Source organism: Lepisosteus platostomus, chromosome 3 (assembly GCF_059453375.1).
Source record: "Lepisosteus platostomus isolate fLepPlt1 chromosome 3, fLepPlt1.hap1, whole genome shotgun sequence".
Lineage (NCBI taxonomy): Eukaryota > Metazoa > Chordata > Actinopteri > Semionotiformes > Lepisosteidae > Lepisosteus > Lepisosteus platostomus.
In genome coordinates, this window is record NC_142613.1 from 65,935,051 (window position 1) to 66,049,163 (window position 114,113).

The 114,113-nt window shown below is 36.7% G+C and overlaps 1 protein-coding gene across 5 annotated transcripts; it reads right to left on the bottom strand.

Moving 5' to 3' along the window:
• Nucleotides 1-19,435: 19,435 nt before the first annotated feature.
• pxdn (peroxidasin) lies at nt 19,436-112,191 on the bottom strand. Of its 5 annotated transcripts, none has more exons than XR_015935489.1 (24): nt 111,922-112,188; nt 78,481-78,552; nt 73,315-73,386; nt 65,639-65,710; nt 61,449-61,520; nt 56,069-56,140; nt 54,529-54,698; nt 51,983-52,100; nt 51,520-51,689; nt 50,503-50,775; nt 49,446-49,562; nt 47,025-47,183; nt 45,458-45,570; nt 44,005-44,161; nt 40,460-40,568; nt 35,765-35,922; nt 32,864-34,367; nt 31,663-31,797; nt 29,613-29,821; nt 25,430-25,550; nt 24,021-24,162; nt 22,875-22,988; nt 20,266-22,168; nt 19,436-20,216 (listed from the first exon to the last, which is right to left on the bottom strand). XR_015935489.1 is itself a non-coding variant. In XM_088626514.1 (24 exons), the coding sequence occupies exons 1-24, from the start codon at nt 112,164-112,166 to the stop codon at nt 21,276-21,278; spliced, it is 4,497 nt and encodes a 1,498-aa protein (XP_088482640.1). In that variant the 5' UTR covers nt 112,167-112,188; the 3' UTR covers nt 19,436-21,275. The 5 variants fall into 5 exon arrangements, 4 of the variants coding, with proteins under 4 accessions (XP_088482640.1, XP_088482639.1, XP_088482641.1 ...); XM_088626514.1 differs by having other exon boundaries at nt 19,436-21,278; nt 22,049-22,168; XM_088626513.1 differs by having other exon boundaries at nt 19,436-22,168.
• Between the last annotated feature and the right edge of the window lie 1,922 nt (nt 112,192-114,113).

The window sequence follows — 114,113 nt, forward strand, 5'->3', positions numbered from 1 at the left end:
GGTTAGCATTGCTGCCTAGCAATACTGAGGCCACATGTTTGTACAGTATGTTCTCCCTGCGTTTGTGTGGGCTTCCTCTGGGTGCTCTGATTTCTTCCCACAGTCACAAACCTACTAGTAGTTCAATTGGCTTTCAGGGAAATTGGCCTTGGTGTGAGTATGTGCATCTGTGCTTGTGTGTCAAGGATGTACAGTACCCTCACCTTGCTCCTGTCGCTTGCTGGGATAGGCTTTGGCTTCCCTGTGACTCCGAATTGGAAGATGTGGTTAGAAAATGGATGGAAAGACACAAGTTAGTTGACGCTGAAAGTGCCTTAATGGTTTATGGTTTATATGTCTGACTGTCTGACCTCCCACTGACGTCTAAAGTATAAAACACACAAAATTTATAAAAGCACATGTGACTTGTACAATTACTTTTAACTGTACTTGTTGGGTATACTGTATACAGTAGATTTAGAAGGGTTTCTGTTTTTTAAGCCTTGAAAAGAACAAAAATACTTTGTGGACATTTAAAAAAATGAAACTGCAAGACAACATCATTACCTTTTTGTAGCCTGATCTCATCAGATCTCAGAAGCTATGCAATGCTGGCCAGTACTGGAATTGGAGACCTCCCAGTAAGTGGCATTCTTCCTTCTGGGCCAGAATTTCCAGACTCAATGTTGGTGGAAGTGTTCTATTTTGAATGAGATAAAAGTTCCTCTTCAGGCTTGCACAGATTGGCCCCCTGAAGTTTCTCTTTTAATTCAATCAGTGAAGCAAAGTCTCACTTTTCTGTCTGATCTATGGTGTTGTGCTTAAGGACTTGTGTGTGTCACTTTTTAATAGATGTTGATGTACAGTATGTAGGTCCCCTCCTTTTTATAAGTTAAGGAACTTGAGATCCTTTGAGATGAAAAGCATTACATACTGTATAAGCAATAAGCAAAAGATTCTTATTTCTAATTATTAAAACACAGCAGAAGAATGGGGGAAGTTGGAAATGGAAAGGAATATACCAGGTCCACAGACAGGCCCTCCGAGAGCTCAGATGAGGCCCGGGCCATTTCACATTGTGAGCCCCCCTTGTAGGGGTAAAAAATATTCTAATGTAAAGAATGGCATGATGATGACCAAAACAACAATCACCGTCTCATAATAATACCTAATTTTACAGTAATTGCTTGTGTTTTTCACTCTTACACGACAATACTGTATGATGAAGCACAGTTATTTATTTTTATCTGATAGGAAAAACAAAGTAAAACTCCTAACTCATTACAGCAGAAATAGAAAAAATATGAGGTGCTGACTGTGCGGTAGTGAGTGGGTGGAGGACAGGTGGCATCAGCTGAGTTTTCGTTTACATGACGTCATGTTCCAATACTTTGCGGAGAAAAGCGTTGGAGGATTAAGGCGGGCATTTTGAAGCTTCCAAAAAAAGTTTGGAATCCAAACTTTTCCAGAAGTTTCAAAATTCGACTCAAGTCGAGAATCACAGCCAAAGGGTTAAAGTGGAGGAGCACGCACCCTTGGCTGAGGTGAGGCCCCCCTGTGAGGTGAGGCCCAGGCCAAATGGCCCTGCTGGCCCCTCTCTCGTAGGGCCTATCCACAGATATGTAGTATTTATGTCATCAGTTTGATGCAAAATGCAATAGAATTGTTTCTGTCATGTGTCTGCTGATCCAGTCATCAAGCCACATGTTTTTTTATGAAATGAGGATAGTTTTTACATATGGGTTAGCTGCTGAGCCCAGGAGTGCTATCTTTTTCGGTTGGATGCTTGGCATTGATTGATTTCTGGGGTATGCTGATGTTTCACTGTTTGATCTTTGAAAAGTCTAAGGATCTTTCCCAAAGGATTTGAGCCAAGATATACATCACAGAGACACTTATATTTTAAACCAGGACCTCCCGATAGGATGGTTAAGCCTATGCAGTACCCATTGGAGCATTTAGTAATAATAATAATAATAATAATAATAATAATAATAATAATAATAATAATAATAATAATAATAATAATTGCTTACACTTATATAGCGCTTTTCTGGACACTCCACTCAAAGTGCTTTACAGGTAATGGGGACTCCCCTCCACCACCACCAATGTGCAGCATCCACCTGGTAGTGGTTGAACCTTGTAGAACTAGTAGTTCAAGTAGGTAGCTGTGTCATCATGCATAGGCTGCAAAGTTCACTATTCTTGTTGAACAGCAAACATACATGTACTGTTACCAAAGGCAACACATAACATCCACTCCTATTTCTGTGCCACGAAGTGATAATGAACTTCAGTGTTTGTCAGACTCCCCTGCATGCAGAAATCAAATCACACTGTGCTCCTCAGTATGTGACCATGTTTATACAAGGCCAGCCAAACTCAAATTAATTATTGGTTTTATGGGTGTTATGACAGACATGTGCTCACAATGAAGCAGATGTTGTTACAGAGCTCTTGGTATGAAAAGTTTTTTTTTATAATGACACAAACTTCCGGCATTAACTGTAAAACATCTGGAAGGAATTAAAGTGGCCTCGGCCACTAAACTAGTGACTCATTCATTCAGAACTTTTTTACACACCTTAATGGAGGGTCTCTACTTTCACAACTGCTTCACAATTGGACATACTATAATGAGAAGCCCTGTCACACACTTCTAATGGGTGTACTTTTTAACTGTGAAATTTGTTGTTTGAAATCATTGAAATCTGAAACTGAGTTAGTGTTACATATACTGGTTTCTTTTTAGCCAGAAGGATTCAATCATTCTGTTACATTTTTATATGTGCTACAGCTGCAACCTTGACCTGGCAACCTCGAAATTAAAGCCACACTTAGGATGCTATGAGAGAGGCCAAAATGAAATGACAAAGGCGCACTATGTTCAATGAAGACAGAAATGACTGTTTGGAATCTCAAATACAATTTCCTTGGCTCAGACCCTGAAAGCTCACAAAGCCCGTTCTTTGTCACGCTTCAGATGCAAAATAGAATATGTTAGGATATTTTTAAACAAAGATTTTTTTTAACTTTAACATAACAGAGAACCGAAAACAGGGGAAGCAAATCACCCCGTCTAGCTCATTGAGTTAGCAGGTAATTGATTTGAGTTTCTCTCACAGCCACTTCCTGAAATAGGACGGGGTTTCACCTTCAGTGGAATGGCTGAGTGGTTTGAAAATCCTACAACCCTTAATATACAGAAAGTGCCTCCTGTTTTCAGGGATACATGTGTTTCTTGTAGGTTCAAACCTATCATTATTAAAAATAACAATTCCTTGTGTTTTCATCCTAAAGGATCGCAAAATACTTTATACACAGGAGAGGATTGAAATCATGACTTTATGCTATTCAAGAAAATTCACATTCTTTCTTAAGCTGATCCAGTGTAGCTTAAGCCTTGTGTTTTGGGTCATTTTTAGTTCTGATGCAGGTTTTCCTACAGTATATGATTTGCCAGCATTTTATTGTATGAAATTAAACTAAATCTTTCAGTGGCCATAGACAAATTGCCACCCCAACTTAAACATGGGGTAGACTGAGAGAAACACAGTCAGTTACCCTTTAACTTTTTAACCTTTATCTTATATTCCCTGAAAGTATGTCAGGGTTATCAGATATACCGTACTTTATTTTCTGTATATCAATCAGAAACTTTACAGAGTTATTTTTTGCGATGAGCACAATGTACAGTTTTGCAGAACATGGAGTAAGAATAATGCAGACAAATTGGCCAACATTTAAAAACAAATTTGAGAAAGAGGAATTCTCAGCCAGACAATGTTAGAGATTCACTCAGTGAGGCTATTTTTACATGGAAGCTTAAATATTAATATTAAGAGGTAGTGTATGTATTTTATACATTTATGCATTTTTTAAACCTTTTTAATTTTGTAATAAATTCATTGTTCCTTAATTTTATCTTTGCCTTAAGTCCCTTAAACCCTGTTGTATGAAGTGAGCTATACAAATAACATTGGTATTGTATTTTTCTAACTGTACTCAAACAAGTGAAGAATGACATTCATGGACTATTAGCTAAGATCAATGGGGTTGTATCCAACAAGAGAGAACTGCAAATGTAGATCTCAAAATAGCTAAGGAATTATGGACCAGAAATGGCTTTATATGAAACTTTGGAGAAAACAGATTGAAAAACAAAACAATATACTGTAACAGCATTCTAAAGGACAGTCAATGTGTATTTAAAACAATTTCCAAACAAAGATTAATTCTCAAGTTAGATTGTACATACAGTATCTGAGGCAATGCACACATGTAGGTTAACATGAAAAACCATGAAAAATAATAAGGAAATAAAACTATTTTATTTTTTGTGTGGTACTACTGGGATATTTAACAATTTATATAAAATAAATCTTCACACCCGACGTGTCTGGTTGACTGGCATGTTCTGGCAGAAAACCGTATTACAATCATGAATGAAACATCGAAATAAAACAAAAAGTTCACTGTTCGGCACATGACAAATTAAATTTCACATAAACAAGGGCACTTTTATGCGTATAATTTGGAAGAATATAAGATGGACATCACATATCATGAAGTACAACAAAAAATAAGCACTGGCACTTCACTGTTGTCATCTGAAAGTCGTAAATCAGAAAAGGTACCATAAACTTTACTAAAAAAGTATAACTTTAAATCAAGAGACAATAAAAGAATACACTGTACACTGGACAGATGTAATTCAATACACAAAAGAATAGTTTAGTGTGAACGCCTTGTCAATTACACACCGGTTCAATGGTCTGAATCTCTAGTCATAAAAAGAAGACAGAACACAAGAACCTTGATAAAAGAATTTAGATACTCTGAAAAGGTACTAACAAAGTCTATCTAACAAGCAACTGATACAAGGACCTAATGACACCAATGGAAAGTATGAGAAAATGCATTGAAGGGCTGAGAACAGGAAGCATTTCCTTTACAAACAGGATAGTGAGTGTCTGGAACATACGGTATTGCCCTGCCATGCTGTTGAGGCTGATTCCCTGGACTCTTGTAAGAAACTACTGGATTCGATCCATGGATCAATAAGCCTCTAGCAACCAAGAAGAACTAAAAATGTTTTTCTATTTTCCAATGTTCTTATGTGCTATGAATTATTTGCAGCCCCAATTGTTTAGCCTCGATCATGTAAACTGCATACTGAGTCACGCATTTGTATAAAAATGTAATATTTAATTTTGAAGATAAATAAAGTCCTAATGAAGAATATGATCACATAAAGAAAACTGAACACAGACACAATTTTAATAATCATCTTGATAAAGAGAGATTTTGCCCTTGCTCATAGTGTGTGCTCCTGTGTTTTTTGCAAGTTTTGTTTTTGTGGTTGTATTTTGGTACCTAAAATATAATTTAAAACATAATGAATAATTGTTGAATTATAGGTTTTGTTTCCTTGATATTTGAAAAATGACAACAATTCCAATCATAAAATGTATGTACACCCCCCAAAACATGTAGAGGATGTGGAAATATCAGTCAAAACATGCATGAAAAGTACTCTAGCTTAAAAATCACAACCTTTTATTTACCTTCAGCTGTTTCTAGTTCTGTCTTGGGAACCAATGTTTTCCTCTGGCAGAGCTTGGCCTTATGATGTTGTAGTCATAATAAATGTGTCATAATCTTAAAAAGACTTCCAATTTGTTTACTCACATGTACACAATAGACAAAGCCATAATATTCTCAGTTGTGCACAGAGGAAACCAAGTGTTGGCTGGATGTTAAGAATAAGATATTTCCAGTCTTCATTTTAAGCCGTAAAAAGATATGAATATACAAAAGACCATTGGATCAAATAAGCATTTCACACGACAAGCAACACTTTGCTGCATTCAGAAGTAATCTAACAAAACAATTTTACATTGGTGAGCAGGCTATGCTTGTAAATGATAATAAATCACATTTTACTTATGTAAAAAGTAAAATAAATGTATGATGTTAGCCATGAAAAGATGTAGATACAAAAATATGTGGGTATACTATTGATACTGTACATCTAATACGGTACTACATTAACAAAAAATATAGCCTGAATACAACAGTAACATTATTAATACAAGTTTTTTATTTCACAACACAAACACATTCCTTATGCTGTGAACATCTAAAAATATAACACATTTCAAGCTTATCTTAGACAAGTATATGGAATATGCATAACAGAACAGCAAAATGTAATTGAATTTTACTCCTTATTTTATTTAGAAAAGCAGTGATAATATGAGAAATAGTAAAGAAGAAATTTGGTAGTCATCAAACTAAAACACAATCTTCTTTCACTTTTTATGTTTCAATTTCTTTGCAACAGTTTTGACAAACCCATTTAAAGTCAATGCTTCCTAAACATAAAGAAAAACACAAATTGTGCTTGTGGGAGAAATAAAGGGGATCATACTTTGTTCATTTTCCTTTATGACTGCCTAAACAGACACAAAGGCTGCATGTCACTGGAATTGTTGAGCCACTAGGTAACATTCTGGACCAGGATTTCCAAAGGCCAATATAGTGACTAGTCACCACTTGGTCTGTAAAGATTGTTGTGCGTTACCCAGGTGGGGTGCTACACTTCAGTAGTGTGTTCAGATTTGACTCATGTTTTAACTCAGTTACCTATATTTGTAGACATTTATACAGCTAGGCATTATACAATTCTTAAAACATTAGAAAAGAGAAGTGAATTATTTTTTCTATGTTGCATTTAATAGTTCTCTAACAGGGGGATTGCACTGAAAATGTATTAAGGAAAAAGACAGTAGTTCAGGTGGGTAGCTGCGTCAGCATGCGTAGGCTGCAAAAGAACAAATAATAGGTTTATTCCATGCTGAAAATCTTTTATTCCACTCCTTTTTCAGCATGGAATAAACCTATTACTTGTTCCTTAAAGAAAAAGATGATTCTTTTTCTCTCTCTAGGCTTTTCCAAAGAGTTGCATTTTCCTTAGAGTATTGTAGATCAGCCCCAGATCATTTTTTGGCATTTTCATTGTGTCCAAGATTAAAAACAAGACTGGGAATAGCTTTAGTCTTAACTGAACTGAAATGTGCGCATTCTTTGAGAGGGCCTTTTTGATCATACTGATGGTTTCAGACTCGTTCTAGTATGATTGCAATTTGTTATGTTCCCAGGGATTGAGCTAAAAGCCCTGTGGTGAGACAAGATGATGTCTGTGAAGCTTGGAGACTGGTGGGAATTGTCCTGCATACAAACATACCACACAGATGGCAAGAAGAAGCCAAGTACATGATTTAATTATGAGACTTGGCTGTGAACCAAAGCACGCCCATGAGAAACAAATGACATGTCAACAACATTTTTCATTTTTAATCAATATGAAATTTAATTTGTCCATGTATTTGGAAGCACCCAGCAATTTCTATGTGAAGTGCTGCATTTCAATAGTGTTTGTAGTTTGTTAGAATACAAAAAAAACTCACCAAAATGATTAAAATGATAGTAGTGGAAAGACTGAACTAAAATGCTTGCAAAATGCGGTTTTTAAATGCTTTCTTAGGAAAACACATTTGCAACTTTCTAAATTGGCTTGCAGAACAATTGAACACGCATGTATGCAGTTTGTAAGTATTGCTACATAGGTATATGATACATCAATGGTACTTCCAAGTGTTTTCACTTCTGAGTTATCCAATTATTAATTATTTTTTTATTGACCAGCGAAGTTAAAGTGTTGCGGACAGTGTTACGGACAGTTCTTTCCGGACCCTATGTGGACGACACGATCCAGGGAAAAATGAAGAAAACACGGGGGAAAATGATTTGCAGGATACGGGAATGAAAACAGGGGGGCGTGTCCATGGAGTGCTGGTGGTCGGGGGAGGTGTGGCCGAGGCAAACAATCCGGGGATGAGTCAAAAGCGGAATCCAAAGACAAAGCAAAAGTCCAAAGCCAGGCGATCCATCTGGGACTGATGATTAAAAACCAGAGCCGGGTCGGGACCAGCAGGGAAAACGGGAACAGGAACGGGAACGAGAACAGAAGCTAAAACCATAACAGAGCCAGGCGCATCCAGGTCCCGGGCTCGCATGATGCGGAAACCAATGCAGAGCCTGGATTGGCGCCAGCATCTGGCTTTTAAGGGGGAACTGAAAAGGGGCTGGAGATTAACAACAAACAAGGAAGGGCTGGAGCGCCCTTAAGAGGAGGGGTTTGCGATCGTGACATGCAGTCCCAATTTCTAAGACCGGTTATTAAATCTCCGCAACAAAATTAATTGACAGTATAGCAAAATTGTTCAAATTTCAAATTAAGTGCAAAATTGTGAACTTTCGGAAAATATTGTAGAGTTGCCTTGTTATCGTAGGCAGACAAGAAGCTGGTGGTCTTGCCATAGGCGAGAGCGAGGTGTGTACTTATGGGATGTACAAGCGTCCCTTCCTGCTCACTAGTCACTGTGAGTGAATGAGAAACATGGTCTCTTAACAACATTAATACTTTTTTTGTTTCTTTGAACCCATGTACAGTATATGTTTTACACAATGCCTCACTGTCAAGCTTTTGGCTGTTCAAAACATAGTGGTCACACACAAAACAGAGGATTGGATCGGCAAAAAGTCAGACTATCTCTTTTTCCAAGGGATATTCAACCAGCCAAGAGGTGGGTAATAAACCTGGCCACTGATGCTGGTCCCATGGACAAGTTTCTCAGCGAAATTCAGCATGATGTACGATCAAATAAGTACAGGTTGTGAAGCAGGCATTTCTCCCTAGAAATGTTCAAACATGATATACATACGGAGTTAACAAATAAATAGTATTTGTCAAAACCATTTCGAAGTCGATATGCTGAATTCAATTCAACTGCACTCCTTCAAATCTGCTGTTCAGGCAATGGCAAGGGCCATGGAGCAGCATATGACACATTCCTCCAAAAAAATAAGTCCTGCTATATTTTATATATACAGTATATATCTTTTAAGGTGTGAATAACCATTAAAAAAACACTAATGTAAATTATACAGTATAGCACTTTTGGAAATCTTGAAGATGAATATGAGTGTAGTTTAGTTGGTTGGCGGGTCACCCTTTTTTTTGCAATACTTTAGATAAAGTATTGAAAAAATGTTGTGTTGTATTTGTCGATTTCATTAAAATATTTTAAATTAATCTAGTAGCAGAATTCACTTGGTCTAAAGCATGTTTACAATGTCATAGGGCCGCTGTTGCATTACCAGAGGTTTTGTGGCCTTGTTCTGCATCGCAGACAATGACAGCAATATGGTGCTATGAATACAGTACATCAAAACTTTTGTGATGTAAATTGTAGGTGTTACCCTGTCCTTGGTAGTTTGATTGTGGTTTGAAATGCACTCATCATTCATTATAACTCTGAAATGTAAAAATAGCCTTGCTTGTGGCTTTTTCCCCTTTAACAGAAAAGGGAACAAGTTCAAACTTCCATTTTGTACTACTCTCATATAGGACTATTAATTGATACGAAATAAATGAATACAAAAGCAAGGCTTTTACTTCCATCACAGAAAAGTTAAACTGCAGAAAGCATTAGAAAAGGAAGGATTTGGCTTTTGCGCCAAACTCTCACACACTTGGAAAACTTTCTGTTGTGTTTTCCAGATGAATCCACTCAATCCATGGGCAATAAATCTGTTGTGTAATTCTTGGATTATGCCATATCCTGACGTCTGAAGTTAATTTTTCAGGCAGAAAAGAAAAGAAAGGAAGATTATAGAAACAAGAGGAGGCCATTCCACTCACTGGATACATTTGGTAGTTACTGAAAGTAGCTAATTAATCCAAAGATCTGATATAGCCATTTCTTATAAACAAGAGAGGGTATCTGCTTCAATGGCTTGCTCAATAATCACACAAACCTACTGTATGTGTAAAGAAGTGCCTCCTGTTCTTGGTTTTAAATTAGTTACTTAGTTTCAACTTGTTCACTCTGGGTCATATTTCACTGTTGAAGTCAATGCCCTTGAAATCTGAATGCTCAGATCAGGAAATCTTTTAATATTCTCTGATCAAGACTGAATAGGTTCAGTTCCTTCAGTCTGTCAGTGTAGGACATTCGCTTAAACTTCGGAATGTATCTGGTTGCTTTACGCTGGACTGATTCCAGAGCATCAATAGTTTTACAATGTGGTGACTTTAACACATTATTCCAACTGCAAATGCTAAACAATCCAAAATAATCAAATATGGTGATCTTGTTTAAATTTGACTGAAATTTAGACTTAATAGAGGGTATAAAGTTTACACCCAATATATGAATGGTTATATACTATAGCTTTCTTGTGCTAATAATACATTGATTTAGAGATTGGCATCTCAAAGGGTATTAAAACCATTTGACATCATTTTTAGTTTGGGTGCCAGGGAAAGTTGTACACCATCAGTAGAACATACATACATACTACAGACTGAAGAGATAGCCACTTGACTGAGTGTAGAACGTGTGTTTTATTCACTCTGGAAGCCACACTGCACAAACTATTAGTTATTTCAGACTTATGAGAGGTTATTAAAATGATCGGATATAAACTACTGTAGTAATGCTTGGTGAAGGTAGCACCCTTGCTGGATACAGCTCGGTGTTCCACAACTGGAAGTCTATCATTACAAACAGTTACAATCACGGGACTTGCCACGCTTGATCCAAAGACAGGATCTCGGGTAGGAACACTAGCAGAATAAGTTTATTTCACTTGGCGTATTTACCTAACTGTAGTTCTATCCAAAGAATATACTGCATTTAATATTAATATTGCATATTCATTGACTTCATGAAGAAAGTTGGCACTTTCACAAGGCCATGTTTTGACTATGTATTGTAGTTTATAATGCATTATGAAAAAAGTTCACTTAGAGATAATTAAATCTGCAAAAGTGCCAAATGACCTGTATTGTATTACAGAATTGTCTCCTCAGAAACAAATGGTCATGCTTTTTCTGTGCAATTACTGAACATATACACGTTAAATCAGTATACTAGATCAGCAGGCAAAATGCAAACCAAGAATAAGAAAAGTTGAATGTTACATGAACCTATTCAATTCAGAAAATAGTGAATAACAGTTGAGAAGTATCATCTTTACTGTCCCCGTACTTTGTTGTAAAATATGTTTACTGTACTGTATATAAACTTCAATCATTTAGAGAGTTACTAACCTTTTATACTATATTTTTATAATATTGTGATTACCAAGATCCTTACAATGGTATCTGCATCTACAGTGGAATAGAATACACTCATAATGCATTTTTTGCATTGGAGAAGCTTTTTTGTATTATTTTTTTTTATCAAAGTGCAACAAAGAACAAAAGGTACAAGGTTCTTTACCATTTATTCTATTCTCTGATCATGTATTGCTTATAACACATTGCAGTTACACCTTCTGTTATGACACCCGCTTCCCAACAACAGAGGATCTCTCGTTCTGTCAGCAGGGGAAGGTGTAGACCGCCGGAGTAGTAAACCTACCAGATTACTTACTCTCCACCGCACCGCCACCTCCCAGTATACTTAAGCACAGTCTTACTTAGCCACCTTGCTCAGTATTGGTGTTTCCTAAGTGAGCTACTCTTTCGGTCCGCGCTTTATATGTATCGCACACCTTTTTGGTTTGGCAAGTTCTCTCCCTGGTTTTGGACTTCTGGCTTTCTCCTTTATACTAAGGCTTTCGGATCATGGCTTTGGTTTGGCAAGTACTCTCCTTGGTTTTTGACTTCTGGCTTTCATGTTCACACTTCGACTACGTGCTCGGATTGCGATTGAGGAACAATCTTAACTCAAAGTATATTTTCCAGCTCCTCCATAGGGTCTATATTTCTTTCTCTCTCGGCTTTAATAGCTGGATTCATAACACCTTCTGATCTAATATTGGTTCTGGATTTCTAACGTAAATATCTTGTTCCAGAGGAGAACACAAGATCAGGAGACAGATTTTCAAATGAAAGGGAACTCTGGAATCTCCATAAAGGCATAAAAGACATTTAAAAAAACACAAACTAAGAAGTTTGTGTTTTTGTAAGGCAAAACTTTAACCACAGCTAAGTAAAAACAAGAAGTGGACGCTCACATTTCCATAGCTATGCTTGTTTCTAACTTTGAGCCACTCCCAGTGAACACTACTGCAAATAATTTCTAAATATAATTTTCTTTTTGCGTCATAGGCACTGTGATTTACTAGCATACACTTGGAGATTTAGTGAAAATATTTATCTTATCACATTCTATAAATTCTTCTAGTGTGCTAAAGTCTGTGATGTAAAATATGTTAGAAATGTTACTGAAGTAATATATGTAGTAAGACATAAAATATGTATAAAACCTCTTAAAATTCTTCACAGTGAAAATTGTTGCAGACATGCCCACTATTCTAAAAAATTATTGGTCAGTTTAATGTAATGTGTATAACAGGAGTATTTCCTAATGCAGCAAGCAAAATAATAACCTAAATACCAGATGTTTCCTGCAGGTGAAACCTGTTTGCATGTTTTTTTCTAGACTTGTTACATATTTTATCAGGGACATTGCTTTGTAACCAATATAGGAACCCAGAAAAAAAAGGCAGAAAGCAGAAAAATGTGGAGAAATCCGTTTTTTTTGTATTTGTCTCTAATCACTTTGTTTCATCCTTCAATGAAGACAAACTGTAACAAGACTAAAATGTTTTTTGACTACAATATGCTGTCTCCCCGAAGCTGAGATGGCTGATATTGTCCGCAGAGCTTACATTCCTAGCCCAGGCACAGTCCTAGCTAAAGTAGGTAACAACCCCCATGATCCAATCTGGCACAAACAACAGCAGCATAAGCAGCACCTTTTCCATCCATAACAAATCCAAATTTCTTGGAGACAAACTAACCAATAGGTCCAAATTGGTGATCTTCACTGCAATCCTACCAAGCAAAGGATAAAAAATTGTTAACCCACCAGCACAACACATGCATGAGTACGTGATGTGCAGAGGAAGTCTTTCGCTTTCTGGGCCACTGGAAACCCTACCATGGCAGTGGACTTACATACAGACAAGACGCATGACATCTGAACAAAATGGACATCATGTCATCTTGGCACAAGGATCTGCAAAGGTATCCAGAAACCTTTAGATTCGAGTTTAAGTGGGAAGAAGCCAAAGGTAATTAAGTTGAAGGACACATGGGTAATTAAGTCAAAATGAGAACTCAAGTTGAAAAACAGAACTGAGGACAAGTTGATTAAAACACCCAAATGCTAGGAATGTTAGAAAGAAAAGAGTTCGAATTCTAATTCTAATATTACTCAAATCACAGAAACTTGGCTAATGAAAGGAAATGACTGCAACAGTAGTGGATACTCTGTTCTGGAGAGACAGAAGCGGGGAGGTACTACATTATACTGTACAGCAGTGGTTCTCAAACTGTGGTACGCGTACCTGCAGTGGTACGCAGAGTGCCGCCAGGTGGTACGCCAAGTGACCCTGGAACTGTGTTGTGGGCGCTGAAAAAATCGGGATGGGTTTTCATATTTTGTATTTTAATACGTGTCGAATACGCAGCCTACATACTACGATACAGTGCGCACTAATACTTCAGTGGACACAAGAGATACTCTGTAATTCTATACCACTCTATAGGAATGCGTGCTACGGACGCAAGTGACCAATTGTATTTTAAAAAAGCTACTGTATCTCCAGCAAATAGGGAGAAAGGAGAATGTGCGTGATTTTGGAACAATGCCAACGTAGTAAACACAGGACTGCATAGAAATGCGTGCTACGAACGCTGGTACTGTAATCTTGTGAGCACAGGAAAGCGTGAAAAATAACAGAAAAATATTTAAGAACTGTTCTAAGTTAATTTGAGAAAAATACACAGAGTGTCTCTGTGTTTCTCTCCCTTGCGCATGAAATAAATACTTAAAATAAACACTGAAATAAAAACGGAAACGTGGAAAAATGCAAGCTTGCGGATTGCTAAAGCAGGTAAGCCCCACACAATTATGTGTGGAGAAAAAGCTGCTGAACAGCTCGACCTGCTGCCCCCCCCCCCCCGAAAGACACAGTCATTCATAGAGTTATTGAAATGAAGGATTATATCAAAAGTACGCTGACAGAGCGCGTTAAGATGAGCAGATGTTTTTCACTGCAATTAGATGAGTCTGTAGTCGATTTGGCCAATTTGCTCGTTTACGTTAGATACGAGTTTGAGGGTATGTCCCGTGAGGACTTTCTGTTCTGTGAGCCGCTACCAACAGGAACTACAGGAGAGCACGTATTTCAGCTTCTGAATGAATTTATCGAAGAGAATGGCATCGACTGGATAAAATGTGTCGGAGTTTGTACAGACGGTGCTAGAGCAATGACAAGCCGACACAGCGGTGTAAATGCACGAATTAGAGAGGTTGCTCCAGAAATTAATGGTTAGTTGCAACATCCACCGCGAGACCTTTGCTGTCAAGAAAATGCCTGGCGATTTAAAATCTGTTAGACTGTTGTGAATTGTATCAAGGCTCGAAAAATTAATTCACATCTGCTTTGCTCGACTAAACAGGCTTACCCCTCTCACTGAAATGGTGCTTTTTTATTTTTATGTGTTGGTTTTTTTTCTGTAAAACACTTTGATAAGCCACATTTTAATATATCAAACAGTTTATTATTATAATATTTATTATATGTATGTGTGGGTGTGTTTGAACATGCACTCATGTTGGTCATTGATAATTTCTGGGGTTCCTATGAGATGATGACTTGTACAGTAGGTGGTACTTGGATGCTTTGGTTGGATTAGGGGTGGTACTTGGTCCAAAAAGTTTGAGAACCACTGCTGTACAGTATTAGAAACTATTCAGGCTCAGGAACTTAGGTTGGATGAATTAAGAATTAAGAGTCTCAGAATCTAAAAATGTGAAATTCAGCAAAAAACCATTATACAGTGTTAGGAGCACCAAGTAGGTAGCTGCATCAGCATGTGTATGCTGCAAAGGAATAGGTAAAGATTTATTCCATGCCCAAAGGAAAAGAAAGGAGACACAATATTTCAGCGTGGAATAAACCTTTACATGTTCCTACAGAATATAGCACCAAAATGCAAATATTTATTCTAATTCAAAACAACTATTTTTTTTTCCAAAAACTGTTTTTAATAATAATTCTGAACACTCCAATCAAAGCTCTTCATAGGTAATGGGGACTCTCCTCCACCACCACCAATGTGTAGCCCCCACCCGGATGTTGTGATGGCAACCATAGTGGACCAGTACACTCACCACACACCAGAGGGGTGGAGAACAGAGTGATGAAGCCAAATCATAGATGGGGATTATTAGGAGGCCATGATTGGTAAAGGCCAATGGAAAATTTAGCCAGGTCGCCACTGTTACACTAGGACTGGGCGATATAGCCGTAAATTAATATCACGGTATAATTGTCAATAAAGATAAGGATCCAGTTAAAAAACTATTATAATTAATTGGAAGTACAGAAAAAATGAAATTAGGCCAAGAGAGATAGATGGAAAGATCATACTGGAGGATAAAATAAGTTATTTCAACACCACAGTAGCAAAAGAGATGTAAAGGCCAAAGCAAAATGTATCTGGGACAATAATGGAAACTTCTGGACAATGAAGGGGAAATGGCTTTTGTACTAAACCAGTGTTTCACTCAGGTGTTTAGAAAGCAAAATGTCAACGAAGTGTCTCAGGCAGCTGAACAAAGTTCTACATTAAACAGGGATTAACACAAAAGAGACAGAAGTATCTAAAGTACTAGAAGCACTCAAGGTTAATACATTTCCAGAGCCTGATAATATCACACCAATTGTACTTATAGTAAGGAAACAATGCTAAACAGAAGCCATCGACACAATTCATCCAAAAGTCACTCAATATAGGAGGGACACCCACAGATCAGAAAATTTATAATGTTGTGCTTACCAATAAAAAGAATGACAAAACTGAACCAAGCAATTATAGATCAATAAATATGAATTCTGTTACATGTAAGGTTATGAAAACAATTAGAACAAGAAGATGACAGCTATGGGAATAAGATCACATGGATTTAATTGATTAACTTGCTCTTTAATTCAGCAACTCCAGTAATAGACACACACTGACAACACAATCTGGCTTTTGTTAAAGTCAGTCTTTTATCAGGAATTCTCAAATTACAGGCAGTAAGCATTTTGAAAAAGGTATGCTTTTGAATTCAGAAGTTGGTAATGGATTGGTTAATGCACCCACGGTGTTCTGGTCACTGTTGGTGTATTTGTTGGTTTTGTTGTTTAACTTTGTCTCGGGTTTTGTTTGTATCAAGTTTTTGCAGGACAAACTCCTTTACATCCGTGACACACTTTCATTTTTTGTTTTGTTTTTGTTTTGGTATAATGGGTTTATACCCTGAATTTGGATGCGTACCTGCAGAGATGTTGTGTGAAAGCTCATCAACTGAAGGAGGACCTGCTGACCGGGATAAAAGACTACCTTAACTGTTGGGCACAATGAAAATGTGTTTGTTTCAGAAACAACATAATAATAACAAAAAGAATAATCCCACTCTCACCCATGCCCTGCTTTCCACAAATCATTCCCATTACTTAACATCCAGCAAGCCAGCTAAAATCACTGAAAAGACTCAGAAAGAAGGGAGTGATTGAGCACTGTAAGTAAAAAATAAAAGAGGATACTGTCAGATGAATTGAAAAATTACATGGCGGCACTTTTCAAGATTATAACAGGACAAATTAAGACGTGTAGCACAGTGTGTAAGCATGATATTAACATGACTGGTAACCTACCTTCCTTCAGAAGCCCTAGCAAAACACAGAGCACGAGACAGGTAACTCGCCAAGATCAAAAGTTTCTTCGACAGTATAAAAAATCACGTCTGTGCAAGGATTATCAGTAGCAGACAGCGTGATCACGACTGCAAGTGAAGGTAGAGACTATTAAGCCATCTTTTCAGAAAGACGGAATAGATGACAGATTCTTTCTCACAGATAAGGATAAGTTCAGTTCCTACAGTTAAGTGGCTCACTGACAATGGGCAGGTGGAATTTCAGATAAGATGTTTCACTTGAATAGGATCATGAAGGACCAAGACATGTGGCAGGCTGGAGACGGATGCCATTGAACAGTGGAACCTGTAACACTCCATTCCTGTTGAACACCGGGAGAAATAATGTGTCTGTTACAGAACTGTTACCAGCCATTTGCAATGTTCCAGTGTAGCATCCTCTAGATGGAGGGTTCCTTACTCTGGAAATCAGTGTCCAGAATCCAGCAGATTTTCTATGAAAGATCGATTTTTCTATCTTTCAATCACCAGTTAGGGGTGTGGAGAATGGGTAAAGTAGTTAAGTTTTAATTGGGTCAGTGTGACACTTCTCCCAGGTGAGGAGCTATTTAAAACTTCAGACAAAAAGTCTTCTGGATTACCTAACAAGGATCAGTTGATAACTTCTGCACTAGATGTCTGTTCTGCTCAACATCCTGTCCACATACATGGATGACCTTTTTATTTCCTGAACTTCACATAACATTCCACCACAATGGCACTGCTAGAATAAACACTGGATAGAGTATTTCTGTGCTGAAGCCCCCAGATGTTGTTGTGTAGCCATTTTTCCCAAAATACAGCCACTGTATACCTACTTACAAGTCACACAATGCCCTTTGTGTCTTCTCTCTTCACAAAATGTGGTGACAATTTTATTTTTTAAGATTTCGATTTAAAAAATGCCTGTCCTACCCTCAGCTGTACAAACAGAAAAGCTGCTGGATGTGGAAAATCCTTTCATTTCTAAGTGCAGTTTATACACCAATTATCAGTGGTTTTGTAAAAGGATATGAACCGATTCAACTTTGTACCATACAGTACATGCTGCGGTTATCATAGATCTATGTTAAGTTAAGGTCTCCTTTCTTGTAAAATACGGAGAAAAAAAATTAATTACAAAATATAGAAAATAAAATATGTATAGGTGACAGATATATTATTGATTTAATCACTTCACATTAAAATCTATTAAGATCTATGCAGCTATCTCTATATCTCTAATTTGGTCTTTTCTACATTTTGTTTAAAATTATTTTACACATAAAATGATGCAGTTGGCCTCTTTCATACCTGTCCGATACAGATGTTCTGCATTCTACACATTTAAAACACATTAATTATAACAAACTTGTGAATAGTGAGTAAACATAATGTACAGTATATGTATACTACAGTGGTTAAAACTTTGCTCTTTTTGAATGTCCCCTACAAATCTATATTATATTTCTAGTATTATTAGAAAATTAAATGTGCAAAACATTTTTTTTCAAAAAGTAGTTTAAACTTAAGTGTTTGTGCATTGCACTGTTCATAGATGTCAATAAAGAGCAAACCGAGGCACAGAAAGTAATGTGTTGGGACTGTCAATATGAGGTTGTTGGCTTCGGATATGTACCAGTCACTCAGTCTAGTGGTCTATTTATTGGTTATTATAGATCTGTGAATCCAAAAGAAAATGGTCAATTTGCACTGGAAAAATCAAAATTAAAATGTTTAGTTTGACAACCAAAATGAGTGTCTAGGCTATATTTCTCTGAAACTTCCTCTGAAATTGTTTGGCATAACATCCTCTGCATTTTGCAGTTCCTTAGAAATATGTCTTGCTTTGAGAATACCACTTAACATACTGATCCACAAAACAATAGACAACTGAGAGCTTTTAAAAAATGTATTTATTCTCTAAGGTAGATGTATTTACGGTAGTCTCCTCAAACAATAATTAAAAGAAAAAATGTTGACAACATAATCTGTACAATAACACCATGGACAATGGGAGTATTGTGCAGCTTCACTTTCCAGATTCAAATCTCCATAGATGGTTATTCCTACACTAACCTCATACTCTTTCATGATGGATGAATCCATACACCGCAGCCTACTCAGTAAAGTTGCAAGGTGAGGTCACACCAAAGATGTGGCAGTTCTGATTTAGTTACCTTAACCACAGACATAGACATGAAAGTAAAATGCAAAGCAAGTTCCCAATAAAAAAGGAGGTTAAGGTGTCTAATATAAATATGTTAGTAAGGAGGAAAAATAAATAAATGTTGCCTTTGTCCTAGTTAAGATAGTTAGGCCAAAGATCTTGATCTTATGTTGCAACTTCTTTTTTGTCAGTGTAAGTTTGGTGCCTGTAAGTCATACACTAAAGGAAAATCCCAAAATGTTAATTCAACTCAAAATAAAGTAAAATTTAGACTAAGCTTTTATTCAGTAAATGTTTGTGCTTCAAATTTTAACAATTGGCAAATAGTCTATGATACATTAAAAAAAAAACAATCTTTAACTCCTTTAGTTTAAGCATTGTGTGAACTAATCTACCCGTTGTCCCAGAGTATACCTGATTCTGTGTTAGAATGCTGGTCAAGTTATGATAATAAAGAAAAAAGCACAACAGGTTTATTGAAAATGTGGCCTATTTAATTTGGTTGAGAGGCATATATTACAGTGCAAACATTTCTTTGGCAATGTTATGGTTTTACAAAACGAACGTCTAAAGATTGTTATTTATGTCTTTCAAACAGTGTAGCTAAACCATTTTCAGTCTTGCATGACAGTGTACTTTGTTGATATTAAGCACAGAATTGATGTTCACATGAGACCACAAATACAATGTTTAAATGAGGTTCAAAACTGTTTAAAATAAGCGAAAATGGTCCACAACCTCCTTCACAGATAAATCAGTTGTAGTCATTAGAACGACACCTGATCAGTAGCCAGTGTAAAAGGAGTCATCTTGAACAAATCTATTTCAGCTATAGTAAAGACAGAAACAAAAATGCTATTATCAATTTCCATAATCAGGGAAAAATTGCCAATTAGGAAAAAACAGATTTAGAACAGAATAGAAAATTCAACACATTACTCGAAAAAGGTTTCAGAATCTAAACTAATTCTAAGTTTAATCCTAAATCATACATTATTTAAACTTCAATGAAATGGCAAACTGTATAATTTCATTTGAAATCAGATTTAAGCTACAAGACCAGAAGCAAGATTTGAGTCATTCCAGAATGTAATTTTAATTAAATAAATATCACCATACACAATCATTAAATGGGATTGTTTTATACTGTATGACACTTCAGAAAGCTTTGTCTGGGATTATTGAAAAATATGAACTTCCAATCAAGTTATCAAAAACATCAAAGCACTTTTAGCAGGATAAGAGGATATGTGCTCATATGTTGACCATTTCTAAATCTGAGAATGTATACGAGGATGAAACATGAAACTGTTTGCCTTAACAAGTCACAAATCACATATTTTCTTGCTTTGACTTCCATTTGAAGGATTACTCCGAATTTTGCATTTCAGAGATATACTGTAGCAATACTCTGGGCTGGAAAAGATGTTGTCTATTTTACAACATATGGCTTCTATTAGTTGGCAATTAGGAGTCAGGAAGTTGAAAAAAATGCTGTTTTTAAGGATCACATTAAATAACATCATCGCTTCTTAAATGTCACCACAAAACTCTGACTGGAAGCCATAATGTCAACATTCTAGCCTGCAATAAATATTCAACATTAAGGAAATTAATGAAATCATGCAGTCAAAAACCCGAATGAGCCGTGTCTTCCACTCCTCATTGTACAAAATGTAAGGACTGGAGAATTCGTTTGGAAAACAGTGTTGAAAACACCATGGAGATGCAAAGTAGTGTACATTGGTTTAAAAATATTTAATACACATTGTATGTTCATAAAAAGCTTGACAGACAATTGCTTTTTTCATTAGAATTTTGCATACAACTTAATGTTCCAGTTCTTCCTGCAGTCTGTACCTGAGGAAGCATGTTTTCTCAATTAGGAGTGTTGCCCCTGCAATAGGCAGACAAGAAAAAAATACTACTGACAGTTTAAAGTTGATTGTGGAAAAAGCACCAATGTTCCTTGTCTATACATTAAATTAGTCACTTTAAATTGTTCCTGACACAGAAATAAACTGTGATATAAAGAAGTACAAAGTAATAACCTGTTCTGAGGTATGACCAGTGTCCTTCAATGTAGTTATAAAAGCCCATCTTGTAAGTGCATAAAAGAGAGACTGTAACTTATGTAATCGGTACAGCAAAAGTAAATACTGTTTTGGTAAGTCTGTAACAAACACACAAGCAATAAAAAAGAGAATAAAATGTACAAAAAGCCTTTAACTTGCCGATGGGGCAGTTCAGCTTGTCAGAAGAGTAGTCAGGCCACATATGAAAATATTCCAAATTGTGAAAATCTGTTTATGTCACTACAAAAACAATAAAACAATCACAACATCAGATGTTAGTTAACCAACAGTTGTCATTGGAAAAAAAATTACATTAAGTGATCAGTAGGCATTTTTGGATAAAAAATATTTTTAAGTCTTCACATTATCTTCATTTGTATGCAGGTAATATAAAGGGAAGGCATATATAAGCACCTTGAACATTTAGTAAAAGCTGAAGTTACTAGTAACTTTATATGTAAAATGTCTTCAGAGAAATTAAAAATATCTCTCAAATGTATTTGAAGAGTAAAGGCGCATCGTGTATACTGTATATGAAGCTTTGCATATCTTAAAAAAACAAATACTTTTAAGGTTGTACTTTATAGCTACACTGTTAATGAGGGAAAAAAGTAGCACCATTTTTTGGCATCTCTAACCTGAGAAAGCTTGACAACACAACATGGTAGACAATCACCCTGTCAATTTAACTGCCTACTTCCTTTTCATACTTGTTGCAGTTAGATTCCCTCTTACCATCTTTTAAGAAAGTAAAAGCATATAAACCAAAAATCAGATAAAGGTCTCAAGATACCCTGGAACGTTTGTGGATCATTGCATGCCTGTCTTGAAGTTTTATGCATTGTACCTGCTTTTTAACCACCAAATCTAAACAATGGTCTACATAGGCAGCTTAGGGTAATTAAAAAAATAATGAAAAAAAAAATGATGAGACAATTGGACACTGGCGATTGCACACTTGCAGGTCACTTTTAGATCTATGGAAAATCTGGAAAATACTGGCTTTATACTTTCTCTCTGTGGCTTGCTGACGTTTCCATGCATACAGGACAGCATGCTCCTTTTAGCTTCACGGGCCTCTGGCACTCTGTTGGAGGACAAGTCTCCACAAAACATGTGACCTGGGCATCCTGAAAACAAGTTTAAAATATAAGCACAAAGTGCTCACAGTTGTGCAAAGATTCATTGTGGCTCTAGAAAGACTTTGCATATCCTAAATCTATACTATGCAATTGTTATAAAAATATATATACAGCAAAAAAACAGTTCCCTAAAGTTCCTATTTAAGAGGATATAAGTATGTATGCCACAAAAGCATCAACCAGTTTCGTTCTCTGCAATGTGCATTAATGTATCATTAATGTCAAGCTAAAACTGATACAAAAAAACTTCATCATATTTGAAATGTAGCATAAGATGAGCTTACAGTATCATTGATTTTGTTATGTACTGGTGCACACAAGGTTGTGCTCATTTGTAATGAAAGTGCTAAGAACAAACTTTAACCTGTTTTTCAAATATCAAAATGAAAAACTGATATTTATCCCTTTATTGCAGCAGGTATGAAAGAAAAACTACTTGGATATTCTAGACTGAATACCTAACTGTAAAATGGGGCCACATTAAACAGTGCAAAAGAACAAAGCATTTGTTGGAGAGAAAAGCAAAGAGGTCCTAGCATTATTACTATTTTGAAGCAGCAAGCAACTTAAAAAATAATCTGCTGATCAGCATTGCTTACTACCCGGTTTAATTAATTGGTTCTGGCTTAAGTCAAATAAAAAGATCAGATAAATGAAAGATCTTGATGTATGATGGAAGTATCCATGTACTTACTTTGCACTCGCATGTAGTACAAGAGTCCCTTTTCCACTTTTCCATGCAGGATCGTTCTCTCCCCTTTTCATCAGTGCAGTCGGTTTTACTCACACGAGCTTCAAGTTTCTTTATCTGGTGAAAAATCAACAGCAGGCTTCAACATCTACCACCAACAAACTCCTAAACGGATCTGTTTTAAGTAGAGGACTAATTAAAAAAACAAAACAACTAAAACAAGTACAATTTGCACTGAAGAAAAAAAGATGTCTATTTCCGTATAATATAAATAATGCAGTCTCCTGCTATTCCAGTGAAGTTCATAGAAGAACTGAGATTCAAAAAAGTTATAAGATTAATTTGATAATTATGTTTACTGTTGTGTTAATTATGTTATGGCTTATGTCAATTTACATGACTAAATATATCAAGCATATCATTTAACTCAGATATTAAAATCTCCAAAAATTACAATAGGAAAATTTTTATTGGGATGCAATAATAATATACAATACAATAATACAATAATAATATACAATAAACTCATATTTAAGTCAAACTGTTCATATGAGCAGTTAACACGGACATTCTGCCTTCCTGTGTAAGCACATTTAGCCCTGCAGCACAGAAAAGTTACTGCAGAACTTTTGGGTTTTTAACAATGTCCCTTAAGACCTGTCAGTCCAATGATGCCATGTTTATGGTTTGGCAGCTCTTCAAGAATGCAGTTTGCATTTGGCACGCACTCTGTAAAAGCCTGTCAAGCTACAACGCCTGCAACCAATGTTTCTTCTTTTATGCTGGTTTGCAGGTGCAGGCAGGCACCCCAGCCAAACAAAAGATGAATGTTGCTCATGTTCAGATAAAGAAAAAAAACAGCACTGACTGCAATTTTATTTAGCGTTGTTACATTGAAAAATAACATCTGCTTCAAAGATGTTTTAGCTTCAGGTGCTAAAAAAAAGAAGCTTGTGAAGTTTCAGTCCTCTTACACTTCATATATTTAAAATTTATTTGCTGCCGTTGTGAGTGAGCATATAAAATGTGAAATACTTGCGGGAATGATATAGTTAGTACATTTTCTTAATTCTCAAAATAATACAATCTAATAATCTAATAATGACAATATATGTTAATATAAATCCATGAAAACTTCAGGGAACTTACCTGCTTGCGCAGACTTGAGATAGTCTTTTGCATATCTAAAACAAAGTCTTGAAAGTCATTTATTGTGGGTTCAGTGCTTTGCTGTACAGGCTTCAGTGCAACTGTGTGATTTCTGTGCTTTTTTAAATTGTCGTCCACATGGCTGCAAACATGAAAAAATCCACTGAAAAAATGCCAGTCTTCCCGACATGAGTTGTTCAGTATGATTGATACAGTAATTTAAGTAGTAAACTGCTTACATCTTATAAGACTGACATTTAATTTAAAAAATAATAGTACATATTTGACACCTTGTCTAGTTTTTTACCTTCCAGTGTGGCTCATATTTAAGACAAACTTATTTTTTTTACAATTTTATATTACTTTAGACTAGGATGAGTATTATAATTAAAGTTCAAAGAGAAGTGGCAGCAATAAATTCAGTTAGCTTATTAAGTAACTTAACTCAGTCAAATGTTGGATGTATTAATAATGTTTTTTTTTCTTAATTACTGCTTGTAAACTATACCTGTGACTGCAGAACGGATCCCTCATGTAACCCCAGGAGTGGATATAAAACTATAACAAATATGTTTTTATACATATTTTATGGGTGAAAGAAGCTAAATTTCAGCAGAAACTACAATCAATCAGGCCAATCAATAACTACAGTATAAGTGGTTGCATAAGTATTCAACCCCTTTTCAAACTTAGTTGGTTCATAGTTCAGAATAAATCCGCCTGTCTCTGTAAGGTCCCTCAGTCAGGTAATGAATTTGAAATCTCAACCATGAAGACACAGCGCTTGAGCAGGTTTGCAAAGATGGAAATTGTACCATTCCACCATGCAAAGAGACTTATTGAAAAGACTCATAACTGTAATTACTGCTGAAAGGGATTCCAGCGAGTATAACAAGTATTGACTCAGGGGTTGAATCCCTGTGCAATCAACATATTTTTTTTAACATTTGGTAACATTCAGCTTCTTTCAATCAGAATATTTCACCCATTTTCACCCATTCAGCAGTCAAGTTTTGATTACAGATATTCACTTAAAAAATGTGTACACGCCATTTGTAATTCAGCAAAATCAGACATTATTGGAAAGGGATTGATACTTTTGGAAGTATATCAGATATATTCAATTTCAGCATATCTGAAATATTCAGTGAAAAAGCATGATGATATAAGTATTGAAGTTGATTTTCGCAAAAGAAAAGGCTCAGTTAAAAAATAGATTATAACTCATTTAGCAAACAATGAAAACCATTCACTGTCATACAATAAAATGCTATTAATTTTGATATGAAATAGGAAAAATACAAGAACAGGGTATAAAAGGAAATATTTAAAGAAATTTCAATTTTTAAATGTAAACACTCCCACTAAAAGGCCTTATAAATAGTCTTTATCTATAATATAATTCTTACCTATAAATATTCTCTTTCTTCTCACTTCTGGAGTGACTGTCCTCTGCAAAGCTGAAGTCTACTGACCGTTTTCCTCGGAAATGGAAGGACAGTGCATTGAACTGCCCTTTGGTCCTGCAGTCTACAAATATAAAACAATAAAACAAAAAAAAGGTTTTTAGAACGTCTTTAAATGTTATGAAGCAATTAATTAACTCCACCAAATGATAGGATGGTTAAAAGCTTAGAGTTTAATTCAGTTAGGCCTTATTGGGAATATTGTGTACAGTTTAGGTAACCCACACTACAGAAAAGATATTACTGCTCTGGAATCAGTGTAGAACAACCAGAAAGTGGGGCTTGAGAGACTGTCCTACACTGACAGGCTGAAGGAACAGAAACTTTTTCATCTTGAACAGAGAAAGCAATTAGGGGTATTTAAAATCCTCCAAAAGAGACGATTTCTTCAGAATGAATGGTAAAACATGAACAGAGGGCACAGGCGGGAACTATGCGGAAGTGCTTTTAAGACTGAGGAGGCACCAATTTACCAAAATGGCTGTGGGAGTGTGGAATAACCTACCTGGGTTAGCTGTTAAAGGCCTTCAGTCATTTGTCATCTTTCTTATTATCTACTATCTACTATATACAGTACATCAAGGATGTATGTACGTCAGGGATTTGTACCTCTGGTTCTCGAGAGCCTCAGTCCACTTCGTCTAAAAGGTCATCCTAAATCGTGGGGTTTTTAAAAATCAGGTAAGTTACTGATCAATTAAGAAATTCATGTATTCAATTAAAGGAACAGCGGTCCCTGAAGGCTGAAAGATATTATTTTTAATCCAAGTGATCTCTAAATTATCTGTTCTATAAAATCACCAGTTAAACTGTTTACAGAGCATTTGGAAGCTTATGATTTAATGGTTACCTATAAAACCTGCTCTACATTACCACCATTGGAGACCCATGTTGTAAAAGAAAAAAAAAAGAAATATTTTTATAGTCTGTATACCTTTCTTTATTTGTAAAAAATGAAAGCCTCATACACCAGTTCAGCCCCCACACTTTAAACTAATAACCTGGACATAACCAAGCAAGCTTCCAAGGTTCAAACGGAAATGCTTTCATTTAATGTTGCAGAGTAATTAGAGGCCACTGTTGCATTACCGCTTGTGGGAGATACCCATTTAAAATGAAATGTTCACAAGTTCTGACTGGTGATTATATAAAAGGATTCTTGTTACTAACCCAAACCTTTTAATCTTGACTAAATCTAAGCACATATAATGTTCTTAATGTGATAATTGTTTTATAATTAAGGCATAATGTGATATTTGTTGTTATCCACTGGATGGGGGGGACGGGGACTAATATGTACAATATTCCATTGTCAGAAGTGGTGCCAAAGAAACTCTATAGCAGAAACAAGTCTCAATAACAAATGGCTGTAAAGGATTTCAATGGTGATTTTGCTGTAAAAAAGATACAAATTTACATTGATGCTATTATTTTTCGTCTCAATGATTTTTTTCCACACTGTTGGGAGGGAATCTGCTTCTGTCACATAATTAAAAGAATTGACATTTACAAAAAAGGAAAAAACTGTCTTCAGCACAACCTTAATCTAGCATCCACCCTCAGTCATCATTAAAAATCTTGCAGACCCCACAATGCAGCATGGAGTGGTATTAACTGCGACTAGATCACATCGTTTCAAAGAGATGCTGAAATCAAAGCATACTGATGGTAATAAACCACCTACCCATCTGCTGCCAGACAACACCTTCACAAAAGCCTGTCATTTCTGCTAACAGATGATAGGATGATCCAACCCCATTATTACAGGAATGGCAAATGTCAAAGAGAAATGGGAAAAGTACTTTGGGCTCTGCTTTAACACATACACAAACTCTTGAAAGGAACCACTTTTAGCTTTTAAAATGAAAGATCCTGTAATTATCCTGTGTCTGGAGGGCAGAACAGGGCATTTCAGAAAACAAATCTGCTTGAATTAAATCAAAAGTTACACAAACGTTTTTTATATGAAACCAATGTAAACAACAATTTAAAGATAATTTTACAATTTATTTAATTTGATTTTAAACTAGTTCCCAAGATTAAGGTAATTCCTAAAATAATAGTGATAACTAAAAGAGTAACCTGACAAATTCTATGAATTCAAGAAATTTAAACACAAAGAGAGGAGAAAAAATACAACTGCTACAGTATATCTGTTTCCTTCTTTTCCCTAGAGATCAATACCGTAAATTAGAGTCTGTTCTCAGCTGGTCAACACGGAAAAAATGAAAGAATTCTTCTTGTTTTAAACATTTCCTGTCCTTCCAGCAATTTGTACACAGACAGGATATACAATGTTTATTTTTGTGTCTTCCATGATTCCTTTTCAGCAACAAAATGAACAAAAGGTCACACCCCAAAAGGTTCAAATGGAAAAAAGCAAAAAAGATTACTGCCTTTCCTGTTAAAATGTTAGAGTTAGAAATCTGATTGGTACTGAAAAAAATAAGCGTCCCGTGATAATGAAGTTAAAAAATATTAACCTCCAGAAACAAACAACAGTCGAATTGGTGTCACAAACTTCCTGTGAAACACAAACCGCTATACAGATTTACATCTGTCAAAAACCAACAATACCAACACGTGACATCTCCACTGTTTCCTGAAGATGTTTGTAATACATTTTTATTAAATGAATGTAATAAGTTAAATAATTTTACTGGAAAATGTCAAATTGAGAGATGCTGTTCAAACAATGTTATTTTTGTGATACACACAGCTATGAATGCTATGCTATGAATGCACTATTATTATCCATTCACTTAATTCTGCTTCTAATTTTCTCCTAATTTTGCATTTGCCCTCTATACCTTTACATCTTTTTAAACTGGAGCACTTAGGTTATTTTTTCAAAGCAGCTTAGAAGGAACCGTATGCTCCACTATTTGTTCCTCATTCTGAATGTCCATGTGCTTGCAGCAGAGACTGCTTTGATTATGGGAGTGATCACATGTGGCTATACTGTAGGTAGGCCAAGATGTGGGAGCCCTAATCACATGTGGCTCTCACTGACGATACTACAAGATCACAGGCCATGAGGCAGGTCACTGCTCTGCAGCAAGCTGAGGGCACACTGGCCCTCTCAAGACCATCGACACTTGGCCTGTTGGCGTGCTGCCCCTTGAGGGAATCCTTTTGCTAACAACATAGCTTAAACCTGAGGAGACATTATCTGGGCTAAAGGATTCAAATCATACTCTGAACTATCTTTTCAGTTCAAGGCACTCAGGAAACCAGTGCAAAGGGAGCAGTACACCATACAGTCAGTGAACACTGACTCAGAAAGTACTCTAAAAACAGTCTGGGTGTTTACATGCAATATATATGCGATCAGAACATGCTCATGTTGGGACCTAGCAGCTATTTCTAGATTTGTCTGTTATCTACAGCTTTATAGTCCGTAGGTTTAAAAATAATAGATTTTAATGTATTGGAAAATAAAATGTGCTGGGAAAAACAAAATTGGGGCAGTACATGGAAACGTTCTAAGCGATAAGATCAGAATAAATTAGTTTACACTGGCCAGAGAGGATAATATTCTCACTTTTCATGCCTGTAACGTCAAAACTAAAAAAAAATCCAAAACAATTTGTAAGACATTCATTGATAAGAACCCAAATCTTACCTAAGTCTCTCCTTAAATAGCATTTCCAGAAAGAAACAAGAGTCTATTTTATTTTGCCACTGAAAAGCTAATTGTCTATAATAATCCATGCTCACAAAGACCCCACATTCTTAAGCCCATGTTTCTATGGCTACACTATTTTATGTCTCAAGAAGGAAAGTCCAACAGTACAAATAAAAAAAAGGCCCTTACAGCTTAAAAAACTGCTTCTGATACCACAGTCCTCCCAGTTCATTTACTAAGAAACTCCCTCTGTAGTCCACATAAAAAATCAAACCCTTCAGTTAAAACCACAGGAATATAAGTCAACAAAACCTAACCGAACAGCATCTACTGCAGTTAATATATTTCTATTCTAAACCATAATTCCAGAAGACCTCCATCCAAATTTTACATGTTAAGCACTGTGGAATCTTTCTACTAGTGCAATCTGAATGTAAAACAAATGTTTTACTATCTCTCCCTTGACAAAAAAAAAAACAAAACCCGTCCAACACTCACCTTCACAGCAGTCTTGCCACATTCTCAGGTCCATTCTGGGGATGTCATCACAGCTCACATATCCATGAGGGAACTCCGCCACCGTGAAGACATCAGGCTGCACTTTTGTGATGTTGTCACTGTTGTCGCACACAATTCGGGCCAGGGAAGTCTGTTTGATCTGCGTCACCTGGCCTGGGGTGAACACACCAGGGTTTTCATACCAGAACCTGTTGCCTCACAGAAAAGAGGAGGCAAGATGGGATATTGGAATCCTTTAGGACAAAGTCACTCGGCTTCACGCAGGCATACACAATACTGGACAAGGGCAGAAGAGCTAAGCTTCGAATTGGCAGTAACAGTTTCTAATGACATATTAAGTGGGTTATATAAAAAAAAAATACCTTATTACAGACAAAACAAGACAGAAAGCAGCACGACTCCAAGGTAAAATCTAAATCTATCTAGATCTGCTCAGAGAAACAGTATCACTGCTATTCATATTCCAAAGTAAACTTGTATGTAGCTCTATTAACTGGATGACTGATTTGATGATTGACACCATGATATATTGAACCTGAGGAAAGCTGTATGTTTCACTGCTGATAAAGACAAGCCACTCTTTGCTGGGAATACATTGTTACGTGATTTTTTGTGGAAGAATTATTGTAAAGGCCTGGAATGCAACAAAGACCATTTTGGAAGAAAAGAAACCTCAAACAATACAGTGTAAGAAGAAACATGTTTAATGATTAAATAGCGGGAAGTTTGGATTTCCGCAATCTTTAAATTAAATTAGTTCATATTTCGGCTTTGATAGGACAATCTGCATTTCTTTTAGGCTTAAATATTTCAAGACTTGCCAATTGTAAAGTGGAGATATGTAAAAAGCAAATGTACCATTACTGCTATTATTGGTCATGATACCCAAAATTCTCAATCAGGTTATACATGGAAAACTGAATGATCTGATTTCGTTTGATATTTTCTGGAAAAAAAAATTTTTTAAAAAGGTTTAAAAACTTCTAACTATGCTGTGGAGTTTAACCTGTCGCCAGCAGAGATTAATTCTGCTCTGTAAGATAAAAAGACGAAAAAAAAAACTCCAGAGCTACAAGCTAATTTTTTTTCTTCATTTCTTTTTACTTTTCACAGCTGAATAAACTTGTTCCTAAATCTCTAATCTGTACCTGAAACCTGCACTTGCAGCCTGGTGGTACAGTCTAAAATTCAAACGTGATTAGAAAAATAAAGAAAAGAAACTGATAAACCAAGAAAAAAAGTAATTCTAGTTCAGGACTTATACTACAGTACTACAAAAAACAAAAATGTATAATATAAGATTAAAAGATCTAATTAAATTAAGATTATTTATATATACAATCTCATATTGTTCATTAAAATTTCAGATTTTAATGTTAATGCTTGCATTGTCTTAAACACATGTAAAATTAATAAATATTCTCACTATAGTATTTCTATAAATTACAATGAATCCTTGAAATGCAATAGGAGAAATTGAACTCAATAGCATTGTGGAAAATTAAGACGTAAATTACACTTAATAAGGTTGATCTTCAGTACACACAGCAGAAAATGTCCCAATATCTTTGTTAGATAAATGAATGTATGTGACACAAATTAACATTCAATTCGTATGCATGGCAAGGCATGGCACGTTAAATAAATCTTCATCAAAGATGATAAGATTCTTGTCCACTCCAACATAACTTCTGTTAGAACTTGGCAATGTTTCAGCAGACACAAGCCTTCATCAGACACCATCATATCTTCTGGGTTTCATTACAGCCGAGACCTCAATCACTTCTTTGCTTAATTATTTCACATCAAAATTTCTGTGACATCTATTCACTGACCATGTACAATATCCTACACCCTGGGGCTGACTGCCTCCTTGGTCTGCGAGAATATATTTGCTTCTCATTTTGACTTTAAGAAGTACTGTCTATGTTAGAAAGGGACCTCAAAAAGAATAAAGTGCACAGCTATCTAAAGGTTTCCTGCTTATATACTAGAAGCAAAGGACTGAAGCAGTTCCTAAAAGGCATACCTGTCCCCATCTCTGAGACGTTTAAACTGTGTTGCTAGCAAACACATCAGTGTGGGTCCAAGTCTACTACCAGGTACCAGGTCTTCAACCATTAATGCTGGGAACAAGTCAATATTCAGTGGTATACCATAAAGTCTGGAAAACAAAATACACAACTGGAGGTTAGTGTTCAAATTAATATTATACCCCTTGTTAGTAATCTTATTCTTAAATGTAAGGTATTGTTATTCTGGTATTATTAATTTTATTTCAATTTATTGTATATTTATCCAGTACTAGATTTAACCATATGATTTAAAAACCATTTTACAAATAATCAAATGCCTATAAATTTTTAAAATGGTATTTGCTTCAGCAAATGCTCGGGGATTAACAAAGCATGCATATTTCATGACCAACGTGTTTGCCATTGCCTTAAGGGCCTAAAAACATTTTTTTCCCCAAAAAGAATAGTTATCCTTCTTAGTAAATATGACAGCTTAGATTTGTGTTTTTATTTCATCCATTTATTAGATCAATGTCCAAACTGGTCAATAATGCACAGAAGGACACTCTTGAACTGTGAAGCACGTTGTATGGACTTTGTTTAGTTTTAGAAAAAAAATTACAAACCTGCATTAATAATTGGTATGTTAACACTACTGGATGTCTGCATAGTGTTTTCACTCTTGCTCTAGCAGGGTTTTGGACTGTAAAGCTGATAATTTGTGAAAGCAACCAAAACTTTCCTTAATAGATTACTTAAATAATAATAATTGCTTACACTTACAGTATATAGCGTTTTTCTGGACACTCCACTCAAAATACATTATATGAAAAGATAATTTGTGATGAAAACATGCACGTGCATTAATCAAGGGTCATGCACAATACCCACTGGCATACAAAGAATGAACAAACTGATTAAGCTAACCGTTTACCTTAAAAGTGTTTTTTACATTACTAAAATTTGTCCCCTTCAGATAGAGCGATCTTCAAACTATATCAATATGAATAGCTCAATGGTAATGTCAGATGTTAAGTGTACAATCGATGCAAAACAACAACAGTTTTGTGTTCTTCACTTACAGACATGGTAACCACTGTCCTTTAAACTAATGGGAGATTCTGATTTGTAACAAGCATAGTTTAACAGGGGACTACTTTGTTGGCAAAGCCCATAACAGGTTGGCTCAAGACTTCCCACAATAAGGGTACATACCGCTGAAGTTTTTCCCTCACATCAGGATTTTTTATCTCATTCTTCAGATCCTCAAAGGTATGTGCAGAAGACAGATTGCAGAACACCCTGTAATCATTGTAAGGCGGGATGCCATGGTCTCTGCCTCTTTGAATATTCATGGCAGCCAGGTCCAGTGCGACGGTGTGAGCCATGGAGAAAAGCCTCTCTGTCAGCTCTGTGTTGAGCAGCTGGGTAGAAACTCTCATTTTCCCTGCAACGGCAAACAGCCCTCGCAAAAGGGGGTCGATGCCCCCTTCATTAACAATCCTGAAGGGAGAAAAGAAGGCTTTGTGAAGAGGGATGTGTCCCTGCGGAATAGGCTCAAAGTTCTCATCAAGTCGATACAAGATGGGGTTGATAAGAGTGTGGCCGAAACGGAAAGCGGCTGTGGCAAAGGCATTGAAAATTCCGGCATTGACATTCGGGTTGTAGCCTTTGTAGTCTCCCAGCATCTTTAGTCCAACCTCTCCTAAGATCTTGGGCAACCAGTGATTGTAAGTGATGTGTTGCATCTGGGCTCCTACAATCTTGCGAGCTTCGTGGTAGATGGTGTCCCCATCCCAGTGGGGGTTGAGCCGCAGGAGCTCTGAGGCTATCCGGTTATGCTCTCTGAACCACACAGTGTGCATTGCAGTCAAGCCGAGCTGTTCGTTGGCCCGGTGATCTCCCGCTAAAAAGCAGGGGATGGGGCTCTCGTTCTCATCCCTCATGCACTCTGTGGGAGGGCCAGTGGCAAAGGGAAGAAGGGGCTTGCCAGACCTCTGCACTATGCCCTGGCGCAATAGGCCCCTCTGACTGGCAAGGTCCCTGATCTCCTCAGAGTCATGATGAGAGCTCCCATAGACATTAGAGGCATCGATGTAGGATGTCAGCTGGTTGATCTGCTCTCGGGGGAAGACGGACTTCATGAGAAGTGAGGTCATGCCGCTGCCACACACAGGACTAGAGCGCACGAAAAACATACAACGGGCCCCGTTTCTCAACGTCCTGCGGTCGTTGGGGGGAAACATGATGGGGAAACAGGGAGGGTCATTGGTGCAAACAGAACTGCACAGCTGCCCATCCGAAAACCTGGACTGGCTCAGCGCCACCACTGTAGAGTCAAGATCATGGTCCAGAAACTGCCCCCACTGCATAAGCATGTGGGTGTAGCGATCATCGGGAGTTATTGTCTCAGTCCCGATCATTGTCGTGGAGACCAAACGGGGGAGAGGCAGCGAGAAGCCATTGTGCTGCCTCTCAGTGGCCCCCCTTGGCAAATTGAAGCCATTATCGTAGACAGACTTTAGGAGGCGCTCAAAGGCAGTCAACGAGGCACCCCACATGGGGTGCTGCAGGTTATTGCATGTGCCGTCGTGGCTGCGGTATTTCTGATGGAAACAGATGTCAGAACAGTTATTGTACCGCCTGTGAGCTGTGCAGCCGGACAGGTTGGCAATCATGTCAAGGAACCTCGGAGACACCAGATCGTTGTAGCGAAAAGCTTCAAGATGAGAAACAAAAAGATAATGGCTTGAAACATACATAGACAATTAAAACAAGAGATAAACAACAGAATCCACCGTGTCTCCTATCTGGATTTGTAAACTTTATGTTGTAACGCACTCCTGATGAGAACCTGTGATCTGGAGGTCAAGATTTACTTTGTGTTTCTGTTGGACTGCCAAGTTCGAAACCGCTAACTCTTCTGTTGCTCCCCTTCCATTTTGCAACAAGAAAAAAATAACTAAAAGAACAATAACCAGCTAATCGCTAGATAGTAAGAAATGTATACTGTATCTGACTTGCAGGTCCTCTGTGCTGTATAAGGCAGTATAAACTTCCTGTCAGTAATCAGCTGGCTGATTAAAATACCTCTGTGGTTCTGTGACTGTAAAAAGCCAAACACAATGGCAGAGGAAAATCCCAAGCAGTGGAAAGATAATTCAAACAGGCACCCTTATTTTGCTGACAAGCAAAGACCTTCTGCATTCTGTCAAAGTCACGTACAACAAGTACAGTACATGACTGTTGTCATAGCCAGTAACTACAATGGGCCTGTAGTTCTGAGGCCTTACCCTGTACAAGTGTAACACACAGAGTTACCAAAAGTGAATAATTGTTTTCATGTTAGTTTAAATGGAGAAAGGGGGCTTTGAGCGGAACAATCCTTTAGAAGTTTTCCTCTCGAGGTAGATTAAGAGAGGCCTGATGAAAATAAAATAACTCAGTGCGCCACTGATATGTTGCTGCTGTTATAAAACATGCAGTGGCCTACAGTATATTTCACATTCTCAGCTTAACATTACTATTCATTAAAGGATGAGAAAGGGAATATTACACAATTTCACAGAAATACAAAATGTAAAAGAAAGCCCCAGATAACTTGTAACTGTTGATGCACATATTGTTTAAAAGGTTTAACATACTGTATACAGTATGCATCCACAAAACATTTGATCCATTTTGAATATTAGAACACGTATATAATACTAGAGGGGAACTTGAAAATAAAATCAACCAATTCACCCCTCTGAAATTATATCCTCATTGAATACAGTAAATTGGGTGTATTCTTTCCACCCAGTTTTCAGAATTGCTTCCTTGACCAAGCCAGATTACATGTGCCCCAACAACTCAAAAAGTTGCCTTGTGTTTTACACATCAGGGGTGCTCATTTTATTCTGCCAAGGCACTGTGTCTGGGTATAGAAACATTTAATCATAAATAAAAAAGGAACATTAAAATATTTTTATAGTGATATGTAATTGCAAGGACATTTTGTTGTAAAAAGCAACCTGTGTTTGCAAGACCCAAATGTACCTGTTCTACATATTAGATCAAATTCTCAGAGTTTCAGAGATTTTATTTGAACAATTTCCAGGAGCATTAAGCACTCACCTGTGCCATTGGTGTCAACCATGAGTCCTTGGTTAACATGTCTTTGAATGAGCAGTAATGTTTGCTCAAAGATTTCTCCAGCTCTCGCCTGTTCTACTGTGTAAGGGTCTCTTGGGTACCGAAACAGAGCCAAAAGGTCACTTGGGGTTCTGGGATTACTGATTAGAAACAGTAACAAAAAACAAATGTGAATGTCACACCTAGTTTTCCATAAAAGGTTTTAATCTATTAAGGAAAATGGTCCACGCAAAAAGCTAAACAAATCTTTTTAACTTCTTTTTCACTTTGGAATTAAATAATAAACCCAGTTAGCATTCAAGAGAATGATGTTAATCTTGCTTTGTTAATAGAACCAAATATTTTCATAGGCTTAGGCAGATAATGCCAGTTACACTGTACTTCCTTCCTTGATAAAATCACTTCCAATATATACAAACGTTTACTCTCTCAAAAGTATCTACAGTATCTTCCACTGTCACTATCTTTTTAATTTCCTTTTCGTATTTGCTTAAATGTACTTAAGCAATTTAGGGATTTTCAATATTATATACACATTCTAAATACAGATACATTTTGAAAAAATGGCTTTTATTTTTATTACATAAATGTCACAAACTCTAAGTGTAAGAAATCACATTAAAACAGTTTCACCCATTAATTTAGTTGGATTTTATTGTAATGTACTGGTATTCTAATTTTCTAAAGGTCACTTTTATTATTTTGAAGAAATTTATGTACAAATACAATAGAATCCCACCTATCCTTCAAATCCACTACCACGTCTTCAATTATCTGAGGGAAGTCATGCAAAATAAATGTACAAAAACCCGTAATTTTTATAATGAGCTACATATACAGTATTGAGTGTGCTTTAATTTCAACAAATAGCAGTCAGGGCATCATATCAACAGATATGAGAGACCTTAAAGGCAAAGCAGGATTTTAAACTTTTTAAACCTGGAGCAGAATGGTGCAAATGATTAACAAAAACACGAACCTAAAAAAGCATAGCACAGAGGTAATTATTAAGTGTTTTACTATGTCAGCTGCAATTGGCTTTGTTTTGTTCTCTATCTCCTCATCATCATCTTTCTCAAGTAGATTACTTTAATCTCTCAAAGACCCAGGGCTTTACTTTAATCTTACAAACCCGTCTATCTTCATATACTGTACATACTGTACAGTATAGCCTTTCCTGATTATTAAGTGCCTAGATTATTTTCAGTTCCTTTATGCTTGTCATTCTACTGAAAAGATATGGTAATTGTTTAGTAAGATGAAACTGTTATCTTTTCCTTAAAAAAATATCATCCCCTTTAAACCATGCAAAATGTGTCCAATTGCCAAATAACTACATGGGAATATATTTCAGTACATCTCTACAAAGTCAGACGGATCTTTCCAGTGTACTACTGGGTGTATGAGTATAATTCCCACAAAATAAAGAGTGAGATGTCCTTCTATATTGATAACATTTGCTCAGACCTTTTAGTCTACTTTGGACAAAACAGGCCTTTTATTTTATTGATACCTAAGCTTTGATTCTGGTAATGTCCACAAGACAAGGCATCTGCTGTCTTGAACAAGGGTGTTTGGCTTGTTTCAACAAAACACTCAGTGACATGACTAGTCCAATCATTTATAAAACGTGTGCAAGTTAACTTTTCAAACACATTGAACATTAAAAGTTTCCATCAAATCTTTCTGGGCTGTGAATATCCTTGACCAAATCATGATCAATGGTCAAACTGTAGGCGGTAGGCATGAAGGGTACTGCTTGCAATGTTAGTGTTTGGATTGAGAATTAGTTATTAAAAAGAAAACAGAGGGTACAGAAAAAAGGGTGAATACTCAGACTAGGGTGACATTATTAGTAGAGTACCATAGGGCTCTGTACTGTGGTACAGGGACTGCTGCTCTTAGCTAGTAAACTAGTCAACTTTGCAGATGATACCATCTAAGGATGAGCAAACACTGTAGAAACAGTTAATGAAATTCTAAAAGAGACGAGCATGGAGGCTACTTATGAAAAAGGCCTAAATATGTTTGTTGAAATGTCAGTTACATTTTCTAGACAATATGGGGAAGCAATTAAAAAGGTGTACAAAAAGCTAGAATATACAGCTAAAAGTGCAGAAGTTAAATCAAGGGATGCTGCAATAAAACTCATTTAGAATGTTGTGTTACCAGGTTACAGAAAAGAGATTGCTGCTCTTGGATCTGTCCAGGGAAAAGCAACATTCCAGCACCAGTGAAGACAATTGGACCTGACACAAGTATTCAAAATCCTGAAAGGCATTGACAATGTCACCCCTTTGGATTTCTTCAAAATGAACAGAAAAACACAAACCAGCAGAGAGAGCCATGGGGAAAAACGAAAATAAAAAGAGGGCATTAGGGCCAACTACATTTCAGACAAATACAACAGGTTTCCAGACACTTTTATTAGAGAAATGTCCATTCTAGCATGCTGATCTTTAAAAAGTGATACTGCAAGGAAGTGTCCAGTCATAAAAGTCAGATGTAGCGTTCTTAGATACATATGGAGAATTGCCCCTGGACCCATCTGGAAGTTTCTAATGTTAAAGCTTTTCTCATCTTCTAAGGTACATTACAGGCTGAAAACTGCATGTAGACAAGAAAGATGGTTTTTCCACGCTTATCTTCTCTGGCCTGATTCCATGTGGAAAATATGTCTTTTTGTTTTATCAATTATTCACCTTTTCTGTACCCCTAGAACAACTCTTAACGGTCTGATTCAATGAGGTACTGACCAAAGTTTAACCATAACGGGAATTTTGTTTTTCCATGTGAAAGCTCTGTGTTCCATCTATCAGTACTGTAAATTGTAGAAGAGTCTAGTAGTGGCAGAAATTGGTTCTTTTCAGCCTTTTCAGAGAAATTTGTCACGACTATTTCATTGGAATACATGTTTTATCTGTATCTGAAGCTGGACCAGACTATACTTTAGTAGGACAATTATGTAAATAGAAACAGCTGGATGTGTTTCCATTTTTTTAGGCTTATTGGTTACCTTTCCTCAGCAAAGGCTTTCAGGTAGTTACAAAACAGAGATGTATCTGTACTAATATACTATATATCTTACCATTCTACAAATAACTAATACCAGCATTGCCAGCTAAATGGTTAGTAAAATAACTACTGCATTTTAATTGTATGGTGGACATAACTAAAGCATGTAACCTTGATTTTGAAGAGTTTGAGGTACATATTTTGACTACTTTTATTATGAACAGAACCAATTTTGCTTTCACACATCACATCCAACTGGTTCTTGAAAAAAGTCAGGGTATTGTTTTAACAACACGGCAGGGTAACTTGTTCCATATTCCTATTTGGGTAAAGAAGTGCCTCCTGATCTCAATCTTAAATGCACTTGTACTCTTTATACACTAAAGGAACAAGTAATAGGTTTATTCCATGCTGAAAAGAGAAGAAAGGAAACAACGTTTCGGCTGTGGAAACTTCTTCAGGTGTTTGGGTGTCAGTCACCCGACGAAGGCTCCACAGCCAAAACGTTGTGTTTCCTTTCTTCCCTTTTCAGCATGGAATAAACCTATTACTTGTTCCTTGGCAGCCTACGTATGCTGACACAACTACCTACTTGAACTACTCTATATACAGTAGTTTCATTCCCAGCATCCAAAGTATTCACTACATGTTTAACACTGCAATCTTATACAGTATGTGTAGTCTTTATGCAGCTATGGGTCTTTTTCTTGCCATTTTGGCAGTCATTACAATGCATAAACAGTATACATTAATATATAACATATATCAAACTTAAACTGAAAAAAAACATATTTGTCCTACTGAATGATAGTCTCTGAGTTCTAATAAGCACAGAGAAATGCACCACGTCCAATGGAAACTTACACGATAAGGTTACACAGTTAAAGAAAGATGATAACCAGTTAGATCAGGACACAATACTTCTAGATCATTGCAACACCATTACAAACATGTACAATTAGCCTCTGTAATACTGGCTGCTGTAGCAATCCTGCTTAAATATAAGGATGTACTAAAATTGCAACTACTCAAAGAGAATAGTCTGAAAAATTATTTGGCACTAAACACGAGGCACATCAGCAATACCAAAAGGGATTAAAAAAAAAACCTAAATCTGGCTACAGCTGAGTTGAGACCGTGAGAAGCCAATTAGGGAAAATCAACAGGAAATGTCATAGGGCTGCACATCAGTAATAATTATTCCAGAGAACCATTTCATGGTCAAAATACAGAATATTTAAAAGTCTTATGATTTCTCCTAGGGACATAACAATAGCTTGTGTTATACATTAAAGTAAGCAAGAAGAATGTGTATGATTTAGTGTTTTAATAGGAGAACCTTTTGAGAAACCATAACTCAATTTTTATCTAAACAAAAACAAAACATCTCACTTACATTAAAAGGCTTTTCAGTAGAGCAGGCTTATATTCCAATTCTGGGCTGCCCAATCCCAGTTTTAGAAGGCCTGTGTTCCAGCAGATTTTCATTACAGCTCAGTTCTTAATGAGCTATATCAGTTAACCATTGGGATAACTGGACCAATTTAACACATTGCCCCAGCCTTTCAGTTGCTATTGCTTTAAACAGACCTATAAAACTCGCAGATACACCAGCCCCCTAGGACCAAGACTGAACAATGCCAGGCTAAACATGCATCCTACCTGTCAAACAGATGTCTCCTAGTAGAGTCGATAGCACTATCAACAGACTGTATGGCTTCCCTAATTGAAGGCACAACATATGGATCTCCATTTCGGCTGATCTGAGGAACTTTAGAAAAAGAAAACATTACATTTGACGAGCGCTTAAAGGTAAAGTTCAGATATCTCTTATATTTCCATTAAAAAATCTTAAATGTGAAAAGGTAATGATAAAGGATTGCAAATTTAGGCAATTTGGTTTGGAATTCAAATACATCACAACTTTTCTTGAGCCAATTTCCCTCTTTTCTTGTTGTGACATTTTTTTAAAAATTGAATAATGATTTTTTTCCATTATGAAAGGATCATTTTGTTAACTATAGATTTACCAGATACAAAAGCCACATATCCACAATTTCCTTCCCTTGAACCTGAATTTGGCCACATCTGGGTTTGAAATATCAAATTGTTCACATGTTGTATTAACAAATTTCTCTCACTTAAGCTGCATAAACAATGCTTGTGTGTTTCCTTTCTTCACCTTAAAAAGCAATAACTTTATCCTTGAACAAGACTTACAGAGTCAACTCAGTTCTAAAACTGAAAAAAAGTGTGAAAAGGGCAAGATTTGTAATACCTTTAGAAAGAAAGTTAGAAGTGGTTGACAGTAGGTGTTGGAAAGACTTATAGAAAAGGATAAGTCCTTCATTAAAATAAAGAACAAAGCTGTGATATTGTTTACTTTAGCAGGGCGCTTGGTATCTATTAATTATTTTTCAGTGAACAGTACAACTATAACTATGCATTTACAGTAGTGAATTAACAAGACCTGGTGGTTCCTCATAATCCTCCACTTTTATTTGAGATATTTGAGAACTTATATTTGCCAGCTTGACATTTTTTCAGGAATGCACTGGAGTTGCCACTTGCAGCTGGCAAGGGATCTGTACCCATTGTTTTTTAAGCTCTCTGGCAGTGAATAATGTACCCCCACAGCCGAGACTTGCAGACAAGTCCTATAACATTCTCCCCTGCAGAAACCATTCCTTTTTTGTCATACTACAAGTTCCACAGTGCCTGAGAGGAGGGTTAGGGCTGATTGGAGAAGCAGTGTGACTTTCACTGACATCACTACTAGCTTGCAGGTGCCTGGCAAATCAGCAGTCACTATCTGCTGGATACTCACGATGAAAGCTTAGTTCCTATCCCTAGCCTAGGAGGTGCTCTGTCAGTATGCAAAGTGGCTTAGGGAATTGTGGTCATGTTATGACATAAACCAGTCTTGAATAGAAGATGCCTGGGCTCCAGAGTTCCACCCTGTGCTCTGGGCAACAGCCGTGACCACGAGCATGCACAGATTTGGAATGAAAGGTAGACATTTTGAACAATTTTAAACCATTTCAAATTTTGAACAGATACAATATTTTAAAAATGTCTTTTACAAAAATAAGAGTTGCCTTTATCCAGAACACATGACCAGCGGGAACTTTTCATATTTTCTGCACACTACAGCTAGCATATTTTATCTATCAAGTCCAGTAGTCTATCTGTTAGTCCTAGAACTATCAATACTGACATAGACTTACTATAATTGGCAGTGCTACCATTTTTTTAACTCAGCACTGCTGGTAAGCAAGGTATATAAACATGGAAATGTGAAGCCTATCTGTTAGTTGGGATATTTCTATAGTTGTTTACTCTATTATGATAATCATTGAATCATTTTTACTTGAAAACGATTCTGAAAAGAAAAAACTTCATATTCCTTCCTTGAAAATACTAAAATCTAATAAAATTGCGCATCTCTGAAAGAGATTCTGAAAGGAGTCCCTTTGACAGTCTTATGATATGCCTATAAAGCCACATCATAGAAACAGCTTTTGAACTAGATGCTTAAAATTTAAACTAAAGATGTTCGCTCATCATGCTGATCAAGCCACCTACTAGCCCATGATTGGATGGCACTGCAGAAATGCTGCTTTTCTACTAGTAACATCTCATGGCACTCACATTGAAGGCTCTTCAGTCAAAAGATATAGTAACTACCCACGGCTATAGGTCACCTTGCTAACTCAGAACTAAAACATAGCTGGCTAAAACCTTCAGCAACCATTTCAGGTGATTATTAACCAATGCCAACTAATACAAAGCTCTGAACTGCTGAAAACGTTGAGAGCAGTGCAGTGGGACCCAGGCCAGCAGAAAATATTTTGATGGCCATGACAGCTGTGGCAGTAGTTTGTCCAAAATTAATATGAATAATAGCTAGTTTTCAACTGTTCAGTGTCATTTTAATAAAATAAAAATATGTTGCAGAATGTTTCTGTTGCTGTATTTTCTTTGTAGAAGTAGTATCATACTTGGGGATCTGAGCCCTTTTGTGCCTTGTCCAGAGAGATTCTATTTTTAATTGTAAGTTTTATCCCTTCACTTTGATACAGCTAGGTTCCTGGTTGTTAAGAGTTTCTATAGGCACAAAGTCATACTTTGGTAAAATGTGTTTATTCATGTTGTTAGCTAGCACTGGCACAAGGCAGGATATATCTAGGACGGGACACCAGTCTATCACATTTCTCACACTCAGTTTTCTTCTCTTTAATTTCAACAAGGTATGCACCTGAAATTGTGCTTCAATATACAGTACATACTGTACATGAACATACATATTTTGCCAGTGGATGTTTGTTGTTTTGTACTTCAATGAGAAAAAAAAATAAAAAACTGAAACCAGTAAATCTGAAAATTATAATTAACAGCCAGCTCTTTCATTCAGCTTCCATTTTTTTCTCAGACAAAAACTGAGAAAAATACAGGAGCCATGTACACATTTATATGTATTTTCAAGATGTGCTAGAAGAGATCAAGTAATGTGGCTTCAGAAGACTTGATTATGATTTATTTCTGAACAATCCTGCCACTGGCTCTAGAGCTCCAGAGACGAATGGGCATACATTATAGTATATCATGTGGCCTCATACTGTAGTATACCTTAAGAGGAATATGCTATATTAAATACCTTTCAAATTGTTTATATACTTATAAACAATCATGAAAAAAAGTATTAAGAAAGGTTTTGCATTTGCAAATCTAACAGTTTCACTTTAACTTTCTAGCATCATTAGACAAATTTCCATCTATCTATGATTAAATACAATATTGGTGAATGTATTGAATGTATTCTATCCAAAACCTAACAAGGGATTCGCATATAACATATAGGCCTTCTGTACTATAGTTTTTACGATACTTCATGAAATACTTAAGGTTTGCTGAAATTTCTTAATTATAATTAAAGATTTTCATTGACTTTCGTTAAATTGGCCTAGTTATAAAAATATTTCAGCTGAGTATCAATTTTTCTTATAATGTTGGTGTTCTTACATATATATTATATAAGTTATCGTTTAGATTGTTAGATGTCTTAATCACATTAAAAGCTTTAATCAGAATTCCAGAAAGGTCTAACGGTCCGACACCTACTCACAAGACTGAACTCCACTAAATTTCAGGGTAAGTATCATTCATTTCAGAACAAGACCCTTGCCAGTACACCTGAGCCAGCTTACCCTGGACGGTCAGCACCATACTGGCAGATGAGTATCCAATGGTGTTCCTAGCAACACACTCGTATCGGCCCTCATCTGCAAGCCCCACATCCTGAATCTCCAGGAATCCCTCAGGATTTATGTGAAACTTCCCACTTTCTGTAATTTGTACACCTTCCTGAAGGAACATGGAACAGAACAAAGAGAAGAACAACTTATTACAAGTACTGAGTGACTATTCACAACAAAAACATTCTTTAAATCTGATAAAATTCCTATTTTGTAGACATGTACACAAACACTGACATATGTTCTGAAACCTAACTGGTCCTGGATTTAAAAAAAAACAGATACGAGAAGTGGAAAAAATATAATTTTTGAAAAATATATCATTCTTTGATTTTGTTTCCAGTCTACTTTTTTTTTCTAAAAGAGTTGTATACTAGAGTGTGGAGTTCTTAGCTTAATAGTTTTAAAGGCAAGAACAGGCCCGAAAGACACTTTCTGTCAGACTCTAAAGAAGGGCTATCCAGTGCTGGTCCTGGAGGAAGGGTGTGTTTACAGGCTTTCACTCTAGCTATCTTCTTACAAAGCTACAGTAAATCAGCTAATTAGTGGCTTAACTGGACAAATTAAACAGCTTCCAGCTCTTTAAGTAGTGCTACTCTAAAGAGACCTAGTATTCCTGCAGACACACTGACCGTGCAGAACAAGAATTGGACAGCCTTGTTCTAAAGCGAAGGATGAAAAGCACAAGTATGGTGTTTAGCCTTGTAACAAGAAAAGCACAGGGATAATGTTGTCGGGTCCCGAAGAAGGCTCCACAGCCGAAACGTTGTGTTTCCTTTCTTCTCCTTTCAGCATAGAATTAACCTTCAACTTGTTCCTTTGCAGCCTAGGCATGCTGACGCAGCTACCTGCTTGAACTAATGAGTCCGTTTTGTCAGTTTCTTGAATCCAGCCCAGCTGAAATACCAGGCTCGATGAGAGTGGATCAAACATGAGTTCAAAAAGTTATAAATACGCTCTTGGAATTGGTGAAGCAAAATCAAATAATATATTTTCTAAAATGTAAATTGGAATGTAAGAAGTCGGCAACTATATTTTTCTGACTTATCAACAGTCACTTTTGACTTTCTCATGGTAACTCAGGTTAAGCAGTATGGATCTTCTCTTGCCTTTAAAATTGATTCCCAAACAAGTCAAAAAGTGAAAAGATTCCCAAACAAGTCAGCTCCCTGACAAATATATTTTTATCTCAGTCACACAAAAAAACATACATGAACATACACACCTCCACAGTATCCATTGGGTCATTTCACACGTTTTATATTTTGGGAACTGATTAAAAACTGATTTCGATATCAGACTGTTGACATAACCAGTGCAAAAACAGGGCCTCGACAGATACTACATTATTACAAGGCACATTTAACATAAGAGCAAAATCTCAGCCGTGTCACAGACTTCTAACCTTGTTCCATGTAATCACTGGCTCGGGCTCTCCCTGAGCACGGCATGGAATTTGCACATCATTGCCAGAATCCACCGTCATGTCCCTTGGAGCATTTGTGAAAACAGGCGTTACTGATGATTTAAAAACATGTGTTAATAATTACATTTTTGCTTTTTGGGAGGTTTTCTATCACATTTTCTATCCAATATGCAAGATAATTTAAAAATTGTTTACATATCTTTGGTCAGCTCTAGAACTGATAATAAAGATTAATTCATTTCGAAGCCTGCAGCTCTGACTGTGTGATTCCCTGGGCTGTTGTTTTCCTTCTTTGACCTCAGACTACCTTTGCAACAGAATAGTCTCTGTAAGACAGCCTTTTATATTTCAACCAAAATGCCCTGCACTCTCTGACATTTCTTTTAGGAGGTACCATAAAATAAGACTAAAATAAATAGTAAAGCATTCATAACATGAATTTGAATATATTTAATATTTACTGTACCTTACAGTACACAGCATCTCCTTCAAACAAGGAAGGCAAGTAGGGAAAAATACAATAGAAGTAAAATATTTGTTTCATTCTGTATGTTTCTAACTTTATTAGTTTGTTTCCTTGCAGGCAAAGTACTCCCTCAGGCTGCTGTTTTGAAGATAATTGTTAAGCTCTGTGTTTCAACATGATGCTGGTAACCATTACTATAAGGAACACATCTTGTCATTCCAGAATTACAGAGCTCAGTGGTTTTCTGGGTAGCTCCACAACTGAAACCCACAAAACAACCCTGTAATTCAGCAAAGAAAGAACTAACCAAATATCTGTCATCTGGGCTTTGCGTAGCCATTGTTGACTTATATGTAAATCATCTTCTGTGTAAATTAAAATTAGGAACATACAATATGTTTTTGTTTCCTTTCTGAATCTCTCTTTAGCATACAGAAAATAAACTTGAAACAAAAAGGCACTGGAAATACATTTAAGTAAAACCATAATTTGAAAAAAAATTGGCTAAACTTGGAACGGCGCTTGATTGAGCCTCAGCTGAAGTCAATGGTGCGGGTGTCCCGGGTTCAAGCCTGGGTCATGTCACTAGTGACTATAACTGGGATTCCCCTGGTGGAAGCGCACAAGTGGCTAAGTGCTAGTAAGGGTAGGGTGGCATTAGTTAACCAGGGTCCTCTTGGCTCCTGGAGACACAGCAACACCTGTGGCATCCTGAGGATCTGGAGGCTTGACGTACTGTGGTTGAGGAACAGGCCTCTCTTCCAATTGGCACTGAACCTCCTGCACAGTGCTGCATGGTCCCATATCCCAAAGTACTGCTTGACAGTACTGAATGTTTATGGTATCATCACAACAAATAATCATTACAGAAGCCTTAAAGAGCTTGTACTGAATAGCAAATAAACCCTACTCCAACTAGAATGTGCAAATTTAACTGTCTGATGACCAAAATATTGTCAATAAAACGTAGTCAAATAAGCTATGCTATTAAAGATTATCTATAGATTATCCAGAACACAGACTAACATTTGTCACAATGTGGTATGTGGCACAAGAAACAGAGAGTAAAATAAAGGTTACCTCTTTGCTGTATGGTTAGCTGAGCAATGGTTCTTACAGAGCCCACAGGGTTGACAGCCTGGCATTCATACTGGCCTTGGTCATGGAGAGCTACTCGGGCAATTCTTAGAGTTCCACTGGAGAGGACAGCATGTCTCCTGTCTGCTGGCAACAGGCTCCCTGGCACACATTCACCAAGAAAAGTGTTAGACGCAGGTACTTTCTTTATGAAACACATGGACAAAATCAGTATTTATCACGCAGTCAAAATTACATTTCTACAACGCATTGAAAAAAACAACAATGTGATGGGGCTAAGAGACTTTACCTTTTCTTTATTTTAGAATGTTAGAAAACACAAGAACTGTCACAAATTAGAGGAGGCCATTTGGCCGATTAGGTAGTTAGTAGTTAACGGATCCAAAGATGTTACCCAGCGGTTTTGTGAAACAAGCCAGGGCATCAGCTTCAGCAACATGGCTGGATAGCTTGATCCAGACTCCCACAGTAAAGAAGTGTCCCTGGACTCAAGCACTTCTACGGAGTTTTCACTCGCGTGCACTGGTTTGTCATTCACTGCCTTTGAAGACTTAGAATACTACTACTACTAATAATTATTTATTCCTTACACGTATATATAAATCTTGTCTGGACACTCCACTCAAAACACTTTAAAGGTAATGGGGACTCCCTCCACTACCACCAATGTGCAGCATCCACTTGGATGATGCGACGGCAGTCATAGTACATCAGTACGCTCACCACACACCAGCTATCAGTAGGGAGGAGAACAAAGTGATCAAGCCAATTCCAAGATGGGGATTATTAGGAGGATTATTGGCAAAGGCCAATGGGAAATTTGGCCAGGACTGATGCATTCCAGGACTGGCTTTGAGAAACCCTATTTCTCAAAATGAATGTACAATGCCTTGTCCAGACCCCTGCACGACTTTAAAGCTTACAGTCACAACATGTTGAAATAGCAATTAATATTGGATATATGCATGACCTGCTCCACATGTTGAAAACAAAAAAGCAAAAAGTAGATTATAAAAATTACAGGAAAACAGAAAAATCATATTTTTGCTGTTAAATATCTAAATTAATTTAGGTACATAAAATTACCTTAATGAGCCACACAATTAGTTGAGTGGTCTCATTCCGCATACAATAATAGTGGTTCACATGATTTCAAAATAAATACACTTATCTTTTTAAGGTCCCTCAGTCAGGTAGTGATTTTCAAGAAAAGATTAAACCAAAGACTAAGGAGCTTTCAAGACATCCCATGGATAAAGTTATATAAAAACATTTCAAAGACAATTGCTTAATAACACAATCACCAAGAAGTGGAAAGCACCCAGACAATAAACAAATCAGGCTGTCCCTCCAAACTGAGCCCCTGAGCAATGAGGGAACTGGTTAAGGGTGCCACTATAAGGCCTAAAGCAACTTTGAAAGAATTACAGAGTTCAGTGGCTGAGATGGGATAACATTTCCATGGATCTATAATGTTCTAGTCACTCCAGCAAAGGGGAACTGAAACAAAGTCATGTGAAATCCTGCATGGGGTTTGTAAACAAGTACCTGATAGATCCTGTAAAACATGTGGCAAAACATTTTGTGGTGAGAGAAGACAAAACTGGAACTTTTGGGATAATGCAAAATATTATTTCTGAAGCTTGCTCAGATTGATGGGAACATAGATGGGGCAAAGTACTGCCAAATCTTAGAGGGAAATCTGTGAAAACTGTGACAAAAACCCAAAGAACTAGGTCAAAGATACACTGGAGTGGCTTAGGAATAAGAAAGTGATGTCCTTAAGTGGCCCAGTCAAATGTGTGACTTGAAAATCTTTGAAAAACGGCTAACCATTAGAAATGCCCAAGTAACCAGAGAGAGCTCGAGCAAATGTGACAAGAATGGTGAGAAACTGCACCAAGCCCGTGCACAAACTTGTAGAGACTTGACCAAAAAGATTGGGAGCTTTAATTGCTGCCAGAGTGCTTTCATAAAACATTATATTCTCTGATCGGAATATATTTGTTGAATCTATGTTAATAATTTAGCTTACCTTTACAATTCTTCATTTTGAGAAGTCATATTTTGAATAAAATATTTATTGTATAAAATGTGTCTTGTTGTAATTTCTCAAAATTAAAAAAAAAGAGGAAGGGTCTGAGTACTTCACAAGGGCCCGAATGTGTCTTGCTGTTTCTTCAGGTATCTGACTTTGTTAAGACTTGGGAGCAAAGATAAAGCAGCACTTTGGAGTACAGGTTAGGGGTAAAAAAAAACAGAATAAAACAATAGAATTTCAAAGCATATGCGTTGGCACCAGAGAATAACAGGAGCTTGGCTTTCAGCAAGCATTGCAAAAGACAATTTCAATGAATATCAATTGGCACATAAACTTAAAACACTTAAAATAATTTTTCGTACCTCCTTTCGTCCAGGCAATGACTGGCTGGGGATTTCCTTGTGCTGCGCAGACAAAGTCCACAGTGTGCCCTTCCAACACAGTCTGGTCTTGAGGTGTTACAGTAAATTGAGGTATGGCTGAAAAAGCAGCAAAACAAAAAGAACTAAATGACTAATTTGTGTTTTTTAAAACAGAGAAACTGAAAAAAAAATGTACTGCATTAAAACTTTATCCTGAAAAATAAAAACACTTTTAGAAAGTATTAGACAGATGAGTTCACTTTTATTAGTAATTCTCACATTTTTGGGAAGATTGTAAATTAGAGGTTAAGTCATTTCATTGACATCCACAATGTTTACTGTAAAGCTAAGCATGAAATTTGAAGTCTTTGGCAGAGAAGACTGTTTGAATTGGGTGGCACACAATGTTTTATTTCCAGTTCCATTAGGATTGACGTGAATGGTGGGTTAATGCAACACTGTGGAACTCCTCGAAACCTTTTCTCAAGAAAAGTAAAGCCAAACATCAGAGCTGTAGGACAAGTTAACGTGATTCAATACTACACGGGACTTACACTGACTCTACACGTTAAGGATTATCCCAGAGGGTCAAAAATATTTTCAGGCTGCATGTGTGGTGAAGGGGCTGGAATGTGCAGTTACAATGGGTATTGCTTTTTAAAATGAAATTGTGGTTTATGGCTGTGAAAGCAAACTAAGAAGAGTAAGCTCACCAGGTTATAACACATGATTGCCTGAGGTTCATCAGGACAAAGTAACGATTTGAACGAAATCAGCACCTAAAAGAAAATGATGCAGCCTAGAGGTTAAGAGCTGAACAACTGAACAACTGTGGCTCAGGTTCTACGCTAAGGTCAAAGACAAGGCAAAGACGCCTGGTGCTGCATAAATCCTTCTGCTGTGCAGAATAAATATAACCACAAGACTATAAGCCCCTTTTATCTTAAATAAAATGGGCTATTTAAAAATCTGGTATGGCTGCCCTCCAATGAGGGTTTTCTTCTAGTTACACAACACTAAACTCGACAGTTCCAAGCAGATCTACCTTATCCTTTACCTTGTACTATGATTTGGGCTGTGGCATGAATGGTGTCAACATTATTGCTTGCAAAACACGTGTACTGTCCCGCGTCGGCCTGATTGACGTTTTGTATGTAGAGGCCTCCAGAAGAGGTGATAGCGATGCGGGAGTCCGTGGGCAGCGGTGTCCTGTCCCCCTTGGTCCACGAGATGCGCGGATGAGGCTGCCCTGTGGCGCTGCATTCCAGGGTCACACTCTCCCCCACCAGCACCTCGGTGTTCTGGGGCTGGATGACGAAGCTTGGCCGCGCTGGGAGAAAAAAAAAAAGCATATTTTTTAAAAGACATCTTAACTTGCACTGGTATCATGTTACGTAGGTAAACGAGCATTTCCCTAACAAAATACAAACTAAAAAGAATTTCGGCTAGAAAGCACCCATGAGCATCCTATTTGGTTCCACCCATCCACAACTTTTCTAACCACTTTTTCCAATTTAGGGTCGCGGGGAAGCGGGAGCTTGTTCCCAGCAAGCAACAGGCACAAGGTAGGATACACACAGTCCACTGCAGGGCACAGACACAGACATTTACACACTCACACCAGGGCCAATTTTCCCAGGAGTCAATTAAGGTACCAGTATGTCTTGTGGGAGGAAGCCGGAGCACCTGGAGGAAACCCACGCCACCACAGTGAGATAGGACCCCAGTGCTGCTATGCAGCAATGTTAACCACTGTGCCACCGTTCTGCTCCCATGTGCTCCAGTTCTATATAATTCTTTTAATCTGATCAATCCATAGAATTGATATGAGTTTATTGAGTAGACAAATATTATTTACTCCTTAGATTCAGCCTCAGGCACCCATTAAAATAAAGCAATCGTCTAGCTTTGCACTCTAAAAAAGCTGCCAACAGCTGCAGAAACCAATGAAACATTCTGTTAGGAAAAGTGTTCTCCACAAGGTGAATTGCCTCTGAGACCACATCTAGATATATGCTAAAATATGGATGTTTCCCATGAATAAACTATGAGATGGACATTTATGCAAACTCACATGGTGCCCCAAAGTATCGAAGAGTGACCTGTGAAGTTTTCACCTCTCCTGCCACATTTTTAGCCATGCACTGGTAAACTCCCTGATCTGTCTCTCGGGTGTCCTGGATCATCAGAGTACCATCTTCAAGTAAATTCAGACGAGAATCATCCCTCATGTCCAATTCATTGCTAAAAGAAAAAGAAAAATATGTCAGCAAAAAATGGCCAAGTTAGTAATTCTAAAAAATATAGGTACACTATTAAGTTATCTAGGAGATGGCATGAAAGGCATGAATTACATTTGGAAGCTTCAAGGTATAATGAAAATGAGCTGCAGTTACTGCTGACTGCTAAATTGGGGTTCACACTACCAGAAAGATCAAACTAAAAATCTTTATTTAAAAATAACATAATAAAAATGTAAAACTGTTTTGCCGAACAACATTCTGAAGTGAGAATATGTACAGATATGAAAGTCTTACTTATTCCTTAGCCAGATAATTTCCGGTTTAGGGTTTCCTTCTGCTCTGCAGGTGAAGTACACAGTGTTTCCTGAGGTAACGTCAACATCTTGGGGCTCTGAAGTAATTCTTGGTATCTCTGAGTAACAGGGTGTAAAAGATTTAGCATGCAGTGCACACTTGCATGTACATGGAATTATCAAACAGCTGCTGGCATCTTGAAAATTTATCCTTAACAGCCCAGTCAACTGGAAAGGTTTCAGCCCAAAAGCAGATATAACTACCTAAAAGGCATTGGCAGCAAGAAATAATGTCTGGGCACCAAACCAAGCAGACTTAGATTGGTGACATGGAGTTTAGCCTGGTTTATAAAACTGTTGGCAGCAAGAATAATGATCCCTTCTATATATGAAACAAAAGTTCTCTGTCTAGGTGTGCATTATCAGCAGCCCTATGGTTGAGAAAAAGAAAAATAATGAGTTAAGTGTCACAAACTACAGATGCCTAAAGAAAAAGGTTTTAAAAAATCCCTTCTTGCTGTTATACAGAGCTGTCAACATAACCCTTTGAATAACAACGCATGCTACCATACAAAAATCATCATAGGTAAGATAATCCCAATATCCTACAGAAAATAGGAAAATGTCTTTGTGAAAAGCAATTAACATTAGCAATTAACAAAAAATTATCACTTTCATAAATGTTGCCTATATATATATACAGTATTTATACATATATTCTCATTAAATGCTCTGACATAAAACACAACACTTTTTAAAACACGGACCCAGTGTGCTGTTTTTTTTATCATATTCAGCAAAATCGATCCATTCAAGAGACATAAAAGCAAATTAAAATAGGGCAACAAAAAACTGAGCTAAAATAGAAAAAACAGTCAAGAATCTGATAAGAAAACTGAATGTTAAGTGTTGAGGAGATCATTTATCAGGGGAATGCCTAGAATGAAAATGTACAAGAAATTTCTGTTCTATGGTCAAGATTTGTTTTAAGTGACTTTAAGAAAGGATTTACTGTATATAAAGTAACTTCTATCAACACACTTCTGGAATACTATAGCAGAAGTGTTATCCTTCAATGCTTTTTAAAGCCTCACATTACAGACAACTTTTTAAACACTCAATATTTTGTTGGTTTTAGAAAATCCACTTCACCCCCCCCAATAATAAAAGAAAACATTTTCTAAAAGTTCATATATGGCATTATCCTACACACCAAGCTTGTGGTTCAGGTTGGTTATAATAACAAGAGTGTTACATGTTTTTGTCAATGTTGCTCGACCAGAGCCCTAATAAAACATCCCACATTCCACCACAAACCAAAGCTTAACACTCCAGTATGTGGCATTTCCTTGTAAAACATGGTATGAATTAAAAAAAACAAATTCCACCAAAAAATCAAAAGCAGGTTATGTGTAACAGAAAATGTATATCAAGTATCAGTTATACTGGCATCAGAAAAAATATGCATCTTATATTACTCATACAATCGTCTTAGAAAACTTAATATCATTTAAAAGAAATTACTGCATTTTATCTTTCAATTCATTGTAAAAAAAAATGAAACTAGTGACCTTCAGAGTTATGACATAGGTACTTCATAAATAAGTCTGGTCTTATTTACTCAAAACCATAAACCAAAAAGAAGATCACGTATTAAGATTAGATGCTGATACAGAGATTTTGCAAGGCATATTACAAATATGACCTGCTTCCTGCCTCACAACAATAAACAAAATAATATGTATTTAGAAACGAAAAAACTGGCCCCCCTTTTGATATGAACATTAAGTGATTCATGTGAAAACATTCAGCTTGTAACAGAATTGATGACATTATACATTTGGCTGTCTTGATAAGGGACATTGCAGAAAAGCCAAAGTAAGCCCCAGACACAGTAAGCAGAAAACAGTTAAAGAATTCAACGCATCACATTAACACATAACACCCAATAATAGTAATTGTGAAGGAGACAGAACAATTTACCTTGGACTTCACCCGGCTGGTTTGATAGACTCAGTAAGAATGCCAACAACAAAGGAGTGCTGCATTATTAGCAGCGATGGAATGGGATACATTGGAGCACAGTTTGTGTTTAAACCTGGTGTTTACAAAAGTCTGAGATTTTCTCCTGAACTTGAGCAACTAAGCTTCTTTTTCAAAAGGGCCATGTAACTTGAACTATGCATCAAGAAGCTGAAAGGTAATATATTATCTGTGGCACCGATTGACTAAATATCTAATTAGATTGCAGTATAAGCATAAAAGTGTGAATGTCAGGAATTTACTGTATATGTCCATACATGATGTGTCATGACACTAAAGCCAGCTTTACCATCTAAATGCTAGATAAACACACTAAAATTCCTGTCACAAGGGAATTGAAGAAACCCTGAATGACAACTCAACCTGTTTTCAAAAGCCATTTCTCTGCCCATCAGCTTGTCATTGCTTTTCACAGTTTCTTTAAAAAAACAGCGATGCTCGGTGTAACTGACATGGATTCCAGTGAAAGGTTGACTGAACTGGGGTCCTTTGTGTAGCACTCACCGCAGTTGAGCTCCTCAGCTGTGAGAGTGGCGACAGACCTTCCCTGCAGTCTGCTGGGATATTCACAAGTAGCAGCGGCCTGTGCATTTCCAGACTCTGCGTACTGCTTCAGCAAATCAGCCAACCAGAGGAGCTCGCAGTCGCAGTTCAGAGTATTGGAATCTAAACGTCTGAACAGGAAAACAAATGGAAAAACGACACCTGGTAACCCTTGAGGGTTCGTGGAAGAATGCACTGGGGCAATTAAAAGTTTGGTGTTGACAAATTGTAGAAATATCTTAAGACGTCCTTTGTGATACCTGGTACCTCAACATACTACTTTTCCTGTAACAGTTTGTAAAAATATCGTAGGTGGCTGTTGTGGTGATTGCTGATTTCACAAGATAATACATTAAGATGGTAAACCATCCTGAGCCTTTTGCCTTCTTGCTCACACAATTTGTGCTTCACATAAATGCATGGATCCAGAAATGTTTTGAGTTTAGCTGAGTATCTACAATTTCTAAGCTCCATGGAACAAATCTATAGCAACATGTACTATATCTATCAGGTGAGTAACATCTGTGCATCATATTTGAAGAAGGCTAGACTGTGGAAATGTTGTAATTTTGCTTTGTTTGCACTTTTTAGCATGGAATTAACATTACATATAAGTGCTTTAATTTGCTCATTGTGATGAGGAGTTTTCTTGAGGAGATCAGATCATAGTACTGATCACAGGGGTTTCAAAGTCACTTACAGATCACAGAAGGTTAACATAAAGACCTCAAGTTTGAGTTTACAGGTCACTGACAGTTCCTTAAAAGTAAGGACAGAATTTCAGACTAAAATATAACTTTTAACACTGACAAGAACTACAGGCATTTAGGTACCTACATTTCAAACCAATTTTGGAAATATAATTCAGAAAGCATTTTCCAATTTCATCAACCATATTTAATTTCACAATATGAAATCTGAACTAAAGTTGACTGCTGCATTGCCAAGCTACACTTAAAGTTGCAAGCCAAGAGGAGAATTAACTCAATTATTAAGCTACACAATCTAAATTATTCAGATTATACATGCTTCAGCTTTGTCAAAGTGCACACAAAGGCTTATAAAATTATCAGTTCTTTCAAGTCAAAGCTATGCTGCTTCCTACTCTTCTGCGTACTTGCTTCTCAAGGCAGAAGAGCCTGCAGTCATCATTATATCAGAGAAAAAAGCAATCCCCGCAAATATGGAAATGGTCCCACTCTAAGAGATAAATGAAGGTCTCTTTAGACTTGGCCTTAAAATAAGTGAACTAAATATAGCACCAGCACAGGCCTTTCTTTAAAATTGTGTTGTATAATATTGTGTAATTCAGTTGTATTTCCAGCCAAAAATGATAGATAAATCTTACATCCAGCAAGCATCTTCTTTTTCCCCCTGGATGCTTTTAGTATTTTAAGGCCAATTATGCAGAATCTTCTTGAATACAATATCACAATAATATAAGGTGTCATTAGTTTATACACTGAATAATATGAAAACAAAAACAAAAAGTATAACTTACAGCCTCTTCATGGCCTGCAAATGTGAGAATGTCCCCAGTACTAAATGTGTTATTCTGTTGTTGTGCAAAAATCTGTAAAGAAAAAAAAAATACTACAATGGCAGTACACAAAGAAACAGTTCTGCAAGTCTTTTCCGAATATAATAAATTAAAATAAACCCCAAATACACCACAGTGCAAAATGTTGGTGCACCACTTTCAGCTGGGATTTCCAAACACACATATAATTACACAAACGTTTCAGACTTTTTTTTGCAGTATCTCAATAGATTTAATTACTTCTGACAGAATTCTGAATTCATGAATTCACCATATCTGTCTTTTTCAGGTTGAAAAAAAATGCACTAAGGACTATATATGGACATTTCACACATGCGGCAGAGCTTAAATATACAATTAAAAACAAATACATTCAACAAAAATTAGCTGTTTACATCACAAATGTAGTGGCTCTAATTAGTGTTTACAGACTGAAAGCTCATTTATCAAGGAAACCAAATTAATTTTTAACAATAAATGAGGTAATGATCATTTTACAATTTTAGCGTGCAATAGGTGCAACAATACAGTGTAAGAGGAAGAGAAGATGGACAGTTTTATTATATTTGTCATGCCAAGAAAGCACCTGTATACGGTCTTCTTGTAGTGCTACGAAACATGGCAATGAGCCAAAATACTTAATGGAAGATTCAATTAATTCCACCTGCTCCGCAAAATCCATATACTTATCTTTCTCAGCTGGCACAGGTGGAAGGCATTGAGTTCTCAATACAACACTTACTTTCCCTCAGATCAAACTAAGAGCTCAAATGTTTTGAGATGGGGGGTTTCACAGAGTCTATCTGAAGGTCATCTCCATCGTGTGGAACCAAAGATCTAAACACAGTCATGAGCAATGTCCCATATGATGGGAAAAGGGAATGTGAGTGTCCACAAATTTCCACAAGGAATACAGTGGGAAGAAATGTTGACACCATTGGACTACAATGGGAAAATATACACCTAACTGGAATGGACATAAAAAGGTAACAATGTGCAATCTTGCATGCAGTGGACTAAGTATAGATAGATAATACTTTATTAATCCCGTAGGGAAAAAAGTATGACCAAAATTGGAAAACTAATCCATAGCTATTCATTGTCAATATGACACACAGAAGGCTTTTTATCAAATATAATAGAACACATGAACGGTAAAAAGCAAAAGGAGGCCATTTGGCCCTTCAGGGCTGTTTGGATCACATCTAGCCACTTCTTGAAGAAACCCAAATTATCAGCTTCATTCACAAGGTTGGGGAACTTATTCCATACCCCCACAACCCTTTGATTAAAGAAGTGCCTTCTGTTGTCAGTTTTAAATCCACTTCAACTCAGTTTCCACTTGTGGCCTCTGGTTTGTGGTTCAGTGTTCATTTTGATGAAGTCCCCTGGGTTGACTTTGTCAATGCCTTTGATGATTTTGAATATTTGAATCAGATCGTCTCATAGTCTTTTCTGTTCAGGACTAAAAAAGGTTCAGTTCTATCAGCCTGTAAGTGCAGGACATTCTTTCATGTCCCAGAATGTATCTGGTTGCTCTTCCTGATCTGGATTTCTGAGCAGAAATATCTTTTTTGTAACATGGTGACTAAAATTGTACAGGATATTCTAAATAAGGCCTTTCTAGAATGCTAAACAATTTTGACACAAAAGTCCTTTGTATACATTCTACACTTCTGACTGTATAGCCTAATATTTTGTGTGCCTTATTTATAGCTTCCCCACACTGTAGGCTGTAAATAATGTGTCAACATACTGTATACACCCAAGTTTTCATAAGTAGCCTCTTCAAGCTCAGCATTTCCCATTTGGTATTTATAGTTTGTTTTTACATCCTGCATGTAAAACCCTGTACTTGTCTAAATTAAACATCATCAGCCAGGTGTTTGTCCAGTCTTGAAGATTATCTTCATCTTTTTGAATTTCATCTACTTCTACAGTGTTAGCTAATCCTGCTAATTTGGTATCATCTGCAATCATGACTAGTTTCCTGAGTTTGTTGTGCTGCCTAAGGCAAGCTGTCAACTTCTTCCTTAGTGAATCACCCATCATCAAGAAGTTTACCATTGTTGTTTTGGGTACACTTACTCGATCCAAGTAAACCTGACCATTTCATTTTTTACTTTCTTTCTTAGCCTAATATGCTCTTTAATCTGTGATTGCAATTAATTGTAATTTTCTTTAATTGGGTCCTGTTGTTTTAAAGTATTCTATAAAGTGCTATATTTTCCCTTATACTTTCTAAAATGATTTGTTTAACCATTTGGGGTACTGTTTATTTTCAGTTGCTAACTCTTCAGATATCCAAGCAGACCCTTTTAAAAATGCTACCATTTTTCCTCTGATAACATATCCATCTAAGTTCATTCTACCTCATTTAAACTGTTTCTTTCATTTGTAGTGTAAATGTTCCTGGTCTTCTTTGTGGATCCTTGTTTCAAGACGACATACAGTAGGTGTCTACTTTGTTCAGATGTCATATGATTAATATTTGTGGTTTTTCACTTTTGCCTTGGGCTGGAAGCATTCCTTAAAAATAACAGTTGCGGTGTTCTGAACCATTTCTCCTTCTGTAGTACGGCTGACAGTAGTTGTAGTCACATTCGGGGTTTTCTGGTCAGCAATGGAGGTGTCCTGGCCTTGAACTCTCACATCTGAGTTGAGGTCTTGGAGTGGAACAAAGCTGTTTGGTGATGTGATGCTAGGTAGGTTGCTGAAATGTATTTAATTTCAACACCTGGGACCAGCTTCTCTCATTTTTTTTCTACATGTTTCTCTGCCAATCCAGGGTGCACACTTCCTTGAATGGTTTTCTCATTTCCTCAGTCCCTTGGAGCACATTCAGTTCTTTAAGTTCCTTCTCCAGTGCATTATCCTTTTCATTCAGTATCTGGATTTTGTGGCAGTTACCACAGATGCAATCTGGCTGTTGAAGCCCTTCCAGGATGCAGTATACAAGCTGCAAATGACTGGTTTTTAAAAGCATGTTTTGAAGTTTTGTGAATGTATACTATACCTGATGTAGAGAATGTGTTTTTCAGGAGATGAGGAACAGCTGTGCTTTTCCTCTGCAGCTGTTTAAATACTGACAGCCTTACTGCCTGTAATTAACACCTCTTCTTGAGACAATGTGACCCTTCAACTACATTCTTACCATCATCGATGAGTGTGGCCTGTATTCACACATCCCCTACAGCTTTAAAACTCTTACAATGCAATTTAATTATTCCTTAATGGTCCATACTCCATAGTTTTTTAAGCTCCATTACTTCTGTTTTCCTCAGTTTCTGATCTAAACTGTATGGTATTCATTCCTTAATTTTTAGATTTAAATTAAATTTAGTCATTCTTTATACTTACCTAAGGATCCCTAAAGATCTCAAAAGTAATTTTCATAGAAAGGGGGGAAATCCACTTAATTGCTGGGCAGCACCCACCTAGCTGAAGCAAAGCAGCCATTGTGTGCCAGTAGTCTCAACATACAGCAGTTGAGGATGAAAAATGAGAAATTACTTTGCCAATTGAATTAACAGGTCACTTCAGCTCACACTATACAAACCCAAAGTAGAATTTACTCTTTTAAAACACACTTCTTTTCACTCTTTTGAAAGCTGCCATGAGATATTTAATAAACAAGTGTTTATTAAATATCCCAGGCTTAAAGCCTTATCTGAAAGACTACAACACCATTTCCCTGGCAAACATACCAGGACACTGATTTTGAAACTTCTGGTCTAGTGGGAAGAACATCATGCATTGGCCCAACACTTGCAGCAGCAAGAAGAATTTCCTTGGGGTTTTCTCATCCCAGTATGGACCAGGCCCAGCCTTATTCGGCTCCTGAGATCTGGCAGAATGAGGCTGTAACATGGCAACGATGCAGCCACTGGCAATATTTACAAATGCCCAGAGATTTACACACTTGAAGAAGGCTCGTTGTTGTTCTTTCCTTTACCTTTCAGCATGGAAAGGCTCCTTTGCAGCCTACTCATACTGATGCAGCTCCCTATTTAATGTCTATACAGATTAATGTTAATGTTTCTTATTGCATCTCCGTTTTCTGTAATACAATGTCTAGTTTCTGTTTATATTTTCGTGCTTTGTAAAATTTAAAAGATTACAGTCTACAGTATGCATAATAGTATTACTATGCATAATCAATCTTACAGTAATGTAAGTCAGGACAGGAATGTCAGATGGGAGAGTTTATTGGTTCCTTTTCTGTTGTGGGTACTGATCTGTATCCCCGGAGAGCTGGTAGCCTCAAACACTTACATTTAGTTTTATCATTGGACTGTAGTAGTAAAAAAAGATACCCTGAAGCCCGGCAATAGGGTTGGGTATTCTAAACATCCTGGCACATTAATGGTTACAATTTTAGATTTGTATGCTTTCAACAAATGGCAGACAGAAATTCAATTTGTGTTTTTATGTTTTCAGTTCAGCATTACATTAAAACAGATCTGCTATAGTTCTAATACCAGACCAAGATGTTCGCAGGGAATAGCCTTCCTACAGCAGTTGTCCGGCAGGAAAGAGGAGAAACTGAAAATTACTTTCAGTATAGAACTGTGAGAGAATAAGCTTACAAGTTATTTTGAGCCATGTTTTTATAATGAGGTTATACACTTGGATCTGTGAACTTATGAAACCACACCTGCAGAAGCAAATCATCCCTTTGGGAGCTAAAAGTAACTGCATTGTATTGAGGTTCACATTTTGGAAGTCCTTGGATTCTAGAAACTATCCAGTGTAGGCCCATAATCACATTCATAGGAAATCAATTTTGTTCCAAATCCTAGCATCTGGTTCATTTATGGATGGTTACTGATTGAGCAAGTATTTAACTGTTTATTTTAACATGCTAGAGCAGGACAATAGCAGGTAGAAAAGTAGCTGAATAAAGTGTTCCAATTAGTCATAAAGAAGCTCTACTACTGCAGTTTATAACACAGCTAATCAGTAAGGAACAAATACATAAATAAGGGTAGGGAATAGATTCCTAATTTATGAATATGTTGGCATCCATTATTTGACAACCTTGCCATCTTTATATAAGTTTGAAAATTCACACAAATGGTATGAGTAATTAAAAAGGACTATTTTAAAAAATGCCAACAAAATTTAGAAATATCTCCCTCCACTCCCACAAACTCCTCGATTATGCTGTATTACTATGAACTGTCATTACTCAAAATTAAAACAAAATCTAATAAGCTTTTCCAATAATAAACTAGCCATTTTGAAAAATGCTGTTTTTTCTTAAAAGCTGGAGAATGAAATGTTAGTTCACCACAAAATGTAAGTGTGTGCCCAAACGTATAGAACATGAAATACTCACAGTCGTTCAAGCTTTGGAAGGTGAGTAAATGATTCTGGCTCCAAGGTTTCTATCTGGTTGAAGTGCAGGTACCTGTAAGAGACCAAGAGCATCAGGTCTCCAGATCCATGTGCAGTCTGAAAGCATAGTACATGCATGTCTTTCTTACAGATTACAGAACTGCATTTTTTAGCTTAGTTTATTGAATGTAAATAGCCTGTTACAAAACTTTCAATCTGCAGCATCATGTAAATGACAGTAATTAATTTTCAAATGTGTACTAGCTGTTTTAGCTTAAAGCCATATAAGTTATTACTCTTGGCATCCTGTTTCCACTGACAGACTTTAATTTGGAAAAACCCCTATTTCTCCCAGCGATATGTAAAGGAAGAGAAATGTGAGGGTTAATTGTAAATTAAGCACAAAACTAGCCAAATCAATTATCTCCTGTGGCTTTAACATAAAAATTCCAGAAAGTGTGGTTTTCATGCACGGAAAGAAATGACGATGAAGTAATCTTACTAGGAATTCCACGGTTGACATGAGACACTTGTTTAAAAATAGATGTTAGGTAAGCATAAAAAGGCTGAAATATAAATTCCATGTGATTGGTTAACTAACACTTTGCTTAAATGGTCCAACCTGTATTGTTTCTCAAATATCAGAGATAAAGGAGTATGCTATTACTAGTGGTTAGTGTTTGGGTTGTTTTATTTCAGTTCTTATCAATTACAAAACAAAAAGTATTTTTTTAATAAATACTTTAAACCACACTAAAGTCAGAACACGGATATTCCCACAGTATGGCTCTAAAAAATATTTTTTTTAAACTACAAATACATTACATAAAAAAGACACGAAAAGGAGAAAAAATGACTTGAGAAAACACTGAATAATATAACTTTTTAGTAGACAACATATAGTAAACAACACTTCTTCGACACCTACTCAAAAAGATTTGTTTAAAAAAATGTAGGTGTTCCAAATAAATGTTTACTAGATAATGCTATGCTGAGATACTCAGATTTGCGCACTAAAATTTCACTTATAAATCATCCTTTTTAAACAACAAAACATAATCATACACCGCAACACTTAGTGGTATGTAATTTAGGGTGCATGATAGATCTGTAAATACTATATATTAAAATGTAATATACTATACATTAAAAGAGATTTGTACAGTAGAACCTTCCTATCACTCACATTGTTGTGTCAATATTCAGACCACATGGGAATGCATTATATACTGTCAAAAAATCATAAAATGACAATATTAGATCAACTAGAATCTACTAAAAGGCACAGGGACTGTAATACGTTGAGATTTTTAAACCACAAGTGCCAAAACTGGAAATTTACAATTTAATACATTATAACACTAATATAGTACTTGTAATAAGAATCTAACAACTACATACGATTTGGCATGTAGTTTACAGTCAAAATGTTCTAATTTCATAACATTCAGATAAAGAACTCAATTAATACATAGCAGTGGTATTCAATATTTTGAGTGCATTGGAACTGCTGACAATTTTTTTGAATGCAATAAATATGTAACTATACTACAGGTCCAAAATTGTTGACTATTGAGTTAGAAAAGTAACACATCCATTGTCCTAAAAGAAAAAAACAACAATAATTCAGTCCCATTACTACATTTGTCATAGCACAAGTCAAAATGTTTAACAGTGCATTAAGAAAGATGGAGAATGAGACGAGACCATTTGGACCTTCTAACTTGTTTTGTCTTAGCAGCAAATTGATCTGTGGGTCTCATCCAGCCATTTCATGATGGTATGAGTATTAACATAAGGTATGGGTAGCTTGTTCTATACTCCAACAACCCTTTGTGTAAAGAAGCCCCACCTGCCCTAAGAATCACTGAATGTTTTTTTATCAAAATAAAACTCCCCATTTAAGGAAAACCAAGAAAGCAATTCCATGCAGCTACACTACAGATGCTCTAAACTTGCAAGGAATCAAGAACATTAGACAGTAAGGAATTGGAAGACGAGTTGTGCTCTTAGCATTTCTCCTTATGTGTCAGAAAAGGAGGATGTTTTTAATCAATAAAGGGACATAGTGGATACTCTGCTCAAAGATGAAGGACTCAGTTATTGAAACAATTCAGTTACTGCAACACCCCAAACTGTCAACATTCAACAACAACAGAAGTTGCTGAACCTGATTAGTTACATCCAATAACATGGTTGCAGAACCAAAGCTTTCCTTAAGACACTGTCACTAAGAAAAACAACGGGGGAGTAATAGCACAAAATGCAGACTATATTTTTCAGAGAAGCAAAATATTTTCCCTCCTTGCACATTATTATTACATCAGTGACTGATAAGGATGTAAAATTAATATCTTGTCTGCCAAAATGTGAGTGGTCCTAAAATTAAAGACTAAGCCAAAAAAATATTTTTCATGGAGAATTTATTTAGTGTTTCAAATAGCATGCTGTAAAACAAAATGTTGGGATTTATTTTATTCACAAAACATAAATCTGTGGTTAGCAATTTAAAATTGGTTATTGTTATTCAGTTAGAACTTCTCTTGCTGTAAGATCTGATAAAAACAATATTGCAGTACATTTTCATATTAAAATGTTGTCATTTCCTGGTTGATCTGGTTGACACAGCACATATAGGCTTTTTTTTACTCATTAATTTCCAGTTCATACAGTATCTACATGAGTGACTGTGCACAATCAATCTGTTCGAATTTGCAGATATTTAATTTAATTACCTTGACAGACTAAAACATGGTTGTTTAGTATTTTCTATGTCATCACAACCATAAATATCACACTATGTCTTGAAGGACCAGTTTCTCTGCAAGATTCCATTCAATTCAGCCTTTAATGACTTAAATCAGTTAATCATTATACAAGTAACTACTTCTCCCAGTTCTTCAGATACAGAGATCAAGAATACCCACAAGACACACTCTACTTTCAGGATCAGGTTTGGACAGTCCTGATTTTTAAATTGTACAAGAGAAGTGTTCTTTATCAACAAAGGTAAACTAATTATACTACCTGTAACTCTGCTCATCAAGAGAAGAGTATCAATGACTGTTTATTGACTACATTATATGAAGTAGTTCATGTGGGTAGCTGTGTCAGCATGCATAGGCTGCAAAGGAACAATAAGTTTATTCCATGCTGAAAAGAGAAGAAAGAACACACCAGGTGTGAACCTGAAGAAGGCTCCACGGCTGAAATAGCTGTGTTTTCTTTCTTCTCTTTTCAGCATGGAATAAACCTATTACTTGTTCCTCTATATTACAGTATATGTCCTTAATATAAAAAACACAACTCAATCTTTGTTACCCATTACCTACCACTAACAGAATGTTGTAACTTTAAATAAAGAAATGACTTCTGATGTGCAAATTCAACCATAAAAACTGAATACTAGTTTAAAAAGTTATATATTGATCTTAGACATGCTAAACTTAGAGTAAATTGATTCTATATTGCTATGGTGCTTAAATGATTAGTATTCAGTATGGTACTTTGCTGTTAATTGGAATGAAATTTTAAAAAGCATATTCTATCAGAACCCAAACATTTCAGAGATGTACCATACTGTAAAACAAAATAATTATGCAAATCTTTAAGAAACCACATCATCTACAGATGAATAAATTGCAGAATGTTCGATGTTAACTTCAATGAAGCTAAGTTTTCCAGAAACCCAAATTAATGCACAATTTGTTTCACAGAATATTAAGAGCAAGGCTACATATTTTGCTTTTTTATACAAAACAATGTAGTTAATTTGCAGTTCCAATGAAATGCATGCAATACTGTAACAAAATCGAGAATACAAAATTACAATTGAAAAGGGTAAATTAAACATTTAAGTTAGAACATTACTCTTTAAGTTTAAATATCAATCAATGATAGCAAATAGATAGTATAGAATATTGAACAGGGAGAAGAGAGAACAATTGTCAAGTGGAGAATATTTATTAAAAATGCTTGAAATGCTTACACGTAGGTAACTGCTTGAATGTCTTTTAAAGTGCCTGAGATGCACTCAAATCCTTAGGCTAATATCTTCTATGCAGGACATGCAAGTAATATTCATGTTTACATACAGGGTTGCATACAAGTCATGCAGAACTCCAACATGAAGAGATAACAAGTCACGCAGAGGGAAGGAAAGGATTAGAGGAGTCAGGAGAAGTCACTTACAGTTGTTCTAGAGAGACAAGTCCCTTAAATGCTTGTCTGTCAATTGATTGGATTTCATTCTTGTACAAATAGCTGAAACAAGAAATAATCAGTAATATTAGTAAACACACAGGAGGTCAATTTGGAGGGATATTGTATTACTTTAGGAACACAGTGGTTTAAACAAATTCAGGGGTTACACATCTTTTAATGTTCTTGAAATAAAACTGCACCATTTGTTAAAGTGTTTTATTGTTTCTGTTGTTTCCCATTTGGGGGATTCAATTAAACTGGAAAGAAGAGGTTTGATGTTAAGAGAAAATATAAATTTGCAGATTCAATTTGTCTAATTGATACTGCAGTTCATATAACAGAAGTTGTTCATTTTTGCAAAAAAATACATGGGAACATTTTATGCATCCCATTTCCATATTTATCCAAATAGTAAGGCACACAAATGGTACTTTAAACCAAATGCCAGACAAACATAGATCCAAAGTTCAAAATGAAGTTGTCAAAATTCAAGCCATATTTTTCAGAAATATACTTCATCATAAAAAGCCTAAATTAACAGCAAAGATAATCTAAAGAGAAACGACACCAATTTTTTTAAAGGTGCACAAACAAGACTTTGTTTACTGAAAGTAGAAAAAGTGTACTTAAAAGAAATCTAAAATGAAATCTAAAAAGAATCTAGTGTAATCTAAAACTTAACTTATCAGAGATTGTCCTTGCTGAAAGTTTGCAATATCAATTGTCGTTAAAAAATTATATGTATCGACTTATTCATTCCAACCATTTTATTTCTTGCTCTTGGCAATAAAAGGCTAAAATTCCACTATACAATTAAATAACTTTATAGCATGGATACTTCCAGCTCAGAATTTAACTTAGTTAAGAAAGGTTTTTCCCTTTGAATGGTTTTACGAATATTAGTCCCTTACTCAAGAACAAGTCAATAATAACCAACTAACAACATTTACTATTTGGGATTGCACTATTGTTTGTACTGTTATGAGTACTTTAAATGCACACTAATGAACTTCAGCCGCTGGTACAAAACACTGAACATCTTAGCTAATAATCACAGTCAAGCATACATCTTTCTTACAGCCCTAAGACAATAAGGCTTTGTTGTTTCACAAAAGACCAAGAACCTTAGGACAGGCTTGATAGTCAGGAATATTCTGAGCTGTAGATATTGACTGTTCTTTTGTTTCTCTTTAAACTGGCTGTCTGGCTCAATTCTACCCCCCTCCCCCAAATCCACCACCCCTCTTGTTTAAGATCAGGTCACTTTATACTTCCCATTGGGATACTGATCTGTGGGAAGTGAGAGAACAGAATATTAATAAGTCATTTCCTTGGCACTTGTGAGGTCGTAAAGTGTCAAGACATGAGGAAATCTCTTTTACATCCCATTAAAACAGATTGATCTGTCCCTTTGACCCAGGCTTTTACAGCCTTTAACGCATTTCTAACAAAAGGGCTTTTTAGAAATTCAGTCAGCAATTCCATTGCACGCATCACACATAAGGTGGCCAGAGCTGTTGGACATGACGTTCCCTTCAATCCCACCAGTTTTTAAGATTATCTTCCACAAAAAATATATATATGTTCCTTACACATTAGTTACCTACATCATTTTCAGCGTCTTATAAATTCCAATTACTGCACACTGAAGGGTTTTATATGACACTCAATAAGTTAGACTCTATACAGGTAGCAAGACGGGATGTCTGATTGGGCTTGTGACAAAAAAAATAGAAAAATCAGGTGAAAAAAATATTTGGGTTTTAATATACTCCATTCAAACACATTACTATGATGTTTCACATACAGTAGTTATTTAGCCATTAGGAATTTTCACTTTTAAAACTAAACCTGTTAAATGAAAAAAAAATGTTTTGCCCATGCCAGGGTGTGTAACAAGTAAACGAAATGTCTTTTACTGTTTTAAAGTTAAATATGATACAGAGTCTAGAATAAGACAAGGAACAAATCCTCTAGGAATACAAAGTGGGCATCCACAAGATCCACAACATCAAGACAATAAAGGAACTAAAACAGCTGACAGTAGCTCCCAAATTTTAGGATGTAACTTTATCATAAAACTCTGAGGAACTTTTTTTATGATTGCAAAAACAATCAAAATTGATCCTTGTTATGCACCAAAACAAGGACAATAACTTTAAGGAGCTATGAAATGCAAATAAAAACTAGACCTAAATGAAAGAAACGGTTTCATATTTTCCGCCTTTGTAACACAGATCTCTATGGAAAGCAACAACACTGATGACAAAGAACAGGACCAGAACAAAGGCCAAAAAGAGCAATGCACAAACTAAACATTTCAGACACACTTAGATAAACTCAGACAGAACTCATACACCACAGCTGAGAGGAGCTGGTTTACACACAGCTAATGAGTCATAAGAAAGAAACTGCAAAGCCTCAAAATGAACCTTTTTTTAGCAACATCAATGAGTCGCACAGCAAATGCTTCCTTTGTTTCACAATGTTGTTTGTAGCTATTGTGCAGTTTACTTCCTACAATGATTTCTGAACAGAAATCACAGGTGCAAACCGTGCATACTGTGGTCTATAATGTTGACTAAAATGAGATACAAGGTTTATTTTTTTTGCTTATTTCTGTGCTTCTGCAGTACAGCATGTAGACCACAAACATCCAAGTACTACTCCATTCAGGAGTTTGCAAGTCCATGCCTACTGAAGGAGGCAATTAAGGTGGAAGAGATTCCATTTAACAGCTAAGAAGAGCATAAGGACACAAGAAATGCTGCAAATGAGAGGAGACTACCTGGTCAATCGCTTGGCTGCTGAGAATCCCATCCAGTTATTTGACAAACTAGCTGGGGAGCTTGTTGCAGACTCCCACACTACTTTCTCAAAAAAAGTATCCCAGGTTCTCAGTTTCACGATGTGCTTCCCAATAATTTTCATTTGTGTCCTCTAGATTGTGTAGATGACCACATGACCACCTGAGGATCTGGTTAAATATAAACTGACATTTAATCTACATAACATGATTAATATAATTAATTAATTACATGGATCACTTAAACCATTATTGATATCAGTACCTGTTTGAAACATTGCACATCCCTCAAGGTCAGATTTATGTTTACAAATCTTCTAAAATATATGAAGCATTTACCTCCATTCATTACCTAATCAAACTGGCTACGCTGAACTCCTCTCATCCAATGAAGAGCATTAATTCAGAATTATACAGCATACTGAATTGTGTATTGATTGTGTTTGGGTTAAAACTAAATAAGTTAAAATATGCTACATCAATTAATTTAGTTTGAACATAGACATGTCTGCATCATCAAGATATTCAGATTTATACAGAAACTAATGTAAACATATTCACATTTATACAGAAACTATTTAATGTAATGAAAACATTTTTGATGTAGACTATTTTGAGGCTCATACATATTCGGTCAACACATGATAAAATGAAGTATTTTAGCTGACACCATGCAAGAAATGTCTTGTTGTTTGATCAGATTGTTCATAAGCTACATCATTTGAACCTGGGTTATGTTTTGGACTCAGATGACATGTTTGTGTTGTGTAATGGACAGCTCTTTTGTAAAGTAATTAAACTTTGTATTCACCGGCCATTTATTAATTATAACCCTAAAATAACATTGTGAAGGTATGGAAATATCCAGTCTTTTTGAGATGCTAGATGGTAGCCATAACCTGCAATTATAAAAATTAATATGTTTCACTCTATAAATTGTGTTACATTAATATATGAATAAAACATAAGAACATTAGAAACATTATGAAATAAAATTATTTAGCATTATGAACTGTATATATTGACACTAAGAAACCTTTTCTATGTTTAAGAGGTGAGAGCATGTTGTGTCAGTGTCAGAGTCACAAAATAGCAAAATGTTAATTCCATGCTGAAAAATAGAAAAGAAAAGCACATACAGCAAAAACAAGCCATCATTTGTGAAGGCAGCCCCACAGCCAAAATGTTTTTTTTCTTTACTGTTTTCAGTCAGGAATTAACCTCTACTTGTTCCTTTAAATGGGTGAGTTCAATAACATGGAATTAGAAGGTCGGTATAATTTGTAATATTGGTCATTAAAACACATTGTTCATTAATTCATATTTTTATACCTGTGCAAAGTCACAAAAAATGTGATTTTATATGTAAATATCAATCAAAAGAATGGTGGCAAGGATGGTATAAAAATATGAACCTACAGTATAAACTGTACTACTGTGTGCTTTATTAATGGAGTTACAGTTCATCCTAATGTACCCTTCAAAGAAATTTAAATACAAAGCACTTCTATTTATGGCAGCATGCTTAAGTCAGATGTCAAAGTTCCAACAACACAAGTATCATTTCACCCAGCCAACATGAGCCACATCCCAAGCATAATTGGAACATTTCTGTTTTTTTACCTTAACTGCATAAATTATTCAATCACTGCTCCTATAGCTTATTGATATAGAACAGCAATTAAAAACATAAGAGAATAAAAAGTGATGTAATGAGTTATATACAGTGCCTTGCGAAAGTATTCGGCCCCCTTGAACTTTTCAACCTTTTGCCACATTTCAGGCTTCAAACATAAAGATATAATTTTTTTATTTTATGTGAAGAATCACCAACAAGTGGGACACAATTGTGAAGTGGAACGAAATCTATTGGATTTTTGAAACTTTTTTAACTAATAAAAAAATGAAAAGTGGGGCGTGCAAAATTATTCGGCCCCCTTGCGTTAATACTTTGTAGAGCCACCTTTTGCTGCGATTACAGCTGCAAGTCGCTTGGGGTATGTCTCTATCAGTTTTGCACATCGAGAGACTGAAATTCTTGCCCATTCTTCCTTGCAAAACAGCTCGAGCTCAGTGAGGTTGGATGGAGAGCGTTTGTGGACAGCAGTTTTCAGCTCTTTCCACAGATTCTCGATTGGATTCAGGTCTGGACTTTGACTTGGCCATTCAAACACCTGGATACGTTTATTTGTGAACCATTCCTTTGTAGATTTTGCTGTATGTTTGGGATCATTGTCTTGTTGGAAGATAAATCTCCGTCCCAGTTTCAGGTCTTTTGCAGACTCCAACAGGTTTTCATCCAGAATGGTCCTGTATTTGGCTGCATCCATCTTCCCCTCAATTTTAACCATCTTCCCTGTCCCTGCTGAAGAAAAGCAGGCCCAAACCATGATGCTGCCACCACCATGTTTGACAGTGGGGATGGTGTGTTGAGGGTGATGAGCTGTGTTGCTTTTACGCCAAACATATCGTTTTGCATTGTGGCCAAAAAGTTCGATTTTGGTTTCATCTGACCAGAGCACCTTCTTCCACATGTTTGGGGTGTCTCCCAGGTGGCTTGTGGCAAACTTTAGACGAGACTTTTTATGGATATCTTTGAGAAATGGCTTTCTTCTTGCCACTCTTCCATAAAGGCCAGATTTGTGCAGTGTAAGACTGATTGTTGTCCTATGGACAGACTCTCCCACCTCAGCTGTAGTTCTCTGCAGTTCATCCAGAGTGATCATGGGCCTCTTGGCTGCATCTCTGATCAGTCTTCTCCTTGTCTGAGCTGAAAGTTTAGAGGGACGGCCAGGTCTTGGTAGATTTGCAGTGGTCTGATACTCCTTCCATTTCAAGATGATCGCTTGCACAGTGCTCCTTGGGATGTTTGAAGCTTGGGAAATCTTTTTGTATCCAAATCCGGCTTTAAACTTCTCCACAACAGTATTACGGACCTGCCTGGTGTGTTCCTTGGTCTTCATGATGCTCTCTGCGCTTTCAACAGAACCTTGAGACTATCACAGAGCAGGTGCATTTATACAGAGACTTGATTACACACAGGTGGATTCTATTTATCACCATCAGTCATTTAGGACAACATTGGATCATTCAGAGATCCTCGCTGAACTTCTGGAGTGAGTTTGCTGCACTGAAAGTAAAGGGGCCGAATAATTTTGCACGCCCCACTTTTCATTTTTTTATTAGTTAAAAAAGTTTCAAAAATCCAATAGATTTCGTTCCACTTCACAATTGTGTCCCACTTGTTGGTGATTCTTCACATAAAATAAAAAATGTATATCTTTATGTTTGAAGCCTGAAATGTGGCAAAAGGTTGAAAAGTTCAAGGGGGCCGAATACTTTCGCAAGGCACTGTATACTACGAATTTTACTGAAATACAATGGACAAAAGAAGAATCAGCGTATACGGTAGTGTCAAGCATTATAAAAATAAAGAGAACGGGGACATGTCATTGAAATACTCCCCCCTGTTTGCAATAATACCTGTATATACTAAAGCCATCGTCACAGACATTTAATAGTCCAATACCATCTGTTAGTGCTCTATCCAGTTGGGTTATGGTTTATCATTCCTTCATTCCATCCAGTTTAACATTTAAGTTTATTCCTGCAGTGTGTACAGTCATTAAAATGTCAAAAACGCAAGATTTGAGCCAAATGTCTCCTTCCGCACTGAATGACAAAGATGAATGAAATGACACTTTCCACGCCAGGTGGTCGAGTAGTGAAATTACAGGAGCATCAGAAACTTCTCATTTCAAGCCCCAGATCTGCCAAAAAGTGTAAGACATGTAGTAGACTGTAGGTTACTGTGCAGTAACAACTGCACACACTAGTCTCTGTAACCCTTTTGAAAAAAAAACTGGCAGACAAATTATGATACTATTCCTCCTGTCTGTGCATTATTAATCCAACCCCAAAGATTTATTTTAACAGCTACTGTATGTTGTACTGCAGGCACCCTACTCCCACCAATCTACCAAACAGTTCTCACAGTTTTATCTTGAGTTAATTAACATCACGGTGTGCGCCCACAACATTCTTCTAGACTGTGCTTTTGACTAGGCATCTTGACGTTTTTCTGCAAGTTCTCATACCACAGCTCTTCATATCATAACAGTTTTGATAAAGTGTCTAAGCTGTTTCCTCTGATGGGATAAGATATGTTGGAGAACTGATTGTTAGTTAAAAATAAGGGCTAACATACCTTTTCAAAACAATTTCCAATGCACTACCACATGCTGTAAGTTAAGTCAAGGTTTGTTTGCAAATTAACATAAAAGTTCACGTCATATAATACACTAATAACCTTAAGGAAAATTAGCTGTTGGTAAAGGCTTGATTTTAAAAACAACGATGACCCTAAATACACTGCCAGAACAACTAAATTGTTCTAACTAAATAAAACTAAATAAAAAACATCCTCATAATCTGGTTTCAGCTTGCAGATATTAATGTAACCTCTGGATTCTACTACTAAAATATTGAATGATAAGCTTGACAGAATGGAGAAAGAGGAGCACCACCAACCTACAGTACAGTTTGCTCCAGAGGACCAATAAAAAGGAAATGGCAAAAACATGTAACTGAAGGTGAGTGACAGAATGTCCTGAGTATATGCAATGTGAAAGATGTGCAGTAAAATAAAAATAAAGATCTTCTGGTGCATTTTCTTCAGAGAAATCAGATCAGTTATCCTGTAAATGTACAATTTATGTTGTTTCTTCCTTTCTGAATTTCACTTTAGTAAGATTACAGAGGTACAATATATGCATAAAAAGAATTTTAAGAATGTCAATGTATGGCTTGCATTTCACTTTAAACAGAAGAGAAAAACACATTAGTCCTGCACACTCACAGATATTTAAGGTTTTCCAGATCTTCAAATGCAGCTCTTGGAATTCTTCTTATATGATTATTATTCAACAGCCTATAAAATAAGGAGAAATGAATCAGCAAAACACTTTCACAAGCTCTGTAAAGCTCTTAAAATCCTTCTCAATATTTTCATATTAAATGACTGTCAGAACAAGGAAAATAGGAAAGAATGCATATTGTAAAACACAAACACAGATTACAATCTAAGTTATTATTATGTCTCAGTAAAATAGCATGCCATTATCCATCATAAGAGGAAATAAAATAAAACACTACCATGTAAGATAATGGTTTTCCTGGAAAACAAAATATGACAAACATGAGCAAAGAGACAGGAAACGACAAAACGTTGCCAGTGTTGCCTTTGACTTATCCTGGATTTTTTATACTATTTTAGCGTTTACCAGCAAAAGGAAAGAACATCTTTTAATATTAAAAAAGGGATTAACATATGCTGCTCTGAAGTGCTAGTTTTAAAAATGCACACCAAAGTTGTGTGACACCAAGAGTGTTGGTGTCATACTGTATGATGCAAAGATTGTTATCAATGGAGTGACTTATTTTAAGTAGTCAGGAGCATTAGGTGGTATATTGGGAAAATCAAATAATTGTGTAAAGAAAATGAGAACTAGAGGCAGATATAATGCACTGTAGGTTAACTAATAGGCATTTTATTTTAAAAATGTTTAAGATAAACAATCATCAAAAATTCAAAACATGAATTAATAATAAAGACAGGTCTACTTATGACACCACTAAATACATAAAATATACCTCAATTGCTATAAAAAATCACCTTAGTCACCAACAACCAACAAAAGGTTATAATGATCGTGAACAGTGGCAATAACATCATACAAGTCAAGATTTTAATAAAAAAGCTAACAAAATGCTGTGGTGAATTCAGGTTAGGAGGTAGAGATGTGATGAGGCCAGACCTAGCATGAACAAATAAGGTGTGGTGAGATGAACTAAAACTTTCTTGTTAATTAGGATAAAAACACTGCCAAAAATAGATACATCTTCTAGAAACACTTGAGCATTAAAGCTTGAAATATAAAACAATACTGAGCATTACAGGCAACATAAATACATGTGTATACATGTACTATTTCTGAAATAGAAGCCTTCTTCAAAACCTTTATACTTACAATAGCTCAGAATATACAAAATGTTATTTAAATGGGAAAATAAAAAAAACAATGTACTCCTATATTACTTCTAAAATACTACTTTGTAGAGTGTCTGTGTGTATTTTAAAAGTATAAACAATTTACATACAGTCCTTTGCCTTGATTAACAATCACTCTCTGTTCATATCACAAAGGGGGAAAAAATGCAGCAAACTTCCAGTAAAATATTTTGTTATGCTTGGACTTGCCTGAAAACATGTTTTTAGACAGCATGGTGCAGACAGTCATTAGAAGGTCAAACATCTGTCATGGCTGTTTTGTACTGTATCAGTCTAATTATGATTCTGTATAATAACTTCGGAAGAAATGGAGAAAAATACACCTTCATTCTGAAAAAACAGATAAAGAATTTTACATGTTCAAGGTACTTTTTTCAGTGACATTTCTATTAAAAAGAAAATGTTTGCCACATGAAAAGGGTATGATACTGAACTAAGTACAAGAAACAAAATAGTGTCATACAGAAGGACTTTTCAAGGAGATTCAAGTACGGTTCCAAGCAATCAATATTTTTATCATTTGTAGTAAGGTGCGAACACAGCACCATCACATTACATGCAAACCAAATGGAAAACACTAAATAAAAATATAAGACTCTCTTAAGAAGCTGAGGAACAAATCGTAGAGCTGGAAATGCAAGAAAAATGCAAGAAGAGGTTACATTCTGAGATTCAATCAATACAAAATGTTAAAACAGTATCAACACTAAATAGTGTTGATTTGCTCTAAAGGAGAAATGGACAGGTGACACATAGAATTAATGAGCTTTGTGTGTGTGTGGAGGCTCTTCTCTGTAGTTTTATCCATGATTTTCTAACTTGGCTTGTCTCTGGCCTCTAGTAAACACAAAGCCACTACCCAGTGTACTTGATATTTGGTTGTTGTGTTAATAAAGTCTATAATTTAAGATGCAAACAGCATATATTCCATGAGTTATAACAATTTCCCTTTAATTTTGCCATGAGAGACACTGCAAAAGTGCTTCTGATTAAGCCCTCGATGCAGACAACATTACTCTAATGTCCAGAGTATGCCATCCTTACATAACTACTTGAATAATGTCTACTAGTACACTATTTAATTTTATGTAGTTAGTTACAAAATATTTCGGTATAGAATGAAATATGTTAAGCCTATGATGAAAAAGAAGGAAAAATAAAGAAACCACATTGAATTAAACGACCTGTTCTTTTGCAGTTTGGATACTGACAGCTTTTTTTATTAATCATATTTAGGAACATTTGTACTATTCTCATAATCTTGTAGAGATTAAGGTTGTTAAAATAGAACCTGTTTCATCAGAAGGATAAAACAGAAGTCCATATTTGAAATGTAAAACTGTTGAGCACTAATTTGAAGATGTCAACTATAAATAAAGAAATAATCATTTGAATTTGTTTCAACTCAGAGGTCTTCCCTGCTATCATGGCTTTTCTTTTTCACAAGGGGTGTTTGTAAAGTATCCAGATGCCTTTTCTCAACTTGGAGTATACAGTATGTGGCTGATGTTAGCTTATAAAAGACAGGTGAGGGACGTAAGAATTCAAGCACATGGTTTTACTTTTCAATGTGGGCCCCATGTTCCACAATTCATTGTCACCATCTTGAAACAAGGAGTGCCACGTTGGTCTGATAGCATAATGTTAGCATGAAGAGAAGCCATTGGTTGCCACTAGTTTAGGTCATACTGTATACTGTAAGCTATTTTCAATATTCAATCCCAAAACATTCTTCCTGCACACCCATTGCAGAACACCCACAAAATTGAACATTTTCAAGGCTTGTTTGTCTCTTTTTAAACCTGTCTACCAACATGTCAGCCCGAAAGGCTGAATTGCTGCCTCCTTTGTAACGTTCTTATACATTTTCTGCTAATTATTCCTGCTAATCACCTGGAATCCTTTGGTGACTGCTCAAAGCCTTTTCACCATTGTTTGAAGGAGGATGTAGTTCCCAAACCACTATCAATTCCCCCTTTAACCACTAGTAATTCCCAACTCACTACCCAACATAAAAGTTAGATGGGGAAACTTTTTTAAATTATTGTGAGAGTAATTACATGTGTTTTTTATTCTCTGATCATAGTCAAGTACTGTTTAACATACTGTAGGAATACAGTTGTATACTATTTGTATTTTACACAAATCTGTGGTTTGCACAAATGTTTCACTCATCAAGTTACTCTCGTACACTGAAATGTAGGCATTAATTAAAGTGAAATATATTCAAATTATGTTGCATCCTATCTGGAGATAGTCTTCATCCTCCAAAGCATATTGTTTATAATGAATAAGATGTGCTGTTATTCTGAGAATAATTTAAAATAAATAATTAACATGGAGGCCTAAATGTTTCTCTTACAGCTTATTGTCATCTTCAGATAAAAGTTTCCGTGTAACAGATGGGAACTACTACTTCTACAAAAACAACAAAATGGCTGTTTCAGTCAAGGAATATACGATATTGAACAAGTCACTTCATCATTATCATTTAAGCAGTGCTTGCAAGATGAAAAACTGTAAATCAATATATGGCTTTATAGCTTTAATTTTCTGAAAAAAAACAACAACTTGGCAATTAAATGATGGGTTAATAAGCTATAATAATAGCTTTTGGCTAAATTGTGTGAGCAGGATCATTACATTTACCATCTTTCCACTCAGATGATCTAAAAAAAGCAGCTTTTCTTTAACTGCAGACCTTCAAGTCAACCTGAGAAAAATACCTTTACAAATGGTCATCCAAGCAATGGGGGAAACATACTAATTTCTAGGTGTGCTCTGACCTACATTTCTGAAACCATGAAGACATGGCTGACACATAAGGCAACCATTTCTTGCCATCTTTTTAAGTTGCTAAAGACACATATGAAACGTTTGACAAATGAAGCAAAACTGCTTTCATTTAATGTTATTCCCACTTATCCATTATGAGATTACTTCTTGTCCTGAGGCAACACAAGAGTTTATTCCAAAAACAGAAATCCCAAGGTGGGACTTAAAGTGCATGACTGCTCTGGCTCTTGATGGGACACCAGTCCATTGCAGGGCCACAGACTAAAGGTAGATTGAGAAGTGCTAATCAAACCTAGGCTGCACACCTTTTGTGTGGGTTAAGGAAACCTAAGCACCCAGGAAGAACCCATGCAAACTACACATTCCAGCATGGAATCAAACCCATGATCAAAGAACTATGAGGCAGCAGGATAAACTGCTGCCATGAAATCTTCATCTTATTTTAACTTCTATATATAAATTACTTGTAGTAGTTCAGGTGGGTAGCTGCGTCAGCATGCGTAGGCTGCAAAGGAACAAGTAATAGGTTTATTCCATGCTGAAAAAAAGAAGAAAGAAAACACGTTTCAGCCGTGGAGCCTTCTTCAGGCTTCCTCACACCTGAAGAGGGCTCCACTTTCGAAACGTTGTTTTCTTTCTTCTTTTTTTCAGCATGGAATAAACCTATTACTTGTTCCATAAATTACTTGTACTATATTATACATCAAAACACATTAAAGCCCAAAATTCCCAGCACCCAGTACATACTGTCCAAAATGTGATCCCATCTTGTCAGTTTCCTTTCTAATAGTGTTTAGCAAAATGGTAACTATACATTTATATATTATATCATTTAACTATACATCAATAAAAAGGAATTCTTAAAAAAAGGAGCCATGCTACAATATATGAAAACACAGTCCTAACGTACCTCTTTGCCATCTTTTTTAAACAGGGATCAATTATACAAAATAACAGGTTCAAGTGAAAACAGAACCAAAGGATGACAAGTATTTGTCTAAAATGTGTGTGTTTAGAGTCATATATAGCTCAAGAAAATTAAATTTAGAATATCTTTTTAATACATAAACAGGAAAACAAATGAAATTTGAAATTCAATTTATTATCCACAAACAGCCTTACCATACCACGTGTCAAATGTACAACAGGAATACTTACAGTGTGTTGAGATTTTTAAGACGTCTGAAAGAGCCTGGTTGAATCTCCTTTATTTTGTTAAATCTCAAGTCCCTGTAAAGCAAAAACAAAAACAGCCTTAGTTTGATGTGAAAGAAAGACAAATATTTTTTATGCATTAATGAGTAAACCCACTTGGTAAAATCTTTGCAATCTGTTTTAAAAAAGAAATTAATTCAAATAACACCAAACAGTTTCATGTACAAATTTGAATACTGTACATGTATTTTGCTCCTTGTAACCACTGCATCTCTCCTGCTTCCTCACATCTTCCTGAATATCACTGCACTTAATAACTGTGATAATTTGTGCTTTATGTTCATTTTTATAATAGAATAATATGCAGTACGGTATTCATTTTCCACCACATTAGTTTGTGACTTGGCGTATTTATGTTGATTTGCATGGTCTAATAGGTATATCCATGGTATATACAGTATATGGTACTGAGAGCCTGTTCCCAGTATACACTGTGCCATGAGGGGCAGAGTCCTCAAAACATTTTTTCCTTGAGAAACAAAATTAATTAAAACAAAATGATTTTCTTTGAGGTGTCCTTCGGTTCCTGGACACTTCGACCTCCCCGAAATGGCCGACTGGAGGCACCGACCTCACAATGGTGGACACCAGCAATCACTGGAGTAGGGATCAGCTGTGTGTTCTGCCAGAGTACATTTAAACAGAGCACTAAACCAATAAGAGAGAATACATACCAGGAAGGCACAGTGAACCAGAAGCATAAAGAGTGTCTACGGGTAAGAAGCTGAAGAGAGAACCTGTACTGCAGTCAGGAAGAAAGCAGTGAAACTGAAATTAACTGTTGTGTTGAGGTATGAGCCGTTGTGATGGAATACAAGTCATTTTGCTGTAAAAGAAGTTGCTGTACTGGGATAGATGCTGTTACTGTAAATAAAGTTTACTTTGGACTTCAGATTTGTGATGGTGCTGGGTTTAGAACCTGCGCCCCTGTTGTAAACCGCCCCATGCGGTATCACAGCACGTTTGGTATTATTGCAGAGAGTTCAGAAACAAGATGAGATGTGTGTTTTAAAAATACACAAGTCTGTGTTAGTGTCATGGTTGGTACTAGCATTTTTACATAACCCTTTGAACAAAAGCTTTATTCACAACAGTGTTCTCAAACCCTCAGGGTCACAGGTGCAGTGCCTATAATTACAACTCACTCTGAATATGTATTTGAGTAGAACAAAGGTTTCATTCTCACAAAGTTCATAATGAAGGCTCTGATATATTTTCCCACAATAAACACATTAAAAGACACCTTTATCTTTTAAGGATTTGGTGAGTAAGATAAATTGACTTATGAGCAGATTTTTTTTCATTACATATAAACCACAAATGACCAAACTAAAAGTAAATTGAGATACACATAGGGAAAGAAATCTCACTTAATCTATAAAAAAAATATTACTGCAAATGTGTAAAAATAGCATTTTTTAAATAATGCATATCACAGCTGGAAATTGTTTCTTCTACCTTCAGTTTATTCTCCTGCAAGTTAATCAATGGTAACTCCCACTGTGCAAAACAATGTACGTTAAATAAAAATGCCAACATATTAATGTTATTAGCTAGTCTAACCATTTGTACTCTGGTTGCTAGGTTACAGCTGGAACAACTTCCCAAACACAAAACTGAAGATTCTGGCATTCTACCTCATCTAATTTTATATTAAATTTAAATCATATGCTTTCCTAGTTACGTTATTGGGAGCTAACCACTCGGTTAAAAACTCGGTATGCAAATAATACTGAAACACATTTAACAAAGCCTCATAGCATTTTGAATATCTATCATTTAGTTTTATTTATAACAAAGAAGCATTTCAAAGTACCTCATTCATTTTCATACAAACTTTGGAATCCAAGACTCAAGAATTTCCTGTTTTCTAGGAAAGAAATGTTCTGCCATACTACACACAATTTTAAGTTTTAATGCTTCACGAAGGACACTTGTAAAACTGATATAACAAAGCAGAACCTTTTTATGTCAAACACAGGAAATAATGTAACTGATGTTACCACAACCACTTGATATATTATACTCAGGTATTGTATAAACGTCAGTACTTCTAAATATTTAATGAAAAACGTTTATTGTAGAAACCTTCATTATGATTATACAATCATTTCTTGGTTTCTATTATCTTGTTAAAAAACAACTGAAGAATAATTTCTCAGTAAGGTCCCTTAGTCAAGTATTGAGTTTCAGGCAAACATTCCACCATGAACACCAAGGAGTTTTGAAAACTCAGGAATAAAGGTACAGTATATAAAGGCACAAATAATGAAAAAGGATTAAAACATTTCAAAGAACCTTTATATTTCATTGCTTATGATGAAGTTAATCATTAAGAAGTGGATGGAACCAAAGAAATAGCCTAAATAAGGCTGTCCCTCCAAACTGAGCAATCAGGTAAAGAAGAAAATGGTGATGCCAAGAGGGACTTTGAGAGAGTTACAGAGTGCAGTGGCTGAGATGAGAGAAAAGATCCATGGGTCAACAATATCCTGATCACTCCACAAACGGGGAGATTTATGAAATTGAAAAAATCAAACAAATCCTGCATCCAGTTGGAACAAAGCACACAAGTAATACTGAAACAAAACATGTGACGAAAGGTCGTGTGGCCAACAAGACAAAAACATGGAACTTTTTGGTATTACATCTGACATAAATCCAACATCACTCAGTCAGCATCATTCCTACTGTGGAGCATTGGTTTGGCAGCACTGCATAATTGCCCTGCTTCTGGGAAGCTTGTCAAGAACGTAGACAGAGCAAATCTTAGAATAAAAACCTATTTCAGACATGAAATTTGGATGAAAATCCATCTTTTACCAGGACATTGATCAAAACCACAAGGCCAAGGTTACACTGGAGTGGCAAAAGAATAAGAAAGCAAATGCCCTTGAGTAGCACAAAATCCTGACTTGAAAATCTGTAGAAAGACTTGAAAAATACCATCCGTAAGTGATCCCTGAGCAATGAGAGAACCTGAGCTAATCTGCCAAGAAGTATGGGCAAACTTTCTACCAAACTGGTGTGCAAAGTTAGAAAACACTTATCCAATAAGACTTTTAGCTTTGATTATTACCAAAAGGTGCTTCTATAGATAACTTCCATACTGAGTGTAAAGTATGGGTCTGAATACTTAATCAATATATTTAATTTTTTTATCTTAAATGTTGCTGACATTTCCTGTAACTTATCTTCAAGGGTCTTCAATCTCAGCTTTCAGGTTTGGAATAAAATATTAAGTTAAAAAGTGTATGAATTACAGTATTTTGTCATTTTATAAAAAGAAGCACCATAGGAAGTGTCTATGAATACATTTTCAATGCACTGTACAACAGTTCAGTATTTCTTTAATCATGTTATTAGATCTCTCTGATTTCACTAGTGATAACACTTGAATGGTCTTTTGAAAAGTTACTTTTATGACAAACGTCAAAATTTCACAGCGGTGAAATGTAGCAGCTTTTCCATTTCATGAAACCATGTCAAGGCATGTTTGCCTATGTTTTACTCAAAGTACTTCTTCTGAAATTGGAAGGTGATCTGAAGCTGCTGGAATTTTTACACTGCAGACAGGAGGCAGACAACAGCCGCATGTTTGAGGAAACTGCAGAAGAAATGTAACGTAATCCTCACAGTATTCCAGTTTGGCAAGCTAGGGCATGGACCCTTCTACAGAGCAGTTTCTATAATGGTAAAGAAGCATGTACATATTTGTAATATAAAGGCTTCACCCCAACCAGGTTACCTTGCTCTCAGCCGCGCCACCTTCCTGGCAAACACACACACACCTTCATGGCCCTTTCCCAGTCACTTCACTGACAAACAACCAACGGCCTCCCCTGCTCCCTCAATCTGTCACTTGCCCCTTTCCCAGCAGCACAAAAAAGGAAGCCGCCCATCAGGCTACTTTCTGCAAGATGAGGACAGCCCTCTTCTGACATGCTGCTTTGCTTTCCACGAGTTTATGAAGTCACAAAAGTGAGTTTAGACAGGCCATTTAAAAAGGCCAGCCCACAGATGCAGCTCATAGAGACCAATTACCTGCAGCTGTGCCCTCCCAAACAAACACTGGCTAATGGCCTGTCAAAATATTTTATATTTAATGTTGGGATGAAGCGTTCAACATTAATCTGCAGTGCAACTGTTTTTCTGTCACAGTACATTCACCCAACAAGCTCCCACATTACAGAATCATTCCAGGGATTATTATGTTGCATTAAGGTTGAGTCAATCCTGAAGAAAGGTCCAACCCATGATCTCATAAACATGGTGTGTGTATTGGGGCAGGGATTATTAAAACTCCAGTAAAAGGCTACATAAACTAGAATTTAACTGTTTATGTTGAAAGCATCTGGTACATGACATGCATTTCTTCACACACCACACTAGCTGGCTCTGAGATGTAAAAGGAATAACACCAAAAATAACAGCTGAACATGGAAAGATGTCTTTAAACAAATAAGTACAACTGAAGACACAGAGCAAATGCTTCATTTCAGTTGTGCATTAGCAGTCACCACTATTCTAAACCAATAATTAGTTTAGCAAATTGTAAACTAGAATTTCTAAGTGAGAATGTGAGAACAAAGCAGGGACATTTCATGTCAAATAAATCATGTCAAAGCTTCGGTCCTTAATATTTTTTTTATTCTTTATTTTGTGAAGTGGAAGGCATAGATCAAGTGAGGAACAAAGACACCTTTAAATTCATGATGAAGAAGATCACGTGTTCAAATTATCATATCTATTACTTTATCATAAGTCCATCAGATCCTCACCAAAAATCAGTTTTTTAAAACTTGTGTCCCACAGTGGGATTCATGACTTTTGATGTGTTATCCTGAAGCCCTTTTGTGGGGTCATTAAATCAGAGAACTATGCAGACAAAATATGCTGAATTTTTTTTTTAATCTTTTCCACTCTAGAAGGAATGAACACTTCACTCAGCAATTACTAACTGGATAATTTATTAATTTTAAGGTTGCATTGTACACAAAAAAACTACAATAGTGGTGTTTATTTTGGATGTTCTCTACAGGGGTTTTCCTGGCTATCAACAGAGGAAAACATCTGGCTACAGACATTCTAATTTTTAAAACCTCCATCCTTCCAAAGAAGAGACATTTCAAGGCTACTACTTACCCCAGCAAAAGAGCTGCATTTTGGCTAACCTTTAATATTTTAGCTTAAATATTGTTCATGCTTGACCTCCACCACACAAAATATTAGCAAAATAAAGATTTTGAGCCACAATGACTGTCAAGGCCAGCCGTGGAATGAACAGAAGAGTAGTAGAGACCCTATGCGTAGCGGCAAAAACGGGACAAACATGGAGGTTTGTACTAGGCTCAGGGGTCAGGCGATGTCGGGAATGAGGCCAATGCCCTCAGGACACGGACGTGGGATGACCTGATGCTAGGCCTCACGACATCCGTACCCTAATGCTAAGCAAGGAACACTGGAGTCACAGGGACCTAATAAGAAAACGGAAACAAGACACACCAGAAGGACATGAATAAGCACACGGAACTAGGAACAGGAATGAAGTGCAGCGCACTCTAGGGGTAGGATGTCAGATGAGATAGTATCACACATAAAATAAGATGCACAGCACAGGGGGGAGGAAATAATAATAATAATAATAATAATTAATAATTGCTTACACTTATATAGCACTTTTCTGGACACTCCACTTAAAGCGCTTTACAGGTAATGGGGACTCCCCTCCACCACCACCAATGTGTAGCATCCACCTGGATGATGCGACAGCAGCCATAGTACGCCAGAACGCTCACCACACATCAGCTATCGGTGGGGAGGAGAGCAGAGTAATGAAGCCAATTCATAGAAAAACCTCATTTAGGAAACCGCTGGGAGTCCACGGCTAAAAGCTACCCCCTCCTCCAGGGTTATACAATAAACTTTATTAACATGTGGTAGAGGGAGCTGGTAAAGTCTCTTGTGGACCGTGACAATGATCCACAGACTAAGATATCCTTTAGAGAAAATACAGACCTTCTGTTGGACGTTTACCATGAAATGTTTTTAGGGATATTAGAACATGCAAATGTTTACAAACAGGAAGCCATTCAGCCCACCAGTTTGACTGGTCATAGGTAAGTGATCCGACAACCTCATTCTGACATTTCTTAAGAGAAGGTTAGACAACAAGACTAAAGAGTAAGAGCACAAGCACATAGAAGCTGGTAGCCACAGTAATTTCTCAGTCACTGGAAGAACAGCATTGGAATGCAGAGAGCAATTACTGTAATAACATAACATTTCTTTATGTACTACACATACATTTAGCTTTCTAAACTCATTTGTAATACATTATTGAAAATAAATTTGGATATTACTACCCAACATAACCTGCCTCTCAGTGGATAAGATTTCAGTAATAACAAGCATTATAATGTGCCAGTTTTGTTCATATCACAAAACTGAAGGACTATGTTGGGTAACACAACCGACCATACTGAAAAACGTTTGATGAATAAAAATCTCATTAATTCATGTCATTACTATATGCAAAGTGTGAAATATTCAAAATGATAATCATATATGACTGCTGGCTTTATCCCACCTTGTGCCTGTTGTTTGTTGGGACAGGCACTGGCTTCCTCTTGACCATCTATTGGACAAAGTGGTTAGAAAATGGACAGATGGATGGACTCGTTACTTAAGTCCTCCTCTAGCCACAGGTTCATTTTCATGTGAAGTGCAGCCCCATGCTCCCTACATGAATGTGGAGCATATCCTCTGAAGTTTCAGTGTAACACCTTTTACATACAGCAAATATTATGTACTACACAAATGTTAAGCAACTTCAGCAGCAAGTTGTTCAACATTTACGGGGGATGGGGATGATGATACAGAGGTTGTAGTATAGTTCTCCAGCTGAGAGATCAAAACCCCTGAAAATTGTTTTCATGCACTCCAAATGTGTATTCAACATTGTAGAGATGACAGATCTGTTACTCCTGATTTATAGGATACACAATAACATAACATCACTTTATTAGCCCAATACAATTTCCTGCATTAGGAATTTGTCTTTTCGCATACCCCATCTTGCTCTCCATAGGTGTCACAAGCTGATGTTAAATTAGGAATTTTCACCTAACTGCCATTCTATTCAAACAAAATTAGCTCTAATATCTTTGGGGTTGGAAGCATGAATACTCAAGTGTGATGCCACTGGATCACAAAAGACTTACACATTCATGGAATGGATTGAGTATTTTTCAAATAGTACTGTTCTCTGTATTTCATTCTTTTCTTTTATGTTTTTTTCTTCTTTGATATCCTTGCTCAGCTCTGTCGGTTGCTTTATGGCTGATTTGATTGGCCATTTAATGTGTGATCAGAATAAGGCTCTAAGGGTCAACAGTTAATGAAAGTACAACCGACAAAGGCAAATCTTCCTGAAACATTCACCTAAATGCTGCAATAACACTGCAAAAGAAGTTTTGCACCACGTTGTTTAAACGCCCATATGTGCCAATAATAATTAAGAAATGTAACACAAAAGGTTATTCCACGAAAAAAAGAATGGGCAATACATAGGACTAAACCTACATACTGTATCAGCAGAGTGAAAGAAAAAAAAATATTAAAGGTTTTTCAAAACTAAGAAAAACTAAAAGACATACATTGTTGCTGTAGGAGGATCTGCTTTTTCTAGATCTTCAAAGATCTATGCTTAGATGCATACATCCAACACCATAAGCCACACAACAACTGCCTCAATTACTGCCTCAATTAGCTTGGAGTTCAGTCTCCAAGGTGCTTAATTTTCACATTGGGTTTAGTTAAAACAGAGAATTTAATATTCTGTACTTACTTACCAGCTTTAGTGACACTGCAGAAACATTAACACTTTCCATAATTATTTTAGAATGTGGTGATGCAATTTTCCTATATTTGTTTTTTATGGCATTTCTGTTTGTAAACGTTTTCCGATTGTCACAAGACAGAGATTTAACAATACACAGATGTAGAGGGAGATGTTGCTGTCATCCTCTTGATCAGTTATAGCTGATCCTCACCTCACCTTTTCCCTCACTCTTCAGTAGACCTGATCTCTGGCACTATTGGAGAAGCCTTAAAGATCTGAAGCCCTGAAGACAGACCGAACCACATTCTTCTTTATCTTGCCTTTGTCATGATGAAGCCCTGTTGTCCATAAAGAACCACTGGTCAATAACGTAAGGTCCTTGTGGGGTTTGGCTTGAAGTTAGATTATTGGTTCATGTTTTGTCCCTTGCCAGGCACAGGAGGCTGTTGCACTACTACACACTATCAAACAAATTACAGAACATATGAGACTCCTTCCTTGCCCTGACCAGCACAGTCACAGCAGACATTACTAGTCAAACAGTTGTTGAACCAAGCCTGTGGGTTGATAGCACACTTCTGTATCCTGGTACTCGTGGATGGAATGTGTGACTCTACGTGCCATGAAACTGTAGGAAATAACCTGTCTCTCTAGATCTTCCATTCTGGGGACGTTGCCCAAGTATATCCTATTCCAAAGCCCAGCCCAAATTTACAGAGAAAGTATTTTCCTTGAAAGTATGCTTGTCTGGATGAGGAAAATAACTTTCCATGAAAGTTTGACAGAAAAATGCATAGATTATAGGATTTAGCCTGGATGTTAAACAAGGGACTTCACAGCCCAAACATCTTATTAAAAAGTACAGTATCTAAATACATAATATGTCATGCTTGTTATTCTATGTACATTTCTGATCATGTGATCCCTTTAAAATTACTAGGAGCTGATTTGTTTTGATAGCTAAAAATAAAATCTCTAATTATGGTTGGTTCATCTTAAGTTCATATCTTGACTGAACTGCTGATTGATTCTCCTTTATGGGTAGATGACTGACAGCTGACACTGATTGTTTATTCCTAAACCTGCATGTCTTACATTACATTACATTTCTCACATTTCATTCTTCCAATAATCTAATTAAGCACCCCTGGGTCTCAGAGCTTTTGACATGTACAAGAGTTCTGCTGACATATGTCAGCATTAAATATCCAAAACTTTTATGCTTCCAAATAAAACTGCACCATTTAAAATCTTAATGATTTGGAAAAGTATTTAAAAGCCGGGGGCTTTACATACTTTTATTAATAACATTTATTTTAAATAGCGCCTTCCTATGGCATGTCTCAAGGCACTGTACACTACATCAAACAAAAGACTGGTTTATACAAATTAAAACCGTAAACTAGATAATTAAAAGTTTTTGTATAAAATGAGCTTTAAGACAGGATTTGAAAGTGTTCTCTGATTTGTAAAATATCAGATATGCAATCTGAGATTCTTCTGCAGCTAGGAGCATCAGAACAAAAAGAATGGTCTCCCAGAACCTTGTACTGGGAACCAACAAATGGCCAAAGAGCATAAATGAATTGTAGGTTTCTACTGGGTTGGTAGTTCACTGTAGTATACAGGCAATCAGCAGTATTTTGAACCTCAATCTGAAATCTGTAGGCAGCCAGTGCAAGGGAGCTAAAAGAGGTAATGTACACTCAAGCATTTTACATTTGATTAAAATACAAGCAGCCAAGCTGCAAAATGCCCATAACAGTAAGAACACATGTGGATACACCAACAAGTACTGCCTTACAATAATCAAGGCTAGAAAAAAACAGGCCGGGTTACACAAGACTCAACTTGTGTAAATTTCACTTTCAGTACAAAGCTCCCGGGGGTCCCATAATAAAGTGTTCCAGTTTACGTTACATAAAGAGCAAGTAGAACGGTAAGTTCCTACCGCAGATGGAATACAAGAGAGCATATTGTACCTGTATAAGTATATTGTGGTCACCATCAAAATTCAACAAGGCTCCTTTTTACACTGCCGTCCTGCTTTGCTTTCACACGTGTGTGTCAGCCGCACATTATCTCATTGTTTGCACCAAAAATTGTGGGTAGCCTGTATTGAAATCATGCCAGAGAAGCACCCAAGTGATTTTATTATTTACTTTGTATTTTATTTTATTTTGCTTAACAGTAGAGTTTAGGGTAATTAAATGTAGAGTATAATATGTATACATGTGTGAAAGATAATTCTCAGCAATATTTAAATTAGTTTGTTTTTATGCATATTCTTCTAATGAAAGGGTTTAAAAATGCTACAAAACCCTGAAGTTCTTTTAATTGATCTTTATTTCATTTTGTACCATCTTCATAGAGTTTTCTTTCTTTCTCTACCTCATTGACTGCTAGGTGTTTGTGCATTCTCTCTCTTGGTCTCTACCCCCTGTGTGACAAACACACACATTAAAGAACAAGAAACACTGTCTGCAATTCTAGTCTCCTCTCCCTCCTTCTTCAGTTTCCGAGGTAGTTAGGGAAAATAAGGGAGGGTCGCTGCAATATAGTGAATGGTAATTCTCTATACTGTATGTGTTCACACAATGGCAAGGAAAGGGTATCTTCTGACTTGAGTATAATTTGGGTTACATAAAGACTTATGGAACAGAACCCTTACACATCCCTGATAGTTGGTGTATATAAAAGTAAGGAACTGTTTCTAGGTACAGATTAGGTACTGAAATTACATACTGGCTGTCAAGAAAAAAGTATTTTGAATAAACACAGCATTTATTCCTGATGTGAAAAAATCATATACAGTAGTAAACAAAAGAAAAACAAAAACTGTATTAAACAAACATTACCAATAGAAGGAAATGGGTATGATTACCACTGCAAAGCGGATTGAACTCAAATTTCAAATGTTAAGAGCTACCGAATCACACGTTAAAAACTCTAGTGATTACAACACCATATTATCAGATGCATTTTGCCAGAGAACAGAGATGCAAGAGGTGGAGGTGTAGTACTGTACGGTATGTCAAAAAGAGCATTCAGGGACAGGAACACAACCTAAATGAATCAAGAGTCATCCAATCTAAATGGGTCAAACTTTCCCTGTTAGGTATATGTTATAGAACAATAAATTTAGATATTGATTATTATAGTGCTATTTAAGGAATTCAGAGATGTATGTATAAAAGAAGACAGCGGTAATCTTCAGGGATATTAATTTTCCTCACACAGACTGAAAAACTATTAGTGGCATCATTAGCTACAACTAAAATAGCAGACATGTTAACAAAAGTTTCCGAACTCAGTTTCTCATAACACCTACAAGAGAGAATGTCTACATTTATGTAGTCTTTCATAAAATCAAGAGTATAGAATAGGACCATTAGGGACCTAAAAACATAAGGTGTGCTCTAAAGCATATTTTGAATCTTTTCAAGTAGACCCAAAACATCCACTGATTTTCTAATTCGCCTTTCCAGGACAGGGCTGCAGAGAGTCAAAACGAATGTTTAGAATTTCAGGAAAATGGTCTATGAAGAAATGAGACAGAACTGATGTAAAATAGGACAGGATCGATACAGAACTAGAGGAGATTTAATGGCAAGAGTTTAAAGAGTTTATTTGTGAAACAGATCTGTTTCAACCAAAGAGAAATTAAAGGCTAAAATTCAAAGGTCCAAAAGGCATAATACACCAATTTGATATACAAAGATGATGGCAAAAATAACAGCATGCAGTTAAAGAAATGGAGATCAATAAATTGTGGATACAATTTATAAATTGATTTAGGAAATTCAGCATTAATTCCAATTTTCTTTTCAGTAATACAACAACAAAAGAATGGTAAAGGATGAATTGTCTTTCAGTTAAAAAAATTAAAATAGCATTATATTGTATATGATCAGATAAAATATTAGAAATACTGAAGATAAATCTTCACACTCTAGTGGTATTCTACCAATGCTACGTAGGGATTCAAGAGATGTTATTCATAGACTAACACTCCTCAACGTTGAATGGGAAATTGCTCATGTAGCACTCATCCATAAAGAAAAGAAATAAACCAAGTAATTACAGACCAATAAGTTTTGCTTATGTTGATCTTTACATGTAAAATTAGAGGATCATCTGTATGGCAGTAGGAGTCTAGGGTATAATCAACATGGTTTTAGAAAATAGGTCTTGCTTAAGTAACTTGTCAGAATTCTTTGAACAAGAAATAGCAGTGTTAACTGAATGCAGAGGACATACGTCGTATTTACATTTTGAGTAGGTTTTTGATAAAGCTTCTCAAAGAAGATTGCAGGTTGTAGGTATTCAAGATACAGCCTTTGTTTAGACAGAGTGCTCCCGGCTCCTCTACACTCCAGCTTTTGTTCTCCTATGATACTTCAGCTGCTGACTTCCCTCTCTTTCTCACACTCAAAGAAGGCTCCACAGCCAAAACATTGTGTCTCTTTTCTTCTCTTTCCAGCATAGAATAAACCTTTACTTGTTCCTTTGCAGCCTACGCATGCTGACGCAGCTACTGTACCTGCTTGAACCACTAATTAGAGGATGGTACAAGCAGGAAACAGAAATGATGAAATATCACATGGGAAACACTAGGCTTGAAAAAGTTACCTATGAAAAAGAAGGAGATGCTTATTTTAACCACTTCCATCATCATTAACCTTTTGTTGTGTCTGCCGCTCTGGTGGGAGGGAAAGGTGGGCCCAAGTCAGGGGAGGAAGTGAAGCACAAGGCAGACGGTGCAGTAGGCAGGTGTACTGGAGGCCAGGTGGGAGTGGAACAGGAGCAAGAGCTTAACAGGAAAAGCACACACAGTCACAGCAGAGCTGCATGCGTCTAGGAATGAGGGAATGATGATGAGGGCACTGGGCAGGGTGCCGTTGGCGCTGACTGGAAGGGCTGAGGCTGGAAAGCGCATGAAGGGTACTGGTGTGCCGTCAAGCTGCACCTCTCCAGTTGGAGTTGATGCCGGTGGGAGTCAAAACCAGAAAAAGCAGATGAGACACCGCCCAACGCCCCAGGGGCTATCCATGAGTAAAGACCGAGCAGGTCTGGGTCTAGCAGAGATACTGTACATTCTGAAAATATTCCAAGCCATGGGGGAGATCCAATCACAAGGTTGGGACACGTTGGGTCAGGAATCCAATCAGGCACTAGAAATGGTACAAAGGGAAAAGAGTAGAGGCCAGGGAACCAGAACAGGGGAATACAGGAACACAAGAATGAAAAAAAGGAGCAGAATCAGAACAAAGCACGTATCCTTACCAGAGTCCCACGTGCAGTAAGACCTGGCCTTAAACAGCATGGGGTCCAGTCACACCTCCGCTCTCCTTTCAACACAGATTACCATGGTAATGTCAGTCTGCCCATGGTGCTGGAGCCGGGGTGGACATGACACCTTTTAGAATCGATGTGTCAACACCTAACAAGAGTTACCTCATTCTCTTATATTTAAGGATCTGCATGCCACTGTTAAAGTCACTAACAGCTCAACTTACATTCTGATTAATTAAAATGAGATCATTAATTTCATGCATAGTGCTTATTATGATGAATCTTGTCCTTGGTTTTACTTACTAAGTTGACGAGTTCTCCAGTCCTGGACTCATACTTTGGTATTTTGAGCAGCACATAAGTCAGAGTGTTTAGCTGGTCTGTTCTCAGAGTAGTGACAGTGCCACTTTCTTCAGTTAAATTTCACAAGCAGGGACTTCCAACATTTCACGGCAGAGACCCTGTGATCTCTTTCAGTAACTTCAAATGTATACCGGAGATCCGCAACCTTCGAAGTCCAGAAGTCTTAGCACTGTATTTCGATGAGCTGCATTTTGAAATCCATAACTCCCATTGTGTGCCTCTGTGTTATTCTTGTACGATGTCACTTACACACAAAATGTTTTCTTGTTTTATCAGAAAGGAAAACATCAGGCCAAAATGCTGAAAATGTGACTTAAAAATTTTGATGCAATCTCTTGCATTTAGTTTACAATCTCAGCAACACTAATGGTACAATACTTCAATATTTCGTCACCCAGTTTGGGGTAGTTTTGACCTTTCTCTGACAAAAAGATCTTGATTGCATCAAGACAGTCCACTAAACATGCCAAAACCTTCCCTCAGCTTACCCAAAGTACAGTGCAATGAAGCAGAATGTCCTCATAAACACTGTCCAACTACTTGCACAGAATTTGTGAAACTACCTCTTTGTCAAGCCAGAATGAGTAACAAGAAAATCTTCACTACTGTTGTCATCTAATTATTGAAACCAGAATTAGAAATCTAGGCACAAAGATTTCCTTGATAAATAATGCCAAGAAAACTTACTGTTGGGTGACCAATTTGAACCGCAATGATCTTTATAATTACATTCCTTTTTCTGATCATAGCAGGGCCACAGTCAGTTGTCACAGAAAACCCTAATGATATGCAAATGTATTTGCTACAGTATGTATTCCCTGTTGCTGTTTTATGCACGCGTTTAAGGCAGTGTGGCTGTCCTCAAACTCCATCTGAATAGTCATAGTCATTTATATCCATATACTCTTTAAGTACAACACTAATGAGTTAAAAGTCCTTTATTCTGGAGAGGATTATGTATTTATTGCGCAAACCACTGACGTAAATATCCAAACAGCTGAGTAAAGTCTCTTTTATACTGTATATTCCTCATCTGTAAACAGATTCCTATGTTTTGCAACAACACACTGTATAATTCTGTAGCTCTCCTCTGTGACTTGATTTGTACTTGAACATTAGTCACTGAAGACACCAGTTTGCTTTCCGTTCCTCACTTTGATCCATTTGATTGACTCTGCATCATCTGTCTTGTCCTTGAAGACTTTTGTGCGACAAACATCTCACAGCATAGTGAAAAAACAGCATGGTCTTTATGTTAAACAAACCCTATTTTTCTTTTGAAGAGAGCTCAAATGAGCAAACATCTACTTAGCTTTCTAAGGAACTGCCATTTCTGTATGTCTGAAATGTTTAATCCTCCACGTGATCAGTGGCATCGAGGGCTTATCTGAAAATCTAGATAGGCTGGTTTCACGAAACATATCATATTAATAAACTATTGGAATTGGTTTTCTTCTTCAGAGAAGTGAGAACAGATACAGATTTTCCTGGCTTAAACACATATTCTACTCTAACAGGCTAATGGAACTGAACCTTTTTAGTTTTGAACAGAGAGGACAACAAGAGTACTTGATTCAGGTATTCGAAATACTCAACGACATTACAAACAGGGCAGCACAATCATTTTTTTGTCCAAAATCAACAGTGGAACACAAACCAGAGGACGCAAACGGAAACGGAAAGAGAAGGTTCACTTAAAACCGATAACAGGAGGCACTCATTTTACACACAGGGTTGTGGAAATCTGCAACAAGCTATACAGCAATGTTGCTGAAGACAACGCCCAGACTCTTTCAAGAAACAGACATCAATTCGATAACAGCAAACTGAATAACCATCTCTTGTCTCAGCTTTATGTTCATTATGCTTTCAGTTGAGAGAAGAATGTATCCATGTTACCAAGTCAATTGTCTTGTCTGGCATTAGGTTAAACCAGAAAGCATGACTGGCCTTAATTATTTATCCTGGAGGCAAAAGGGTGCAAAAAATAACCTTAATCATTTACTTAAGCTGAATGGCATTAACTGCCTGAAAGGTAAAGAAATGTGTAATGTATGGGTAGATAAGAAAAGCTCTCATTTTAAAAACCCTTTTAATTGCCCTATACTCCTCATAAAAGATTACACCAATTAACTAATAATAAAAGATTATGATATCTTGAGAAATATTAAATCTTGCACAATGCTTTGAAATCATATTCATACTGTATGTGATTATACAGTCTACTGATTATACTACTTAAGAAATAGGCTACACAGCATAATTTTACATGATTATTCTTTCTGACCCAAAACATCAAGTAATAGAAAAATAAAAATAAAAGGAAAGGAAACACACCAGAAGGAAGTTGTTTGTATCTGACTAAGAAGAGATCCTAAAGTAACCCAGAAACTCTTTAACACATCATTCTTTTACATGTTGAATCACTGATTTTGTACAAAAATAATGTGAAAGAACAAGAAAGCGTCAGATCTATTTTAATCACAATGTTTTGGAGAAAGGCTTTCTAGTAACAAAATAATAAAATTAACAATATACATTCTTAGGAAGAATAGGTGTCAAGGCCTTCTGCAGGTGTCAGAGCTCCACAGCTCCTCAGGCTACGCACCTGAACTACTTCATATAAATTCTTATATAACAATATAAAAAAAAACAAATGATCTCAAACTGTTTCTTTCCCCAAAGTATTTTAATTTTGAATTTGAGAAATAATGCAGTAGGGGATTGGGTAGTGAAACAGAAGACCAATTTAGACACCCCAAGTTATCAGAATTGTAACAATGTTATAATAAATACTACCTTACCATTTTAATTGTTCCAGTTTCCACTTATTTCAATTCCCATCTCTTGGACACAATGCAGATTTTATTTTCTTGTATAAAGTTAATCTCGGTGTGACCACCTCCTGATAATTGTATCTGTAAACAGAAAGTCCCTGAGCCACAGATTTACCCTAAATATAAATGTCCCCTAACTTTATGGCCTACAAAATGTTTTCTACTTCAATAAGCCGACGATGAAGCAAGACAAGTTTTTACGTACAGTTGTATCTTCTTCTTCTTCTTTTTCACAGCCTTAGTCCCAGACTGTCCTGGGGTCAGCTGCTTTGGTTGCTCTTCTCCACTTGTCTCTGTCGAGCACATCTTCCTCCCTCACTTCACATACCTCCATATCTTTTCTCACACAATCTATCCATCTCTTTCTAGGCTTGCCTCTTCCTCTGTTACCTTCCACCTCAAATTCCATTACCCTCTTTGTTACTTCCTCAACGTCCCTCCTCATGATATGTCCATACCACCGTAACCTCGCCTCTCGCATCTTCCCAACCACATCCACCACCCTACATCGTCTACGGATTTCTTCATTTCTGATCTTATCCTTCACTGAAATCTGCAGAATCCATCTCAACATCCTCATTTCAGTTCTTCTCATCAAGTTCTCTTCCCTCTTTCCAACTGCCAAGCATTCAGCTCCATATAGTAGTACAGGTCTAATCACAGTCTTGTACATTTTGCACTTTAACTTTCTGGGATTTTCCTGTCACAGATTATTCCAGTTATTTCTCTCCACTTGTTCCATCCAGCTTTCACTCTTTGTTTTACTGCCTCCAGTGTTTCTCATCCCTTTACCAGTTTTGATCCAAGGTATTTAAAGTCATCAACTTGTTTCAGTTTTCCTCCATTTGTCTCCTCAACATTGGTCATAGTATCTCCTCTTCTCTCCATTACCATTATTTCAGATTTTTCTGCATTCATTTTCAGTCCACCCTCTTCCAGACCCCTCTGCCATTTGAACACTTTCTCCTGTAGTTCTACTTCTGAATCTGCCATCAGTGCCACATCATCAGCAAAGATGAGTTCCCAAGGCACTTCTGTTCTTACCTCCTCTGTCAGTGTGTCAATAATGTTTATGAAAAGGAAAGGACAGTTGTATGTTGCTTCAAATATCAGGTGGGGATTTCAAGTGAGCCCTTAGGCAAGGTACTTCATTCACAACACACCAGTAAAGAGCCCACTTGTATGACTGAATGCTATTGTAAGTCAGTTTGAGTAGATGTGCAAGCTATTTTTACCCTTCAAAGAATAACATGGCATTTATTTTGGAAGAGTGACCAACCAACATACTAATCTACACAAATAATGACTTTGCTGTTCACATAATACTGGGTGCAACTAGAATAAACATTCCCAAGCAAAGGGATTTTTCGTAATAACCTGGAAAAGGATACATTAGGATTTGGTACAGCACTTGGAGGAACATGTGTATCTTATTAGTACAGACCATTTGCATGTGAAAGTAACAGATGTTTCCATTAGAGCCTGAGATTTGTCTGCTTTTTCTCTTTGTCATGAGAGATTTTCCTTTTAGTGGGCAAGGAATGCAGTGTTCAGTATGCACACCCCAGACTTTATAATTATCTCACAAAACAAACAAGCTACGAATCTTTTGGTTATACCAGTAAGCGTGCGGAGCCTTACAAAGGTATTCACGCCCTACCAATGACATCAGATTTTTTTGAATTACAAATAATGAATGTTACATGATCAAATTGAACACCGCTACCTGTGAAGAAGGCAGGATGTCAGCAGAATCTGTAAACAAAATTGAAAAATTGAAAGATAAGAAATCCACAGATTACATAAGTATCCAAACTCTTAAGTCAGTACTTAGTGGAAACGGCTTTGGTATCAATTACTGCCCTCAGTCTTTTTAAACTCTTTCTGGATAAGCGCAATGTGCCTTTGATTTATTTGAAAGCACTTTGAGATGATTGACTCGAAAGGTGCTACTGTATATAAAGCATGGTTTCCTACAGTGGTATGCAGTCCAGGTGGGGTGCCTGGCCGAAAAAAGGTGCTGCCTTTTGGCCAATTAAATATGTCAACACTGACAAATTGTACACAAGAATGCACATTGAAATCCTGTTTAGTTGAAATACACCCCAAATCTTCTGCCAGCCAGCAGCCATGATGGTACATAATCATATAGCGTTCAAGTCTAGCGTACAGCCATATCACCCTGCAACTCACAACTGGCAACTGAAGCTCAGCAGGTGTGAGCCTGGTCAGTACCTGGATGGGAGACCTCCTGGGAAAAACTAAGGTTGCTGCAGGAAGAGGTGTTAGAGTGGCCAGCAGGGGGAGCTCACCCTGCAGTCCACGTGGGTCCTAATTCCCCAGTATAGTGACGGGGACACTATACTGTAAACAGGCGCCATCCTTCGGATGAGACGTAAAACCGAGGTGGTCATTAAAAATCCCAGGGCGTTTCTCGAAAAGAGTAAGGGTGTAACCCCAGCGTCCTGGCCAAAATTTCCCATTGCCCCTTACCAATCATGGCCTCCTAATAATCCCCCTCTATGAATTGGCTACATTACTCTGCTCTCCTCCCCACTGATAGCTGATGTGTGGTGAGTGTTCTGGCGCACTATGGCTGCCATCGCATCATCCAAGTGGATGCTGCACATTGGTGGTGGTGGAGGGGAGTCCCCATTATCTGTAAAGCGCTTTGAGTGGAGTGTCCAGAAAAGCGCTATATAAGTGTAAGCAATTATTATTATTATTATAAGTCTAATGCCTTGGTCTGAACATCTCACACAACTGTATAAAGTGTGGGTTTATTAAAGAAAATAAGTAATTGTGAAATTGTGAAGAATGTAAATTGTATCATTGTTGTAGACTCCCAATTCGGTTAATAAACTTTTCTTTTGTACTTGAATAAAAGAAACCATCAATACCAATAGTATCACAATTTTCAACAGAAAATCTCACACATTAGGCATCATATAGAACAAAAAAAAAGTGGGGTTTCCATGTAGCTGAATCATCAGGTCACAGACAAATTCTAAATTATGAACTGTGTCTCAGAAACAAAAAGCTTAGTTACTTTGTCATTCTTGTTCTCTGGTGACAAACAACCTCTACTGAAAGCCCCTATTTCACACTTGTGCACCATGCTGCCCCCCACCACATCACACTGAGCCACTTTACGTCTTTATATCTGTGGGAGGTCACCCCCTGGCCTGTGGGAAACCCTGTTAAGTTTCGTATTGATGCACAAATTTATCAGTCTTCATATTACCCTCATTAGAATGGCTCAATTCAGATTCAAGCATACTGTATAAGCAGAGGTAATCAGTTACTTGTAGTCCATCCTTGAAATATTTACATTTCAAAAGAAAAATGGCAAACATTTGAGTACAGTAAAACTCGCCAATACGCCAAGTAACAAACATGTGAATTCAATTAAGACTTTAATAAGGTAATTAAGCTCAGCTCGAAGTAAAACCAGCAGGTGTGTGTGCCTCCACTACCAGGACTGGAAAGCAGATTTCTGAGCAGATTTAAAACAAACAAGATCTGCAGATTGACTTCTGGCAAACAAACAAAGAATCAGACCAATGAAACAATATTCCAGTGATCCCTACATAACTTTCATTAAGTCCAGTAGGATGCTGTGATTGCTGCACTTAAATCCAGAAGAAGGGCATTGAGTGAATTAGAATCAGCAGCCATCAGCCAGCTGCCTTAACAGGGGCTGATAGTATGTTCTCTAAGCCCTCAAGAGGTTTCAAAGAACTCATTATGTGCACGAAGAGAGCTGTCATCATATTTTCAAGATTTCTTGTGAGAAAAGGCAAAAATTGAATAAGGTGGTAACTGTTAAAGACAGGTATGATAGTAAAAAATCTTAAGATTATGGGAACAAAACCAGGCTCAAGGAACTCATTTGAGGAGGTTAATAAAAAATGGAAATAGCCCTGGGAACCCAGCTTTGAGTAGATGCATACTGTAGGACTGAAGTCCAGGACACAGCACAATTACTTACGGATCATCAGGAAAGCAGGACAGCAGGAAAAGAATGTAGCAATTATGATATGGAGGATCCCTTGCCAGACTTGAGCCCTACCAATGTGTTGGATGATATGGTCTCTAGGGTTCAGAGGCCAATGAACAGGTACGCACTTGTCCAGGCACAGCGAGACTGAATCCCACATGACTGCATCTGCATCCTGGTGTAAGGCATGCATTACTGAAGCTTAAATTGCTTTCAACAGTGCCATACAAGCTACTAGCCTGAGGCTTTCACAGTTACTCGCCCTGCTGATGACCAGTGTCAATTAGCATAATGAATTTGCCCATGCTATGTCAATTAAATGTCAGTCCACTGGCTACAGAAAAAGTCTTATCACCTTGGAGATACTTGGTGAATACTGTATGTTGTTACAGGAAACGAGATTCTTTTGATGCTCAGTGCATTATAGCCAAATTAAATCTGATGGGTGACTCAAGATTATAAAATTGCAGACAAGGTACTCTACAACTGTCATTTCTCTGCAAATCCTTATTTTAGCCAGTCATAAATTTAGACCAGGTGGACCACATCTCATGAGGTTACCAACAGTTTAAAGTGAATCAATGTTTATTTATATTCATGGCACATTTGTACTCTCTTGAATTCAACAGACTCACACCATGGTACATTCTCTACTTTGCTTCACATATTCAGTACACACAAATTAGAACACATTTGGAAGGAACTTTTAATAAAATTGTGTATATCTCTTTCTATGATGTTTAATTGATAATGGAATCTGTGCTGAGTCGTTTTATTTGTCTGCAGGTATCATTTTTCGAATATCCAGCAAAAAGGACAAAAACTACAAAGGGGATTCAAAATAATCTAAATAGAATTTTTTGTCATGTCCAGACCATTGAATAAGACACTTCACTCTGCTTAATCATCTGACAGGCATTTTCTACAAATGTTATATATTAGGATTAAGTATTTGTCAAAGTATATTATTTTTTACTTGGATTAAGAAAAAAAATACATCACAAATGTCAGATGCTGAAACTTAAAAAGCAGACATGGCTAACAACTGCTTTCTTACTCAGAACACCTATCTTCCTGTATCAGAACACCTTCTGGGGGGATTGGCTGTATAAATCTGGCCTTTTCAAACTATCAAAACAGAGTGAGGAAAACAGATGTGAGACAACCTTTAGGGTCCTGTGATCATAGTATGGTGTGCTTTGAAGTGTATTTTGAAACTGTAGAGGCAGACCCCAAAGAAAAGGCATACAATTTCAGAAAAGCAGACTCTTAAGGAAGGAGATATAATGTAAAAGTAGTATAATGGGATAGGATTTATATGGAATCAACAGAGAATGGATGACGACACCTTAAAGACTTGAAGCACAGAACACTTCCGTACCAAAAGAAAATCGAGGACGGGAAACCGGAACAAAATGACACTATAAATCAAGACAATGTTAATAAGAAATCAAGCACAGATACTGTTAAATAAAACAAGTATAATAAATTGCACCAACAATAAACAATACAACAGTATTTACAACAGGACAAAGGTCAATACAGAGACAGCAAAAATATAGCACTAGAGGCTAAAATGTATTTTTTTCAGTATTTCAATATTACAACAGCAAAGAAACATTAAAGAAGAAAGTACAGAGGTGAGGAAAAAGAAATGGCTGTTGGCATTAACTTTCACTCAGGTGTTCAACAAGTACGAAATCTCTCAGGCTGAGAAAGTCTAAAGTTATATATTCAAAGCATTGGCATTAGCAGAAATGCTATCAATACTACAAATTTAAATCAATTTAAATCTCCAAGGCCTGAAATTCTACCAGCTGTACTTAAAGAAAGGGCTGTTACCAAATCTCTTCCAGGAGTCACCAAGGACAGAATAAATACCCATTAACTGGAAAACTGCAGACAGTAAAGCACATCCATAAAATGATGAGAAATCCCCTGGAAAAACGAAGTAATTTAGATGACTAAACCTTGCTTCTCTTACGTGCAAGGTTATGAAAATGATATTTAGATCTAACTAGTGAATTTTCTATAAGGAAATAGGATTCTTGAGGATCGTCAGCATTAATGCTCAGTTAACTCATGTTAGGAGTTATTCAAAGAAGCAACTTATTTCATTTTCAGAATGCATTTCATAAAGTTCCACATAGAAGAACTTCATGAAAATTACAGGTGGTACAGTAGGTATTCAAGGAAATGCATGGGTTTGGATCAGGAACTGGTTAAGGGCTAGAAAACAAGCATAGGAAAGGAGTGAATGCTCCAGCTGAGGTGATCCAATAAGCAGAGTTCTTCAGTACCAGTGTTACAGTTTAAGACTGGACAATAACCTGACCGATGACATTTAATGTGAACCAGTGCAGAATGCTACATGGAAGTAGCAAACCCACACCTTAGAAAACAGGAAATGGGAAATAGGAAACCCAGTGCTTGAAGAAAAAGACTTGGAAAAAGACTTTTGTGTTTATATTGACATTATTTTAGCTACTAGACATTGTGGAGAACAATAAAATCAGCAAAAAAAATGTTGAGACAATTAAAAGCGTATAATTAAAATCAAGGGATGTTTTATTAAAATTGTAGTACATGCTAAAAAGACTTCAATTACAATAATTTTGACAATGTTGGTAAGCATGATACAAAGAAAGATTGCTCTTCTTGAGAAGAGTGACTAGGCACATTCCCAGACTCAAAGGAATGTCATACCGTCACAGGACTAAAGGAATGTTTTTTTTCAGTCTTGAACAGACAAGACTAAAAGGAGATTCCTGTACAAAATCCCAAAAGACACAAAAAGAACCAACAGGGAAGTACATTTACAATTGGGTATATGAAGGGTTGTAGAAGCATGGAACTTGCTGTCCAGTCATGTTGCTGAAGCCTACAGCTATCACACTTTCAAAATATGGCGGGACGTATTGTAGCTAGACTAACTATAGTCAGCCAATAACCAAACAAGCTACTGTATGCAGGCCAGATGACTTCCTCTTGTTTGCAAAATTTTGTATGTTCTTCATGTTAAAAACCTAGAGTCGATTGCATCATCCGATTTTTTGTTATCCAGAACACACTTTTTTGTGTCATCTGAAACATAGGGTTTAAAATGGTCAATAGCTCGCCTAATGGGAATTCTGCTACGAGAGGCAATGAGGAAAGGGGACTTAACTTATATCTGCTCTGGCTTTACAGTTTACTTTCATCCTTTTCTCTGTCCAGGACTCTGTCCTTTTAAGCTTTCTATAACAATCTCAACTGCTACTGGAGGAGTTCACAGCGATTGTTGAGTGCTCAATGCAGCTGTCGAATGCCGGCGTCACACTACACGACTTTTCTTTGGATTTTCAGTTGTAGCCTTCATTTACATAATCGTAAGAAAAATCACAGCGAGTTGTAGAGAGTCGCAGCACGTGCCCATTACCATCAGCTGTGTAGTGTGACACCCCCAGCGACTATAATTGGTCACTTACGTTCATAGTGCGCATTCCTGTGCTTACAAGATTGGCATTGTTCCAAAATCACGCACATTCTCCTATCTCCCTATTTGCTGGAGATAAACTTCTTTTTAAATGCAATTGGCCACTTACTGTAAATTCGTAGCATGTATTCCTATACAATGGTAGAATAGAATTACATAGTAGCTCTTGTGGCCACTCAGGTATTAGTGGCTCGTCGTAGCTATGTACGTAGGCTGCGTATGAGACACATAAACTCATTTTATTAAAATAGAAAATATGAAAACCCATCCCAATTTTTCAGTGCACACAACACATTTCCAGTGTCATCTGGCATACCACCTGGGGGCGCTCCGTGTACCAGAGTTTGAGAACCACGGAACCAAGCGATTTTGTACAGTACTTAGAGGAACACTGGATCGCCTAGGGAAAGTTCCAAAATGTAGTGGCAGCTTATTACTGAAATAATATTGTCACTACTAATAGGTAAATAAAAATCGCTTTCCAAACACAATACCATATTACAGTTATTAAGGAACGGGTAAAGGTTAATTTCATGCTGAAAACAGAATGCAAAAAAAATCAGCTGTAGAGCCTTTTTGTGAGAGAGAAAGGTGGTGAAGATATAAAGTACACTTGAACAGCTTATAGTTACTAATGCATGTGCAGCCTGTAGTATACAGTAAAGTGATACATTTCAGATATATATTGTGATATTCTGTGGAGGTAGGCAAACCGAAATTAAGGCACTTACATGTAAGTAAAAAGTCACTCTTACAGTAAGCGTGTTTACTTGAATCCGGGTGTCTCCCAAGTCTGTTCTGTTAATTATTGCGAGGGAATTCCATACTGGTGGTTCTTAGGAAGGAGCGGGGATACTGAGGAACAGGGGCTCAGTGGGTAAAATGTCAAATGTGAACGTACAGTACATTTAAAAAAGCACTTTTTTCAGGCTGTTTTCAGGGTTGATTATTTATGACAGTACCTTGAAACACTACCTCTTCTCTTTCCTGTGGCCACAGTCCAAAAGTCATGGTTATGAAACAGCCAATGTGTTGGATGTCTTGGAGACAGAACAGGTGGTCCATCCCAGCCATAGCAAAGTTGTGGTGGACTGTACATAACACAGTGATGCTGTTGGCTCTTATTGGACTGGTACCAGTACTCTTGTGTACATTCATGCTATTGCAACCACATATAAAAAAGAATCAGTGGCAAAAAATGCAAGATTCATAAAACTTGAGTGTAAATCTTTTAACAAAACAGTAGAGTCCTTACTACACCAAATTTTCAAGATTCCCAAACAATTTGGAAAATTCTCAGATGAAGTGCCACATTTGTAGGCTTAACTTGATAGTTTTACATAAATGTTGCCCATCATAAAAAACAAATTACCAATTTATTCTCTTACACTTCTAAAGTGTATGTCGATACAGTACAGTACAGTATAGCATAACCGACAAAAATGAAAGCCACTGTGATTCGCCACAATCACATTCGAACCCACAGATACTGCACTCATTTTGAGGTGAACTGAATTTTTTTTATCATAGATCCACTTAATAATTTTACTATTTTTTAAAATTAAAACTAACATTTAATTATCAAAAACATTCCCTCTACATATATGACAAAGTTATAACTGCATATGAATGTCAGCCAACATATTAGCTTACTGGTCCAAATATTTCATATGTTCTGGTTTAGATCTCCCTAGTTTCTGCTTGGTAGAACACCAACAATGCTTAATCCTTATTACTGTACCTAGAATAGGATCAGATGGTCTCCAACTTTGTTCCACAAGTTTATTTTGTTGCAACTGAGCATGCAGCTGGCAGTGTTCCTGAAATAGCACTGAATAGCTAGTACACTGCTCTGTTCTAAAGCCACAAGTCCATTGCAAGACACATATTATTAAGCAGGAAAACTCACACATTCAGCATCAGGGAAAGCATCCTTGCTCCCTTTCAGATTGAATATTTTGAATTTCTGCAATTGCCAAATGTACCATGCTTAATCGGTTAACCACTATCAATTATCATGTTGAATTACAATGATGAAAAAACCTGTCTCTGGTTGCAGTGAAAAAGAGAATGTGAACTATAAAGACAGCCCTCTGTCACGATTCAGCATACTCCAGGAATTATCCAGAATACTTTCTGTATGTTACCAGTTGGAAAACATAATTCTCCCACACAAGCCGTTGAATATCTTAGCTCTAGGTTAAAGTTCTTATTGTAGAAGAACAGTCCAATACTTAATTGGAGGTCTGCTGATTCAGGCCTTTTCACTTATTATTTAGATATGCAAAGCATTATAGTGTCTTAGAATGTAATCCTCAGCCTGAGTCAGAAGAACTGAATCAGAAAGTTCCCTCGGGTACACAACCTGCCACTTAAAGACACATTTGATTTAAGGGCATGCATACCAGGACCACCAATTATAATAAACAATGCCTTTTAAGTCCAGTACACAGCACTGCTAAAACTGATCATTTACAACAGCAGACCTTTGACACAATGAATCTCAATATAAGGCATTATTATTTACAGTTTTACAAGTACGACACATCATGTCTTTTTTTTAAGATTTAACACAATATAACAAAGATCACAGCAAATATTTTTTTTATTAAGGTTCTTAAAAAATGTGCTTTCACAGAAAAAGTCCAGGGATACTCCTTTCAACAGTTATCTTGCCCTCAATCTCTCTGTGCAAATTAGCAAAGCTTTAGGCATTTCTGGCTTTGCATTCCTCAATACCACAGAGAATGAAAGCCTGACAAAGCCTGACTGCAGCAAATTCCACACAATGGTTGCTCTTTTTCCATGCCCTAAAGACTCAGCTTTTGTTTGCACTAGCCACTTTAACTACAATTTCCAACACCAACGCACAGGAGCTCCAGGTTATTAAATTCACTTAATCTACCTTGTTCCCATTCAATATCAGCTTTAATGCTTTAATCCACTAAATACCAATCTAATACCAACCTAGCAGCTCAACTGCAAACAGGTAAAAGCATGTAGGATTACAAAGACCAATTGTACTTCACCACGACAATGGTCATAAATGGCATCCCATTAGTCATAAATAAGTAAACCCCAGAACACAAAGCTGACAATGGCTAAACTGTCTGTTGCGCTGTGGTGGCTCAGCTATGCTATAGCATGTTTCTCACTTTGAACTCAGTCACATCAAGATTACAGAATTAAAAAGTGTACTGAAGCCACAAAGTCCTATTATAAAACACCAGTGCTAATACCGGGGGAAAAAACAGGGCATCATGAAAGAAAAAAAAAACATGACAGGAAGAGCCAATGTAAGCACTAATACTGGAATTAATGTTATGTCATAATAACATACAAGTAGGATTTCCAGATGACAAACTCTTCAGAATTACAACTTTCATTTGTTATCGTAACTAGTTATCTTGAGATCTACTGCGCTTTAAGTAAATTGAGAAAAAGTGTTCAAGGTTTTGCCCTGAGTGAGATACCCATGCTTAGAAAGTAACGCAAAGTACTCAGGCCTGTTTATACAAGAACAGACAGTTACAAAGTCATAGGTACTTCAAATTTAACAAATCATACTGAGTCAACACAGGAAAGGGAAGAAGTGCTGAGGGAATGTATCATTTTCAAACATAGAACACTACACCTCTAATCAATAGATTTCACCCTGATTAATGTAATGACCAAAAAAAGTTGGAGAAAATTACCATCATCATATCAAGCACATATTTGCTTCATGTTACCGAAAAAAACTATTTTTAAGGATAAAAACTTTATCGATACCAGTATCGTCTTGGTTATTTACATTTCAAAAACATTACGCACCCAAACCTTTCAAATGCTCCTGTCATATTGTATAATAAGCCACTGAAGAGTTGAAAAATGTCAATAGCCAGGAGGCAGTTTTCACTGCATTGAAAAATGCAATAACATTTCTACATTTCTGTTCTTCGCTGCTGAAAAACAAGCAAGAAGAAGCTACTTGAAAAAAGCAAAGCAAAACAAGTCTGCGTCCTGGGTACAGATAAGAATCGCTGCAGCAGGAACAACTGGTAAAATAAACCTGACAGAATGGATTCAATCACTTTTCCAGCAACGGAAATCCCGAAGCTTAAATAGAAAAAGCCATTACAAAAGAGGAAGAGTAATTTACTATTATGCATAAAGCAGATACCTCTGAGAAAACAGCTGAAAAATTAATGAATACAAACATAAAAAAAGGATCCCATGCTACCCAGCTGAAAGCAACAACAACAAAAAAAGATCTCAAAAGACTTCATTTCTTCTATTTTCCCATATGGTGAGGGAAAAGGGAGAAGCACAAATTGGGAACAATTTAAAGAAACCAGTCTTAACCATGAGTGAGCCCTTGAGTGATCTTTCCTTTTTAACAGGCTTGTATTTCCAAGGCCAAAAGAAAAAAAAAACAAATCATTTGAATTCTTCTGGCAAAAAAGCAAGCCTTAAAAGTCTTATAATAAAAATGTAATCACTTTTTAGGACAAAATAGAGACTGCCAAAACTCCCATTGAAAAAATAATTATTCTGATGATTTCTTTGGTGAGTGCCAACATCATTCTTAACACCCACAAAACACATATAAAATGTTACAAAAATGATGTGATGGAAGAAATCCTCATTATCAATAAGACACAAGCAATAAAACAAATAATAAGCACACAAAAAATTTGATTGGCTGAAATCATCCAAGTTTTTTAATGTTTGGAATAATCTTGAGAGGGAACCTGTTCCTCAAGCATACATGGGAACTTGGCACATCAACTGAAATTCCCATTGGACAATCGTACTTTTTCAACAAATTCCTCCAAGGTATTCACAGAGATACCTCTAGATAAAATAGTCTGGAAAAGCCTACTCAACAATGTTGTTGAAGTCAAGAAAAGTTTTTTTTTTCTCTCCAGAAACATCTGGATGAGTATCTCCAAAGAATGATCCACTAGCAACCAAAATAAGCTCAGCGGGCCAAAAGGCTTCCTTTACATTTGCTAATGTCCATGACCTTAAATCTGGGTTTCCTAAAGTTCTCTCTCTATTCAAGAGGTGAAGAAATGTCCTCCGTTTCACCCCTGAGATGCTGCCTAGTAGGTTGATGCATAATGGCTGTCATGAATCACCCTGCTTGAAGCAGCACTTCAGCTGTGGTTGAACCGTGTCCTCCAGTACATGTAAAAGTCCTTTAAGATCCTTTGGAATGAAAAATACTATAAACAATAAAAACTCCCTGAAAATCTAAAGAATAACAAAAGAGGTTAGGTATGCTAAATAGGGATCTAAAATACCAACCAAGTCAAGCACAATGAAAGTCAAGAACAGTGGGCTGATCAAAACCAATAATTACAATCTACTGTACATTACAGATACATTACAATTACGTTTAAAGTTCTACCCTTTTCTTGGCTCATGCCACCAATGTAAGGCCAATATACTTGCATACAAAAATAGTGCACAGACAGCTTGCTGTACATAGACTATACTTTTCACATTGAGGTCACCAACAAAAAATCCTAACCCCTGAACCTAAATGAGCCTTACTTCATCATAGCTAAAGAATCACATCCAAAGCAGGGGGCTTTTTAGCTTTATGATAACAAATATTTAAAAAGTATTTTAGCATGTTTTTAGCGGGATCATCTGACCTCACTTTAATGAGTGATAATTTCCACATCAGGAATACAACTATTCTTCCCTCAGGTTCAGGATATGTGCCAAGGGGAACAAAGACTGTTGAGCAGCTTATTGATTCACGTTCTTGAGCATAAAGGCTGATTACTTTTACAAAATTCAATTGTTCACTGATTTTTACACAGCATCTTTTAAAGGGGAACCGCAGTCACAATTTCTCTGACCAGTTATTAAATCTCGGTAACAAAATAATTCAATTAACAGGATTGCAAATATTACAAATTCTGAATTAAACACAACATTGTGAACTTTGTGAAAGTACTATATAGTCAACGTGTTGTCAAGCGTTTGCTCAAATTGTGATGTAAGGCAGCCCTTCCTGCTCACTAGTCACTGTAATGACTAATGTAACGCGAATGAGTGAATAATGAGAGGTTGTGCAGCGAACATTTCACCACAGGCCGGTTCTCGTCACAGGATGTTTTGTTGCCTTGTCCTGAATCGTAGACAACAACAGCAATATGGCGCTTTTTTGTGATGTAAATTGGAGGTCCTACATGTTACTGTGTACTGTACATTTTACTTTCATTGTTGTTTGAAATGCACTCATCAATGCCTATTCTTTCTAACCCCGAAATATAAAAATAGCATTGCATTTAATCTTTAAGGGTCTCATTAGAAAAATTCGAAATGAGAGAAGCCCGTTCCATTAAGTTCACCTATAAAACAAGACCCAGACTGCAGAGAATTTCTCTGTGCCAAAAAGCTGATTCTCTCCTCACTGGAGAATTAAACACTATGCAGGGTATTGGGGGGGGGGGTGACATCATGTTCTGTAACAGGCTCAATGCCAATTGAGCACTGCAACACAAGCAAAAAAAAAAAAGCAGACCAGACTTCACCTATCCTGACTTCAGGGGCTCTTGTTTTTGAGTTCAAATCTAGCCTCCTCACAATCTTGCACACAATGCAAACGAAGTGTAACTGATACGACTGTTCAGTATAAGTTTCATTACATTATTGAATGAAGTCAAGATCTGTCTCATCTCTAATGTTGCAATGTTCTCATCATGAATTAGTGAAAAATGTTTCAAATACTACAGCCTCACAATCGCTATTTAAGTAGAGGTTGAAGCCCTTGAGAATGTAGTAGTACTAGAAATACTAAAATACCAGGTTAGTAAGGATTTTTTAAGCTCTTCTATTTTAACTTACAATTATCTCAGTTATTTTTCACTTGACAAAAACACTGCAGTCTGGAATTGAACTTTCATCAGTTTTGCGTGGTAATCAGTCCAATTAAGTCCAGAATGACCAACAGTGGTTTTTGACACCTACACTGTGGTGGTAGTTGCAGTTCAAATTATTTTTAAACTACTTAATTGAACAAATTAACTTCTTCAATTGTCAAAACCAAATTGTTCAATTTGTTTATAAATTGAGTTCGGTTAAACCAGTGAGTCTTCTTCATTTTGGGTCTCTAGGATGAAGGGTGGCCCCTCCAGGTAAAGAGCAACCTTCTCAAACAGTATTATTTTGTTCAGAACAAAATGAATGAGCAGAATGTACTGTACATGGGAATAATTAAATGGCAAACACATTATGGCCTGCCAAGTTCCAGTCACAACATGAGTTTTGAAGGGAATGGAAGAAGTGGACATGTTAAACCCCCAAACGACAGCTTTACTTTTGCATAAAGTCATTTAATATAATCTTGGATGCTGCACATTGGTGGTGGTGGAGGGGAGTCCCCATTCCCTGTAAAGCGCTTTGAGTGGAGTGTCCAGAAAAATGCTAAAGAAGTGCAATAATAATAATAATAATAATAATAATAATAATAATAATAATTAGGTTTGCAGTCATAAAATCTACGGATAGTACAGATATGTATTGCCATTGCATAGAATTATCATAAAACTAACTGTAATCATAATCAGTGATTACAAAGTGTGGGACCAAGACGTTAAAACTAGCTAGTTGTCAAACTAAGTTCTTCTCTAATTTATGTTGTCTATATAGTTGTGGTTTTAAAGAAATCCATCAAATACTGTGCATATCATTCCCCAACAGTGAGTTATGTTTCTTAGAGCTTTTGTATCATTTTCAATGAATTCTTTACTTTTCCTATTTGAACAGATGTTCACAAGAACATTTTGCAATCACAAGTCCTCTTTAAAACTTGTATGGCTAAATCTTGCAGTCCTTAAACAGTCATTTTTCTTCATTTTTCCTCAATGCAGCTTGAATTACAGATGGATTTGCGAAAGTCACATTATATAGACATTGCCCACGTTCATGTTTAATTTTTGCTGCACATTCACTGAAGCAATTCTCTATGGGTTTTCAGTATTCAGACTGAAAGCCCTGGATAATAAAAAAAATTAGGCATTTCAACTTTTGCTTTACAATATTAACAAGCCTTTGCTGAGCTCTGTAGGTGTTTAAACAAATCCATTAAACCACACTTGTTGAGTCCCCACCTATTGTCAACAAACATCAGTAGCAGAAACATATTGCACTCTAAAATCATTTTTTTCTTTTTGGCGGGGAAGAAAAAGCATATGATCACTAATATTTTTCCAGTGGGAGAAGCAGCCAGAGAATTTTTCATTACAACTTGAAACGTTCCCTATTAATCAAAGCTGAATCGGAGCAACAAACAATCTCACCATAATAAGTAAAGACACATATGGAAATCTTTTTGCATATAATGATGACATTGCATAGGTGGTTGTGTGTTTTCCTATCATTTAAAATCCAAGTGGGGAGGAATGCTGGCGTGGCACTTAAAACAAGGCCTACTTAGAACTAAAACAATGAACTGAAAAGAAGCCAAATGTTTGACCTTCTCTAGGCAAGTTAGCACACAAAAATAACCTTTGTGTTATTAAGTGAAATTTAAATTAAAAAAGGTATAAAATAATACATTCATCTTGAATTTCAGACACATTCTTCACAGCATTCTAGAAACCTGGGAAAAGCAGGCTGTTTGGGTGACAGAAGTCTTCCCTCAACCAGTGATTAAACAATATCCTAATAAGATATATCCCACAGGGTCCTTTTATCACATATGGGTGTTAATTTATCAAACTGATGTAATCTTGAGGCTTTGGGAATTAAGGTGTATGATGGTTTGGTCTTGTGGTATTTAATAACAGTACAAAAAGCATGTAATCAGATTCATTGAAATACTTTCCACAAATGTGGGGATTTTGAAAATTACATACTATTCTAAAACTTTAATATCTACAGCAATTAACTTGATTTCTTTCTATTTAAATGTTGACAGGCATCATTCGTTTTTTCAATACCTTCAAAACATGTAATCTATGAAAGAGCTGTACAGATAATGTTCTAAAGTTAATTAATGCCGATAAAGGCAATAAAAGTTATAATTTATTTAACTACGGATCCTTTTGCAGCGATTGACATCATTTTTATGATGTAAAAAATAGCGTACTTTTCTTTTACTGTTTAAATACCGGTTAAATTGAGGGGTTAATGTCAATTCGCAAACATTTACTAAGTAAGACTTTTTTTTCCGACAAAAACATAAAGCAGTTACAGCACCTTGGACGATGCTGGATTTACAAACGAATACTAAACAAAAATATGAAGAACTGGGCAAAACACCGAAAAAATTTTTTTACACCACCTGAGTTGCTCTCAAAAGACTTTTTTAGCGAATACACTGTAACATGCAGCAACATACACTGTTTTCATCCCAGCTTTTCTAGTTGAAAGGCATTTAAGGAACATAAATCAGTTTTAAATCATATTCAGACAGTTCAAAGACAAAACCAAAAAACGTTATCATCCCCGAAACGTTATTTGAAATGTCTGAGACTTTCAGAAAACACTACAGTTGCTTTACCACCACACCAATCTCCCTCCCGCAACACACCCCATAATATCCCATAAACTTTCTGGCGATACTTACAGGATGGTAGTCTGAGGAGAGACAGCAGGTACAGTTTCCAACATTAGATGCATGCATCTGACGGTGGTACGAAAACACAAACATCGGCTCGGGCACGAAAGAACGGGCTGAGAGAAAGTGGTAATGACGAGCACTCCCATCGTTAATGATAAAGGGGAGAGGGTACTGCCTGTCCAAAGCGCCATTGTGGACGAGTCAGCCGTGCTATGAACACACCGCCAGCTACTCTTCTCATACACTAACATCCGATACACTGAAACACTGGAATTCGCAGCTCTCTCTGCCGCCCCCTTATCCTGAGAACTAGGGCAGTGTTACAGACAGTGTTTGACGGGGTACAGAGCCAATCAAAACCCCAGTCCCTTTTTTTGTGTTTCTGAAAGGAAAGTTAGTTACGACCTAGCTCGGAGAGTTTGTGGTTGATACTCTTAAGGGTAGGTTGAGAAGAGAAAGGACGAAGTGGGGGGACAGGCAATGAAGGAAGAAACTGTCTTGCATTTGCAAGAGCACGGCCAGTGCCTGCTTGCGCGACTTGAGTTTATACCACAAAAGCTAATTCAACCGCAGTGGGATTTACAACATTTTTATTCTGTGACTCTCTTAAATATTATCGTGTCCTTAATATAAGACATTTGTACAGTATACAGTATGAGTGATAGCAGACCTTACCATCAGGACACAATGTACTGTAAATGTAAAACTGGGTTTATCTATTGGTTTACCTTCTAGTTTCTGAAAATAGCAAAATTGTGTGTGCTTCAAAATCTGCAGCAGGCTTTGGAATTTGGAGAAAAAGAAAATTGTTTTTGTTGTAGTTCAGAGATTTGTTTTTAGACAGAAATATTTCTCCGTTATTTGTGAGTTTCTGGTGAGCAAGACATGAAATCGCAAAATTGCATGAGTGTTATTACTTTGGTTAATAAATCCGTAATACAGTACATCCGGTTGCACATGGAAACTCAAAACTAAAGCGAAAAAATAGTTTGGAAACATAACTGTTCCCCTGTTTTCTAAATTATGCTACATAACATAGATATAATGCAAAGACTCCAGGTAGCTGAACTTTATTTCTACTGATAAAAATGTTGATAGATAGATAGGACTTTATTGATCCCATAGGGAAATTGATGAACGGTAGGCCCTCAAATATTTCACATTAAAAGGGGTATGAAGCATTACTGTCTAATATCTGGTACATTTATATGGTAAAATCTGTATTTTGAAAGCAGGTTACAGTGTAATTATTTCTGTAGGTTATAAATTTAAAATGATAAATGTATTATAACATTTTGCACCCCATTGCGTCGGGGTGTCCCATGACCTCTCCCCCTTTCCGCCTTTACTACACTCACTCTTTCCTCTTCCTCCTCTATAAAAGCAGGGGGAAAGCTCTTACTCTCCCTCTTTCTCCTCATGCCCGGTTCTCTCCCCGCCTTCCCAGCTATTCTCCTGCTCTGTGACTAGCACACCCCTCTGTAATGAAAAGGGCAATAAACCGAGTGGTGAGCTTGAACAGCTCTCTCCAGCCTGTTTCTTCCGCACACAGCCTGCACCAGCAGTCAGAAAACCACAGCATGCTTTGAAATGTATTTCCTCAGAAATTCTGATATAATGACATAATAAGGAGAGATACCATAAATGTACTAAACCCATGTTACAGTATGTGTGTACATTATGTGTTTCTGACCAATGGATAATCATAAGCACAGGAGGTATAACGCAGTTGCTGGAATTGTTGTTTTAAGATGCACTCAAGAGGACTAATGGCTACTCTGCCACCAATTGGCATCTGAGAAATAAATTAATTTTATGTTATTCTAAATGATGGCTGTTGAGAATGGACAGAAATATTTTAGATTTACTCAAGTTACAGAGTGCCAGCAGAGAGATGGGCAGACATGAGTCAGTCGGGATGTCCTCAGATTACCTCTTAGTTGTCATGGCTCCCATGAGCCTCTAGAGCCGACTGTGAGAGGCACATCAACTCCTCATCAACACATCAGCACTTGCGGGACTATGTGGGACTATAGAGTAACAAGTGGAAGATGGCTCATAGTGTGTAGTTTGGAGGAAGCTGTGGAAAGTGCTCATCAATTCTGTGGTGGTGCGAGTGACATAGAATAAAGGTGAGCTAAATAGCAATTGGCAAATATGAATTAGAATGGATGAAATAAAAGGTATTGTAGCTGGAG

Excerpts from the sequence above, each read along its gene's own strand:
- pxdn (XM_088626513.1), bottom strand. The coding sequence starts at position 112,166 with ATGTTAGTGTATGAGAAGAGTAGCTGGCGGTGTGTTCATAGCACGGCT. Across the intron at positions 61,521-65,638 it reads CTTGTCTCTCTAGAACAACT|GTACCTGCACTTCAACCAGA; the intron begins GTAAGTGACTTC and ends GGTCTCTTACAG. Across the intron at positions 47,184-49,445 it reads CATTGCCTGGACGAAAGGAG|GGAGCCTGTTGCCAGCAGAC; the intron begins GTACGAAAAATT and ends AATGTGTGCCAG.